This window comes from Homo sapiens, chromosome 7, assembly GCF_000001405.40.
Source record: "Homo sapiens chromosome 7, GRCh38.p14 Primary Assembly".
NCBI classification, from domain to species: Eukaryota; Metazoa; Chordata; class Mammalia; order Primates; family Hominidae; genus Homo; species Homo sapiens.
Window position 1 is genome coordinate 44,377,182 of NC_000007.14, and position 126,002 is coordinate 44,503,183.

At 44.1% G+C, this 126,002-nt stretch overlaps 1 protein-coding gene and 1 pseudogene across 4 annotated transcripts, besides 4 other annotated features; one reads left to right on the forward strand and one right to left on the reverse strand.

The window, feature by feature from the left end:
* Nucleotides 798–987: an enhancer, noted in NCBI's record as "active region_25940". NCBI's record gives its function as "activates an Ori minimal core promoter by ATAC-STARR-seq in GM12878 lymphoblastoid cells {active_cell/tissue: GM12878}" and the evidence as "EXISTENCE:reporter gene assay evidence [ECO:0000049][PMID:35858748]".
* NUDCD3 (NudC domain containing 3) lies at nucleotides 1,938–113,477 on the reverse strand. 4 transcript variants are annotated; one of them, NM_015332.4, is made up of 6 exons: nucleotides 113,228–113,477; nucleotides 107,787–108,103; nucleotides 50,390–50,522; nucleotides 27,259–27,402; nucleotides 15,116–15,304; nucleotides 1,938–8,940 (listed from the first exon to the last, which is right to left on the reverse strand). In NM_015332.4, the coding sequence occupies exons 1-6, from the start codon at nucleotides 113,417–113,419 to the stop codon at nucleotides 8,830–8,832; spliced, it is 1,086 nt and encodes a 361-aa protein (NP_056147.2). In that variant the 5' UTR covers nucleotides 113,420–113,477; the 3' UTR covers nucleotides 1,938–8,829. The 4 variants fall into 4 exon arrangements, 3 of the variants coding, with proteins under 3 accessions (NP_056147.2, XP_011513549.1, XP_016867397.1); XM_011515247.3 differs by having other exon boundaries at nucleotides 6,410–6,575; XR_007059994.1 differs by lacking the exons at nucleotides 1,938–8,940; nucleotides 15,116–15,304; nucleotides 27,259–27,402 and adding exons at nucleotides 36,015–36,102; nucleotides 48,719–49,098.
* Nucleotides 90,663–91,168, forward strand: RPL32P18 (ribosomal protein L32 pseudogene 18; annotated as a pseudogene).
* Nucleotides 100,169–100,463: a silencer, noted in NCBI's record as "tiled region #3634; HepG2 Repressive DNase matched - State 12:CtcfO, and K562 Repressive non-DNase unmatched - State 25:Art". NCBI's record gives its function as "represses a minimal TATA promoter and a strong SV40 promoter by Sharpr-MPRA in HepG2 cells, with weaker repression in K562 cells {active_cell/tissue: HepG2 | K562}" and the evidence as "EXISTENCE:reporter gene assay evidence [ECO:0000049][PMID:27701403]".
* Nucleotides 113,059–113,228: a silencer, noted in NCBI's record as "silent region_18144". NCBI's record gives its function as "represses an Ori minimal core promoter by ATAC-STARR-seq in GM12878 lymphoblastoid cells {active_cell/tissue: GM12878}" and the evidence as "EXISTENCE:reporter gene assay evidence [ECO:0000049][PMID:35858748]".
* Nucleotides 115,294–115,420: a silencer, noted in NCBI's record as "fragment chr7:44532074-44532200 (GRCh37/hg19 assembly coordinates)". NCBI's record gives its function as "represses an EF-1alpha promoter that drives an FKBP-Casp9 reporter gene in an ReSE screen in HepG2 liver carcinoma cells {active_cell/tissue: HepG2}" and the evidence as "EXISTENCE:reporter gene assay evidence [ECO:0000049][PMID:32094911]".

Sequence of the window (126,002 nt, forward strand, 5' to 3'; positions counted from 1 at the left end):
CTCTTTGGATCTCTACTGGCCTCTCACACTGCAGCCAATGTCTCTGGTCTATCCACTCTGTCCCCACCCTGCTCCCTAGGTGCCCACTCAGCCCTGGCTGGCAGCTTTGGGTGCTGGTCTTACATCCCAAGACTGATGTTCTGCTTCCTTGGGGCGAAGGACAGGGCAATCCCTGTGAGGGGGTCAGTTCTCAGAGAAGAGATGGGCCTAGCTGACCCCCAGCTGGTGTCTTCCTCACAGTTGAGTGCATGCTTCTCAGGACTTCAGTAGAGGATTCCACTGAGCTGGGTGAAAATGAGTTTCTCTCTGTCCCCACATCATTCCCCTTTCCATGTTCCTTCCCATGGGGCTCCAGCAGCAGCCTCTGCTCCAGTCAGCTGTGGTTCTCAGTGTCCACCTGCCTGTCTCTCTGGTTTGGGGACAGCGTGTGCTGTGTGACTGTGATTCTCTGATGGATCTGAGAAATGTGGATTCTCCGCTCAGCGGTTTCGTTGTTCAGATGGGAATCCCTTCCATGCTCCCGACTGTCAGGGGCTCCTCCCAGACGTGGTGGAGGCTGGAGATGTCAATGCTAGCTGGGGAAGCAGCCAGGGGCTCCCAGGCTCTGGACTTGGGTGACCCTGTCCTGAAGGTTCCTGGGAAGGGGGAGAAGGCAGGTGGGATGTGGAGGGTTGGGTTGTATCTCCACCTGGGTATTCTCCCAGAGTCAGCAGCAGAGAGCTCCCAGGTAGAGTGCCAGGTGGCCAGACTTCTGTGAGGGGTAGGCACTACCCAGGCTGAGAGCCAGGAGGGGCCAGAGATGCTTTTGGTGGGATCAGTCCTTCCTGCTGGGCCCATGGTGCTGGGATTCTCTCCAAGGGCTGCAGGCCCAGTCTTGCTCATGGCACTCACTTTCTGTTCTCCATGCAAGCCGGATGTGAGACAAGAAACTCAGACCATCTCAACTGCTTAGTGCTTTCTTCCCCCAAAGCCCTGCGATGAGGAAGTGGGCAGTGGGATAGACTGCTCATTTGGTTGTCTGACAGGTCACGAATGGGCCCACCTACAACACAGGTGGCTTGGGTGCTGCCACCAGCCACAGCCAGGAGAGCAGGTCTCTAAACCTGAGGGAACAGGCCTTGGGCACAGGCAGACTTACTGGGGAATCTGGGCTCTATCCTGGGAGTAGAGGCAGCTTCTATCCCAAATGCCTGCCCTACAGCCCTGCCCTGCCTCTGGGAAATGTGCCTGCCCTACAGTCCCACCCAGATGGGAAATGTAGGGGAAATGCAGCCTGAGTCTAGGGACTCATGGTGGCCTGAGCAGAGAGTAAGGAGTGATCCTCAAGTATGCCCCCCACCTTGGAGGACCAGGAGGGTGGAAGGGGAGTTTAAAGTGCAAAGACAGGCTCCAGGCTGGGAGTTCTGGAATAAATACAACTTGCAAAGGGTTGTATTCAGAACATTCCTACAAGTCAACAATAAAAGACAAACAGCTTAGTAGAATAAATGGTGAAAAATAGAAACAAAATTCACAGAAGGAACCTGAATGCCTAATAAAAATATAAATGGGAGTTCAACCTCACCATGACAAGGGAAATGCATGGGCAATCCAACTTTACACTCAGCATGACTGCAAACATTACAGAGTCCATTAAAATGGTGAGGAGCTGAGCAACAAGACCCACTCGCAGGAGGGGTACAGAGGATGCCCTGTGACCCCGCAACTCCACTCACAGGAAATGCCTAGGGAATCTCTCACACTTGAGAATGACTGCTGCATTGTTGTAATATTGAGAAATTGGGGCCAACCTAAGTACTCACCAACAGGATGTTGTTAAATAAACTGTGATATCTACTCAATGGAATATCACACCCCACCTAGGGGAGCAGAGGAGACTGTGTATGGACACAGACAGCTCATGAAGGTAAGGGAGAAAGAAAAGCAACTCACAAAGATACTGATTTATACGGTTTACAAATACACGTACAGTGAAAAATGACACCATCAAGCCAGGCACAGTGGTGCACACTTACAGTCCCAGCTACTTGGGAGGCTGAAGCAGGAGGATCACTTGAGCCCAGAGGTTTGAGTCCAGTCTGGGCAACACAGGAAAAACTCTGTCTCAAAAAAAAAAAAAACTTTTAAAATGACCATATCATGGAAAATTCTGGAGAGCAGTTATCTTGGGACAGAGATGAGGCAGTTGGCGGGGCGGGGCGGGGTGGGGGGGAACAGGGGACAGGGGTGGTCACAGGAGTCCTAGCTGCTCTGAAGTCGTGAGTGGGGACAGCAGAGCCTGTTCAGGAGGCTGCTGACTGTCCAGGGCTTTGCTGAGTGCCTGGCTCTGCCAATGGGAGGTTACCAGCAGGAGAGCCTGGAGTGTCGAGGAGTCACCACGGCCCTGCACTCAGTTAATGCTCTACTGTTGCTGTCTGGATATCACTTGACTTTTGGGTGTGGTTGGTGTTGCTTTAAGTTTCTGGGGATAGCAAAAGCTTAAGAAGTGACTCTTGCCATCACATGGCTGACCACCTCTGGTGAGAACACTGGAGAATAGTTTAGGGGTGCCCGAGTTTCCCCCACTGCATAGAGCCTGGTGCCAGGGAAGACAGGCTGGACCTGGCTGTGGCCCCTTGAATGGTGGCAGGGAGACCACAGCACATCGCAGGGCCCTGAGGATGACGTGTATTTGAGGGGGCAGGGTTCTCCAGTAGCAGGTGTTGCACAGTGGGGAATGGTGGGTGCAGAGCTGGGTTAGTTTTAGCAGAGGTGTGAAGGTGATTCCTCTCTGAGCTGGAGGTGGAAGCAAATGGGAAAACGGTCTGGCATAAACAGACAAGCCCCGGGGAGGCAGACAGCGTCCACCACTACCAGGTCCACCTGCTTTAGGTATACCTTCCTACCAGGACATGAGAGCCCACAGTGGCTGGGGTCTTGTCATCAGGCACCCTGAATGCTTTCAGGTGGATGGTTTGGATCTCTCCTCACCTGGCTGGTCAGGCCAGGGAGGACAAGCTGTGGACCTAACAGGTGACCACTGTCCAGACAAGGCCTATTCTACCTCCTTGCCTGGCTGTCCCCTCCTTAGGCCTGTTGCCCCTTCCTCTCTAGACCCTCTGCCTGCCAGGTGTGTAAGCCTTTCTGCCTGGACAGCCTCATTGAGACAGCCCTAGACTAACAGTCACCCATATTGAGCCCAAGCCCACCCTGCATGATGCCAAGCTTAGAAATGTCACCCTGGAGTCACAAAATCCCTTCTTTGCATTACCAAAAGAGGTGGTCACTCAGGGGTGCTGGAATCTTCCCCACCTTAAGGCTTAGCTCCAGTCTGTAGCCCATTCCCTGACAGGTACCTGGGTTTCCCAGCCTTTGATGACCCCAAACGCTGTCTCTTCCCTAAGGGTCACTGCCTTGGGATTTGCCTGCAGGCTAGGCACACCTGGTAAATGAGGTCTCCACACACTGGGTCATTAGTACCCACAAGCAATCACTGTTGAGTTCATGAACTCTCAGGCTGGAGCTCAGCAGTCCCACTAGGGACCACCACTGGGGTCACAAGATGGCCTTGATCCCCAGTTATCTGGATCCCCAGTTCCCTGAACCAGAGCAGCTTCCTAAACTCCCTAGTCCAGCAGAGGTTAGGGCTCGCTTTCCCTGCTAGAGGGGCCTCCTCCAAACCCCACAGTGCCCCAACAACACTTCCTGTCCTCTGGTAGACCCTTACCTGCCTGTGTCTTGCACAAAGTGCACACTGGGAGGCAAGAGCCTGTCTCTGCAGTAAGAAGGGCTTGGGGCAGTGCTCCGCTGGCAGGCAGACAAGGCAGGCAGGGCCCCAGCCCAATGCCTGAGTCAGCAGGCTCCTAACAGCCTGAGTGACCTCCTCATAGCATGGGGTCAGTGCAGCGGCAATGTCTGGGTTGTTGAGGGTTTTGATGGGTGATCAATGCTGGAGGATCCTCCCTCTGCCTTCCCCATCCAACACAGATCATCTCCAATGTGCCAGACCTGTGCTGGGCAACAAGGTTGGCTGAGATGGCCTGAGACAGGGTCCCTTGATGAACAGTCCACTGGGAATGGGGCCTGCAGTGGCCCTGGATGATTTCAGTATCTGCCACTCACCTTGGTCATGATGCCACAGAGAGTGTGGCATGGCCAGGACTGTACCTGGGGCAGATGGTCTTGCTCTTTGGTTCTGGGGAGGAGCGCAAAGTGACTGGGCTCAGGTGAAGGAGCTGTTGGCTTATGAGGAGGCTGCTCCAAGAAGCAAATAGGAGACAAGGAACCACTGGCCTGCAGATGGGGCAGGATCCTGGACCTGGGCCCCCCGAGTCACCAGCCACATGGCCTTGGGAGTGTTACTTACTCCTGTGATTGTAGCACAATGAGGGGTTAGACTACAAAGTCCCTCAGGCCCTGACCAGCTCTGGGGAAGAAGGCCTAGGACTGAGAGAGGCAGCAGGGAGGCTGGCCAGGGTCACCTCCCAGGTCCAGGCAGCTTTCCTGCAAGTGTTTCCTAAGCTGTCCTTCTCCAGGGAGAATAGCCTCAGCCCTGCCTGACAGGAGGCGGCATACACCTGAGCGCCTGACAGTACCCTCGTGAACCTGCCTGAGGGTGGCCACATTCCCACACCCCATGTGTGCCTATCTCCATCAGCACTGAGAAGACAGCAAACGCCAGCTTGCCAGGGGTTTACCCAGAAAGCCCAGCGCATACCCCCAGAGTGTTCTGGCAGACCTGTGCCAGCTGGGTTCAGTGACAGTTCATCCTGCCATGGGCTCTGGTCTCCCCATCACCCTCTGAGGGGGAAGCAGGAAGTTGTGAGGGGTAGCCGGGCCTGACCTCTCTTCCCTGGCACGATGCTGTCTCCCTGTGCAAAGTGGGGACTTCAGGCATTTGGTGTGGAGGAATGGGTGGTGGGATTGAAAACCCCTACCAGACCCCTGTCACACCAAGGAGCCCAGCGATGGGGGGGTTTCTTCCCTCCCTCTGAGGTAAGACCAATCTGTTAAACTTTCAGTACTAAAAAATAAAACCGAGTGGGAGGAAGGTGAGGACTGAAAAACTACATATCAGGTATCATGCTGATTACCTGGGTGACAAAATTATCTGTACACCAAACCCCTATGATCCAATTTACCCATGTAACAACCCTTGAACCTAAAGTTGGAAAGAAAAAAAAAGGTAAAATTAACAAATCCATATTAGTGTGAGCTGGGTGAGTAGTTTAGTCTGAAATGACAGAATATTCATTTTTCGTCTCTCTGAGATAGTGACCACACTGTCCTCACCAGGACTGGCAGGGGAAGCCCCAGGGCTTTGTGACCCTGTCCCTATGGGGCACCCTGGCGTCCAGTGGGCACTCCCCAGGGCAGCAGCCTGGTTTAAATGCCTGTTCCCCAGACCCCACAGTCAGACGGTAGAGAGGAGCCTCAGGGACATAGCCCAGTTCTTCAGGACCGTGGGCCACATGGGCTGCTTGACCTCTGACCACCAAGGAGGGAGTTTCTCAAGGACTGGCCAGGTTCTGTGCTGACAACTTCGTGCTTTTCATCGACAAAGCGAGTCATGCTGTCCCTTCCCCAGCTGAGCTGGCTGCCAACAGGCCCAGTGGAGAGCAGATTTGAGGTGGGGGTGAGGTCTGTTCCCCAAGCGCAGTGTTCTGGGCAGTGAGTTCTCTGTGCAGCAGCTGACGCCTCTTGGACACATTTCCACACAAAACACTTCTCAACTGTTCTCCCTCCTGCACTCTTCAGGGGCAAATACGCCTCTCCTTTCTGGCGGGTTATTTCTGGCCCTGGGAGTATGCTAGGCAATTCTAAGGATTGCCTTTGAAACAGTCTTTATTCAGCCAAGTACTTCTCACACCCCTAGGTCCTGTCCCCAGGGGTGAGCAGGGTCAGAGGAGGCTGGAGATGGGGTGGGCACAGAGAAGGAGAGTCAAAGATCTGACTGAGGAAGAAGCAGGTGGCCAGCCACCTGGGAGACTTCTGTGTCAGACACGGCGTTATGTCCTGGAGGAAGCCCATTGCGAGGGCTCAGCAAAGTTAACAGCAGGTATGCACCTGGAGACCAAGGAGGGCCTTGGAGCCTGGTGGGCAAAGGTGGCCCTTCAGTGGAATCATTCCCAACTCTGCACTCACCCTAAGCTTTCCAGTAACTACAGAATTCCAGAACCTGTTTGAAAGGATGTAAGATCTATAGCTACATTCTTTTTCTCCCCACTGGTCAAAATCTTACAGGATTTCTAAAGCTGTATTGAGATCTTGCCCAGTGCATTCAGACCAGATGGGAAACAACCCCTAAGAATTCCCCATGCTGGTGTTTGCTGTGTACGTTGGCCTGGGACCTCAAGGCTAGAATGCAACAATAATGACCATGCACAGACAGAACTGTCTCAGCAGCAAATGTCACACGCAGACCCAGAACTGCTTAAATACCAATTTATTGCAAACCAACACCAAGGAGCTGGAATAGCTTTGCAGGCTGGACACCTCACTCTCCTCGGGCCCTGGACAAGGGAAATGAGTCACCCCGCTTTCCTCGGACCTCAGCTGGTGGGACTTAGTGGCTGGCCAAACTGCGGCTGTTGTGTCTAAAAAGAGAAAACAGGCAGGGTGTGCCAGCTCTGGAGACTGGGCCAGTCCAGGGTGGTGGCTCAGGGCAGAGAATCACCCACCAGACAGCGTGGCTCAACGGGAGCAAGGCGCGCAGGGACAGGCTCCACAACCACACCAAGCACCGCAGTGTGGCACCGGGACCAGATGCAAGTGGCTGTTCCTGCCATGGGGCCAATACCCAATACTATCCCTCAGTCATTCTTCCTAGATATTGGTTTGCTGTTTATTAAAGCAGGGCAGGGAGTGGGGAGAAATGCAACACAGAATATAAAATCAGGCAAAACAAACACTAGTCACCATGGAAGTGAATGACTCTCAAAGTCTCCCAAATAACAAGGTGTAGGGCATCTCACACCACTGCATCACTTCTGGAAGACTACCCACAGGGTGGGGGCTGCAATGGGGGCCAACTCGGGAACTATAGAGAAGAGAGGAGACACACACCACAAGACCTCCTTTCATTAGGCAGGAAAGCTCTTGTGGGACAGTGGTGTGCAAATCCTAGGACCTCAATGGGAAGAACTCCAGGAAAAAAAATGACAAGTCTTTCTCAGGACCCCTCATAGATGACAAGAATTCTGCTCCCCAGGGTCGAGATCTCTTTAGAGGGGCTTCACCAGCTCAGTGGCAAATATCAGACAACAAGACTCTCACATTCCAAAGGGGGTATCTAGGGCCTTTTGCTCTCCTGTGATGATCGGAGCAACATGTTTGGACCCACAGAAGACTTCCCAGGAATGCTTTCTTACAAGGGGTGTCAGCCACCACTGTAAACCAGAAACAAACCACAAACTTACTCTCCAAGAGAGCCCCCACAACCCAAGTATCCATAGAGAGTGTGCAGGAGCGGGGACCTTCCCCTGACAATAGGCCCTCTTAGCATCTGCGGGCCTTGATTCTTGCTGGCCGTGCATGGTGCCAGGGTGCACTGCCCTGCTGTGTGGCTTATCCATGCTCTGAGCTTGACAGACAGGCAAATGGACAGTGCCGGTGGCAGCTGAACCATACTCCCGGCGATGGGCACCCAGAGCCCCTGTGAGTACTTGGAACACAGGCCTGAGGACCTGTCTCATAATCTCGTCTTTGCACCTTGGCTGGAGTCAGTCAGCAGCCATGGCTCAGGGCATAGGCTTGGGGGTCCTGAGGCAGTGACCAGTCCCTGGAGAACAGGTAAGATTGGGCCATAAGTTCCAAGGAGCACAGTCTGGCACCTGGCACAGAGGATGGGAAGAGGGGAGTCTTCACTCTCTTCTGGTTCAGTTGTGGTGGGACAGTGTGCCTTCACGCCCCATGCAGAAATTCCTCCTCTCCCAGAAGCCCTTCAAGGTCAAAGCTTCTCAGGACTTGTGGCTGTCGAGCTCTGCTGAGCTGATGGACATGCTGTGGTCTCCTCCTGAGGGCACCAGCTCTCCACTCCTGCCCACACTTTGACACCGTGCACCCAAAGAGGACGTCTTATGGGGAGCCAAGCACAGCATGCCATGCGTGGTGGCCGGGCTTGGTTCACTTCAACAAGAACCAAAGCAAGGTCGCCACAGTCAGAGAACAGAATCCCCGCTGCATCTGGACCTGAGCCCAGAACCTAGGCTTTCTCCGAACAACTAGAACGTGCAAACAGGGCTCCAGTCTCCACTGCTCTGACCATGAGGCTGAGGCAGGCAAAGCACATTTATAAGGGGATGAGCAAGAAGACCACGTGAATGCTCTCAAAAGAGGTCAAGGGGCAAGGAGTTTCCCAGAGCAGCCTCAGGCACAGCCATTCCTTGCTTGCCCTCATGCAAGCACAGAGCTTCACACACTTCAATGACTTCAGCTTCGCCTGAGAGTCCAGCAACAACTCCACATCCCAACCAGAAGACATGCAAGCAGAATAGCGTCAAAACAACAGCAAGCAGAGAGCAGGGGAGGAAAGACATGCTGCCTGCAGTGGCTGGTTGCTGTGGAGACAAAAGCATGTGATCCCAATTTGCTGGGATATCCTCTCCTGCATTTCAAACACCTTCACTCAGTGTCAGCCACAGCGGCCACCACATAGCAGCTGGCCCCGCACCTTCTCTGGAACAGTCTGGAGATGCAAGGTCAGGGTGGAAGGCCTGGTTCACCCTTGAAAGAAAGGATGGCTAGGGGTAAACAAGACGAGCAAGTCCCTGGAATGCAGGGAGCCAAGAAGGGCAGCCGAGGATAAGGCTCTGCCTCCCCACCGGCGAGGGTTTCCTTTCCTTCTGGTCATTAAAACTGCACAGCCCCCGGGGAGATGTTGAACATGGCAGGGTCGAATCGCTGGCCTCGGAAGGGAGAACCTTCAGCATCCCACCCCTTCTTCAGCATCTCATGGACTTTCTACAAACAGAAAATAGAGAGATTAAAGGGGATCACAACGCACTGTGTACTTTCTCCCAGAGCAGACTCTGACTGCAGGTAGAGAGCCTTCTTGCTTCCTCAGGGCTCAGGCACTTGCCTGGCAAGACCGGCTGGCCAGAGAACTGTACTACCCTGGAGCAGCCTTCGACCAAGGGAGGTACTGGGTGCCTGCCAATTTCTCTCCAAGACTGCTCCACAGACTGAATTTCTAACCCTCCATCTTCTGTCCCCAGCAAGCACTGGCTCCTCTTTATGGTTCATCTTGTCCCTTTTCCACCAGGATCTCTGTCCAAATTCCAAACACCCTGCAACATCTATGGTCCCACCAGGCACTGACTAAGGCATTAAGAGGGAGTGTCCCAGCCCACCAGGGTTGTAGAGAAGGTGCGTAGAGAAAGTGCTCAAGCCCCACCTGAGTCATGACTAAGGTGTGCAGAGGAGATACCCTAGCACCCCAGTTATCAGCATCAAGAACTATATCATCAGACAATCCAGGGTTGACCCAGGATGTGGCACGGAGGAAGAAACCTCAGAATGTCCAGTGGTAGACCCGTCAGTCAGGAATTCCCCACTGCATCCTTGCAGATGCAGTCAGAGCTGGTTGACTAAGCCCTCGCCAACGTGTGGCCATTCTGGAACTATCTAGCCTCCAAGGATCAGAAGCAAGGCTCAGTGTGTGGCCATGGCAGGGGACATCAGGGAGATTGGACCCTGAGGGAAGCATCTGTACCTGGGCTGGCAGGCCCTCTTCTCCTCAAAGGGACTCTATATCTGCCCTCCTCACCTGGCCACCATGAGTACACTGAGGGCTAGGGATGATCTCTCCTTCCTTCTAACCTTCTGACCACAAGAGACAAAAGAGACTATGTAGGGCCAGTAGTTATTCTACCAATATGATCCACAGTCCCTGTTGCACAAAACCCTGTAGCATAGGCCCAGAAAACGAGGCTGTGGGATTCTCAGCACCAGGGCTTCTCCTTAAATAAAACATAATCTTCCTAACAAGAGGGTTTTCTTTTTCCTGTTTTTATTTTTTACAGATAGGGTCTCACTCTGTTTCCAAGGCTACAGTGCAGTGTGTGGTCATAGCTCAGTGCAGCTTCAAACTCCTGGGCTCAAGCGATCCTCCCACCTCAGCCTCCTGAGTACTTAAAACTATGGGTGCAGTCCACCATACCCAGCTTCATTTTCTTTTTTTAAGACCTAAGTGATGCAACAACAAGCATATCAAAGACAGATACTATATACTAGGGATTAATTGACATTACTATCAATTTCTTACAGGCAACTCACATCAGAGACTTTGGAAAGACCATTTTGAGAACAAGTGCTGCAGCTCACATGGAGTGGCTGTGGGTGCAGAGAAGACTACATGAAGCCCCTCTGCACAGCCTCAACAAAACACAAGAATGGATGACTTCAGCAGGCAGCTGCATGAAGCCTCTGAACCTTTCAACAGAACCCCAGCCAGCTGTAGGGCAAATGACACCTGTGGAGCCCTGCAGCCACCACAGTCTTACCCTGGGAACCCGGGTTGCTGCATGGGGGCCCGATGTAGGATGCCCAGAGTGCAAAGGGCAGATTAGTAGACTTGATCTTACAACAGAGGGATCCTAGGGTGCCAAGATCAGCACTCAGACCTTTCCTGAGGCAAAAGTGGAGAGCAGGCATTCCTGTGTGTCACCAAATTCACTCTTATGACCAGAGACCATGCTAATGCTATCTGCCTATGAGATGTCACAATTACTGTTAGGGTGAATCCTACCAGGCTGAAGAGATCCTAGACACAGACACATCTGAGCGCAGACAGAGCAATGGCACCTGTACATTCCACATTCTCTTTCTAGATGGGGGAATCCTGCTCATAAAAAATTAAATTAGGGAAAAGATGAAGGGTTTTAAATTTGTTGACTTTGGAAAAAGGTTAGTGACACCAAAGAATTTAAAACAATAAAAGTATTGTCATTTCAAAATAAAACTGCTTCAAAATACACAGCATCTGTGGCATTAGAAGCACAATTTGAAATCTTGGCAAATTTAGAAAACTCTGAGTTCACACCATAAATGGGCATCAATGCCAGAGCACGCTGGTAACTGTGACTATGCCGACGTGAACGGCAGATGGAGGCTGACAGGAGAACCTGGCCCATTTTCCACTCTCTCTCCTTAGCGAAGCCTGGTGATCCCAGTGAAGCAACTCCGGCCCCCTAACTCTCACGATAGTCTCTCTGCCTGTGAGGTATCCCTCAGGACGCCTGAATAAAATGTGGCTAACCTGCTACATGAGGCCACATGAGGGCACACACCTACCTTCTAGGTGTTTCCTCATTTGATTTTCTAAAAAAAGGCTACAGTCACTAAGGACATTTTACATGAAACCTCTGCGTGTTGCAAGCCTCCATATGCTGCAGACCCTGCCCCAGACACTGTCATGCCCAGGAAGGAGTTGAGACTTTAGCATCAGCACCAGGCAGGTGCCTGGACACACACAGTGAACGACCATAGCCCTGAGAGGTCAGTTCATTACTGTCTATAGCTGTCACCTGAGAGCTGGAGGCTCCCTGGCTGTTGAGGAGCAGGTCAATCTCAGGGAGAGGGTCACTCTGGGACCTACCCCCGCGCCACCAGCCCTGGGCTCCTGCATGTCGCTGAAGATCTCCCAGGGCACTTTACTCTGGGGAGGGACACACATCCTCTCAAGGGTCAGGATGCTGCCCCATGGCAAGTCTACAGCAGAATAGATTTAGATTCAACACACAGAGCTCTTTCCACTGGACCACAGCATCTTCAAGGTTCTTTGAATCCTTCCTAACTGGGTCGCTGCCCAGTCTACGGGCTCCCCCATGCTAGGTCACAAGAAGCTGTTTGCAGGCACAGGGACTTTCTGTTCCACGCCTGGGCTATGCAGTGCCCTAGGGGCCAAAAAAACAGCTTGCCAAGAGGACACCAACAGGATGACCCCACTGAATTGCCCTCAGAGCAGGGCAGCAGGGCATGAAGGGGGATGCCAGTTGCACCCTATGATGCTGCATGTGTGCAAGCATGTATGTGCATGGTGCATACATACAATGTGTAGTGCTGCCATCTTTCACCCCTTGAGGTTGGCCTGTCCCGAACTGACAGTGAGGATCCAGGTAGGGGTTTGAGGTCCAGAACTGCCTGGAAGTTGCCTCGGCTTACCTGGAATGAACAGACCTCCCCATTCCTGGTCCTGGGCAGTGGGCTTGGCAACAAGCCATCAAAATAAGGAGGCCGGCCGGGCGCGGTGGCTCACGCCTGTAATCCCAGCACTTTGGGAGGCCGAGGCGGGCGGATCACGAGGTCAGGAGATCGAGACCATCCTGGCTAACACGGTGAAACCCCGTCTCTACTAAAAATACAAAAATACAAAATAAGGAGGCCTTAGGCCTCCAGAAATGGAGAGACAAGAGCAGCTGCTTCCTGGGGAGGATTATCAATGAAACTGCAAAGCAGGACTGAAATACTCTTTGGAGAAGGTAAGATTAAAATGGCTGGAATCCTAGCACCACAAAGGCAGATCTGTGTCTGTCTTCCTCACCGACGTGCCCCAATAGAGGGGTGAGACTATGCAATGTTACAAGGTGTTGGCACAGAACATAAAGGATGGGGGAAAGAGACTGAGAGGAAGGTCAAGGAGAGGGGAGGATGTAAGGGAAAGAAAAGGGAAACAGAAAGAAAGGAGGGAAGGGGAGGGGCAAGGATGTAGAGAAGAAAAGGCTGGTGGAGCCCCTGACACCTCCATGCGTGTCTTTGGCACTACTGGCAACTCCAATGATGAGCAGGTATTCCTGCTATTTTGTTTTTGAATATAAAGTTCTGTAAGAGATACAATCACAGGAAACATGAGGGCTCACAGATAAAAACAGCCAGAGCATCCTAGCTTCTCTCATGCCTCAACAGCTAAAGTCTACAGAAAACTGGCCAGGCGTGGTGGCTCACGTCTGTAATACCAGCACTTTGGGAGGCTAAAGCAGGTGGATCATCTGAGGTCAGGAGTTCGAGACCAGCCTGGCCAACATGGTGAAATCCCGTCTCTACTAAAAATACAAAATTAGCTGGGCGTGGTGGTGTGCGCCTGTAGTCCCAGCTACTCAGGAGGCTGAGGCAGGAGAACCGCTTGAACCTGGGAGGCGGAGGTATCAGTGAGCTGAGATCACACCACTGCATTCCAGCCTGGGTGACAGAGCGAGGCTCTGTCTCAAAAAATTTAAAAAATAAAATAAAATAAAGTCTACAAAAACTTCATCAAGGCTTTGACAAACGCACAAATACCATTCAAACTACAATAATTTTTATCATCTCTCTGTAACAAAGGCTCAGTGTCAGTGTCTGGGGAAGATGTGAGAAACCACCTGACCTTAGTCCCTCCATCCTGTGGCACAAAAAGACACTTCTAAGGGGTACATGGTAAGACTGCCTTCTTATCTTTCTGGAACAAAAGGCATCTGGGTTCATGTTCTCCAGTCAAAACAGACTCTTTCTCCCGAAGGTCAACTCATGAATACATCTCAGTCCTTTTGTGGACCCAATGCTGAATATGGGCACAGAGTGGGCAGACCCTCACATACACCATCCCCAAACACTACCATGAGAAGCCCTACCCACAGGGCAAAGGTTCAAAGGCTGGCCTTTCATCTAGTGGCCACAGGCAAATGCAGCATAACTGGAATGAGCCATAACCAGGCAGGTCTGGCTGTCTAAGCACCTGAGCTGAGCTCAGCTGAGCAGGTGCTGCAATACTACCTGAGGCTTCAAACTCTGCATGGACGTAGGCCAAGCAAAGATGTCCTTTAAGCTTGCCATGCCCCGGGTGGAAAAGGGGGCCAAACCTAGAGGAACATTCTCTTCCATAGAGACAAGGGCCAGGGTGGACAGGGCTGTGAGGACAGACAGGTGTGAAATCAAATCAGAGGTCAAACCCCATCCCTGCTGCCTAAGCTACTGAGTCACAACCTCAGAAATTCAATCTCTCTATTGTGGGGGGAAAAAAACAAAAACAAAAACAAAAAACAAACAAACTGTATTTTCAGGGGTACTGTGCAGCCAGTCAACCCCACCTTAACTGTGTGTACTAAGTGCTCAGGACATGCCCCTGGTGTGGCAGGGCCAGGTGAGGAGAACATGTTGACACTCCTCTCCGCAGGCTCCTTCACCTCATAAGAGCAGGATGCACCTGTCTGTGAAAATAGGCAAGAACGGACGAGACACAGCAACAGGGCTTGCAGAACCACCTACGATGTATTAATACGTGCTGTACCGGAAGGTAAGACTAAGACAATCCAGATACACCACAAGGTAAGGTTCCTCCAAGAGACAAAATGAGAAGAAAATATCGATCAGCGATCTTCAGGGGGAGGAGGCGGTCCGTGTTTACAGAACAAAAATAAGGAGACTGTGCCCAGCAGATGACCCCTCCCCACTGACTCAAGGCTGCACTGCGTCCGCGTGCCCTGCTGTACTGCGGCCCAAACCCACGTGCTGGGTATATGGGACACGGGAAGTTAAAAATAATCTGAGGAAAGCAACCCTTTTTTCCCTAAATAGCTACTCTTGGAGTTATTAAAATAGGAAGAAAGAATGTATACATCTAATTAATCATTCTCTTTGGCCATGAGCAAACTCTACACTGGGCACTACACTGGTCAGACAGGAACCTTTCTCTTCCTCCTCCCTAACCCACTGCTGACATCACAGAGTCTTCACATGCTGGCCTCCAACATCCAGAAACTGGCTCTGCAATCTGGCTCCCTCCCCTCCTCTACCAAAGGTCCCACCAAGCGACTCTTCATGGGAAGATATGTGCAGATGAGGCACAAACAAAAGCCATCAACACACTTGATGTTACCAGGCTCTGGTGCAGGAAGGGCAGATCTCATGACACCCTTCGAGGTCCTGTTAACTGGGCTCTCAGCCCAGGTATGAGAACACAGCTGAAAGACCAGAGTGCACCTGTGAGGCAGTGATTGGGGACAAGAGCAGGTAAGACAGGTTCCTTGCTAGGCTAGGACATGGCAGGAAGCTGGTCCACACAACCTTCTTCCCCACCGTCATCACCAACCCCTCTGCCACTATCGGCCTTGTCACCAGCACAAGGGCCTAAAGGGTGGACTCTCCAGGACTGCCATGCTCGTACCAGCTCATGGCTCTGTGGCTTGCCCTGCAGCTTCTGGTGGTAGTCAAAGGTAAGCCTGTCCAACACCGCCTGTTCCTCCTCATCCACGGTGGCCATGGAGCGCTCCTTGTTGATCTTGTCAATGTCGATGGGCTCTTCTCCCTCCAGGATGGCGTTCCACCAATACTCGCCCACCTTGCTCAGGTTCACCTGGGGACAAGCAGGACAGAGACCTGAGTCAGAGACCTGAGACAGGTGTCCAGGGCTGGGGACAGAGCAGAGCCCACTGAGGGATGGGTGTCCAGGATAAGCTCAGGACCAACTACACAAAGGGAGGTGACAGACAAGAGGGGGTGCCAGAACCCAAGGCAGGACCCTCTGTGCCTGGGAATGCATTTGCTGCCTGTGCTAACATATCCCAGGGAAGAGCTAGGAGGCACATACCTGAGGGGACTGACATTCTGGAAGATGCCTTTATCCTTCTTCAGCAGGTCCTGGATACTCAGGACAGTGCCTGTTCCATGTGCACACCTTGCCCACTCTCATGAAGAAAGGCTATTTTCCAAGACCCATGACACCCCCCCACACCAGGACCTGTCCTGGGCCAACCCAGCCTGCCCCCATGCTTGCCATGGAAGGCTCTGCTTAGCTCTTATCAACCAACTACCTCTCCAGTGATCTCTCTTGCTTCCAAGAGCAACATCCAACATTCTGCTATCTTAGGGGTAAGCTGGGACCTATGAGACTTAGGGCTCAGCCTAATGCATGACAGAATCTCCTGGGGAGTCCTCACCCCATGACAGGGCACCATGCCCTGTCCCCACTTCTTCCTCACTGGGGCCAAGCTTGCTGCATGAGGGGGTCCTCCAGCCCCATTCCCTAAAGTTCTCTGATGGCTTGGGAAGGAGAAACGACCATCAAGAAACAACCCCAAAAGAGGCCTCCTTGGGCACCTCTGTGGGGATGGCACAGACATCCCTTGGTCAAAGGAAGCAGCACCCAGCATTTAAGATCCAGCCCTCAGTGTTGGGGTCTGTGAGACTCATGTCATTACCATAAAAACTTAAAAGACAACTGGAACTGCAGTATGAGAGCAAACGTGAGGGGTGCTGTATGTACCTAGGTGACCCTGGCTGCTTGGCCTGTCCCAGGGACACAGAGGAGGGCCCTGGCCACACCATGCCCTGTTATCAGTGGTCATACAGACACAGAAAACAAGAAAACTGGCTGCATCTGCTGTGGTCAGTGGCTGGGCTCAAAATTCTTACCAGAGTGGCCAAGAAGCAACAGAGTGGGTTTGTCTACTTTGCCCTAGATGAGCACTGCACTTTTTCAACAGAAATACTTGATCTGTGTTTAGATTTCATAATATTTACAATTGAAAGAGGTACATTCACATGCCCAAGTGTGATGGGACTCTCTGATGGGATTAAACCACTAGGTGCTCACAGAAAGGGAGAAAAGGTAGCAAAGGGCCCGCAAGTGAGAGCAGCTCTCATCCATGGAGGTGGCAGCCACCAGGACACTTACTGACCAGGTGGGCAAAACCTACCAAGCCACACTCAGGGTAACTGTGACACTCAAGAGGTCACAGTGAGTCCACAGGACACCACGTCCCCCCAAGAGGGAGCACTGGAGACTCACCAGTATACACGGGCTTGAGAGAGCAGTGTCCTAACACTGCACCTTCCACCTTCCCACCTCCAAGCTCCTGCTGCCAAAACCTACCCACACCAAAGAAGGTACTCAGCACCAGACTCTGCAGAGCCCAGGGATCAAGTCCGAGAATGTGTTCTACTAATGAAGAGGGTGGGCACCGATGTGGTGCGGGAGAGCACACAGTGGAGATTTTCCAGAACTGGGAAGAGCAAGACAAAAACCTGCAATCATGATCTGAAGCCAGCATCCCAGAAATCTTGTCTGACATTCCGAATGCAGATAGGGGGAGTGGTGAACAGGGGGAGTGGGTGGCTCCCCTACACGCCAGCTCTACCCAGTAAATGACGCTGCTCTGCCAGTGTGCAATTTAAATTTGGGATGAATCTTCCATTTCCAGATACTCTGCTAAGCTGGTTTGTCGTTGACTTTACAGTTTGTGTGACGGGGACCTGACTCACCCTCAGAGACCCCAACACTACAAACTCTACCTCGTCTTTACCAAGCTGATGCAATGAAAACCTTCCAAGAGGGAAATGCATTGTTTTCTCTATTCCAGGGAAGACTTCAGAGGAACTCACAGAACTGTAAATCTCTGGAAAGAAGAGATCCTTTACGAATTTTTTATCTTCACCAGTAGTTATTACTGTGATCCATGTAACTTATTTTATTAGCGTTCACAAGTCCTGTAAAACACATACCATTACCATTTACCATACATACCATTTTTTGTATTTAAAAATGAGGACAAACCCTTGGAAGTAAGGGCCTTTTCCAGATTGCCCAGCATGAAGAGGCAAAGCAGAGCTACACTGGGGCTGACAGCCCACCATCAGCACCATGTGGGCAGGGGGTCGGCCTACATACCATCCAGGGGACGGTGCTGGTGCTCTCAGGCCTTTTGGCACTCCACAGACCCCAACACAGGGTTTCACTGGCCAGGTCCAAACACACACCCAGAGTGGAGGGCTCCTGGGCACAGTGGGAGATGGACCTGAAGACAATGAGCCACCTGCCCAACAGGAAGGAGGGGAACATCCCCAAATCTTCTGTGTCCACAAGTGTACTTTGGACACAGAAGTACACTTGAACCCAACAAAAATTAAGATGAGCACTGCACTTTTTCATCAGAAATACTTCATCTGTGTTCAGATTTCATAATATTTACAATTGAAAGGGTATATTCACATGCCCAAGTTGTTTCAAAAATATTCAAGGTTTTCCAGTAACTAAATCAAGTAGGTTTTAAATTTAAGTTAATTAAAATAAAATAATTCAGTTCTCCAGTCACGTGAGCCACCTGTCAAGTGTTTACTCAGCTGCCACATGTGGCTAGCAGCTACTGTGCTGGGCAGTGCAGCTCTCCAAGGGGGCCATCCTCACTCACAGACGTCACGCATGTGCATCAGTGTGGTATTTTATGAGGAGATGTGAGCCGACTTTATATTGAACAATTTCTAATGGAGGCAAAATCCACTTAACACAAAACTTACCATTCAAAAGTGAACCAATGGCATGTAGTATATCCACAATGGTGCACAACCATCACCTTTATCTAGTTTCAAAACACTTTCATTACCTCACAAAGAAGCCCTGTGCCAATTATCAGTCACTCCCCATTTGCTCTAACCCTTCCTCTAAATTGTTCCCTCAACCCCACCAAGCCACTGGCAACTACTAATGATTCTGCCTCTACAGATTTGCCGGTTCTGGACATTTCACACAAATGGAATAATACAGTTATCTGTTTGTTTTTGTCTGGCTTATTTCACTTGGCATAATGTCCTCCTCAATGTTCATCTATGTTGTAGCATGAATCAGAACTCCATTCCTTTTTAAGGTTGAATAATATTCCACTGTATGGATAAACCACATTTTGTTTCATCAACTGATGGACATTTCAGGTGCCCCCACTTTTTGGCTGTTGTGAATAATGCTGCTATGAACATTGATGTACATACATCTGTTTGAGTCCCTGTTTTCAATTCTTCTGTATATTTACCCAGAAGTGCTGGGTCATATGGTAATTCTACAGTTAACTTTTTGAGGAACTACCATACTATTTTCGAAAGCAGCTGCACCACTTTACCTTCCCACCAGCGGCATACAATGGCTCCAGTTTCTCCATACCCTCACCAACACTTGTTATCTTCTGTTGTGTGTGTGTGTGTGTGTGTGTGTGTGTGTGTGTGTGTTTAATTACAGCCATCCCACAGGTGTGGCTAGCACCACTGGTCCTTTGTCCTGACCATATACACACAGGCCTGCCTCCTCTGCCTTCCAGACCTGCTCCAGTCAAGTTTCCATCTGTCATCACTGTAACCAAGTGGGCTGCCCTCCATGCTGGGGCAGCAAACAGGACCTGAGGTGTTGTCTATAAAGGTTCTTGTAAAGGCTCTGGAAGAGGAAGGTCTCAGTTGCAAAATTTTAATTATTTATTTATTTAGTACCCTTAGAATATCTTCTATTTTTAAGGATGAGCATATTAGTAAAAACAATATGAACAATATTATTAGCATGATAATTATTCTAAACAAGGGCATTCTAACATCGTTATTGACTTGCCTGGAGTCCCTCTCCACACTGTTCCTTTACAGAATTCCATCTCTCACTCTGAGCTGCAGATCCCCATTCCTTTCTCCTTCCCAAACTCCAGACCTTTTTTTTTAATGGCCCACGCCTCGTAAGTCATTGAGCTGACAAGCTTCTTTATGCTCTGAACATTCTCATGTTCTATAAACTGGTTTAATGTGTAAATGTTTCTGCTGTCACTGTCCACATTTAACTACTTTCCTTAGAGTAATGCTTCTGGGAGGCCTCAGATATGACTTCTGGTAGTTAACCTTAAAAACCACTGAATGGTACAGAGCATACAGGTCTTGCAGGGCTGTCTTCCGACACCCAGTGCAAGATGCAGTTCTGGGAGGACATGGGTACAATGTTCCTAGGATGGAGTTCAAAGACCTCTATCTAAAAATAACACCTCTGATAAAGTAGTCTGATGGTTTTACATTTGTTTTTGTTTTTTTCTGTGAATATTTTATTTTTTTAAAGTCAAGTTTGTGGAGGTATAGTATGCACATAGTAAAAATCACTCTTTTGAGGTCACATCTCCATGAGCTACTGCTACAATCAACCCACATCCCAGCAGCCCCGTTCCCCTTCTCAGCAGTCCTCTCAGCCCGATGCTCGTTTTGCCATCCAGCATGTCCGTGTCCAGAATGTCACATGTGTGGAATCACACAGTGTGCAGCCCTGTATCTGCTGCCTCCTTTGAGTGTGGGGACTCTTGACGCTCAGCCACACTGTGCTTCATGGCACAGGCAGACCACACACTTGTTTGTGGACATGTGGGCATTTCCATTGTTTTGCAATCAGGTAGAGAGCTGCTGTAGAGATCTGCCTGCTTTCTATTCTCCTTGGTAAGTAGCCAGGAATGCGTGTGTTGGGTCACGTGATGTCAGCTACTGTCCAGACTGACCACTCTGCTGCACCCCTACCAGTAGCACAGAAGAGCACCAGGTGCCCCATCTCATTTAGCGCTTGGTGCTGTCTGCCTTCTTAGCAGCTCTTCTAAGAGGTGTCTAGGGGCATCTCATCATGGTTTTGCCTTGCATTCCCCTAATGAATCATGACGTTAAGCTTCTCATGTGCTTATTAGCCTTCTCATTTTTTTTAACATTTTATTTGTAAAGAATTTTAAGCTTAAAGTTACTAGAATAAGTACAAAGACACCCATACAAGTGTTTAGCAGCTGTGTGTCTGTACACAGCTCTCTCACTCTATATGTATGCTGTATGTATAATATATAATAACATAGTATTTTCTCTGAATCATTTAAGAATAGGTTGCATTCATCTTGGCCCTTTGTCCTGAGTTATTTCCTAAGGACAAGGAAATAACTTATGATGATTTACGGAACAGGGTCCAGTCCAGAGTCCTTCCTGCATCTTGGGGGTCCTGTCCTCTTTAATCTAGGACATTTCCACAGCCTTTTTCCTCCCCTGACATCTCCTGATTAACTCATGTGTGCACACCCAGCTGGACACACATGTGTTCCACCTGCAGGCACACAACATCCACAGCCCTCAGTGGGTGGGGTGTTCACTCAGGTTACCTGGCCAAAGGGAGGTCTGACTTCTCCACTGTAGTTATTGACTTGCAAACTCTCCTCTCCAGAACCCCTGCATCCCTGCTCCACCCTGCCCCGCATAGCATCTGCCGGTCCCATCTGTCCCACGAAGGCTGGGAAATGCTGACTTTCTTGCCCTAGTCCCTCCACACTGACTGATGGCTTATGCATCTTATTGAAGCAAGCACCTTCTCTTCTGCAATGAAATTATCTATCTATTGCTGTCAGTACTGACCCCTGGATTCCTGGCCTCTCTGGTCTCTCAATGGCTTATAACTCATTACCATGCTTAATTATGTTGGTGTGAAACAATCCCAGACAAGGTTGGTGGAGGTTGCTTGACTTTGATGGTGCTCAATCATTTCCCTGGCACGTTCTCATTTTCCAGCATAACAAAATGCTCCAGGTTCCTCTTTTATCTACCCAGTCCCAGACCTCTAATCAGTCCATTTCTGAGGGACCCCAGACTGCAGGCTGAACAGTGTTCCCAAAATGTCCTCACAGAAACTTCCACCTCAACATGAATAAACTTACCTCAGCATCCCCCAATCTGCGCTGATGACTCACCAGCATTTATATCCCTTTCCTTCCTTAGTAACGGAACCTCATTTCTATTCAGGGAAGCAATGTGCCCAGCGAGGACGACTTTACTCCTCACAGCTGCCCGCGTGATCGAGACTGGGCCAATGAGACTTATGGGAATGTTGTGGGACGTTCCTTCCGGGAAGGCACCTCAGAGCGAGGGCAGATAACGGGGTGAGACGACAGCGTGGCAGAGGTCCAGGGCACCTGCTCAGCACCTGCTGCTGGGGGAATGTGGGCCACAATGGAGCAGATCTGGCTTCTCAGGACACACCACAAGTCAGCACTGTTATGAGCAATCTCCTGATTTTCAATGCTGTCAAATATTTTTTTAAGCTTGAAAATTAGAAACAAAATTAAGACACTGTATAGGCCAGATAGGACCCAGCTGTGGTCTGAGTGTGGCTGGAAGGCCCATGTATTCCAGGGATGGGGCCGACAAAGCAATGCCGAGCTGCGTTCCTTTCCTCTCCTCCAACCCCATGAAACGAGGGTGCCCAGCACCCTGTCCATGGTGCCACCAAGAGGCACCATTAGCCGGCTCTGCTCAGCACATTCCTTCCACTCACACTGGAACAGGTTTCCTTGGGCTACCGCCTTCTGTTAAATCTGTAAGCTTCAGCTCTTCCCTACTGGAACTGATGAAGGATTCTGATTTCCCCTGAAAAACGCTGAGGGCTCTCCCTAGAGACATCACTTGCACTGAAGGCTTAAGGGCTCACATTACATTCACATACTAATTTCCAGGCTCTGGGCTCTTGCCAAAATGCTAAGGTAATTTAATCTGTAGTTCCCACTCTGAGTTTATGAAGAAGTATGTTAAGTAATCCATGGGATGGCCTCAATGAGCCAGGAAAGTTGTGGGGACTCAGGAAAGTGGCTCGCCAATGAGGACAAGTAGACAATAAACCACCCATCTTCATTTTATCCTCACAATTGTTCTAAGAAGTGACACTGGAAGTATCTGGGTAAATTAGCAAAGATAAGTGAAGATGAAAAGCCCACTGTTGGTGGGGATGTGGGGATATAGGGCTAATGTCATCGGCGACACTCCAGAAACAACTCATCCACCAGGGAGAACCACAGCAACAGCTCAGAGGCTGCAGTTACACTAGAATTCCACTCTTGAGAAATAATCTAAATTGAGGGGAGGAGGTGGATACAGCTTGCACAAAAACACTCACAGGGTTCAAAAATCATAAACAAATATATTACGATGAGTTTTAAAGCCTGAGCTTCAAGGTCTAACTCCTCAAAGAATACTCCAGAGCAATTTCACTGATTTTAAATGACTTGTGTGCGCACCACGTCAATACATGAAGAAGTGTATATGGAACGGCATTCACCTCACATACAGCTACAACGACCATCTCAAGCATAGCCATGTCCAAGAGCCCCCGCAGCAGAGCAGCCACCCACGGCAGCATGGAGGACAGCCTGTCAGCTCCCCCGACTGCAGGAAGAAAGGAGGATGGTGCGCATGCCAACTGCCTAGCTTTGGGGACTGAACGAGCTATCGGAAAAAAGAGCTGGTGCCGTTGCCACGGCTGATTTTACATCTTCGTAACCAAGAAAGGAGCTTGCCTGAGTCAAGAAGTCTCATTTAACATTCTGAAGTGTGGGAGGGAGGGAGGGAGGCAAGAACTGTCATACGGTTTTAGCAGCCACCCCTGCCTGCCCTGGCTGGCTGATGTGGGATCCACGGCACAGGGAGGAGCAGGTTATGTGGAAGGCAGCTGGGAAGCGAAGGCCATGTCTGCACTGGGCTGCCAGGAGGTCAGAAGGTCAGAATATCTAACCAAGGAGCTGAGGGTGGTGGCAGCAGCGCAGCTCTGGACGCCATCCCTTTGCATCCTTCTCATCTCATGCAGCCTCACAGCAGTGCTGTGATGGGAGACCTGCACTGGTGTCTGGGGCTGCCCTAACAGGGAACAACAGACCAGGCGATACAAGGCAATACAAATTTATTATCTCCCAGCCCCATGGGCCAGAACTCTGAAATCAAGGTGTCAGTAGGGCCATGCTCCTGCAGAGACTCTAGGGGAGGATCCTTCCTGCCATTTCCAGCTTCTGGTGGCTCCAGGTGTTCCTGGGCTTGGTGGTTATATCATTCATCTCTGCCCTATCTTCTCATGGCCTTCTCTGTGTCTATCTCTGTCTTCTCCTGTTTCTTATAAAGACAGGTGTCACTGGATAATCCAGGGTGATTCCATCTTGAGAGATCCTTAACTTAATCATATCTACAAAGACCCTTTTCCCAAATAAGGCCACATTCACAGGATATCTCCAACCCTTTAGAGCAAAGCCCTCAACTCACTTTCTTTAGCCATTCCCAGTGCCTGCACAGGGTTGGGTACTTAATGATAAGAAACCAACAAACATTGGAGATCAACAAGACTACAGTGCTCAACCTTGTTTGAACGGTGAGAAATGGAAGTACAGCAAGGCTAAAGAGATGACCCAAAACCTGGCAGCTGCTTGACAGGGAGCTGCAACCCAAAGCCAGCCCCTCTGATTCACCTGCAGTCCCTCTCTGCATCCACACGCTCAAAGCAGTGTGCCAAGCTCCACACAGCAGACGTGATGCAGCAAGCGGGAGGCAAACAGGATCTTCGTGAATCAAAGCAATCGGCTCATTAATTCACAATATTATCTCAGATATGTAATCAGAGGAAACAATGTGGGCTTAAAAGGTCACACATAAATAAATAATTATATCAAGAAGACAACAAACGCCTTAGCTCCTGTAAACAGCAAAGTTTCTGTGATATACTCTGTGTTTACTGCAGTAGAGGCTACGTGGTCCAGAAAGAGGTGGAGGCAGGCAGAGCCCTGCACGGGAGCACTATGGGAAGAGTTTAAATGCTCTCCATAACTCCTCTTTATTCAGGTACTTGATTTCTCACAGGTGAAGGTGCATTAGGAACGCAATGCCATCTATTGATAATAAAGGCACTTTAAGGAACCATGGGAAAGAACTCATGCAGTGTTTCAATTGTAGAGGAATTTTTAGCAGAGAATATTTAGGAGCCGTGTTCACGGGCAGTGACAGGTGCCCCTCAGTCTGCAATGGTTCTGCTGAATTTCTACAAGCTCTTTGAGTAGCAGGTGTTTCATGAAAGCTAACTAAAAAAACTAAAGGCAGCCAGGGCACAAATGAAGCCTGGACTCAAGCAGAACACACAGGTGGAGACAGGCCTGCCGGGATTGTGCTATGGCCCCGGGGGCCCTGGCATGAAAGTTAAACATCCAGCTATCCTCTTAAGGCACAGCTCCCCCAACCTCCTGCCTGGTGGCTGCATCTCACACATTTACCTAACACAGGGAAGACTCTGAAACCCACAATGGGGACCCACACTCCTCCCTCATGTTCTGCTCCACAGAGCCTTTCAGCTGAAACGGAGCAATGCTTCCCAGCCCCGACAGGTCTGAGCCTTCTCCAGAGACTCCCGTTTCTCACAGCACTGGAAAAAGCCTTCTGGGACAAGGCAGGCATGGGTTTGAGGTCTAGCTCTACCCGCTTCGCAAGCTACTTACCTTCTCATAGCCTCAATGTCCCAATACGTAAAATAAGTTTGCAGAGAATTAAACAGATTGTAAGGCACCTCACAAAGAGCCTGGCCCAAAGACTGTGTTCATTGAATGGCGGCCATTATTAAAAGAAGTTAATGTTTTGGCCACTAGTCACATCCCTATTCCACTTGTATTATACATACAAGTGTACAAAACGCACACAAAAAAGAAACATGGCTTTGAAATATCCACGAAGAAGTTAGAGTTACTTCCGTCAACAAAACCCTTAAGAGTTGAGCTATGTATTAATAATCACATATTTATGCAAATAGTGTAAAGTAAAAGGAATCATTGGTACCCTGATTGTAATCCCAAAAGATTCCAAATACGGTGGCTATGGGCTCAGAGACCAGTGACTAAGGCTTTGGGCTTCTGCATGAAGTATCTAAAAAGTGCAACCGGACCACACACGGGGTTGCTCACCAAGAGCTCCTCGCTCAGAGGGAACCAACTTGAGAGCATCGTGACCTGCTCCATGATCTGCACTGAGTTCACCCAACGGAAGGCAGGAGAGTCAAGGCCAGTGTTTTAAGGCAGGGCTATCACGACCTCTCAGTCCATGGAGATGGCAACCCCAGGATCACGGGCTCACTAGTGTAATACAGGCGGCCAGGGCTGCACCTTCAGAGGGCAAGCTAGCCGGCCCCAGTACTACTAGTGCATCACTCATGCTCTCATACCTCCACAACCACGTGAAGCTCAAGTGAGGGAGAGGCCGTAATGGCATCTGCAAAGTCAAGTATGACATAAAGGAAAGGAACTGGTAGTAGTCACAGGAGCCTATAGCTTGGGAAAAGGCTCCAGGCTGTGTCATAATGCACAGGCTTTATATGTCTGGGGTCAAAGGATGAGGAACTGAACTGCTGGGTGATGGGGTGATCTTCACAGTATTTGCAGGCAGGAGAAGAGCACTTCTCTGGTCTTTGGCTGCTGAATGCCATGGGCAGGGGAGCACACAGGGTGAGATTTAGAAAAAGAACCACTGCCATCTACCACTGGCCATCAGCAGAGGTAGGCCCTGGGTGGCCAGGAGAGTCAGAACTGGGATGGGCCAGTCCAAGCCCCATTGCTGGAAACTCTACACATCACACATAGGGCCTCACGTAGGGCCTAAATAGGAGGCCCTGCTTAGGATGAAACACTCACTAGGAGAGTGAGCAGTTGAGGCCACGGCAGCACCAAGGAGCATGTTGTCTGTGCCCAGGTTGGCCCCACCTCTGTGTAGCCAGAGTGAGCTCCATTGTCCAGGTTTGATATCAAGACCAGAGTCAAGGTTGGTCCAGGTTTCTGCAGCACTGACAGAATACACTCCTTTCGGTACCTGGCCTGCATGTCCCTCCGAGCATGAGGACAGCCAGGACAGAGTCACTGTGAGCCTGAGAGATAGTTTGTCCCTGCCAGTCAGCACTGGCCAGGGAAGCCCAGGCAGAAGCCTGCCAAGCATGTCTTATAGAAACCAAAACAGATACCTTTATTGCATACTTTGCACATATGAAGAATATATCTGTATAAAATTCTAAAGACTTTTGTCCAGACATTATATTTTTCTTTTCACCTTTATTCCTTTTACCATGCCCTGTAAACACCCCAGTAGGAGAAAAAAAGGAAACAAGTTAGTTCAGAACATGTTGTGCCTCAATTTATCTGTAGGTGACCTCCACTTGGGCACCAGCACAGAGCCACCACTGACAAGGTTCAAAGCTTTCACAGGGGAGAAGGAGCTGAGCCACCAACAGATCTGGCCCAGGCGTGCAGCCCAATTTGTGAGCGAGTCTGCTAACTGGTAACATGTGAGCTGTTCATTTGGAGTCACACCTTAATCTCACTGTCCTGAACTCTTAGCTATGCCTAACCAGCAGCTGGCTAAGGACAGCCAGTTGGTCAATGAGCCTGATTCTCTGAATTTATTAACTCTGTACCCTCCAGAGTAGCATCTGTAAAAATTCAACCTAGCTTTTCATTTTCAATTTACTTGTTTTTGCCTTAGATGTAAGAACAGTGGAGCTCTTGGGAATGACCAAGACCTCAAAGGGCCAAAGCTCAAGTGCCCACAGAGACGATCTCTGAGCAGTATGGAAAATGCTCAGGAAAACCCATCTGCCCCAGCAGCTGAAATTAACAACCTCACTGCTTAAGTGTAAATAGGCTTGTTGGTCAAAAGGGGCATCACTGCAGGTTTGAAGTCCACCTGGGAGCCCTACACACAGGTGCCCAAACTTACCAAAACGCACTTCCCGGGCTCGAGACTCCAGAGAGAACTCTCAGTGTTGATCTTGTGGGTGAGCTTCCCTTCCATGAGGACGCGCTCCCCATTTTCCTCCAGCATGGCCACACGAATGGAGCTGCTGCTAAGGGCCACTGAGACCTGGGGACACAGCAGAAGAAAATCATCTCTCCTATCAGGGTGACCACTGGTGTGCTGTACGGTGGGAGTGGTGATGGTTTCCAAGGTACCTGACTGCACACTACAGCGCTGTCATCAGGCTCACCAGGCATCTCAGTGAAGAAAACCATACCAGCCTAATTTATACCTAGAGCAACCTGAAGATGTCAGCTCATTTAGTAAATCCACCAGAAAATCTTTCTCAGCATAACTGGTAACGTAAAATGCTGTGGTGGAAGCTGCTGTGACCCAATCTTCTTCTCCCTTCTCCAGTTAACGGAGACCAATTGTCACAGCAAAAAGTGAGCAGAGGAGACAAGTGGTATTTCTTCCTTGCCTCCCCTTGTGGCTACCTGGGAGACGCAGGAGCCCAGCCCTGGACCACAGCAACCAAGAAAGCTGAGGGGGCTGCACACCCTGAATTGCTCACCCCAGGACTGCTGTACAAGAGACAAGCACCACCTCTTCCTTCCATGAGCCACTGCACTGCCTGGTTGACTATAGCCTGGTCTTCATCCAAGAGTATGAGACCAACTCCTTTGGTTTTGGAAGGCAGCTATGCTCACCAATATACCACCAACACTCGCACATGGTTTTGCATTTTGTCTTGGTTCTTTACAAAACCAAGCCTCTAAAAGCCTCAGCTCACCCTCCTCCCTCTGAGCCTGTCCTAGGCAGAGACTGGCCCCATGGCCTTCCCCACCGCCCTAGGAACACCTATCCCTGCCCCACCACTTGTCCGTCTCCAGAACTGGACTGGCAGCTGTGGGAGTAGGGTTCCTTTTACTTCATATCATGTATTCCAGCCAGCAGTCTCCAAAGCAGGGTATGCATACCCCAGGAGGTTCACAGGTCAGTAATTAGAAGAGGAAATAAAACAGAACTTCCATTTACATTTTGTATCTGTATAATGTATGCATTAAGAAGACACTGGGATCAAGTACTTAAAACTTTTTTCTAATAGGTATGTGGAATAAAAATAATTTGGAAGCTACTCTCCATGTCATTTGGTAGATGGCTCATTAAACGCTTATAAAATGATTGGAAAAAAAGACAACCCAAACTGATAGATTTTCCAAACTGGAGTTTAGTATTTCCAATGAAATACAATACCATAACCTAACTGTAGTTTAAATATTCGTAAATAAAAAATGGAAATGGGAGAAATGATGTGCAGGAGTCACCGCTGTCAGTTTTTCTTCTTTTTCTTTAAGAGACACGGCCTCACTGCATTGCCCAGGCTGGAGTGCAGTGGCGTGATCCCAGCTCACTGCTGCATCAAACTCCTGGGCTGAAGCAATCCCTCCACCTCAGCCTCCCGAGTAACTGGGACTACAGGTACGTGCCACCATGCCTGGCTAATTTTATTTTTATTTTTTGTAGAGACAGGGGTCTTGCTGTTGCCCAGGCTGGTCTCGAACTCTTGGCCCCAAGTGATCCTACTGCCTCAGCCTCCCAAAGTGCTGGGATGACACATGTGAGCCACCACATCCAGCCCATCAGATAGTTACTAAATGAAAGATAGTTCCTGAGCCATGCAGTGAGGGGAGAAGGTGGCAGAAGGCTGCCCACTGGGGGACACAGCGAAGATATTCTGCTAACCACAGGCGGCTCTGCCAGGTTCACATGCAGACTCCAAGGAAGCATCCTCTCATGAGATCGCAGTTCCACTTGCATGACCTTTCATAGGGGAATTTACCACGGAAAAGGGTATTTACTTGGCTAGTCCTATTGAACAATAGGCAACTGAGCTTCACTCCCTACCTTCTAACACCATGAGGAACGTGAGCAAATGGAACAACAGATCCACTCACTCCTGAAATGATCCAGACACATGTTGGGCCAAATCATGTCTAACCATGAACTTGTGTGCAATGGAAACACGACACAGAGGGCCCAAGGCTCCTCAGCCTGCCTTCACAAGAACAAGCTCACTTAACAAATATAATTCTCCCACCCAGCTCTATATAACATAATAATTTCCAAATTTGGGGAAGCTTCTCACACTGCCTACCCAGGGGAATGAACCAAATCATCAAGGGAGAAAACCAGACAAGAAATGCTTCCAGAGGTCCCAGGTGAAGATGTCACACTGGGAACAGACAGCCATCTCTCTGACCTCTTGTGAACTGCAGGCATAATAGGCATGAAGAGAAAAACCCCAGACAGTGAAAATGGGGGAAGAGGGAGGCCAGGAACAGATGAGATGTCAACAAATCTGCAGAAGACAAAAGGAGGAGGGGCACAGGAGACAAATCCTATAGGGTAGGAGACATCCAGAAGCCACAGCTACATAGGCTCCAGTTGGGAGTCGGCAGGTATGCAGAGCAGGAGCAAGGCCAGGGGCACATGTGGGAACTGCTGTGGCCCTGGACGCCCCACTGAAAGGGACAGGAATCCCTCTGTTTGCTACAGAAGAATGGAGGACCTTGCTCCAAAGACACTGACCAGCAGTCTGAGGACCTAGTGTGGATGCCTGTGTGTCAAGTGAAGTCCTACTCACTCAAGCATTAGGATGCCAAGACCCTATGTCCTATAAAGCAAAGCTGACTGGTCAATCCACTCAGCTGTCGGTGGTGGTGGGACGAGCAGGTTTCAGACACACAGTAGACAAACCCATCAATACGGTCCCACACTCAAGAGAATGGGAGAAAAATATTTTTGTATTAAAAAAAAAAAAAAGACCGGGCATGGTGGCTCACACCTGTAATCTCAGCACTTTAGGAGGCCGAGGCAGGCAGATCACCTAAGGTTGACAGTTCGAGACCAGCCTGACCAACATGGAGAAACCCCGTCTCTACCAAAAATACAAAATTAGCCAGGCGTGGTGTTGTATGCCTGTAACCCCAGCTACTCCGGAGGCTGAGGCAGGAGAATCGCTTGAACCTGGGAGGCAGAGGTTGCGGTGAGCCGAGACTGCACCATTGCAACAGGAGCCTGAGCAACAGGAGTGAAATTCTGTCTCAAAAAAAAAAAAAAAAAAAACTAGAGAACTGAAGACTGCATCTTGTGAGAAAAAACAGGCAGATGAAAACAAGTTAAAAAAAAATACAGAGCTAATTTGGAAAAAAGATATCCAAAAATATTTCTATTTTATGTCTTCACAGAGATCTGAGAAGACACTATATCCATATAACCAGAATAAAATATGAAAATAGAACAATTAGGCCAAAAAGAAAGAACACAAGAATTTAAAATACAGTAGCTAAAATTAAACTTCAATAAAGAGGCTGGAAGATAAAGTCAAAGAAATCAAGGTAGAAACACAGATCAATTCAGGCAATCAATTTGGCATTCCAGAAATTATGACAGTAATAAGATAATTTTCCAGAGCCAAAGGAAAATATGCCTCCAGATTGAAAAGTCCCACCAAGAGCTAAGCAGAATGAATGAAAGACTCATGAAATTTTATGACACTGGGTGTTTTTAAAAAGGTCCTGAAAGTTCCAAGGAGGAGAAAAAGCTTACTCACAAAGAGATGGAATAGACTTCCAGAATCAATTACACAGAGTGTAAGAAGATATCCCTTTCAATCCTAACAAGGGAAAATTATTTTTAAGCTAGAATTCTACATACACCCAAACTGAGAAATAAGTGAAAAGTTAAAATAAATGCATTTTAAGATATACAACAATTCTACATTATATATCACTTTGAGAAAAACAAAATGAGGATGAAAACTGAAAAAGAGGAATATCCAACTCAAGTCCAAAAACTGCATTTAATCTATAAACGCAGGAAGAAAATACCAGGAGTGTAGCTATACAGCAGAACAGGAAATAACCAGTCTAGAGTGGAGTTCAGGCAGAAAGAGATTTCTAGACAATACTCAGTATTAATGAATCTGGGTAATTCTGAGGTTATGATGAAGTATACTATTTTTGATAACAAGATAAAAAAGAAGGGCAGCAAGAACCCTCAGGAAAACAAAAAAGATTTAAGAGATTCCTGATCCAAAGGATGTCAGTGAAAATGGTGGTTACTACAGGCCTCCAAAAAGCTCTCCTCCATAAAAGCAACCAAAAAGTTGGCAAAAATTGTCAGTATCAACTTCTTATGGATTTTGGAAACTAACCAAAGGTTTGCAGGAACCCAGGGAGCATTAATTCAAGGAAAACAACCACATCTCAGTAAGAACAGTGAGCTCTGTGATATTTTAATTTGGCCTAGACCCATCCCCACTCTCCAGGCTCTCAGCAGGCCGCATTCCTGGTACAGCGTAGCAGCCATCGCTGGAGAAAACAGTGCTCTTAGAGCTCTTTCAAAGCTTCATTCTCAAAGAACTGTCATCATTTGACCTGTCTGATGGTTCCCTGTAAGACCTCATTTGCAAGACTGACTGACTGTTTCTGGCTAAACTCAGAAAAGCCTTCCTCCCAACCCAGGAGTGTCTGTTGAAAATACGGCAAGTGTTTTAACTTTGCAGCCTCCTGAGGTGGCAGATAACAACTGAGGCAAACCAAAGGCAAAGGTGGGAAATAAAATGTCCGTGGGGGCTTTGAAAAGCTTTGACATTTTCCCAGGAATCTAGAAAGACACATGAATGTACAGAGCTTCACTGCACACTCAGGAAAAACCTAAGAAGGCCTTAAGCTCTCACCTCTGGCTGACTTTGACTCAACATCAGCAGGAAATAAAGGCTAAGGCAGTTTTTAACTGTTAGGCCAAGCAATGAAGGTATGCTCCAACAGGTAGATGAAGCCCCTCGACAAAAACAGGTGTTTACTGATCCCAGGAGTTTAAGGAAATCGCCATCTAATAATTACTTGGCCACTAAGTTCACCAAGTACAGATTTCACTGGTCAGACACAATAAAGAATACAAACTTTACAGAATTAGTTCAGAAAAGTCATTAAACAAGAACAACTATATCACGTACCAATAGCAACCATGGGAAGAAAGGAGCATCTGATTTCCTGAGTCACCCCATTGTGTTATTTAAAAATCCATTTCTCAATAACAGCAAAAAAAAAAAAATTAGACAAAGAAACAACAAAGTATGGCCCATACATAGGAAAAAGAAAGCAATCAATAAAATCTGTCCCTGAGGAAGCCCACATATGAAGAACTTAGCAGAAAACAGTCTCTAAATCACCTATTTTAAATATGCTCAAAGAGCTAAGAAAACTATGCAAAAATTACTAAAGGAAAGTATGGGAATAACGTCTTTTAAGTAGAGAATATCAATAAATATCAGTATCACTATTGATACTGATAACGAGATAGAAATTATTATTACCATTTTTTTAAGAATCAAATACAAATTCTGGAGTTCAAAAGTAAAAGGGGGAAAAGATAAGCGTTCATGAAAGGGGCTCAAAACCACTTTTTAGCATTTAGAAGAAAGAACAAGCAAACTTGAAGACAGGTCAATTGAGATTACCCAAACTGCGAAACAGGAGGAAAAAACAGTGAAGAAAAATAAACAGAGTCACAGAACCTGAGGGACACTATTAAGCATACCAACATACAGAAGAGAAAAGAAGAAAGAATATTTGAAAGAATAATGGCTAAAAACTTTCCAAATTTGACATGAAAAAAATTACACCCAAGAAGCTCAATGAATTCCAAGTAAAATAAACTAAAAGGGAGCCAGCCTCACCTAGATGTCATAATCAAACTGTCAAAAAAGCCAAGTCAATAATGAAGGAACAGAACAAAAACAAGGAATAAAATCTTCAGAACTTACTATAAAGCTACAGTAATCAAAACAGTGTGGTACTGGCATAAGGACAGGCATCTATACAGATCAATGGAACAGAATTAAAAGTCTAAAAACAGCCAGGCACAGTGGCTCACGCCTGTAATCCCAGCACTTTGGGAGGCCGAGGTGGGTGGATCACGAGGTCAGAAGATCAAGACCATCCTGGCTAACATGGTGAAACCCCGTCTCTACTAAAAATACAAAAAAAATTATCCGGGTGTGGTGGCGGGTGCCTGTAGTCCCAGCTACTTGGGAGGCTGAGGCAGGAGAATGGTGTGAACCCAGGAGGTGGAGCTTGCAGTGAGTGGAGATCCTGCCACTGCACTCCAGCCTGGGGGACAGAGCAAGACTCTGTCTCAAAAAAAAAAAAGTCTAGTAACAGGCCAGGCATGGTGGCTCACACCTGTAATCCCAGCACTCTGGGAGGCCGAGGCAGGCAGATCATGAGGTCAAGAGATCGACATTATCCTGGCCAACAGGGGGTAACCATATTTCTACTAAAAATACACAAGTTAGCTAGGTATGGTGGTGCGTGCCTGTAGTTCCAGCTACTCGGGAGGCTGAGGCAGGAAATCGCTTGAACCCAGGAGGCAGAAGTTGCAGTGAGCCAAGATCGCGTCACTGCACTCCAGCCTGGCAACAGAGCGAGACTCTATCTCAAAATAAAGTCTAGTAACAAACTCATATATTTATGATCAATTGATTTTAGACAAGAGTACCAAGACAATTCAATGGGAAAAGAATAGTATTTTCAAGTAATTGTACCATGAGAACTGAGTATTCACATGCAAAAGAATGAAACTGGTCTAATAATTCAAAATGAAGTTGGACAACTATTTCATAGCATATAATAAATTTTTTAAACTCAAAATGGATCAAAAACCTAAATGCAAGAGTTAAAATCTGTGATCTTGGGTTAGGCAACGGGTTTTAGATATAACACCACAAGCAGCCAAAGCAAAAAAAAAAAATATTGACTTCATCAAAATTTAAAACTTTTATGCTTCAAAGAGTAGTATCAAGAAAGTGAAGACAACCCATAAAATGGGAGAAAATATCTGCAAATAATGTATCTGACAAGGGTGTAGTATCCAGAATACGTAAAGAAGTCTTACAACTCCACAATAAAAAGGCAAACAACCCAATTAAAACATGCATATGGACTTGAATAGGCATTTCGCCAAAGAAGATACACAAGTGGAAAATAAGGACATAAAAAGATGCTCAATGTTATTAGTCATGAGGGAAATGCAAATCAAAACAATGAAATCCTACTTCATACCCAGTAGGATAGCTACAATTAAAAAACAAAACCAAAACAGACAATAACAAGGGTTGATGAGGATACAGAGAAATAAGCACCCTCATACATTTCTGGTGGATCTGTAAAATATAAAATGGTACAACCACTTTGGAAAACTGTTTGACAGTTCCTCAAAAAGTTAATTATAGAGGTACCACATGACCCAGCAATTCCACCCATAGGTATATACCCTAGTGGTGAAGACAGAAAACATATGTCCAGAGAACTGGAAGCATATGTCCATGTATGGGTGGTAAAGGGAAAGATTGGAGGTACAAGTAGATGCACAGTGGGGAAATACAGAGACGCCTCTTTCTAGCCTCATTCCACAGGACAAGTCCTCAGATGCCAGCAAAGGACAAGCAAGGCAGTCTGAAGGAAGAAAAGAGATTGAGACCACCTTAGATACAATCTTGTGGCACACTCATGTTCAGGCAGATGCCATGTCACAGGCCAGAGGTCATCACCCTTAGGTTCTGATAAGAACTCTACCACTGAGGCCCCTCTAAGACTAGGAAGATATCCAGGAAGCTGAGCAATGTGTCCCTTACCAAACAATAAATAAGATGAAGATACACATGCAAGTACACTGTGTGTGGATATATCCAAAAAACACATCCACGTGTACTGAGCATAATTAAAGTTATATTCGATGCAAAAACTGGTTTAAAACCCAGAGTACTCACAACCAACATGGCACAAAATCCTTATTCACATACAACTTGTAACAGATGGTGTATACAATCTAGATCATTTTATTACAATTTTTAAAAATCAAGTGTCCATTTTCAGCTTCAGTTGTATCTAATTTTGTTCAATTTCAAGTTCTATCTGTATTTTTTAAACATTTGCATTTTAGAACGCCTGTATCTAATCAAATACAATGGGAAGATCAACTGTAAGTGATACAATTCATACTATGTTAGGCTGTTGGTTATGAACAAATGAGATGGGGCCCAAATTGCCACTTAGAAGTCTTCTATGAAGAAAACAAATCATTTCATTTCTGCAACAATTAAATTAGAAACCATTGGCAGGGCCGGGCGCAGTGGCTCACGCCTATAATCTCAGCACTTTGGGAGGCCGAGGCAGGTGGATCATGAGGTCAGGAGATCGAGGCCATCCTGGCTAACACGGTGAAGCCCCGTCTCTACTAAATATACAAAAAATTAGTTGGGCGTAGTGGCAGGCGCCTGTATTCCCAGCTACTCAGGAGGCTGAGGCAGGAGAATGGCGTGAACCCAGGGGGCGGAGCTTGCAGTGAGCTGAGATCACGCCACTGCACTCCAGCCTGGGCGACAGAGCGAGACGCCGTCTCAAAAAAAAAAAAAAAAGAAAAAAAAAAAGAAAGAAACCATTGACCATTGGCAGAATTCAGACAAAACTATTCTAATGGGGTAAAAAGATCAAAGTGGATTATAAGGCAGCAAGAGTTCAAATAACTGACCAAAGAAACTCTACCAAACGCAATCTGCTCCTATCTAATCCTGATTCAAATTTCAGAAGCCATGAAAAAACAAAGAACCAATTAACTTGAATACATAAAAATTAGTAAGGTGAGGCTGGGCATGGCAGCTCATACCTGTAATTCCAGCACTTTGGGAGTCTGAGGCAGGGGGATTACTTGAGCCTAGGAGTTTAAGACCAGCCTGAACAACACAGGGAGACTCCATTTCTACAAAAAAAAAATTTTTAATTAATTGGGCATGGCAGTTCGTGCCTGTGGTCTCAGCTACCTGGGAGGCTGAGACGGGAGAATCAATATAAATCAACTCAAAAGGTTAATAACAAAATGGGAAAACAGATCTGCAATACATATCACCTACAAAGGACTGATCTCTCTAATATATACAGAACTCCTAGAAATCAGTAAGAAAAAGTACAGCAACCTAATAGAAAATGGGCAAAAGATATAACTAGTTCAAAGGATAGGCACATGTAGAAAGATGCTCCACCTCACTCTAAGAGAAATACAAATTCATACTACACATAGATACTATTTTTCATCTATTCAACTTACGAAACCCCAAAATTTGATAACATACTATTGTCAGCAAATTTGTGAAAAACCAAGGGCTCTTGTACATTGTTGATGGATATGTAAGTTAGTATAACCCCATATGGAAGATAGTTTAGCAACACTTACAGAAATTAGAAATACAGGCCGGGTGTGGTGGCTCACGCCTGTAATCCCAGCACTTTGGGAGACCAAGGTAAATGGACTGCTTGTGCCCAGGAGTACAAGACCAGCTTCTTGAGCAACAAAGGAAAACCCCATCTCTACAAAATACAAAAAATCAGCTGGGCATGGTGGTGCACGCTTGTAGTCCCAGCTGCTCAGGAGACTGAGATGGGAAGATTGCTTAAGCCTAGGGAGGACAAGGCTGCAGCGGGCCATGATGGGTAACAGAACAAAACCCTGTCTCAAAAAAAAAAAAGAAAAAAGAAAGAAATTAGAAATACATATACCTTTCAATATAGCAACTACACTTCATGGAATTTTTTCTATATGAAAATGCATATACGCAAAATGAAGTTTATTAAAGGGCATTGTTTTATTGTTTACAACAGGAAAGATTGGAAACAACCTAAATGTCCATTAACAAGAGGGTGGTTTAATAATCAGCCTATAGTTTGAAGGGGGCAAAAGCAAAGAACAGGAGTCCCAGGTGTGAGGGATGGTGGGTTTGGGGCACTTGAGCCAGATGACCAGGGAAAGCAAAGTCTACCTAGAATTTACTGGGCACCCCTCAGGCACTTGGGGACATGGAAGTAAAAAGAGATGGGAGTCACTTTGGTGCGGCCAAAATGACACTGGGCAGGGGCAGTAAGATCATCTTAAAAAGTGGAATGCACCATCTGTGCTAAAGGTGGGGACACAGCAATACATGTTCATACTTGATTATACATGCATAAAAATATTTGTTGAAATATCCCCAAAACCAGTTATGTGATGACTTAGGTTAGGGCTGGCTGGGGAGGGGTCAGGACAAGACAGAAAAGACACAGAGGCAGGACAGGGATTTTTGTGTTGTTATACAAGTTTTTGCTTTTGAACATATAAATGTGTTATGCACTCAAAAATTATGTAAATACAAAAATAATGCAGTCTATTAGTCTTTTCTGTTATGGAAGTTTCCTATAATAAAACGTTTTCCTGCATTTTTTCCTAAGCAACTTCTAAGAACACGTTATGGAGCTTTTAACACAAATTCCAGCACTTACATCAAGCTCACAGGCAAGGCCTCACTACGAATCTAAGCCTGGGGATCAGTTAGAGCCATAAATGACACACCTAGTGGCTAAGGTGGTGTTCCAAAAGGTACCCAAGGTGAGGACAAAGATGGCAGGTCACAACAGTGACTGCACCAGCCTGCAGGACCACTCACAATCTATGAGAGGAAGAAGACTCAAGGGAAACAGATTCACTTGTCACTCAATAACATCCAATCATGACTTCATTTGCAATAAGGCCATAAAACAGGGTGGAGGTGACGGGACCTTGGTTCTGGTCTATGATCTACCATCAACCCACCATGAGAGTTTTCTCATCTGCAAAATGAGAGGTTAAACTAAAAATCTCTGGAGTTTAATTTTCAAAAGCATTCCAATTCTGTGATTCAATGAAATGCCAGGTTTATAATCACCCAGGTCTGACATGAGCAATCACAAAAACATCTGTCATTAACTCAAAGTTCCTTGTCTCTATTCTGTGGGTACACTGAAGAGAGAGAGAGAGGGAGTCAGCTGCTTTTCCTAAACAGAGCAGAGTAGATTGAGCAAAGAACATGTGATGGAAAAGACCTAACCACATTTTACTAATGTATGAAATTAAAAGCTTCATTTTGAGAAGTTTTCTTTCAGATTCACTAGCAAGATGATTTTTTTTAAATGTTACGATGTAAAATAGGAACACTTTCTAGTTTTCTTCTAAAGAACATAAAGCATTATGCATACACTCTTATTTGTCTCCTACTACCCTTGAGAGAGCAAGTGTGAACTCATCATACCCATTCTACAGAAAAGGGATCAATGAGAAACTCCAGGAGAGGCAAAGCTCTGATAATGCCTGCATCAAGCTACAGCTGGAGAGTAGAGGATCTGGCTCTCCTGTGAAGCTCTATCCACAGCCCCAACACAAACACTGGGCTGCCTAAGCAAAGCCCCTGAATCACCAACCCAGAACAGATTCTGATTTTATCAGTTGAGTTGTTGCAGCCGGGGTTACCATCGTGACAATGTCCCATAGGTGCCACAGACAAAAAACAAAAATAAACACTGCTGACAGGCAACCGTGACAGGTAGACTTAGGGAATAACTGGCCAGGCCAGAAAGAAAGTACAGCTCTGAAGAAAAACACTTAGACAAGCAAAATCCAAGAGATACAAAATAAACTTTTTCCAAAGTTTTAAGTGAGGTACGACTAAAAAAAAAATCATTCAGCAATTAAGAGACCAAGAATTTTTATTTTTACTTTATTTTATTTATTTTTTGAGATAGGGTCTTACTCTGTTGCCCAAGGTGGAGTGCAGTGGCACAATCACAGTTCGCAGAAGCCTTGACCTCCTGGGCTCAGGTAATCCTCCCACCTCTGCCTCCCAAGTAGCTAGGACTACAGCAGCGTGCCACCATCCCCAGCTAAATTTTTTTTGTGCTGTTTTGTAGAGATGGGCTTTCACCATGATGCCCAGGCTGGTCTCAAATTCCTGGGCTCAAGCAATCTGCCCACCTCAGCCTCCCAAAGTGCTGGGATTACAGGCTTGAGCCACCATGCCAAGCCAAGAATTTTTAAAAGAGGTCTGCAGTTAGGAAGTCGGAGGTTGCAGTGAGCCAAGATGGCGCCACCGCACTCTAGCCTGGGTGACACAGCGAGACTCCAAATCAAAAAAAAATAAAAAATAAAAAAAATAAGAGGTCTGCAGTGTTGTAAGAATGACATGGGGAAAAAAAATACTATTGAAGGAGAAAAAAGTTTTTCCAACCCCATAGGAGATGAAGCATGCCACCAAGGCAGGTCACCAGTACAAATTAGGTCAGCGAGCATCACAAAAGGCCTATTGTCACATAGATATACCGTGTTAATAAATAAATAAGGCAAGCCACTATTAAATAAGCCACTGAAAAAAGAAGTCCCTTCCTTCCATCCTTCTATCCTGATACTTATAACCAAACTTCACCTTCGACCCTTCTCTGAGGTGAGAGAGAGCACTAGCTCCAGAGCAAGCCTTGATTGTGACCTGGCTCTTATTGGCTGAGACCATGCACACACAGCTCTCAGTAGCCCTCATGGGTGCACAGCGACTGCCTGCATGATAGGAGGACTGGGGGGGACAACTCACTATTTCAAGACACAGAGAGGGCACCACACGAGTGCTGGTTAAATACACAAACCACCCACTTTTAGGTTCTATACGGCACCTGCCTCCATCTTGCTCATTTATTTACTGACTTTTACTGCTGTACCCCACTGGGATATAAGCTCCAAACCAGCAATCTTGTCTGTCTTGGTGACTCCCACATGCCCAGTTCCTGGGACAAAGCACAGCCCACACGTTTAGAAAACGTCTAATGTAGAATGAGCCAAATCCAGGGTTATCCTTGGTGATAGTAGAGCCACATCATCTTAGAGGTCATGATAAGTGCATTTGAGAGAGGTGTAAATCTGAACTTCAGACAAGACATCAGGGCAGGACCCTCATAACACGGTGCCGACCACAGGGAAGAATCATGGCATCAACATCCCAGATAGTCAACAAGCATATCTGAGACACCATTTCCAGTGGGGAGTTGTCCCAGGTAGCTGTGCAAAGTATGGTGAAAGCTGTTAGCTAACCTGGGTCTCTTGAGTCAAAAAAAGAGAAAATAACCAGTTTTAGCTTGGGCCTAATACAAACCCTTTCAGAGAAAGCCCCAGGGGTTCATAGAGCAGTTCAGAAGACAGATAAAGGACCAGGAAACTGTAAATTTTTTTTAGCCAAGTGAATGAAGCATGGCAATCGATGCTTTTCCTAATTTATTCAACTACATACACGGCAATACTAACAAAAAATGAAATGGAAATCAACACCTAACCCACTAAAACCCCAAAATTCTGGATAAACTACTTGGGAAGAGCTATTAGCTCCTGCTCCTGGCCTATTAAAAACAGACAGGAAGTAGTCATTTGAAAATAGAATTCCGTGTGGATGATCCCTAGTGATCTGGTCTGACTTTGATCTTAAAATTATACTGAAGTCTATGATTCTAGAGGTCACCAGTTGCTGGTAAGAGATATACTGGGGATGTGGGGTGGGAAGAAGGGAAAATTGAGCACACAGCTACTTGCTGCCGAAGCCAGGCCACCAGCAACTCACTGATCTGTGCCTGTGGTACCTTAAAGGCACAGGGCACTTGCAAAAGTCTCAGTCTTCTTAGGGATGCCATGGACCCCACCCAAACTCCTACACACAGGGCAGGTTTAGGACATGTCTACCTATTTCAAGTGGCCCCTGGAGAATGAAGGAGAGACTGCAGAGGGAGTGGTCATGGAGTCGGAAGGCACAGGACAGGAGGGCCAGAGGGACTCAGCTCCAGGCCAGCCTGGACTTCACACCTACCCAGCCGAGGCAGGAATGGGACTAAGCCTAGTCACCTTACTGTCACCATGTGGGATGCAAGGTGCAAGCCAAGTTGCCCCCACCATACAGAGAGGTTCATTTCCTATAAATGCACATGAGACGTGTTCCAGGACAGTCTCTCCTTCTAAGAAGCCAGCACCACTTGTATGTATAGAGTAAGGAGGGTGGCACAGAGGGAAAAGCATAAGGTTTAGAAGCAGACACACCTGACTCAAACCACAGCTTTGCTACTTCATTCATGCAGCTATTCATTCATTCAAAAACTTATCCAGAGTGCTCACTGTTCCAGGCATAACAACAAGGGAGATGACACTGTGGATTTTCCAAGTTAACTTGGATGATTCAGTAACTTCTCTCAGCCTCAATTTCTCATCTATGAAATAGAATGAATGATATGGGGGGATCTGGCAAGACAGCTGAATAGGAATAGCTCTGGTCTGCAGCTCCCAGTGAGACCAACGCAGAAGGTGGGTGATTTCTGCATTTCCAACTGAGGTACCCTGTTCATCTCATTGGGACTAGTTAGGCAGCGGGTGCAGCCCACAGAGGGTGAGCAGAAGCAGGGTGGGACGTCACCTCACCTGGGAAGTGCAAGGAGCAGGGGGCCTCCCTTTCCCAGCCAAGGAAGCTGTGAAGAACTGTGTTATCCAGCCCAGATACTAAGCTTTTCCCAAGGTTCTTGCAATCTGCAGATCAGGAGATTCCCTCGTGTGCCTACACCACCAGGGCCCTGGGTTTCAAGCACAAAACTGGGAGGCTGTTTGGGCAGACACTGAGCTAGCTGCAGGAGTTTTTTTTTTGTTTGGTTTTTGTTTTTGTTTTCATACCCCAGTGGCACCTGGAACCCCAGCAAGACAGAACCGTTCACTCCCCTGGAAAGGAGGCTGAAGCCAGGGAGCCAAGGGACAATCGAGCTTGGTGGGGGGAAGGGCGCCTGCCATTACTGAGGCTTGAGTAGGTGGTTTTCCCCTAACAGTGCTAAAGAGGCCTGGAAGCTCGGACTGGGTGGAACTCAACACAGCGTGGCAAAGTGGCTGTGGCCAGACTGCCTCTATAGATTCCTTCTCACTGGGCAGGGCATCTCTGAAAGAAAGGCAGCAGCCCAGTCAGGGGCTTATAGATAAAACTCCCATCTCCCTGGGACAGAGCACCTGGGAGAAGGGACGGCTGTGGGCGCAGCTTCAGCAGACTTAAACATTCTTGCCTGCCAGCTTTGAAGAGAGCAACAGATCCTGACAAGGAGGATTCTCCCAGCACAGTGCTCGAGCTCTGCTAAGGGACAGACTGCCTCCTCAAGTGGGTCCCTGACCCCCACACCTCCTGAGTGGGAAAGATCTCCCAACAGGGGTTGACAGACACCTCATACAAAAGAGCTCCAGCTGGCATTAGCCCAGTGCCCCTCTGGGACGAAGCTTCCAGAGGAAGGAGGAGGTGGCAATCTTTGCTGTTCTGCAGCCTCCACTGGTGATACCCAGGCAAACAGGGTCTGGAGTGGACCTCAGCCAATTGGAGCAGACCTGCAGAAGAGGGGCCTGTTAGAAGAAAAACTAACAAACAGAAAGCAACAACATCAACATCAAAAAAAAAGGACCCCCACACAAAAACCCTATACAAAGGTCATCAGCCTCAAAGATCAAAGGTAAATAAATCCATGAAGATGAGGAAAAAACCAGCACAAAAATGCTGAAAATTCCAAAAACCAGAATGCCTCTTCTCCTCCAAATGATCGCAACTCCTCTCCAGCAAGGGCACAAAACTGGACAGAGAATGAGTTTGACAAATTGGCAGAAATAGGCTTCAGAAGGTGGATAATAACAAATTCCTCTGAGCTAAAGGAGTATGTTCTAACCCAATGCAAAAAAGCTAAGAACCTTGACAAAAGGTTACAGGAACTGCTAACTAGAATAACCAGTTTAGAGAAGAACACAAATGACCTGATGGAGCTGAAAAACACAGGATGAGAACTTCGTGAAGCATACACAAGTATCAACAGCCAAATCAATCAAGCAGAAGAAAGAATATCTGAGATTGAAGATCAACTTACTGAAATAAGGTGTGAAGACAAGATTAGAGAAAAAAGAATGAAAAGGAACGAACAAAGCCTCTAAGAAATATGGGACTCTGTGAAAAGACCAAACCTACGATTGACTGAGTGTCCCTGAAAGTGACAGGAGAATGGAACCAAGTTGGAAAACACACTTCATGATATTATCCAGGAGAACTTCCCCAACCTAGCAAGACAGGCCAACATGCAAATTCAGGAAATATAGAGAACACCACGAAGATACTCCTTGAGAAGAGCAACCCCAAGACACATAATCGTCAGATTCTCCAAGGTTGAAACGAAGGAAAAAATGTTAAGGGCAGCCAGAGAGAAAGGTCAGGTTATCTACAAAGGGAAGCCCACAGACTAACAGCAGATCTCTCTGCAGAAACTCTACAAGCCAGAAGACAGTGAAGGCCAATATTCAATATTCTTAAAGAAAAGAATTTTAAACACAGAATTTCATATCCAGCCAAACTAAGCTTCATAAGTGAAGGTGAAATAAAATCCTTTACAGACAAGCAAATGCTAAGAGATTCTGTCACCACCAGGCCTGCCTTACAAGAGCTCCTGAAGGAGGCACTAAATATGGAAAGGAAAAACCGGTACCAGCCACTGCAAAAACATACCAAAATATAAAGACCAACAACACTATGAAGAAACTGCATCAACTAATGTGCAAAATAACCAGCTAGCATCATGATGACAGAATCAAATTCGCACATAACAATATTAACCTTAAATATAAATGGGCTAAATGCCCCAATTAAAAGACACAGATGGGCCAGGAGTGGTGGCTCACACCTGTAATCCCAGAGCTTTGGGAGGCCAAGGTGGGTGGATCACGAGGTCAGGAGTTCGAGACCAGTCTGGCCAATATGGTGAAGACAGGGGTCTCTACTAAAAATACAAAAATTAGCTGGGCATGGTGGCGTGCACCTGTAGTCCCAGCTACATGGGAGGCTGAGGCAGGAGAATCACTTGAACCTGGGAGGCAGAGGTTGCAGTGAGCCAAGATTGCGCCACTGACTCCAGCATGGGCAACAGAGCAAGACTCCGTCTAAAAAAAAAAAAAAAAAACCACACACAGACTGGCAAATTGCATAAAGAGTCAAAATCCATCAGTGTGCTGTATTCAGGAGACCCATCTCATGTGCAAAGACACACATAAGCTCAAAATAAAGGGATAGAGGAATATTTACCAAGCAAATGGAAAGCAAAAAAAAAAAAAAAAAGCAGGGGTTGCAATTCTAATCTCTGATAAAACAGACTTTAAACCAACAAAGATCAAAAAAGACAAAGAAGGGCATTACATAATGGTAAAGGGATCAATGAAACTAGAAGAGCTAACTATCCTAAATATATATGCACCCAATACAGGAGCACCCAGATTCATAAAACAAGTTCTTAGAGACCTACAAAGAGACTTAAGACTCCCAAACAATAATAGTGGGAGACTTTAACACCCCACTGTCAATATTAGATCAACGAGACAGAAAATTAACAAGGATATTCAGGACTTGAACTCAGCTCTGGACCAAGCTGACCTAATCCACAGAATATACATTCTTCTCAGCACCACATAGCACTTATTCTAAAATCGACCACACAATTGGAAGTAAAACACTCCTCAGCAAATGCAAAAGAACGGAAATCATAACAAACAGTCTCTCAGACCACAGGGCAATCAAATTAGAACTCAGGATTAAGAAACTCACTCAAAACCGCACAACTACATGAAAACTGAACAACTTGCTCCTGAATGACTACTGGGTAAATAATGAAATTAAGGCAGAAATAACGAAGTTCTCTGAAACCAATGAGAACAAAGAGACAACATACCAGAATCTCTGGGACACAGCTAAAACGGTGTTAACAGGGAAATTTATAGCACTAAATGCCCACATCAGAAAGTGGGAAAGATCTAAAATTGACACCCTAACATTGCAATTAAAAGAACTAGACAAGCAAGAGCAAACAAATTCAAAAGCTAGCAGAAGATAAGAAATAACTAAGATCAGAGCAGAACTGAAGGAGATAGAGACATGAAAAACTCTTAGAAAAAAATCAATGAATCCAGGAGCTGTTTTTTTTAAAAGATTAACAAAATAGACCACTAACCAGAATAATAAAGAAGAAAGAAGATAAGAATCAAATATACACAATAAAAAATGATAAAGGAGATATCACCACTGATCCCACAGAAATAAAAGCTACCATCAGAGAATACTATAAACACCTCTATGCAAATAAACTAGAAAATCTAGAAGAAATGGATAAATTCCCAGACATACACACCCTCCCAAGACTAAACCAGGAAGAAGTCAAATCCCTGAAAAGACCAATAACAAGTTCTGAAATTGAGGCAATAATTAACAGCCTACCAACCAAAAAAGCTCAGGGCCAGACGGATTCACAGCCGAATTCTACCAGAGGTACAAAGAGGAGCTGGTACCATTCCTTCTGAAACTATTCCAAACAATAGAAGAAGACAGACTCCTCCCTACCTCCCTAACTCATTTTATGAGGCCAGCATCATCCTGATTCCAAAACCTGGCAGAGACACAACAAAAAAAGAAAATTTCAGGCCAATATCCCTGATGAACGTCGATGTGAAAATCCTCAAAATACTGGCAAACTGAATCCAGAAGCACATCAAAAAGCTTATCTACTACGATCAAGTCGGCTTCATCCCTGGGATGTAAGGCTGGTTCAACATATGAAAATCAATAAATGTAATCCATCACATAAACAGAACCAGTGACAAAAACCACATGATCATCTCAAAAGATGCAGAAAAGGCCTTCAATAAAATTCAACACCCCTTCATGCTAAAAACTCTCAACAAACTAGGTACTAATGGAACATATCTCAAAATAATAAGAGCTATTTATGATAAACCCATAGCCAATATCATACTGAATGGGCAAAAGCTGGAAGCACTGCCTTTGAAAAGCGGCACAAGACAAGGATGCCCTCTCTCACCACTCCTATTCAACACAGTATTGGAAGTTCTGGCCAGGGCAATCAGGCAAGAGAAAGAAATAAAGCGTATTCAAATAGGAAGGGAGGAAGTCAAATTGTCTCTGTTTGCAGATGACATGATCGTACATTTAGAAAACCCCACTGTTTCAGCCCAAAAACTCCTTAAGCTGATAAGCAACTTCGGCAAAGTCTCAGGATACAAAATCAATGTGCAAAAATCACAAGCAATCCTATATACCAATAATAGACAAGCAGAGAGCCAAGTCATGAGTGAACTCCCATCCGCAATTGCTACAAAGAAAATAAAATACCTAGAAATACAACTTACAAGGGACATGAAGGACCTCTTCAAGGAGAACTACAAACCACTGCTCAAGGAAATAAGAGAGGACACAAACAAATGGAAAAAAAATCCATGCTCATGGATAGGAAGAATCAATATTGTGAAAATGGCCATACTGCCCAAAGTAATTTATAGACGCAATGCTATTCCCACCAACCTACCATTGACTTTCTTCACAGAACTAGAAAAAAACTACTTTAAATTTCATATGGAACCAAAGAACAGCCCACATAGCCAAGACAATCCTAAGCAAAAAGAACAAGGCTGAAGGCATCATGCTACCTGACTTCAAACTATACTACAAGGCTACAATAACCAAAACGGCATAGTACCGGTACCAAAAGAGATATATAAACCAATGGAACAGAACAGAGGCCTCAGAAATACCACCACACATCTACAACCATCTGATCTTCAACAAACCTAACAAAAACAAGCAATGGGGAAAGGACTCCCCATTTAATAAACAGTGCTGGGAAAACTGGCTAGCCATGTGCAGAAAACAGAAACTAGGCCCCTTCCTTACACCTGATACAAAAATTAACTCAAGATGGATTAAAGACTTAAACATAAAACCTAAAACCATAAAAACCCTAGAAGAAAACCTAGGCAATAGCATTCAGGAACAGGCATGGGCAAAGACTTCATGACTAAAACACCAAAAGCAATTGCAACAAAAGCCAAAATTGACAAATGGGATCTAATTAAACTAAAGAGCTTCTGCTCAGCAAAAGAAACTATCGTCAGAGTGAACAGGCAACCCACAGAATGGGAGAAAATTTTTGCAATCTATCCATCTGACAAAGGTCTAATATCCAGAATCTACAAGAAACTTAAACAAATTTACAAGAAAAAAAAAATCCCATCAAAAGGTGGGCAAAGGATATGAAGAGACACTTCTCAAAAGAAGACATTTATGTGGCCAACAAACATGGAAAAAAGCTCATCATCTCTGTTCATTAGAGAAATGCAAATAAAAACCACAACGAGATACCATCTCATGCCAGTTAGAATGGCGATCATTAAAAAGTCAGGAAACAACAGATGCTGGCGAGAATGTGGAGAAATAGGAACACTTTTACACTGTTGGTGGGAGTGTAAATTAGTTCAACCATTGTGGAAGACAGTGTGGTGATTCCTCAAGGATCTAGAGCCAGAAATACCATTTGACCCAACAATCCCATTACTGGGTATATATATACCCAAAGGATTATAAATCATTCTACTATAAAGATACATGCACATGTATGTTTACTGCAGCACTATTTACAATAGCAAAGACTTGGAACCAACCCAAATGCCCATCAATGATAGACTGGATAAAGAAAATGTAGCATATATACACCACGGAATACTATGCAGCCATAAAAAAGAATGAGTTCATGTCCTTTGCAGGTACATGGATGAAGCTGGAAACCATCATCCTGAGCAAATTAACACAGGAACAGAAAACCAAACACTGCATGTTCTCACTCATAAGTGAGAGTTGAACAATGAAAACACATGGACACAGGGAGGGGAACATCATACACCAGGGCCTGCCAAGGGGTCGGGGGAAAGGGGAGGGAGAGCATTAGGACAAATACCTAATGCATGCGGGGCTTAAAACCTAGATGACGGGTTGATAGGCACAGCAAACCACCATGGCACATGTAAACCTATGTAACAAACCTGCATGTTCAGCACATGTATCCCAGAACTTAAAGTAAAATAAAAATTTAAAAAAAGAAATTTACAACAAAATAGAATGAAATTACTTACTTCACAGGTTGCAGGTTCTCATGAAGAAGGAAACATGGATACAGTTTCTGGCATATATCAAATTTTTTTATATTATGGATTTAAATTATGTAATGTCCCATTTTGCATTGTTACTTGAGATTTTTTAAAGTGGAAATTATCTATTTACAACAACCTATGATAATGTTATTCTTATCACAATTCCTTGAGTAGACATCTCTCTCCCACTAAAAGATTAAACTTCCACTGGGAACAATGGCTCACACCTGCAATCCCAGCTACTCAGAAGGCTGAAGTGGGAAGATCATTTGAGGCCAGGAGTTCAAGACCAGCCTGGGAAACAGCAGGACCCTATCTCTACAAAAAATTTTTTTTAAACTTAACCAGGCATGATAGCAAGCACCTGAAGTCCCAGTTACTCAGGAGGCTAAGGTGGGAGAATAGCTTGAACCCAGGAGTTCAAGGCTACAGTGAGCTGCGATCATGCCATTGCACTCCAGCCTGAGTGACAGAATGAGGTCATCTCTATCAAAAAATTAAAAAAGATTAAACGTCTACTCACTTAAACTCATTAGATGGAGGTTTCAGAAACTTTAGTGTTTGAAACTCAAGTTGCGAATGTTACAGGTACATCATGACATGGTGTGGCTCCAGTGGCGCAATCGGTTAGCATGCGGTACTTATAGGACATGGCTCCCTGCTCCATGGAAGAGCCCCACAGCACACAGGCCTGGCCGTCCACTTCATCGCTGTGACCTGGGTTCTTTGCTTTGCCTCTCAGGACTGGATGGGGCTTCAATGGGTCTCACCCATGACCTGATGTAGTTTAAAGGGGGGTGACCGGGTGTTTGTAGCTGAAGAAAAATAAATTTTGTGTTTGTTGCTGAGGGGAACAAAGGCCCACAGCCTGACACCTGTTCCCTGAGGAGGCATAAAAGAAACCTGGGGAAAGGAGAATGGTTGGTATCAGTGCACAAACTACAGACCTACCCATCACGCCGCTAAGCAGTAACAGAGGCACAGGGAGTGACACCAGGTGGCTGGCCCCGGCAGGGATGGGATGCCCTTAGAGGACTCCAAGTCAACCTTAGAAAAGAGGGTGTGGGGATCAGGAAGCTTATCCTCAGCACATGCATGCCACCTATGTGAATGGAGGAAATAAAAAAATAGCAAGGGAGGCCGGGCGCGGTGGCTCACGCCTGTAATCCCAGCACTTTGGGAGGCCGAGGCGGGCGGATCACGAGGTCAGGAGATCGAGACCATCCTGGCTAAAACAGTGAAACCCCGTCTCTACTAAAAATACAAAAAATTAGCCGGGCGTAGTGGCGGGCGCCTGTAGTCCCAGCTACTTGGGAGGCTGAGGCAGGAGAATGGCGTGAACCCGGGAGGCGGAGCTTGCAGTGAGCTGAGATCCCGCCACTGCACTCCAGCCTGGGCGACAGAGCGAGACTCCGTCTCAAAAAAAAAAAAAAAAAAAAATAGCAAGGGAAGCAAGTGGGGACGCTGGGATGAGGTGGGCCTGTCCCTCCCTCCATCCCTCCTGTGCAGCCATGTTGTTGCCCTGAGAGAACTGCAGAGTCTTAGAGCTCTCTCCTGTGATTAAAGGTTGTGGAGAATTAAATCATAAACCTTTCATCTCTGTGATGCATGGCTCATCACCATACACGGGGAGGTGCTACCCACTGTGTCATTTTGTCTAATTTGAGTTTATTAGACCCTGGGCTGGCAAAGCCCAGGAAACTCACATGACAGATGCTATGTGAATGTATGTTAGCTATCACTGTGCGTTTAGTAGACTGGACTTTTCTTAGGGAAACTGAAGGCAGATTTAATCTTTAGGAAAAAAGAGAATTCACCAAGGTAATAATGTTTGAGTATTCCCTTGAAAACTGAGAAGCTGGCCATCTACAATAGGAACCCCAGGAGAGTCTATGGCTGTATTTATAAAAGAGGTGAAGACATCAGATGTGTGGGCTTCTCTCTCAGGAAGCAGTGTGAACAGGGTTCACCATCCCCAAAGGGAGGTTTCTGCAGAAGAGCTGGGAGAACCTCACAAACAGAATAAGGGGAGCAAGGATGGTGTGCTCAGCTCATTCCGAGGGCAGGAGAAGGAACACACCTCACATCCTAAAGCCGATCTCAACACTCCCTCAAGGATGCTGGTGGGTCTTCCCTGCAACAGCTTTGACTGGCTTGGGTGAAGCCGCCCACCCCTACCCGCCAAGGCCATTACCTGCTTTCCCTTCACCACGTGCTTGGGTACTGGCACCCTGACCTCCAGGTCAGTATAGTCCTGTGACCAGGTGTAGTTCTCTCGGACAGCACCATTGTAACTGTCGGGATTTTTCTGGAACTGCTCCTGAATCCTGAGAAAGAATAAAAAATGTGATCCCAGTCAGCCATGCCTGAGCAGAGGACCCCATGGGCAGCCTAGCCCATGCCACTCCTACATCCTGGAGACGTGACCAACTCAAGTTTCATCTCAAGTTCACTGGCTCTGGCATCTGCAAACTCCTCTTCTTTTCAGGTGATTTCCTTTCTGACCCTCCTACATGGTACCCATGGAAATCACAGGACAAGGGCAAAGCTACAGAAAAGAAACCCCAGTGCAGCATCCTACAGTTTAGGAAAAGTGTCTGTGACCACAGTCAAACCATAGCTGGTACTGCCAGCCTTCACAGTACTGAGATCCAGGCCTGTTAATTAACCAGAGGGCTCTTATTAATAAAATCCTTAGGCTCATGAGTCCTTGGTTTCTTATAAACTGCTTGGCAGGGTCAATCTTTAAAAAAAAAAAAAAAAAAAAAAAAAAAGAGGCCAGGCGTGGTGACTCACACCTGTAATCCCAGCACTTTGGGAGGCCAAGGGCGGGTGAATCACCTGAGGTATGGAGTTTGAAACCAACCTGGCTAACATGGTGAAACCCTGTCTCTACTAAAAATACAAAAATTAGCTGAGCATGGGAGCACATGCCTGTAATCCCAGCTACTTGGGAGGCTTGGGCAGGAGAATCGCTTGAACCTGGGAGGCGGAGGTTGCAGGTTGCAGTGAGCCAAGATCACACCATTGCACTCCAGCCTGGGCAACAAGAGCAAAACTCTGCTCAAAAAAAAAAAAGGCAAAACCACTTCATCCTGCAGCTGCTAAACTTCAATCCTAATCCAACCCCTAGCCTCTATTTTTTCATAGTAAATAAATCACAGCTAAAAGGACTGCATTAAAATTGTATGCATCATTGTTAAGACATAAGCAGTATGTTTAATGAGACAGCCTAAAAAACTCAATCAAGCAAATCTTATTGTATAGGCCTGTTATAAACACAGCACTAAATACAGATAGGCCTACCAAGAAGAAGCTGATGTTAAAAATAAAATATAATATTTTCCATAAAATGTAACAATGCTAATAATATAAACATTATGTAAGTTTAGACTCACAAGTCCATTATAGTGAACTGAAGATCTAAATTACAGACAAAAGCCTAGTCATGGAGAAGGCAGCAGCTATGAACACAGAACATTCCAACAGTAGGTGCATCTCAGTCAACTTCTCCAGGGCCTGCTCAGAGATTAGCAGACAAAACCTGGCAGGGAGACGGCCCCATGGGCTTGTAAACAATGTGTGCACTATGATCTGGTTCACACAGGAAAACACAAAACTACATGTATCTACATCTATATAGATGCACATACAAGACAAGGATTGGGAAGGGGTGGTTCAAGAGGGCAGGCTTTCTCTGGCCAGAGTTCTAAGACAAGAACATATTTACCTACTGTGGGTATGCCCTGCACACTGTCTATGCATGAAGCTGGGCCTCCACCACGGCCTGAGTCCTCTGGGCTGGGCAATAGTGGCTGTTAAGAACTGAATTGGGTCCCCTAAAACGCTATGTTGGAATCTTAATCCCCAGGACCTCAGAATGTGACCTTAATAAAAACAGGGTCTTTACACAGGTGATGCAGTTACAACAAGGTCATTAGGGTGGGCCCTAATCCACTATGACTGATGTCCTTAAAAGGGGGACTTTGGAGAGATGACGTGAAGGCCATGTGGAGACAATGGGGTGATGTGCCTATAGGCCAAAAAACGTCAAGGACCGCAGGCCACCACCTAAAGCTGGAAGAGGAGAGGGAAGATCTTCCCCTAAGACCTTCAGAGGGAACATGGCCCTGCTGACACCTTGATCTCAGACTTCCCCTCTAGGAACTGTGAAGAATCAACATTTTTCGTTTAAGCCGGCCATTTTGTGGTACGTTATTGTGGTAGCCTGAGCAAACACAGTGGCTAAGGAAACTAATTTCAATCAGAGGTGATATTCAAAATTCAGCACTGAATATTGGCAGGACTAGGCACTAACCAATCGGAAGAGATGTTAGCCTTAAACTACTCACACAGGCGGGCCACTGTGGGACAGAGAGATGACATACAGAAACCAGGAGTTACATAGGATTCCTGACTGAATGACATGAGAAAAGAGGGTGGGGGGAAGGAAACTAAAGAATGCTCAATAGGTTGAAAATGGACAGCAAAAGAAAGATTTAGATGCAACCAATAAACATATTTTCAAAGACTATTTAGTAATATGAAGAAAGCTTTCAATATACCATAAAACTGAAAAGTGGGTATTATTACTTTTAAGTATGGTATGACTTTAATTTCTAAGAAGAAATATATAATATACACACAAGTGTGCACATATATATGAAAAAGACTGAAAGGAAGCACATTAAATTTTTGTGGTTATCTCTGATAGTAGAGTAACAGGAATCTTTCTTCTTTGTACCTAGGTATTATCCAAACTCCCTAGAATATGTAGACATTTTTATAGCCAAGAGAAAAATGGTTCTCTTTAAAAAATGCTAACAGGAGACAGTGATGCACCCTGCAGCCCCTGTACCCAGGTGCGGTCCCACGGCCACGGCAGCAGCACTAGCCTGACCCTTGGAGCAGGGTACGAAGGAGTCAGACACAGAGAGGGGGACTCACCCAGACCCCAAGTTTCCACAGGATCCTTCTAGGTGAGCACTGACAGCAGCTTTAAGACTCATATCTGACATAAATATGCTTAAACATGCAGAGAATATCTCCAAAAGAACAATAGGGTAGCAGCAGCTACCTTTATGGCTGGAAACTGGAGACTTCTCTTCATTGACACTTTTGTACATACATTACCATTTGAAAAAAGTCAAAATTGTGAAAATATATAAATAAAATACCCACACACACACACACTCACACACACACACACACACACACACACACACACAAAAGACCAACATGGCCCCAGCACTTGGCAGAGATCAGGGAGTAAACATGAAGACTCCTCAAAAGTTGGGAAAAAGAAACGGCTCTCTCAAGAAAGGAGAATGAGTATAATGCCGGGGGATATCCTTGGGGACGCTGCCGCCAGCAACAGTGCAGTCACTTGGCCTATACCACCAGTGATGCCCACATGGGTTCTGCCTCCTCCAGGGCAAAAGGCTGTCAGTCTCTGCCTTCGAGTGAGGGGGGACATCTGACACCCTTGCCACTACACGCTGCAGTAAAGCTGTATGCTTTTGGAAAGGGCTCTGATCACACAGAACCTGCCTAACCCCATCCTCCTGCCGTGTCCTCAGTAGCCCTGGCCTGGCTCCTCTTGCATGGAACCTGCAGATTCCCTCCAAAGGAAGCAGGAGAATCACTCCTAAAACAGCCCTTGCAAGTTGTTGGGTGCTTTTTATAGTGCTCTGAATGCACATTCTATTTAAATAAGGTTGATTATTTCCAGCCAACAGTATGTAAAAATAAGCATCCTGTCAAGTGCAGGTGTCTCTGGCCCCCACTGTGCCACTGTTGGTCACCCCTGCAGCTGCAGGCCTGGGCACATGGTAGGAGGCAGGGGAGGGAGCATCCATGCTTCAGCACCAAGGGTGGGAGTAGGAAAGTGAGTCAGCAGTCAGGTTGAAGATTATGGAGTAGGTCTCCCTGCAGCTCCCACTCCTGATGAGCTGGGATAACAAGGTTCTAAATGTGTTAAAGGAAAAACACAGAACAGGCTCTGTTGGGTGCTGTGGGTAGCAGGGCCCTCTGTCTCCTTGGGGATAGGCCAGACCCTTCCTGGCAGACTGCAGGCCTAGGCGCTCCTGAGTGTGGCAAGCCAGGCACCAGGGTCACCTGCACAGGGAGAGCTAGCAGCACTGCCACCAGGAGTCACTGTCATGCAGACAAGCAGTTCCTGAGTAGGTGAGGTTTCTGACCGGGTTCCTGAGACTCATGGTCAGGAAACTGACCTACCCAATCTGCCTGTTTGAGTGCTGCCACTAGAAACAAAAAGGTCCTCTCTCCTTCCTTTTTTTTTTTTTTTTTTTTTTGAGACGGAGTCTCACTCTGTCACCCAGGCTGGAGTGCAGTGCCACGATCTCGGCTCACTGCAACCTTCACCTCCCAAGTTCACATGATTCTCCTGCCTCAATCTCCAGAGTAGCTGGGATTACAGGTGCGCACCACCACTCCCAGCTAATTTTTATATTTTAGTAGAGATAGGGTTTCACCATGTTGGCCGGGCTGGTCTCGAAATCCTGACCTGAAGTGATCTGCCTGCCTCAGCCTCCCATAGTGCTGGGATTACGTGCGTGGGCCACCGTGCCCAGCCTCCTTCCATTTGTTTTTAAAAACCACAGGATTAGGCTAGGCTCACACTTGCAATCAATCTCAGCGATTTGGGAGGCCAAAACAGGAGGATTACTTGAGGCCAGGAGTTTGAGACCAGTCTGGGCAACGTAGGAAGACCCATCTCTACAAAAAATTTTAAAATTAGCCACACATAGTGGCACACACCTGTAGTGCTGGCTACTCGGAGGGTTGAGGTGGGAGAATAGCTTGAGCCCAGGCGTTTAAGGTTATAATGAACTATGATTGTACCACTGCACTCCAGCCTAGATGACAGAATGAGACCCTGTCTCTAAAACAAAACAGGATCAGACAATTCTGATTTTCAAAAAGCTAGTGGCAAGTATGTAAAATGAAGAGTAAAAGGAGGTCAAAGACCTAACCTGAAGAGTTTTGTCTAGGAAGCTAGAGCCCCAAACCTATAATAGATTTATAATTCAATGAGACAAGGGCTGACCTCAAGCTCTTCTCCAGAGAGAGAATGCCTATGATAGGCACTGACTGCCTGACTAAAGGCAAGGTTTGGCTCCCCAAGTCACAGCCAGTGATTCCAAAGCGGAGGTGTTTGCACAGAAATGTCAAGCTTGCTGCTCCCCACTTCCCGCCCCCTGGGGCTCAGTGATTGAGGCCCGGTTTGTCAACCCCCTCTCCACCACCCCAAATACAGCTGTTCTTTCATGTCTCTTGCAATCAATCCTGTCTACCCTTTAAATGTTCACACTCTTAACTACATTGCCCTTAACTACATTGCGCAAAAGCCACTACTCTGTGCAAAGATGACAACATCCCTGTCACCCTCATCTCCTTCCATTATCCCAGGTGTAAGAGCTGTCATCACACCTCACCACCTGTTGACCTCACTGTCCCCTCAGGAGAGGTCCCACAACATCTGGGTGCAATGTACATATATGTGCTAGGGTCTGAAATGTTTGTGTTCCCCTAAAACGTGTATCTTGAAATCCTAACCCCGAAGGTGATGGCAGTAGGAGGTAAGGCCTTTAGAAGGTGATTAGGTCATGAGGGTGGAGGCTCTGAGTGGGATTAGTGCCCTTACATGGAGGCCTCAAAGAGCTTCCTCATCCCTTCCACTATGGGAGGACACCACAAGAAAACAGAGGTCCATGAATCAGGAAGCAGGGCCTCCCCAGACACTGAATCTTCTGGTGCCTTGATCTTGGACTTCCAACATCCAGAACTGTGAGAAGTAAATTTCTCACAGAAGCTACCCAGGCTATGCTATTTTGTTATAGTAGCCCAAATGGACTAGGCCAACATGTGTGTGTGTGTGTATAGTACATGTGTGTGGCATGTGTGCAGTGCACTGTGTGGTAAAAGTATGTGTGCACTATATGTGTGTGTGGGGTACGTGTGTGCATACAATGTGTGTGTGCCACATGCATGCGGCTGGTGCATGTGTACCTGCATGTGCATGTGGGCACATGTACTGTGTGTGCAGTTTGTGTGTGTGGTGTATGTGTGTGGTGCACATGTGCATGCAATGTGTGTGTGGTGCATGTGGGCATGCAGTGTGTGTGTGCTATGTGCATGTGTGTGGTATGCATGTATGCACACAGTGTGCATATGCGTGCATAAGGTATAGTATGGGCACGCAGTATATATGTGTGTGATGTACGTGCCATGGGTATGAGGCAACCAGCAGACATGGCTCACTCCCTCCCTTGAAATTCTCACCTGTCTCTTATCAATTTTCTTCTCATCTCACTGACCTGGCACATCCCACACCTGGATGGCAGCCATGGCTGCGTCTCTTCTCAGTTTCTTCACATGCCACTGTGATTACATTATTCTCAACAACCTCATATGGCTCCCCACGGCCCAGGAGACAAGGCCAGGGCCTCAGCAAGGCACTCGAGGTAGCCCATGATTGAGTCGTCATGACTCCTTCCTCCCTTTTTCCTCCTGCTCCCACAAATGAATCCTCCTCCTCATCTGTCAACTCTTCTCTGCCTATGCTCAATCTCAACTCAAGATTTCTTCCACCTGATGGAAATACGGTGAATTTTCTTCTGGGTTTCTTCATTTTCAAAGCTTTACAAAATAAGCATTATTATAAAAATGACCCATCCTTGAGGCCCACTGCCCTGCTTCTGAAGCCTAAAACTCATGGTCTGCCAGGCCCACTTCCTACTTCTCGGTTTTATCTTCCTAGGAGTGTTCACTCCTGAGAGCTCGTCCACTCATGCTGATTTCAGTGCTCAAAAATGACTCGATGCCTGGACCCCAGCCCTGGGCCCCCAGCTGCCAGGTCTGCCCCAACGCCAGCAACCCAGACGTAGCCTGGGCCTTGGTCTTGGCCTCTGCAGCCTTCAACCTTTTCACTTACAAAGGGACAGGCTGGAGCCAGTCACTACTCCCAGGCTTCCACACAGACAAGCACCTCACACTAACCAGCCTTCCTGCAACTCTTGCCAGATTCGTCTGTCTAGAGGGTGGTGCCTCCCTGCCTGCTGCCCAGCTCTCACTGAGGTTCCCCTACCCGCCAGGCTCCTTTCATTGTTGTGGATGCATTATTTCTAAGTTCATGCTTCTTTACTAGCAGGGATGTGACCCCCCCGCCCCGCAATATCAGGCCAACTGTGGATACCCTGCCACCTCAGCCAGACACACAAAAGGTTTGATGCCAATGCAGCAAGCAGCCACCCCAGGCCACGGGCTCTGGTCTCAAGTATGTCCTACAAATCAATGTCTCCAAGCCAGTCCCCTAGCAGTCAAGCAGTTTCCCTGAATGCTCTGTGTGTCCGTGGTGTCCAACCTGAGGTCAAGCCCAGCTTCCCCGCACAGCAACCAGGTAACGGTGACTAGGTCACTCAGCCTCTCTGTGCCTTGGTCTCCTGACCTATAAAATGGGAACACTAATAGCATCTCTCCCAAAAGGTAGCTGTGAGGAACAAACCATTTAAAATGACTAAAACAAGGTCTCGTGACACTCAGTATTGCTTTCTCACTCACTGCTTTCCCTTTAGAAAGTCTTTGGCTATGGAAAGAACTCACTGAGCAGCTTTTATGACTATGGGATGATTCTTGAACCCTCTGAGACATTTGGAGAGAGAAGTTATGTCTTTTGCCTAGTAATTCTACACTTCTTTATTGCCTAATAATTCTACACTTTTTTTAGATTTTTCTAAAAATCTAGTATCAATAATTTTATCAATACCTGATTGTTATCTGTTTAGCATCTACCACACTTTGGTCTTGCAATGACAGTAGCCTGCCTACTTTAAAGACAATGCTAACTCACCAAGAGGAGAGCCAGAGTTCCTGGAGATGTAGCTAGTCCCCAACCTGGGACCAGAACACACACGGTAAGCCTAGCCGTCTTCCTTACAAGTGGGGAACTGTCAAAGACCAGGAGGGTCATGCTGAAAGGACACATGAGCCAATTTCAGAAGGCTCCCTGCTGGCCAAAGACGGGACAATCAGAAATAAATAAATAAAGTCCACAATGGACTGAAGCACGTAGCATATGAAAAATCCATGAGTTCATAAAACGAAATCTCCAGGGGTCACCTTTGGTGATCAGAGAACAGCTCAACTTGAAAAGTCATCAATAAAATGGTTCCATAGGAACTGTAATTTCAGAAAGGCCATGCCCCTAAATAAGAATTCCAGATAATAAGCAAAGAATGTAAAACACAATGAGAACATCACTATCTTGCACCATCTTCTGTAATGAAGGCAATGAGTCTGGCAACTTTCATTCATTCCTGGTGGGCACCAGGTGAAAAGCTGAGGAGGAACCTGTGACAGAAGGATCCAGAACACCCCAAATATCTGTGACACACATGCCATGTACCTCCTGAGAGGGCCTGCCTATTGGGTACCCCTGCCCCCAACACAGGACCTCGAATCCATTCCAACCTACAGGTCTGAATACCACTTTACAATAAAGACGAGGGGCAGAGAAGCATGGCCATCACAACCAGGAGCACACAGTCAGCCAGATCTAGAATCAGGGAAATTATAACAGGCTAAGTTCTAAGTTTTTTGGACAAATAAGTGGCATGGGACAAAAAATGAGAAGGGGAACTACCCTAAATTAAGAATCATAAGATCTATCAAATTCAATGTTTAGACCTTTGCTGGGATGCTAATTTGAAGAAAAAAAAATTTTTTGAGACAATCAGGAAAATGTGAATATAGACTGGGTATTAGATGATTTTAAGGAATTACAAATTTGTAAGATAAGATAATTATATTAAATTTAAGTCCTTATTTCTTATTGAAGTATTTACGGGTGAAATTACATGATGTCTGGGATTTGTTCTATCAAAAACAAAACCAAAAGTCTGAGAGTAGGGAGAAAGATGAAACAACAACCATGTCGTGTTGCTAAGTGATGAAGCAGGGTGAAAGTTTCGTGGGCGTTCATTATGCTATTCCCTCCTTTTTGTGTACTTCTGAAAATCTAAAGAGTTTGTCTTGGCTATACAACTAGGAGCAGAACTTCTAGGTCAAAGGATATATACATATACAACTTTAAGAGATAATGCCAAACTGTTTTCCAGAGGGATTGCCCCAATTTACTCTCACCAGCAAAGTGGGTCATGCTACAGAACTACAGGATCCATGCTTTGTACTGTCAGACTTTATACAATCTTGCCAATTACATATATATAAAAATAGTTCTCAATATAGCTTTAACTCACATTTCTCTGCTTATTAATGGGGCTGAACAGCTCTTCATATACTTATTGGTCATATATGTCTCATCACCTGTGAAATTCCAGTTCATGTCTTTCACTATTTTTGTCTGTAATTTCTTTGATGTGTAGAAGTTCTTTATATATGTGGATAAGAATTATTTGTTGGTTTACAGTTTACAAATTCTTTCTAGTTATAAGTTGTTGTCATACTTTAAAGACGTCTATCTGGTCAACACAAATTCTTCATTTTAATATAGTCAAACGCACCAATCTTTATTCACATTAACATTTTTATATACTCAGAACTCCTTCCTTCCTTAAAGTCTAAAAGAGAGTTACATCATTTTTCTACCAATATGCTCTCATAATTTTTTTTTTTATTCTCTACTTGTTATTACCCCTTTTTCTTTTCTTTTCTTTTTTTTTTTTTTTTTTGAGACGGAGACTTGCTCTGTCATCCAGGCTGGAGTGCAATGGTGCGATCTCGGCTCACTGCAACCTCTGACTCCTGGGTTCAAGCAATTCTCCTGCCTCAGCCTCCCAAGTAGCTGGGATTACAGGTGTGTGCCACCACACCTGGCTAATTTTTGTATTTTTAGTAGAGATGGGGTTTCACCATGTTGGTCAGGCTGGTCTCAAACTTCTGACCTCATGATCTGCCCGCCTTGGCCTCCCAAAGTGCTGGGATTACAGGCGTGAGCCACCACACCTGGCCATTACCATTCGACCTTTGTTTCTTTGTAAATTCTCTTTTCTTCTCTCAATAAGTTGTACCAGAAGTTCGTCTATGTTGATGTTTTTTTTCCTTCAAAGAACCAATTTTTGCCTTTTGCTGATCTTCTGTATTTGCCATTTAAAGTCCAGCTGAGGAACACAGAGGAGAGAGACCCCAGGGACTACCCTGTCACTGACCTGACTCTGGCCTGTGTGGGGGCCACAGGGGTTGGGGCAGCCCCACTGATACTGTTTGATTAGTCAGGAAGGCTCCTTTTAATAAAAAATTCTTTTAAGAAGTATATTTGAAAATGTGTTTCACATTTTAAAATTAACTTTGTAGCTACAGTTAAAAAGAACTAGATGATTCTATATTTACTGAAAATAAATAAGGCAAGATACTTGGAGTCACTGATAATATGCCCACTAATACTCTGATAGATTTAAATGCAAATTTAGGGAATACTTTTGACAATCTGTGACAGATGGTCAGCCAACATCAACAAAAATCAGTATATTTACTATAAAACTACTTTAACTTAGTAAAAATGGAAGTTTGTACAGTGAGTTTTTTCTTAAATTGTGTTATTTTAATGAGGGAAAGAGGCTTCCTAATTTTTTAGCAGTATTTAAGTGTGAAATATATATTTTAAAACAAAATTAGATAATCTACGCCATAAATATGTCAATATAAGAATTCTGAACTAAGCTGGGTGTAGTGACTTACGCCTGCAATCCCAGCTACTCAGGAGGCTGAGGCAGGAGGACTGCTTGAGGGCAGGAGTTCGAGATCAGCCTAAGCAACATAGTGAGAGACCCCCCCATCTCTTAAAAAAAAATTCAGAATTATGTAAGTATCTTACCTTAGTCTTTACCCAATTTTATTTTCCTGTTCATTCAAAATCAGAAAAATTAAGACCAGCTTTACTATTTAAATTCTCAAAAGACTTCCCATGTGAGAAAAAATTAGGCCAAAGAAAACTCCTAACACTCAAACCTATAGTACCTATAGTATCAAAAAAGATGCATACCAATGACACAATTATTTCTCAAAAATGTCCTTTTCAGAAGTAGAGAAAACTTGGAAGCTTTCTAATTCATCCACAGCTTACACCCTAGATTCTGAATCCCTTTCCTCAAAATCATGGCCTTGTAGACGTTGCACCAATCCTAGACTGTCCTCAACCAGCCCTAATCAAGACCCCCCCACCCCACCCCACACCCAGTGCTAATTCTGACCCCACCCTATACCCAGTGCTAATCCACACCCCACCCTCATATCAAGAGAGTGCTAAGAGAAGGGGACTGTAGACTTCTATACACAGCTGGAGGATTTAGTCCCCAGAACAGTATTTTTCAAAGGGGAGGTATAAAATCTCCTTAGCAGAGCAGAACAGAATAAAATGGAATGAAATACGCAAGATACACTGCCAGAAAAAGAGCAAGCTCTGTTTTGTGAAACTGCCACTATGCAGGTACGTGCATACCTGGAAGCCTTGTTAACATGTATTTCTCACTATAACTACAGGTTGCAGCCAAAGTTTAAAAGCCACTGGCCATAAAAACCTATCACATTCATAGAAAAGGAGGTAAGAACAGAAGTTCTTGCTACACCTCGGTGAAGAGGAGGCCAGTGAGGCAATGAACTAACAGAGGGGCCCACAACAGCAATTACAAGCAGTGCATGAGGATGACTAACTCAAAAACATACAGCAGGAGGAGGAGTAGCGAGTGAGCACTGAGCAGTGAGAGCGGGTGGCCTGGGGGAAAGAAGGACATACCAATCATCATTGGAAGAAGGTGAAAAACTGGGGGCTCATAACCACAGCAACAACAGAAGTGAGGACACAGGATTCTGTTGGCCAACAATTTGTCAGGGACACATCTACTCCATGACAAAGAACTCACCTATTAAAAGAGGTTGTTAAATGCAGGTGACAGCTCATGTTTAGTTCCTATACATCCAGGTAGAGAGGTAAAAAAGAGGTATGTGTCACAGTGGGGTAGTAAACACACATCCATGTCCTGGCTTGGTCTGCTGACAGGGCCTAGAAGCAGGAGCCACGTGCCCTCTGAGTGCCCAGATCTTGGTTTCTAAATACCATTCAATAAAGGGAATTGGGCTCCCTGGACAATTCCTTTGGACAATGGCTGATTCTAGGACTGGAACAGAGAAAATACAAGATAAACCCAGAGAATCCTGTAGTGCCAAAAAGTAAGGAAGTGCTTAAAAAAAAAAAAAACAGTTGGGGAGGGGGTAGGGGGATGCAAAGATGTCAAAGAACTCAGAAGCCACAATGGCCAGAGCTGGAACAGTGTGGGGGGCAAAATAAATAATACAGTAGCAAAGAATAAATGAACCACCCATGAGTCCATACTGATATAAGTAACTGAATAAATTATAATGAACAAATGAGGGAAGGGGACAAATCTTCCTAATGGAAGTCCAATTAAAAATGTAGAAGGAATGAGGGAAATAGGAAATTGCCATTAAAACATAATTGCCAAGAGCCACTGATGATGCTAACTAACATCAGTAGGACCTTAAGGAAACAGGATATTTGCATAATCTCTAAGTCAGTATCTTCCCCCAAAATATTTATCAATTCCTTGTAGTGGTTTTAACATATGCTAAGAATTTAACAAATAATTTGAAACTCCTCCATCCTCCTAGGAAGCAGGATTAATGCCCCGCCCTTCAGTGGGGCTGGACTTAGTGGCTCTCATGAACAGGGTACAGAGAGGGGACAACGGGCACATGACATTGGAGGAACCTGGCCAACCAGCCTCAGCCACATGATCCAAGCAAACGTCACAGTAATAATTCATGTTAACATCATGTACCTCCAATGTGACATGATGAGAAAGACAAGACACCTCTGTGGTATTCCTCTCCAAATCCATAGCCCTGAGTCTAATCATAAGAAAACACTACATAGACCCAAATTGGGAACATTCTACAACATACCTGGCCTCTTCAAAAGTGTGAACGTCCATGAAAATCAAAAGAAGATGGAAATTGCCACAGACTGAAGGTGACGAGAACATAATGCCTAAATGCAAGGTGACTCCTGGACCTAATTCTGGAATAGAAAAGGGACACTAACTAGTGAGAAAACCAGAAAAATTGAAAAAAAAAAAAAAAAAAAAGCCTGTGATCATTATTACTAACTTGACACAGGATTTTTTTTTTTCGATTTTTCTGGTTTTAGTTAGTTTTCACAAATATATCATGCCAACTAACACTCAAAGAGAGGGAAAGGGGAGGAGGTTTAAGTCTGCAGCTGTGACAATTCAGACCATGGGGTTGAAGCCAGCCCATAGTTTGAATCCTGGGCTTCAGCTCATACTAGGTGTGTTATCTGAGCAAATTCCTCTATCTCATTAAAGCCTCAATTTCCTCATCTATAAAATGGGAACAATAATGATCCCAATTCTTAGCCTGTTGTGAGACTCATAAGCTCTTACCTAGTCTTCTTGCATGTGAGCTCTCTCTCTCACCAACATGAGGCTATTAGTAATACCTGAGTTAACAGTTTCCTTCCCTTGATACTGAATCACAGTCCTAAGCAAAAAGGTTTAGCACCCATTTTCAACTCAAGATGACAGTATTTTTCTCTTTTTCCTCCTTTTCTTCCCATCTCCCATATTCCCACAGTCCCACCAACTTTGAAAAGCAAATAAAAGCACTTTTCTCTCCATAATTTCCCTGCTGGGTGCCACTATTCACAGCACTTGATATAGCAAATTCTGGCAATGCTTTCCCATTTGATTTATCTAGAAGGTTGTTATTTACTGCTCCTGCTGTTTTGGGGGCGAAAATGTTAGTGGTCTACCAAGAGGACTTTCCAAAAATAACAAGACGTGTTTTCACAACAGTCAGTATGTGGAGGGCACTGTCATGTTGGTTTCTTAGCTTTACTCATAGCATGACAACACTGGATTTTTAGGGATTCTTAGACTAAACTACTTTGATATGACTAGTGAGGTTATCTTTTGTTTTCTTGAAGATATTATATCCTGGGAGGACTTTCAGTACCAAGAACCACCCAGTCTTCCAGGGAGAAATGAATTCCACATTGTCCAATTTTGCTCCCGCCAACAATAGCACCAATTTATTCTGCCTGGAGTATGGAAGCATCAGAAACCCTACATACAGCCCAGTCAAAGACTCGCCATGTCTACCCGCCCTGCCCAGCCTCTGTTCAGTCTCTGGACTCTCTGTGCCACCCTCGCAGCTAGGACTACCCACACTTGGATCCCAGGCTTCAGGTCAGGGCTCCATAGCTAGCCCACACATCAGAGCCGGCCCCACCTGCCACTCAAAGAGTACTGGCCCAGGTAACCTTACTGTTGTAGGTCCCAGGACACAGATGGGAACAACGTGGGACTTACAAACTTGGAGTTAATCAAAAGTGATTAAGTGGCTCTCAGAGCCTCTGGTCAACAGAGAAGGCCCCTGGGAGGAGCTGGACATTCACACAGAACTCTGATAAATGGCAAGACAGGGCCAGCTATGAAGACCACAGAGATGAGCAGCCTAGACAGTGTCCCACACAAACTCCTTGATCCACAGCCACAGCACTGGCTCAGGGCTCATCTTTGCCTCCAACTCACTGTGCCCTTGGGTTCATATCTCCATTTTCACATTTATAAAACTTACAAAATGGGAGCACATGAGTACCTTCCTCAAAGATGTTCCTGGGGTTAATGAGTGAATAGATACAATGCTCAGAACAGTGTACGACTCAGAGTAAGTGTTAGCTGCAGTCATCACTGTCACCATCATTAATATTTTTACTGATGTAGATTATTAATACAAATAATATTGTTATCATCAAAGAGGAGAAGCTATCTTACTAGCCAAGATCAGCATAGGGCTTTTTAAAACAGAGTTCAGAATTTAATTAAAAAGTGATTGCAAATCACTGCAAGGTTGGGACAGGGAACAATGTTATTTGGTTGTTTTAAAAGGTCAATGCACAGCTGCCACATGGAGAGTAGACTGCAGAATGCCAAAAGAAGTAGTTCCAGGGGCTGTTTGGGGGCACCAGCATGGAGACTGCAGGCAAGCCTGAGGGTGTAAGCACATGCAGGAGAGTATGCACCTGGGGGACCCAGGGCAGGGCCAAGGACACTCAGGCTGAATCACTTCAGCCCCACGAGGGCTGAAGATGGGAGGGGACAAGTGACAAGATGGAGGCTCACCTCGCCTCATTCATCTTCTGTCTCAGCTCACTCATTGAATTACTTTCCTCTTACCCTCAAGTCTTTAACAAAATTGAACTTCCTCCCTAACTACAAGAGGGGCGGACTCTCCCCTTTTCTTTTTTTTTTTTTTTTTTTTGAGACAGAGTCTCACTCTTTGGCCCAGGCCGGACTGCAGTGGCGCTATCGCGGCTCACTGCAAGCTCCGCCTCCCGGGTTCACGCCATTCTCCTGCCTCAGCCTCCCGAGTAGCTGGGACTACAGGCGCCCACCACTGCGCCTGGCTAAATTTTTTTTCTTTCTATTTTTAGTAGAGAAGGGGTTTCACCGTATTAGCCAGGATGGTCTCGATCTCCTGACCTCGTGATCCACCCACCTTGGCCTCCCAAAGTGCTGGGATTACAGGGGTGAGCCACCGCACCTGGCCTCCCCTTTTCTTTATAGCACCTTCATACTTAACACCATGACATCAAATGACAACGTATTCACACAGAAAGCAGGCATTTTGTTTACTGGTTTATTTATGTTTACTTATGCAACCAAGAGAACCTATATGGCTGTCATGGGAGCCCTACCTTCTAGAAAGAGAACAACCACATCCAGCACAGTTTCTAACACACTCTGCATACAGGTGGGATGAGCTTTGAACACATTCAATATAAAAAAAAAAAGAACAGGTAACAGGTACAATGAGACTGCATGCTAATCTTAAAGAAGACATTCCACAACTTGTTACCTTTAAATTATCAGCTTTCCTATTACATTAAACAAGATTCAAGTAGCCAAAGTCTGAATTTTGTTTTCAATTTTACAAGAAATCTTTTTTTTTCTTTTCTTTTTTCTTTTCTTTTTTTGAGATGGGGTCTCGCTCTGTCGCCCAGGCTGGAGTGCAGTGGCGCCATCTTGGCTCACTGCTACCTCCACCTCCCGGGTTCAAGCAATTCTCCTGCCTCAGTCTCCTCAATAGCTGGGATTACGGGCATGCACCATCACACCCAGCTAATTTTTGTATTTTTAGTAGAGACGGGGTTTCGCCATGTTGGCCAGGCTGGTCTCGAACTCCTGGCCTCAAGTGATCCACCTGCCGCAGCCTCCTTCTAAATGCTGGGATTACAGGCGTGACCCACAGTGCCTGGCCCAATTTCACAGGACTTCTAAGAGCTGGATGCTGTTTAGGCTGAGGTCCTTGACTGTCTAGGTGAAGACCTGGGGCCCAGGTGCTGCTCGGGATAGTGGAGAAGAGACCCCACCTCAGCTCAAGCCCCATCTTCAGTTCTCCTGGGAGGTGGTTTACTGTAAAGTCAGTCTTCTTTATGAGCACCAGCCTCCTCTCATTATACTCTGAAATGCCTGTGTTTGCAAGCAAAAATGTACAACTGGAATTCAAGAGTATAGTCTATGAAATTCTCATAAAAGTGAGATTCCAGGTGTGTTCATCTAAGACTAATGCATTTGGATACCTCTCAGCTTCAAAAGACGCTATCATGTGAAAAGGCTAGAGCTTTTTCTATGAGCAAAACCGAAGGTTTGCTGTATTGAGAACAGAATTTCTGGAATGAGAAGGCTCAGGCCAGTGCAAGGAGGGCTACAGACTCAGGGTCCCTGCCCGCCACTTTAACCTTCTCATCTCACAGGTTATCAACAGATGATAGGATAGGAGGCATCCTATCACCTGTTCCTTGGCCTGTAAATCTAAAAAGAGAAAGCCAGAAAAAGTAAAGCAGCCCCTCTGCCCCTCTTCTTTCTGAGAAAGCATCCAGATAATCACAAAGGTTTGCTCCCTCCAAGACCTGTCCGAGGTGTCCCAGGCCTGGGGACAGGGGAAGGTGGATGTAAAGAACAGAAAGCTTTTCTGGCTGGGAGACAGGGCCCAATCCCTGAGAAGCCTCACACAAGTGCAGCATTTATATACATTCACAAAGAGAAAACCTCAACAAACTCGAGTTTGCTATTTAATAGAATCTTACACTAAGTCCTTTTGGTAAAGCAAAGAATTACTTTGACAGAGCAAAACTCCTCTACAAATTGAATACTTACATAACACCCCAACTTTAACGTTAATTAGCACGCACCCACTATCAGTAATGCTGAGTCCTGTAGGCCTGGGAGAAGCTCCCACTCCCCTCTGTGAGACCCTGTGCCGTAAGTATCACTTGGTCTCTTGGATCCCCAAGCCCTTCTTACCCACTGATACCTTGCCTCATGCCTCACTCTTCCTTAAAATCAGTCAAACACAAGGACTCACAACTCTTCTTTCAACCAGCCTTCTGTTCAGGCTGCTGCCTTCTTCCTTTTATTCCCAGCGAAACATCTTGAGTCAGTTTCTTCCCACCTTACCTTCCAATATGCCCCACTGTGAAATCTCTGCCAATCACAAATGACTTCCAAGTATCATAACCAAACTTGCCTTTCTGAATTTCTGTCCATCTGATACCTCCACAACATCTGACATGAATGTCCCACCCTTGGACTACCCAGGCTCTCCCTCTGCTCCACCTCCACCTGTTCTCCCTCTCCTCCAACTCACTGGTTTCCTTTGGCTGACCCTTCCTGCTGCCTGCCCCTTACACTCCAAAGAACACAGTGCTATCTCTATATCTTCCGCACATGCACCCCTGAACTGCAACAGCTGCCTGGTATGTATCCTTTCTACATCCCCTACCTTGTCCACCCTGACTGACTGCTGCCTATTAACTTTCTGACAAATCTGAGCAAACACTCTTGAGTTAGATAAGTTGCCCCAGTTTCTAAAGATAAGCCCCAATTCTTTAGCATGAATCAGGGTCTTGGCAGGGCAGAGACATGCACAGTGTGGTCCCTGCCAGCCCCATCCCTGTTCACTCCCTTCCCCTAGGAACACAGGAATATCAGCATCCCTTTAATGGTATCATTTCTTTGCACAGGTTCCTCCCTCTGACCAGGTGCTTGCCCCTTCTCAACTGCTGACCTCCAATGTCATCTGCCTCACAAGGTCTCTGCAGGTTGCTCCACATCCGCAATGACTGTTTTTGGTCTTTTTCCTGTTTGTTTTGTTTTTGGAGGGGAGGAGGGGTGGGTTGTGTGTGTGCACACAGGTGTGCACAGTGGAAGGTGTATCTAGACAGAAATGAACACAACACAAACAGTCACACACACTGCATGGAAATCCGTTACGACAACTTTCAGCTGATGTAAAGCTCTATGAAGCAATGAGTTCTCTAATGAGAAAGTGAAAAACCAAGGCAAAGAGGTTTTACGTGTCTGATTTGATTAATGCAAGGTACATCTTTCAAGAATTCCAGATAAAGGAGAACCGAAACCAGTACTTAAGGACACAGACTCTGGAGTCAAAAATCCCTGCCCAGCCACTAGTTGGTGATACAACCTTGTGTCTCTAAGCCTCCGCTTTGCTCATCAGTAAAGTCAGGGAAACAACACTTCCATTGCAGAAGTAGTGCAGAGCTCAGGTAAGACAACCTATTAGCTGTAGCTGACATTACTGCACACTTACCTATGGGTCTATGCCAGTCCAAACATTATCCCCAATTGACACATGAGGCTGGACTATTCAAGTCCTATAGACATCCTTAGCCAAGCCTGTGACCTCTGGGTGTCACAGTTCTCAGCCAGAGAGCCTGTGTGTAGTCATACTCTCATGAGGACAAAATGGGCTTTCCTTGTGACCATCTTAGGGTCTTGGTCAAAGAGTTGCTGTTTTCATTACCTGAGACCCAGCTCAACTTGGAAGGGAATGGCCACCCCAGAGAGCAGTAAGTACAACAATCAGTGACAAAGCATCATGGGAGCATTCAAGTCAGCTAGCTGAAATCTCTGCAAACAGTACTTTTCCGTTCTCATTAGTTACAAGCTGCCAGGAAATTTTAGCTGTGAACAGAATGAAGACAGGCTGGAGAAACAGTCCTACTATTTATAAAGCCTTGGTGTTAGCCAATTTGATCCTCTTCTGCATATAAATGGGCCAAGATCCTCCAGGCACGCCTGCTCTGAGGGTGGCTGGATGGCTGGCAGGGATGCCCCAAAACCTAGGCCCCAGGCTGGCCAACCAGGTCCTTCCAATGCCCAGGGTGTGACCATGCTTTGTTAGTTTACATCTGACATTTGGGTAGGGGGCTGTCTGCGTATCTCACTTCAAGCCATAATAGTCACTTCTTATTGCCTCCCTTAAAAAGTGTTTCAAAGGAGTATTTTTGACTAATGTGTAAATTAGCAATCCCCATACTATTACCCTTTTAACTGGCAGAACTAGATACTCCATCAAACATGATTATATGATTTGACTGAAAATCCAAAAAATAAGTAAGTAAAACAATGCCTCAGAAATCCAGCCCAGTTTCTGGCAATGTTCATTACATTCATTTGAGAATTCTCTGTAGTGAATTATATAAAAGTTTTTTGGTAAGTACAGCCACAATGAAACAAATGTCAGAAAGTCATTTCTCACAGAGAACATTTACTTGGGCTGCCAAGGAAAAGCAATTAGTTCTTGCCTTAGAAGAGCCTTAACCAAGAGATGCTTCGCCATGAGGCCATTTCATTCCCTAGGGGCAGGCCTGGTAGGAGAAGAAGACCTGATACCTATCTGTTAACGCACTTATTGAAGTCCCATCTCAGCATGGGATGGTCCGTGCAAGTTTGACAGCCACAACGTTCACCTGACAAAACCAAAAGTCTCCAGAGGAAGACAATAAAAATAATTCTTTAAGTGACGAGCCTGAGTAGCCTGCCCCAGGCCAACAAACACTGTAACGAAGGTCTTCTGTAGAAAGTTTCCGTATGTTTCCCATCTACTATGGTTTGAATGTGTCTCCTCCAAAATTCAGGTGTGGAAACTTAATGGCCAATGTGACGGTATTAAGAAGTGATTAGGTTATGAGGGCTCCTCCCCTATGACTAGATTAAGGCATTTATTAAACAGGCTTCACGCAGCATCCAGCTCTCTTCCCCTTCTGTCCCTGTCACCACGTGAGGACACAGCATTCCACCCCTCCAAAGGACACAGCATCAGGCCCATCTTAGAAGCAGAGAGCCCTCACTTGACAACTGAACCTGCCAGAGCCTTGATCTTGGATTTTCCAGCCTCCAGAACTGTAGGAAAATAAAATTTTGTATAAACACCTGCTCTCAAGTATTCTGTTACAGCAGCCCAAATGAACTGAAACACCATCCTTGCATTAGCCTTCCTCAAAGCCATGGATCTTAGGTGATATCAAGTTCACATGAAGACAAGAGACATATGACATCAATTAGAAGGGAATAAGAAAAAGGGACAGGCCATCAGCAAGGGGCACCTCTGTCTGGCCACACAGGATTGCACACAGAATTGACCACACCCTTGGAAATTGTCATCTCTGGGAAATGGAGGCTCCCAGAGGCTAAAGGAATGGTCTATAGTCACATACCCTAAGTGGCTGAGCCAAATTCTGGCCTCACCCCAGTTCTTCAGGCTGTAATGCACCTGTCAGGCCGCCGCCTGCACCCACCACACTTGGTAGCTGAACATAGGCTTCCCCACAGAGTACTCAGCTTCCTGATACTCACTGGCATGACTGTAGTCTACTCCCATGTGCCTTCAGCCTCCACTCTCCTTGGCCTTAATAGGCTTCTCTCATTTCCTTTGCTGCACGGCTGCCTGCCTGTCCCAATTTCAACAGTCTAGGAGGCAGAAGGTGAAATTAATTCCTGGTCTGTGCAGCACACAGTGAACACGAACAGTGGCAAGTCCTCTAAGAGCCAGGGCAGCCTTTTCATCAGTCTGTCTGTGGTCACTCCTGAGGACCACAGAGGAGATGTGGAGAGTGACTACTGACCCAACTAGAGGCTTTCCACAGAGCCCCCAGAACACCTGCCCGAGGCGCCGGAGAGATAGTAACTGTGATGTAATTCTGTCTTACACTTAATTCACAAATGATGATGGTATACTTCTCAATGTTGCTGGCACTGACAGAAGCTTCTTCAGCTTTCCTGATCATCACCCAGAGCCACAGTTAATGTTAACATCAGGGTGAAATAAAACTCCACTTAGATGTGGGAACTGTCTCCAAAGAATGATTTAGTCTAAGCTGAGTGACACCTTCCTGAGTCGCTGTTCTGCATCAGTAGCCACAAGAACCTACCTCCAGACCCCTGCTCCAGCTCAGGCAGGAAGTTGGACATGGACCACCTGCCGCCTCCACTCTCCCACTCCCACTCCAAAAGAATACAGAAAGAGAGAGAGAGAAAAAAAAACTACTTCATAGGTCTTGCTTCCTAAGGATGTGCTCATTTTGTTCAGAATATCAAGGGAAATCACAGTGATAGCATGATTTAGAGCATGTTGGACAAGCAAGAAGGGAAGAAGGTGCCCTGAGCTTGGGCAATGAGGAAAATGGTAGAACTCTTCCTAGAGAAAGGAGGTCAGGAAGCTGGTAGATCTACAGAACATTAGGACAACTAAACTCCAAATTAAACTAGGACCAAACACAGGGAGTGGTAGAGAGCATGGAACAGAGGTCAGAGTGAATCACAGATGTATGGCTTCAGGCTCTGGGAATGGATGAGCTCTCCAAGGGAGAAAACTGCAGAAAGAAGAAAGGGCTGATTATAGATATAATCTTGAGAACACCCACGTTTAAGGGGTGGAAACAAGACGAGCCTAAGAAAGAGGCTGAAAGACTAATCGTTGGGGAGGAAGAGAATCAGGAAAGTACAGAAGCCAAACACATGTGTTTCAACGAAAAGGGACAGTTGATGGCATCAAATATCAGAGGAGATCAATAAAGGGAAACCTAAAGACAAACCACTCACTCTAACCCCAAGGAAGTTGTCCATAGCTTGTGAGAAAGCCACTGTATTCATAAAGGCAGAAATCAAACTGCTGATGTCAGCTCAAGAGTAGAAGACAAGGACTGGGTGGAACTGAAGACAAAGAAGGAAGGCACAGGGCAAAATAAAAGGGAATAATGTGCTTGACAGGTAACAAAGCAGGAGAAGATTATTGGATACAGGAGGCTTACTATGCAAAGAAGCAGAAGGAAAGGGGCAGAAACATATAAAAGTTTAGTGAAGAAAGTATAGTACTTTCAACAAATGATGCTGGTGTAACCAGACATCCATACACACACAAAAAAGGAACTTCAAGCCGTATCTTGCATCATATACTAAAAATAACTTAAAATGAATCACAGACCTAAATATAAAACCTAAAACTATATAACTTTTAATAGAAAACATATGAGAAAATCTTTGTGACTTTGAGTTAGGCCAAGATTTCCTAGATATGACACCAAAAACATGATCCATAAAAAAAAAAAAAAAAACTGATACACTGCACTTCATCAAAATAAAGAACTTCTGCTACTCAAAATGCAATGTGAAGAAAATGAAGACAATCCAAAGACTGGGAGAAAATATTTGCAAATTATATATCTGATAAAGTACTCAGATCCAGAATATGCAGAAAGCTCTCAAAATTCAATAATAAGAAAACAACCCAATTTTTTTAAATGGACAAAATATTTCCACTGACACTTCATCAAAGAAAATATAAAGGGCAACATTATTGCTTATTAGGGAACTGCAAATTCAAACCACAGTGAAATACCACACTGAACCTATAAGAATGTCTAATTTTTTTTTTTTTTTTGACACAGAGTCTCGCTTTATCGCCCAGGCTGGAGTGCAGTGATGCGATCTCAGCTCACTGCAACCTCTACCTCCTGGGGTCAAGAGATTCTCGTGCCTCAGCCTCCCCAGTAGCAGGCTCATAGGCAATGTGCTACCACACCCAGCTAATTTTTGTATGTTTAGTAGAGGTGGGGTTTCACCATGTTGGCAAGACTGGTCTCAAACTCCTGACCTCACATGATCCACCTAACTCGGCCTCCCAAAGTGCTGGGATGACAGGTGTGAGCCACTGCGCCCGGCCAAGAAATGTCTAAATTTAAAACACCAAATGCTGGCCATGCATACTGGCTCACACCTGTAATCCTAGCACTCTGGGAGGCTGAGGCAGGAGGATCACTTGAGCCCAGGAGTTTGAGACCAGCCTGGGCAAAATAGCAAGACCCCATCTTAAAACAAAAATGTTAATTAAAAAAAAAAATAAAACACTAAATGTTAGGATGAAGATCAACTGGAACTGACACATGCTAGTGGGGATGTAAAGCATACAGTACTCTGGAAAACAATCTGGCACCTGACATATGGAATAGCTATTCTACTCCTAGGTTATTCACCCAGAGAAATGAAGTGTCCATCCACACAAAGACTTGTACACAAATGGTCATAGCACAAATGGTCATATTTGTTGACCATTTGTGTTCTGCCAAAAGGCAGACACAACCCAATATTAATCAATAGATGAATAGACAAAAAATAAAAAAGAAATTGATTATTCATATACATAACACGGTTGAACCTAAAAATAATTATCCTGAAAGAAATCAGACTAAAAAGAGTATATACTCTGAATATTTGTACATTCATGTTCACAGCAGCACTGTTTACAATAGCTGAAAGGTGGAAGGAACTCAAATGTCCATCAATGGATGAATGGATAAACAAAATGTAGTATATCCATACGATGGATTATTCAGACTTAAAAAGGAAGGACATTCTACACATGCTACAACATGGATGAACCTTGAAGGCATTATGCTAAGTGAAATAAGCCAGGCACACAAACAAAAATTACTATATGATTCCATTTACATGAGGTACCCAGAGAGTCAGATTCATAGAGACAGAAAGTAGAATGGTGGTTTCCAAAGACTGGGAGCACGGGGAAGGGGAGTCACTGTTTCATGGGTACAGAGTTTCAGTTTGAGAACAGACTTTTAAAAGTCCTCGATCTCAATGGCGATGATGGTTGCATGACAATGTGAACGTACTTAATGTCACATAGCTGCACGCTTGAAAATGGTTACGATGGTAAATTTTATATGTATTGTACTGCAATTTTCAGAAACTAAATAAATTTTTAATGTACATACTATATGATTCCATTTATACAATTCTAGGAAATATAATCTATCGTGACAGAAAACAGAGCCGTGGTTGCCTAAGGATGGGAATGGAGGTGGAAGGATGGGCAGCAGGAGGGGGTCCGAAGAAACTTCTGGGGGTGATGACTGTTCATTAGCTTGATTGTGGTGATGGTTTCATAGGGGTGTACATACATCAAAACTTATTAAACTGTGTACTTTAAATACATGCAGTTTAGTACACAAGAAAACAAAATGGACTAAGTTGAAAAGAAGGTGGGCAAAGAGGAAGGATAAAAAGAGGAAAGGAAGCCAGAGTTAGTATTTGGTGGTTGACAGAGTCACCTGAGAGAAAAAACAAAACAAAGTATTCACTATGTTGGGAATGATCTCATGAATAAAATCAAAGGCCATTTGTGGAGAAAAGTCATCTATAGAGAAGGAAAAAAAAGCACAGTCAAGAGAAAGTACCACTGATGAGGGCAAAAATGTCCTCCCTGTGCTACGAGGATGGTGGCTGCCTTGATTCAAAACTAAATACAAACCAGAGTCAAGGGCAGCCCAGGAGGGAGACAGCCCATCCCAAGTCCCAGGGACAAGCCAACAGGAGTTAGAGTCCCAGGGATGGCCAGACACAGTGGCTCACACCTGTAATCCCAGCACTTTGGGAGGCCAAGGCAGGATGATCGCTTGAGCTCAGAAGTTCAAAACCAGTCTAGCCAACATGGCGAAAACCCACCTCTACAAAAATATAAAAGTTAGCTGGGGATGGGGGCGCACGCCCCCAGCTACTTGGGAGGCTGAGGTAAGAGGACTGCTTGAGGCCAGCAGGCTTCAGTGAGCTGAGATCGTGCCATTGCACTCCAGCCTGGCAACAGAGCCCAAGAGTCTCAGAGACAAAAGAGAAGGGACTCCTTTACTCATTTAAGCAGGCAAGGCCAGGGTGTGGACACGCTGAAGACACAGGCCCTCCACCAGGACTATCTCACAGGAGCTTCTTCCTGGGATGGGCATGAATCCCAGGAAGCCGACAAAGCACAGGAGCTGGCTGCAGGCAAACAGGGGCTCAGGATTCTGACTCCGTACCTCCTTCTAAATGTTTTTGGGAGAGGAAAAAATGGTCATAAGATCACTCATTTGTGATGAGTGGTTTGATTTAAAATATAATCAAGTCAGAAGCCAGGAAAGGCCATCGGAGTGAGGGACTGGCCTCGCCAGGTGACAAGAACCAGCCATGTGGCTGCTCTGTGACTCAATTAAGACAGAACTCACACACACAAAAGGTTGATATCACTTGGGCCATAAATGTAAATTCACTAAACTGTAGCTCCTTTGCTATTATGCTTTAAAAGTCCTTTGCACATTGACTTCCTCCATCTTTGCTGTTCTGGGCAATTCTGAGGAAAAGTCAGCATTGGATTTCAGGGACATTCTGTTCCCAGCCCAAAAACCCAATTACTGTTATGGAGGCACAGGACAGTTCCACATAACAGCTCAGACGGCTGGGAAGAAGTGACTTTAAAAATAAACAATGTTGGCCGGGTGCGGTGGCTCACGCCTGTAATCCCAGCACTTTGGGAAGCTGAGGGGGGCGGATCACCTGAGGTCAGGAGTTTGAGACGAGCCTGGCCAACATGGTGAAACCCCATCTCTACTAAAAATACAAAAATTAGCGGGGCATGGTGGCGTGCGCCTGTAATCCCGGCTACTCAGGAGGCTGAGGCAGGAGAATCACTTGAACTCGGGAAGCAGAGGTTGCAGTGAGCCAAGATTGTGCCACTGCACTCCAGCCTAGGCGACAGAGTGAGACTTCATCTCAAAAAAATAAATAAATAAATAAATAAATAAATAATAATAAATAAACAATGTCCATAGAATCCCATAGTGGTTTCTTTGGAAGATAAGCTCACTATTGCTAGAAACAGGATTCCAACCCAAAGGAGAAAGCACTAAATCATTTTTAAGAATTTTTTTCTGGACTTTAATTTCCTGCTCCTATAACTCTGTACATCTAACCCCAAGATGAAGGTTAAAACGGTGTTAAGACTTGGCAGGACCTCCATGGCTTTGAATAGCAGCACTTCTACTCAGCAATCACAGATCCAGGTAATATCTGACACAAACAACACAGTAAGCTGCAGGAAAGGTAGGCACACAGGAAAGGTGAACGTCACAAGCCAAAATGCTGGGATTTTAAAACATCTTTAAATGTAAATAATAAAAGCTTGGCCAGGCGTGGTGGCTCACACCTGTAATCCCAGTACTTTGGGAGGCCAAGGGAGTAGGATTGCTTGAGCCCAGGAGTTCAAGACCAGCCTGAGCAACATAGGGAGGCCCCATCTCGACAAAAATAAAAACATTAGCTGAGGGTGGTGGTGCATGTCTGTGCTTCCAGCTACTTGGGAGGCTAAGATGGGAGGACGGCTTGAGCCTGGGAAGTCAAGGCTGCAGTGAGCTGTGGTTGTGCCATTGCGCTCCAACCTGGGCGACAGAGCAAGGCCTTGTTTCAAAAAAAATAATAAAGGCCGGGCATGGTGGCTCACGCCTGTAATCCCAGAACTTTGGGAGGCCGAGGCAGGCAGATCACGAGGTCAGGAGATCAAGACCATCCTGGCTAACACGGTGAAACGCTGTCTCTACTAAAAATACAAAAAATTAGCTGGGCATGGTGGCGGGCACCTGTAGTCCCAGCTACTGGGGAGGCTGAGGCAGGAGAATGGCATGAACCCGTGAGGCGGAGCTTGCAGTGAGCTGAGATCGAGCCACTGCACTCCAGCCTGGGTGACGGAGTGAGACTCTGTCTCAAAAATAAAAATAAAAAAATAAAAACTCCCATGTCAAAATAGTTGGCAAAGAGCACAAGAATAGAATGATCTCCTGGTCTACCTTCCTACCAGTATCAAGTTTGGTCAAATTATTGTTAAATGACTGAATTAAAATCCTTTCATCTGCTCTTCATTCATAGCATATAACCACTGAGGCTAACCTCAACCACCTCCGTGAGCTATGCCAGCTGCCTCTGTGACCTGGCAACTGTGAACTGGCAAACTGATCCTTTCAACTGTTTTTCAGCTCAGGTTAGACTGAGTCCTTCTCAAAACTTTCTTTTAGGCTGGGCACAGTGGCTCATGCCTATAATCCCAGCACTTTGGGAGGCCAAGGCGGGAGGATCACTTGAGCCCAGGAGTTCAAAACCAGCCTGGGCAACATAATGAGACCCTATCTCTACCAAAAAAAATTTTTTTTTAATTAGCCAGGCACACTGGCATGCACCTGTGATCCCAACTACTCCAGAGGCTATGGGTAGGAGGATTGCTTAAGCCCAGGAGGTCGAGGCTGCAGTGAGCCAAGATCATGCCATTGCACTCTAGCCTGGGTGACAGAACAGGACCCTGTCTCAAAACACACACACACACACACACACACACACACACCCTTTCTTTTAAATCTTTGATTTGGAATACTCAGACTTGCTTTCTTCTTTATCTTGTCCTTCTTTACAAGCTCCTCTTCTTAATTGCCCCATAATTATGGACCTCTCCCATCTGAGCATTGACTTCTATCCTTCTCCCTTCAGAGACAGTAACTACCACTTGTAAGATGCTGACTCCCAAATCAAGTTCCAACTTCTGCTTCTCTTCCCCAAATTTCAGACTACATTTCCAACTGTCTGCTGGTCACTTGCACTTACATCTCAGTTATCTCGTAGCTGAAGTCAATCACATGCTTCTTATGTGCATAAAGAGCAACAATACTTGGCGTGTGTATGGCACTGCACGGGGTCCTTTCTCATCCACAGTTCACACACTCATCTGTCACCATGTCTTATTGGGGATCAGGCTTGTTTTCCTGCAAGGCCTGTAGTCCTCACTTCTTCCCATCACTGCACATCTCCCAGCTCACTGCATCCTCCCAGCCAGTCTGGCCCAGGACTGCTACCTCTTCCACAAGCTCCTCACACAAAACCTTTCCCTCTTTCCCTCCAAGCCCAATCCTTCAGGCATGTGTGTGAGAAATTGTGTGTGTACATATGTGTGACAGCTCATGTGAGTATGCATTGGGAGTGTGCATGACAGCGCAAGTGTGTGTGTGAGTGCATGTGAGTGTGCATTAGTGCAGGTAAATGTGAGTGTAAGAACACGTGTAAGAGCACATAAGAGCATGTGTCTACCTGCTCAGAACAATGACACAACTTTGCAGCCTTGAAACAAGTAAAGAATATTGCTTAAAAAACAACAATACAGCACTTTGGGAGGCCGAGGCGGGCGGATCACGAGGTCAGGAGATCGAGACCATCCCGGCTAAAACGGTGAAACCCCGTCTCTACTAAAAATACAAAAAATTAGCCGGGCGTAGTGGCGGGCGCCTGTAGTCCCAGCTACTTGGGAGGCTGAGGCAGGAGAATGGCGTGAACCCGGGAGGCGGAGCTTGCAGTGAGCCGAGATCCCGCCACTGCACTCCAGCCTGGGCGACAGAGCGAGACTCCGTCTCAAAAAAAAAAAAAAAAAAAAAAAAACAAAAAAACAAACAACAATAACAATCACTTCCAGAAAACAAGAAAAGAGCTTTTAGAAACTAATAATGATAGCAAAGAAAAAAAACCTCAACACTAGGATTAGAGAACATAGCCGAGGAAGTCATGTGTGGGTTTTCCCCACAAAAAGAATAAAAAGTCAGAGACACAGGATATAGGAAAAAAAAAATTAGAAAAATGAAACTAGTGATCAAATATCTGAATAACTGAAGAACTAGAGAACAAAGAAAATAAAGGAAAGCAGATAACCAGAAAGAATTTAAGGAAATTTCTTAAATTCTGATATGAAAGACATGAATCTTCAGCTTTAAAGGCCGAGCAAGTACCAGCACAAGGTTAAACTCGAGCAAACTCCTTGTTCTACTCTTTCCCCACTTCTCACTATTGCACTCGACTTGTCATATCAAAAGCACAATCAGGGTCAGGCATGGTGCCCACATCTATAATCTGAACACTTTAAGAGGCCAAGATGGGAGGACGGCTTGAACCCAGGAGTTCAAGACCAGCCTAGGCAACATATCAAGGCCTCATCTCTACTTTAGCTAGGCATGGTGGCACATGCCTATGGTCCCAGCTCCTCAGGGGACTGAGGTGAGAGGATTGCTTGAGCCCAGGAGGTCGAGGCTACAGTGAGCCATGATTGCACCACTGCAATACAGCCTGCGTGATAGAGCAAGACCAATCTTAAAAAAAAAAAAAAATTTACATCAACTTCCTAAGGGTCAAACTGTAAGCTAGAAGAAAATGGAGGAATGCAGGGAATATTTCCAACCTTAAGTTCTACAGATTCAAACTATCGATCAAACATAAAGATAGAAAAAAAGCATTTTCAGGCATGTGGCAGGGTAACAAGCTCATCCTGGTTTGTCCAGGATTTTCCTGGCTTCAGCAGCATTAGTCTCACATCCTGGGAATTCCCTCAGTCCTAGGTAAACTATTTACCCAGATATAACCTGGTTAAAAAAAAAAAAACCTAAAATTCACATGTCCCAATAATCTCTCAATCCCAGGCAAATCAAGGAAGTTGGTGACCCCTGATGAGGTCTCAAAAACTTTCTGTGTCATGGTCACTTTCTAGCGAGGTTACTAGAGGATTCTGTCAACTGAATCATGAGATTTAACAAAAAGTAAGGACTGTAGCTCACATCATCCTCAATGGTGAAACACTAGACATTTTCCCCGATGAATGGAATAAGACAAGGGTGCCTACTCTCACTATTTCTATTCAACTTTGTACTAGAAGTTCTAGCCAGGGGAGTTAAGCAAGAAAATAAATAGTATCCAGATGAGAAGAAAAAAGTAAAATTATCTGTTTGCAAATGAAAAGATCTTGTATATAGAAAATCCTAAGGAATCCACTAAAAACTATGCATTAATAAACAAATTTAGCAAAGCTGCAGGTTACAAGATCACTATACAAAAATCTATTGTATTCCTATAAACTAGCAATGAACAATCTGAAAATGAAATTAAGAAATATTCCATCTACAATAGACTCAAAAAAGAATAAAATACTTAGGAATACATGTTTTAAACTACGAAACTAATGGGAAAACATATTTGTAAATTATATATGTAATACAGGACTTGTATGTAGACTACATAAAGATGGTTAAAGAGTTTGAATAGTTATTTCTCCAAAGATATACAAATAGCCAATAACGCACATGAAAAAATACACATTTTTAGTTACTAGAAAATGCACATGGAAACTACAATGAGATCCCACTTCATGCCCACTAGAATAGCCACAATCAAAAAAAATAGATAAGTTTTGGCAAGGATGTGAAGGAATTGGAATCCCCATAGATTGCTGGTGTACAATGGTGGAACTGCTTTGGAAAACAGCCTGGCACTTCCTCAAAAGGTTAAACATACAGTTTAACAGGACCCAGCATTTATACTCCTAGGTATATACCTAAGACAAATGAACATATATGTCTACACAAAAGCTTGTATACAAATGTTCATAGCACTATTCCTCATAATAGCAATCCAACTGTCCACCAACCGATGAATAAACAAAATGAAGTATGTCCATACAATAAAATATTATTCTGTCAGTAAAAGGAATGAAGTACTGATAAATGCTACAACATGGATGAATCCTGAAAACACTCCATTAAGTGAGAAAAGCCAGACACAAAGGCCACATAATGTATTATTCCATTTATATGAAATGTCAGAATTGGCAAATCTACAAAGGCAAAGTAGACTGGTAATTGCCTAGGGCTGGGAGGTTTGAGAGAAAATGAGGAGTGAATGCTAATGCATACAAAGTTCTTTTTCAGGTAATAAAAATGTTCTGGGGCCAGACATGGTGGCTCACACCTGTAAACTCAGCACTTTGGGAGGCTGAGGCAGGTGGATCACCTGAGGTCAGAAGTTTGTGACTAGCCTGACCAACATGGTGAAACCCCGTCTCTATTAAATACAAAAAATTAGCCAGGCATGGTGAGCATGCCTGTAATTCCAGCTACTTGGGAGGCTGAGGCAGGAGAATCACTTGAACCTGGGAGGCGGAGGTTGCAGTGAGCTGAGATTGTGAAATTGCACTCCAGCCTGCGCAACAAGAGCGAAACTCTGTCTCGGGGGAAAAAAAAAGTTCTGGAATTAGATAATAGTGGTAGTTATACAACCTTGTAAATATGTGAAAAGCACTGAATTGTACATGTTAAAGTACAAATTTTAAGATACGTGAACTATATCTCAAGTTTTTAAAACCGTACATGTGTCTGGTATGGTGTGCCATGTGCACTTGGTGTGATGTGTGTGCATGCATACAAGCATGTGTATGAGCCTGGAGAAAGGTGTGCAAGGACACATCTCAGTATACTGACACTGGCTGCAGGATTAGACGGGGAGTGCTGTGTGTGTGTGTGTGTGTGTGTGTGTGTGTGTGTGTGTGTGTGGTGATGTGTATGCATACATACAAGCATGTGTATGAGCCTGGAGAAAGGTGTGCAAGGACATCTCACAGTATATTGACAATGGCTGCAGGATTATAAAGAAGAAATTCCTTTCAACAATGTTGTGTTGTTTTGGGAGTATTATTAGTTTTGGAGTTTTAAAAATTTATTCCTAAGTATTTTTTTATATATATTCTATTGTAGATGGATTTTTCTTAATTTTTTCTTTTTTTTTTTTTTGAGACAGGGCCTCACTTGGTTGCCCAGGCTGAGTGCAGTGGCACGATCATGGCCCACTGTAGCCTTGACCTACAGGGCTCAAGCAATTCTCCCATCTCGGCCCCCTGAATAGCTGGGACTATAGGCATGCACCACCATGCCTGGCTAATTTTTCAAGACGGGATCTCACTATGTTGCCCAGGCTGGTCTGGAACTCCTGGGCTCATGCAATCCTTCTGCCTCGGCCTCTTGAAGTGTTGGGATTACAGGAATAAGCCACCATGCCTAGACCTGTGGTCATGTATTTTCTAATATTATAATTGTCTAATAAAGAACTAGCAAATATAATTGTTTTAATCAGAAGAAAATTGAACAAGGTAATAATAGTGATAGAACTGGATAATTCTATTTTCCAAATTTTCCAAATTACTTTTGTAATTAATTAAACAACTGCTTTCCTAACTGTCACACATCTATAACATATGGTGGAGAAGAAGATACCATTGCTAAAAGCAACACAAACATTAACTGTATGGCTACTAATGGATCTGAGGACACATGAGATTTGTATATAATTCTTGAGGGCAACTTTCTGTAACTGAATTTAATGACAGAAAAAAGGAAGCCACCAACAATAGAATGATATGCTTCCTTTTAACAGGAAAATTTAACGAGAACAAAACTGATCATACTCTTCAAGTTAATATGGAGTTTTAACATAATATCAATTAAAGTCCCCAAGTGGTATAATACAAAACTTGATCAAGTCACAGTGGAATTCATTTTAAAGAAATCAAACAATATTAAAGAACAGTCTTGAGCCCTTTAGTAGACAATGGAATGGTATATTTAGCCTACAACATTAAAGCAGAGAGAAATTTCTAAAATCTAACATAAAGAAAATCACTGAAGGCAGTATCGATGTGGTAAAATCCCCACACTAAATTCAGTGAATCAACTGATAGAAGAAAAGCAGTGAATAAGAAAATGTGAGGATTTGTAAAACTACAGAAGGATAATATCCAGACTCCCATCAATGAGTAAGTGGAGTTAATGAGTTAACAAAGTAGGAAATAACAACAGTAAATCACTGTGTAGAAAATGTAATCTTTCTATAAATAAAGAAATGCAAAGTAAACTATAAGCTATCATCATAACTGTTTAACTAAAATTTTAAAACATATTTCTTACCTGGTATGACTAAGTACGGCCTGCCCTAGGAAGGAAAGCATATAAGGCCATTATGAACATGCTCTACTGCATTAGCAGGAAGTGGGCAGCTACCACAAGACTCCAAATAGTATGCCAGACTCTACCACGTGCCCTTTTTAAAAACCCACCAGCATATATAATACTTACCAACACCAAAACTAGACTAACCAAGAAAAAAAAAATTTACCACTGACTACATCTGGGGTTTTAAGCCACCTGAGGTTCTAAACCTATTTATGTCACTATTTCCCCCTCAAAAAAATAAACAGCTATCTCAAAAACGTAATATGAAGATATGAATGAAATTAAGATGAAAAGGATAGGATGCTTTAATTTGGGGGGAAAGAAAGAGAAAACAAAAGTTTAAACCCTGGATCCAGTACTAACTCTAACCTATACTAAATTTCACAAATACTATAAAACATTACTCCAAATGAATTAACTCTACACTAGTCAACACTTGGCAAAAACGCTTTTTTGCAAAATCTGCATTAAAGGATTTTAGTTTTCCTCCATTGGAAAATCTTTCATTATTTTTAAAAATGTATTTGAACGGTGTGATAATTCTTTTCTCCTACCACATATCCTAGGTAGTCCTAGACAACAGGCCTAAAAACCCGACGGGTTCAACTCTGCTTATCTCAAAACGCTCCTTCAAGACTATACCCCTCCCAAGGGGATTCTCTGGACACAACTCAAATGCTTTCTTCTATCTCCTTGCCTTCCAGGAATCCCTTCCTCCCTTCTCCTGGCTTCTTCGGCCCTGCACCCATGAAGGCCAGCACAGGCATCACCTTCTCCAGGAAGTATTTCTGACATTCCAGAAAATGGGTCTGGACCCTTCCTCTGCATTCATCACATGGGATTGCAACAGTTTGTCCAAGCTCCCCCTAAACTGTGAGCCCCTTGAGCATCTCCCACTCTATATGTCTGACTGCTAGAACAGAGCCTGAAACATCATAGAAGGTATGCCACATATACATGGGATGGGAGGATAGAAGGGCAAGCTGCATATGAAGAGAAGTCTTCTCTTAAAATCAGTGTGATCTGCAACAGGAAAAGGCTGTCTCCCTGTGGGGGGAGGCACACTCATAAAGACTAAATCATTTCCTGCCTGTTAGGGATGCTATGGGAAGGACAGAAAAGCTACCATGATTGAGTCAGCCGCAGACACATGGTACAATCTGACCTATACCATTGAAAGTGAAGGAGCCTTTGAAGAAGCACCAAAGAGAGAGAGAAAGGAGTCTTTCACCAGCCATGTGACATGCAGAATGGCCACACCTCAGCCATAATGGTTGAAAGGGGGAGGAAACAAAGAAACAGAAAGTTTGGGATCCGGGCCCTAACCCAGACTGTGTGAAAGCTCATTTTCTCAAATGCCAGAAATGCTTCCTAGAGAAGGTGGTGCCTGTGCTGGCCTTCATGGGTGCAGGGCCACAGAAGCCAAGGAGAAGGGAGGAAGGGGTCCTGGAAGGCAAGGAGGTGGACCGTGTAAAAGCTGTCCACAGTTGGGATGGACACAGTTGGGATGGGACAGTGTTCAAGTGCCTGGCTCCGTGGTAAATAAAATCAGGGCTCACATGATTCAGGTGCATAGGCAGGTGGTCCCTGAACCCAGGTAGTCTCCCCAAGAGATGTTCTGAGGCAGTCCACAAATATAGCACATGCAAAGCATATTATCAAACTCAGAGGACTTCCACTGCTCTGAGATAGGAATTATCAGGGACATGTACACACACACTCTCTCTCTCTCTCTCATATATACACACATACAGAAAGAGAAAAAGAAATGCGTATTACCTCTCTATCTTTAAGAATATTTAAGGTAACTTTAGTCAAGGAGCTGGGTACATTTTGCTTACAAACAACATTTCATGAATTGCTATGAAATTTTATAGAAGCCTAATTTCCAGGGCTCGAGTTACAGTTACTGAACAAATGTAACCATAATGTGTGCCACTAGCATCTCAACCACATAATTACCCAGAAAAAATTAACAGATACATAACTTATACTCTAAAATCCCCTAATGACCACATGTTCAGAAAATGTTCCTAAATAGGAAAACACTGACCAATATTATTAGCTTAACTTTTCAGGGAATAAAGACATCATAAAGCAGATTATTCCAACTTTTCAAATATGAATGAAAACAGAAAACTCCTACTTGATCAGCAGCTCTCAAAGGGAGGGTAGGCCCTGCCTCCTGGGAGTTTGGGAGTGTGTGGGCAGCGTTAGGTGTCCTTGGGGCAGTCAATGGGCACTGTCCCCTGCCCTGCATTACCTTCACACATCCCATTAGACATGCAGGTAGACAGAAGCTGTTTAACATTCTTCTGAGCCTGTAACCTAACTCAATTTTAGATAAAAACCCAAATAATTTTTTGCATGCTTTTATTATATCATGAATTTTCCAGGAATACAACATGTCTGATTCTGGCCTTTACTAAAATGTAATTGCCTTTTTGAAAATACTCATCACCAAAGCAACACTGCCTGTGTATTCTGGGTTACCAATCAAGACACAACCAGGCTGTGTGTGTGTGTGTGTGTGTGTGTGTGTGTGTGTGTGTGTGTGTATACACAAAGATACAAAAGATTTATAGTATCTTTTGCATTGTATGAGTGCCCATGGCCCTCATGAGATAGCTGCTGGCACTGAATATATGACACTAAGCGAAGGCTACACATGCAGCCTGGGTGTGTCTTGACCCCGATAGGGTCAGGAGGCAGAGATGCCCAGAAACCCTAGCCCGCTCTAGTTTGTCTTTGTGAGTATCAAGGGACAATGTGGTTAGGGTATAACAATGGAATGACCTCCTGCCCCTCCCCAAAAACACATATGTAACTCCACTCACTTGAACCTAAGTGGCATTGAACCCAGAGAGAAGGAGAGTTGGACACTTGGTTTGGGAGGACAAGCTGGTGACACCCACAGAGGGCACGGAGCCTGCCATCCCTGAGAACTAGCAGCTGACATAGTCCATGCCCAGCCAAGCCACCAACAATGTCTAGAGACCAACTTTGGAAAACTGATGCAGCATCCAGACAGGCTAACAGGAACCTCAAATTTAAAAGTTAATACACAGCTGAGTATCCCCAAACCCTGAGAAAAGGGCAACAAATTCTACACCTAAAGAAGTGATGCTGCAGAACACAGAGTTAGTAAAGACACAAGACTTAAAAACAGGCACAATCAACAGCCTCCAAGTGGTGTGAGAGGATATTACACTCATAAGAATCAACCAGCAATCTTAAACATTAAAAACTGGAATCACTAAATTAAAATAAATAAATAAAAGGTGAGCCCAAGAACAATTGTTATCTCTGGGAGAATACTGGGCTTGAGGGATGATCAAAGGGGTCTTGAGTTTTATCTATTTACAAAAGGAATGTATTTTTACTAAATAAAAAAAAAATCAACGGACATTTTCAAAGAAATATATTTTCTGGATGAAATGGGAATTTAGTACTTCTACAACTTCACAAGCAGTATGAGGGACCAAAAGAATCATTTCCTGGCCGGGCACAGTGGCTCACGCCTGTGATCCCAGCACTTTGGGAGGCTGCGGCAGGTGGATCATCTGAGGTTAGGAGTTCGAGACCAGCCTGACCAATATGGTGAAACCCCGTCTCTACTAAAAATACAAAAATTAGCCAGGCGTGGTGGTGCACGCCTGTAGTCCCAGCTACTTGGGAGGCTGAGACAGGAGAATTGCTTGAACCCGAGAGGAAGAGGTTGCAGTGAGCCAAGATCATGCCACTGCACTCCAGCCTGGGTTAAAGAGCAAGACCCCATCTCAAAAAAAAAAAAAAAAGAAAAAGAAAACGAAGCAAGAATCGTTTCCCAAATTAACTTCCTCCAAATAACAGTCCCTCAAAGTGACAGCAGGCCAACTAGAAAGAAAAAGAGCGCCACAGTCCCATTAATTTGAGTTAAATTACGTTTTTTTCATTTCACGGCCTCTGGGTTAGAACACAATATAGCACAGACAAATCATACACCCATGTCTCAGAAAACATCAGGCAGAGAAATGTACCTTGACTAGATCAACAATTTTTTTTTTTTGGTGGAGTCTTGCTGTGTCACCCAGTGCAATGGCACAATCTCGGCTCATTGCAACCTCCACCTCTCAGACTCAAGCAATCCTCCCACCTCAGCCTCCTGAGTAACTGGGATTACAGGCATGTACCACCAAACCCAGCTAATTTTTGTATTTTTAGTAGAGACAGGGTTTCACCACATTGGCCAGGCTGGTCTCGAGCTCTTGGCCTCAAGTAATCTGCCCGCCTTGGCCTCCCAAAGGGCTAGGATTACAGGTGTGAGACACCATGCCCGGCCCACCAAATCTTTACATAAGCTTCAATTTTTTCTTATTCTATGGACCAATACCCTTTTAGAAGGAGCGTTATCCCCATTCCAGCTTTTAGATTAAGACACCCAACAATACTGGCATTTAGTACAGAATCTCAACCCTCTTTTCCTTATTCTAAATTCCCTCCTCTTACAGTGCCAAAAACAATAACCCACATCCATCCCAGGGGCCGAGCCGAGGGCAGGGCTCAGGGAAGTGGCAGGGGAGCAGAAGGGCCCAAACGAAGGTGTAAACAGAAGCTGACACATGTGCTCTGCTCCACCTCAGCAGCACCAGTTCAAACACCTATGCTTTGCTCTCCGCCCTGTGCCCTAGACCCCACACGAGCATGGGACATCCCCAGGACATTTCCAGAGAGCATTTTAAATTTCCTTAATCTTAATGTTTTTTACATGTATTTTCTAATTTTCCTCTATATTACTATAAAGAAACTTTTAGTGATTTTAAAAATCTCACAGTCATCTCACATCATTCTCCCGTAATTCCACCAGAAATGAGGCTGAGAGAATACAGACAGCCACAGCACAGTTCACACAGTAAAACATCAACACCTTAAGGCCTGTCCACATGAAGTGGGAAACTTCTGAACAGCCGTTAGAGAACACAGCAGACACCCACTGAGACTGATGTGGATGAGCAGTGTATACAGCCACTATCATCTGTGGAAAGGTTAAAACTGAAAAAGTAGAGAATGTGGGACATTAATCGTGGAGGCCATGGGCACAGGGAGAACTCTCTGCACTTCCTGCTCAATTTTGCTGTGAACCTAAAGTCAGTCTAAAAATAAACTGTATTAACCAAAAAAGAAAAAAGTAAGAAGACAGGCATAGATAAGTATGCTTGTATTTTCATAGACTATCTCCTGACCGGTACACCAGACACTGGTAACAGCAGCCACTTAGGGTAGAGTGGATAAACACAGTCACCTCACTGTGTAGAGCAGAACAGAGCCACAGACAGGGCCGTGAGTGAGAAGACCACCAAAGTTCTACTATACACCCCACCGTACTTCTCAAATTGTTTTTGATATATGCATACAGCATTTTTCAAAACACCAGTTAAAAAAAATAAAGAAAAACTTTTACGGAAAAATAGGAAGTTCCAGGGTAAAAGGGGTGCAAGAGAGTCAAATCTAAATAAAAGCTAGAGCAGCAAAATCACAGATGCTTGGCCCCAAAGATACAAAGCTGACCTCGTGAATGCATACTTTTGGGAAAGAAATGACCAGTGAACCCAGGACCATGGAAGCCTGGGTGGCACAGCCACCCAACATGAGACATCTCAGTGGTATAAGCCAGATGCTTGCTGCCAGGAGCCAGCACTGCACCAATGTAAAGCTCACAATGGCCCCTAGAAGCAGGGACAGCCACCCAGGGCCAACTTGAGAAGGAAAAAAGCTAAAAAACAAGGAAAAAGTTGAAGAATCCTCATCCCATCCCCTGAGCCACCCTAAATTGGAAAATACTCAGCAGACACAAAAAGCCTCTCAAGAGGACACTGCCAACCCACTCGGGCAAGGGATCATACCCATATGCCCTGAACACTTCTGGGGCCACCATGCCTGGTTTCCTTTCTTACTCAGAACTCAGGGAGGTATGTACATGGGGTTTATTGCTTGTTTTCCTTGGAGAGAGAAACAGTTTTCTGTTTTTCTTACTTAAGACCCAGTACAGTCAGCAGGGCCCCAAAGGCCTCAGGAAGGAGGCTGCTAGTCACCACACCAATCTGTGAAGTGCTCATCCTGCCAGCCACTCTGGTACCAGGCTCAGCCATGTGGTTCTGGGCTCAGCCATGCTGCCTTCAAAAATTAGGGGAAACAAAAGGTCTGGAAGTTTGTTCTCCTAGGAGAACTTGAGCATCCAAAGTGACATTTCTCCTGCTTTATTCAGCTTTTCACTAGGGACACTTGGATAATGCTAAGTGTTTTCTAGGTCACAGCTAGTCCTACCTACCCACTTATTGGGAAGCTCTAGCAGCAGCAGAATAGAAAGCTCTGGGTGAGCCTGCAAAGCAGGAGGCATGCTAGTGGGCAGGAGGGAGAAAGTGTGCAAACACCCCCGCTTCCCATGAATCACTAGGTCACAAAGCCCCACCGGGTGAGGGAACGTGTGACCCACTCAGACTGCTGTTTCAGACTCTGCTATGAGGGTCATGGGAAGAGAGCACTGGCCCTCCTTGGGAGAAGATTCTGGTCCAAATCTATGGTGTGGCTCAGCTATCAGCAGTGAAGATTGAGGGGCACTGACTGGTTTCTTTCCCCACATTCACCCTCACCAGCCCCCCGTGGTGAAGAAGGTTGGGTGTCACTTCCTCCAACCTCTGCAGGGCAGAGTGTGCTGCTATTACAGGGCCTGCTGAACCAGCATCTCACCCCTACTGAAGAATGGGTCAATAAAGATAGAAAAGTTATGACAGAAAAGGAGGGAAGGAAGGAGAGTCCCTTCCAATGGTCCTCACAATAATACCACCCACAGAGATCGGTGTGAAATTTTGCTTTCAGAAGTAGAATGTGCCCAGACAGAATCAGAACTGCTCATTTAACATGGGAACGGCGAAGCGCCCACTCCAAGACTTCTGCTAGTGGGTGGCCAGAAAGAAGCCATCCTCTCTCCCTTCCTGACTCAAATTGTACAACTGCTCAAAGGAAGAAAAAGAAGCCAGAGGTTCCTCTGCATCAGCCAGAGGCCAATCACCCTGATCCAGGCTGCCAAGTTAGAACCCAAGCTCCCAGATCAAGGGACAAGTCAGAGGTGGAGCTCTTTGATCAAGGGGCAGGTCAGAGATCAAGGTCCCCATTGAGGCCCGGCAGGGACGAGGCAAAAGACTGGGGCAGGCTGGCAATCTTAAACCCCATTTGCCCCAAGCCCCTAAAAAAAAAAAGTATTCCATAAATACTTGCTGAATCCAAGAACCAAACCTAGTACTTAGCTTATACTGAAAGCTTTAATTATACTATCTCATTTAATCCTTACAACAGCCCTTTAATTGTTATCACCCTATTGTATATAAGAAAAAAACTAAGACCTCAGTAAAAAAAAAAAAAAGAAAAGAAAAGGCTCTCTTCCTCGGCGCTGCCTACGGAGGTGGCAGCCATCTCCTCCTCGGCATCATGGCCGCCCTCAGACCCCTTGTGAAGCCCAAGATCGTCAAAAAGAGAACCAAGAAGTTCATCCAGCACCAGTCAGACCAATATGTCAAAATTAAGCGTAACTGGCGGAAACCCAGAGGCACTGACAACAGGGTTCGTAGAAGATTCAAGGGCCAGATCTTGATGCCCAACATTGGTTATGGGAGCAACAAAAAAACAAAGCACATGCTGCCCAGTGGCTTCCGGAAGTTCCTGGTCCACAACATCAAGGAGCTGGAAGTGCTGCTGATGTGCAACAAATCTTACTGTGCCGAGATCGCTCACAATGTTTCCTCCAAGAACCGCAAAGCCATCGTGGAAACAGCTGCCCAACTGGCCATCAGAGTCACCAACCCCAATGCCAGGCTGCGCAGCGAAGAAAATGAGTAGACAGCTCGTGTGCACGTTTTCTGTTTAAATAAATGTAAAAACTGCAAAAAAAAAAAAAAAAAAAAAGAAAAGAAAACTAAGGCCCAGGGAGACGAAAGAATTTGTTTGTTCAATGCCAGACAGCTTATCAGTGTCAGAGCTAGCAACTGAATGCCCGGTCTCTAGACTCCAAGATTCATACTCTTATTCCATAACATAATTTTTTTAAAAGGGGGAAAAAGACTAGAATCAGGAAGTAAAAAGATAAATGTAACAGTTTCAGAGATTAAAGGAGCAAACCACAAGGCAAGAGACAGGTATCCTCCTTGCTCATCCACTGGGAGAGTCTAGAAGCCTGACACCACAGCACCAACTAACACAGCAGGCCCAGCTCTTGGCTTGTAATCTCAATCTCTTATCAAAACCCAAGGACTTCTTGGAGAAAGGGTCCATTCCACAGCCAGGGCAGGAGAAGAATTCAAACCTGGAACTTCCTGTAGTGTACAAGAAAATAAAGAAGTGCTCGAAAAATGATGCAAACATGTTAACAGGAAAAGTCAACTGCAAGAGGCCACTTGAGCAATTAAACAATAGTAATGGACCATAACCTATGGAATAACTATCCATGAATACACACTGACATACACCAAGAACTAATAAATAAGTAGAGGAGAAAGAAAAGCTCTTCCTTACAGCATGTGAAACTTACAGTCCTTACAGTCCATTTGTTTTGGACTGAGCTCCTGCATAAGGCCCCAGCACACCAGACCAAACCAGAATAGAGACAATCAAAATGAACTTTAAAAAGGGCCAGTTTTCAAACAAACAAACCAAAAAAAAAAAAAAAAAAAAAAAAAACAGGAGATTTCAGTCAACTTGAGTCAGCAGGTAAGGAAGACCCCTTACCTGTTTCAACCCTATGAGGAAGTGACTTTGAAACGACCCATCTGCTTTTTGTTCTCTGTGTCTGCTTTTCTCAGCCCTTTTCTGCCTATAAAACCTACCTCCTTTGGTCAGCTCATGGGAATACTCATTCTATTTTACAGAATGAGATGTTGCCCAATTCTAGAAACACAAATGCCAACTAGATCTTTAAACTAAATTTGTTATAATTTTGTCTTTTGACAAGTATAATTCTAAATAATAAATGGAGAGAGAATGATAAAAATAGAAAATCATTTAGCAAACAGTACAGTAATAATTGTTTCAGGCAAGAATAATCAGTGGTTGCTAAGATTAATGGTAAAGGTATGCTGAGAAACAAGATATTTATCTAGTCTCAAAGTTATCTCCCCACAAGATACTTATTAATTACAAAAAGGAACACAGTAACTCCACAGTGGAAGAAATGTGCAGCCATCCATTCAGCCAAATGATCACAGTTATGATCACAATTAACATCAGAAGGAATGGGACAAATCCTGGCATGACACACTAAGGGCCCACCATGGTATTCTTCTGTGGCATTCTTGCCAAAAACATATAACACGAATACAGTCATAAGGAAGCATCAGACAAAACTATAATGAGGGACATTCCACGAAAAAAAAAAATGGCAATGAAGGAAAAAAAAAAGGACCAGTTCTCTTTAACTGTCAAGGTCATGAAAAGACTAAGAAACTGTCACTGTCCCAGATAAAGGAGACTGAAGAGAGACACAACCACGAATACAATGACAATAACAAATTGAACCCTGAGCCAAGGATAAAGGACATGATTCAACAGGCAGAATTTAAACAAGGTCTACAGATGAGCTAATGGTAATCCCTCATTATAAAAGACTCTAACATTTGGTGAAGCTGGGTGAAGAGCATATGTGAGAATTCTTCGCATGACTTCTGCAATTTTTTTTGGTAGATATGAATTATCTAAAATTCAAAGATTTTTTTAAAAGACCAAAAAATAAACAGACATTAACAGTTATATGAGAGAGAGAATATGCTAGTCTTTGGTTAGCTAAGAACACTGACTCCATACCACAGCAGCCAGCAGCCAGACCACAGATCTGACCCTCACTCTTCAGAATCCCACAGCTGCTATTTTAAAGACCAGATAACAGGCTCCAAATCTGATTTCTCAGCTCACAGAACTCACAGCCAAGTCATTTGAGATGACTTATTCCAGAGGGTCTCAAAGCAAATCCTATAGGACAGAGCTGCCTACACGCCCAGGCTCGGTTTAAGGTCCCCCCAATGTTAGCCTCTCACTCAGATGCTGCTTCCACAGCAAATTCCTTGGCTTAATTAAAGGAGATACAAAAACTCAGGTCACTCCAACTACCTCACAGCGTGGCTCAGAGAGCACAAGGCCTGCGTGGACCGGGCTCTGCATAGTCCTGGGCATCTGTAACTCAGGGGCTGCAAGGGAAGCAACCCATGAGGGAAGGGAAAGAAGGGCAAGAGCACAAACAACAAAACCAGAAGGGGCAGCTGACAGCCTGACGGCTCAGCACAATGTCTGGAAGACAGAGAAGTGGCCTCAGGACTCTACTAGCAAGTTTAACTTTTAACTATTTTTATTTATCTTTACTTTGACCAAACCAAAACAAGAGTTCAAACTACTACCAAGTTCAAAGTACAACTCTGAGTTGCCCTAAGAAGACAGAGAACATACACAAATGTGAAAATATGAGAAAAACTAAATGTTACTGAAGAGTGGCATTCATGAGATATGTTAAAATTCAAAGGTTGATCATCTTCAATGTGACTTTTAACTTCAATCATTATTTGTTCAGCTGTTTACTGAGTACCAACTACGTGCCAGGCAGTAGAATCCACAATGAACAAAGTTCCTGCCTTGCATGGTGACGACAAATGGTACCCAACAAGTAGATATGCAGTTGTCCCTTGGTATTCACAGAGTGCTGGTTCCAAGAACCCTAAGGATACCAAAATCCAACGATGCTCAAGTCCCTGATATCCTGATATCAAATGGTATAGTATTTGCATATGCACGTCCTCATGTATACTTTAAATCATCTTTAGCTTTATAATAGTTAATACAATGAAAATGCTATGTAAATAGTTGTTAAATATTTTTTATTTGTATTATCTTTATTGTTGTATTGTTATTTTTTATGGTTTTGGCTTTTTTAGTATTTTCAATCCAAGGTTGGTTGGATCTGCAGATGTGGAACCGAAGGATACAGAGGGCCAACTGTACATGGTAACAACCAGCTCAGGGCTAGGTGATCTAGGTCAGTCCCACTCCCCTCCTCCTGACTTCTCTGCTGACAGAATGAGCAGGGCAAGCATGAGTGGCCACAAGAAAAGACACACAAAGGACAGTTTGCACAGGAAAGGCACATAGAGGTTTTTTGTAAACACATAGGAGTGTGTAAACACATAGAAGTGTTTACAGCCACCACTCATAGGATAGAGAACACAGAATCACCTACTCAGGGACACACTGAGGCCACTACAGAGTAGAAGTGACACACAGACCTTAGATATACCTCTTAGAAGCAAGGGGTGACAAAGACTCACAAAATGACACAGGATTTTAGGTGCTCATCCGGACTCCATGAACAAACCAGAGATGAAGCAACAGGTCTAATCGAGGGGTTACTGCACCGGTCACAAGGGCTCCTGGAATGCTCTCAGGTTTGTCTCCTCCATCCACCCTCACTGCCTTGGTGATCTTACCCAGTCTATGGTTAAATGCATCTAAATGCTAATGTTTTCCAAATGCCCATCCCAGTCCCTACTCTTCTCAGAACTCCAGACTCGTGTGTCTATTGCCTAATTAGTAATGCCACCTCAACCACTGGTCAGCTTCTCAGATTGATGGAAGCCGTGACCAACCCCAATCAACCCTGAGAAACTTCCCCTCCAGTGCTTTAGTGGCTGCCAGTTCCATCCTTCCAGTTGCTCAGCAACAAATTTTGAGGAGGAGGAAAAAAATACAATTACATTTAGAATTCTAAATGTGACAAATACATAAATGATGTATTACTAAATATAGTTGTTACTAAAATACTACTATAAATAAGAAATAGTCTGCACTCCTAGAAAATCCAAGAAAATCAACTGAGAAACTATTAGAAACCAGTAAGAGAATTCGATATTGGTGTATAGGACTTACTGAATAAAAAGATTAAAATTCTACAAAAGAACATAAAGCAAGACTTGAGTAAATAAGACATAACCTTTTCTTAGACCAAAAGACTCAATAATGTAAAGATGTCAATTCTCCCTAATCCAAAACATAAATTTAATGTATTCTCAATGAATATTTCAACAGAATTTTCATACACAAAAATTAATTTACGGGAATATTTGAGAAAAGTCTGGGGGTAAAAAGATTAAACACTAGTTCTACCAAGTGCTAAAATGTATTATAAAGCTATGAAACAAAATAGCGTTGTGCTAACAAACAAAATGAACAAATGGTTTAGTATTTGTAGATACAAAGAATGGAAAAAAATACAGAAACATATACAAAGTTAAATCCAAGATATTTCAAAAGTGAACGACATTTCAAAGAAAACCAAAGAAGAAAAGGTAACAGTAGCCCAGAAAGGAGTTAGGGACTCTGGCTAACACCTAGGATGGGGTCGGGTACTCTGAGACAACCTAGCAACCTAGCAGTGAGAGAACAGACACAAACTCCCTGAGGCCAATTTAGCAACATCCATCAAAATTACAAACGCCATACCCTTTGACCCAGTAATTCCTGTTCTGGGAATTCATTTAGCTGATATTCATACACATGTTCCAAGAGACACTTAAACGCATATTCACTGCAACATCATTTGTGATGCTGGCACACGGGAAACAACTTAAGTACACACCCCTTGGGGACTCATTAAATAATAAGATCTACACAGCAGAATACTACATGGCAGTTAGTAAACATCTTGGCCACACATCAGAGTCACCTGGAAAGTTTCTGAAAATCCAGACATGACACAGAAGAGGCCACACTCAGACCAATTAAATCAGATCTCTAGAGCAAGGACCCAAGCATTTTATTTTATTTTATGTTTTATGGACCAAACAATATGAACATCAGCATTTTAACGTAGCGGAGAATCTCAGGGCAAACCACCCAAAGGCAAACTAGGTTCCACTGCTCAACAACATGAGCCTGGGTCAGTTTCCTAAACTACAAAATGGGAAGGCAACAGAACGGCCTCAAAGAGTTGTGAGGACAGTGAAAAACCTATGTGTACACTAAGGAGAAGCTACCTGGCAACAGGAAGTATTCAGTCAGTGTCAGCTGCTTATCTAGTGCAAGGGTTCACAGCACATTCCAGGGATATGACAAAGGCAACATTCACTGATGTGCTTTTGTCTGTGCATGTGTACTATATATAGTAGGGAAAATATATACATACATATAAAATATTAAAATTTTGCAAAAGATGATATTGAACAACAGTCATCTTTAGGAAGAACCTGCTTCTATTACATACTCTCCTAACTTTCAAAAATGTTACCCTAAATCCAACTCCAACTTATAGGAAATAGGACAAAGGACATGCTAAACCACATGTGGGTAATAATCAGCAAAATCCAGCTAGTGGGAAATACAAACAAACAACTTGATTTACTTTACCAAATAAATTTTGAGGGAAAAAAAAGAGAGAAAAATGGAGGGTTGACTATGAGGCATTGGTGTTTGGAGCCTTATTAGTAGCCTGATTCAAACAAAACTTTCTTTTAATTAGGACACTATAAGAAAACTGGAAGTTTAAACAGTGGCTGAAAATATTTACAGATGAAATGATACAAGGCAGAATTTGTTTCAAAATAAACCAGGAGGGAGAAAAGCAGGCTGCTGTTGGAACTGGGCAATGAGCACATGAGGAGTCATGTTCTTCTGTCTACTGTCTTTTGTATTTCAAATTCTACCTAATAAACATTTTGTGAAGTACATATATTACCTTTCCAACATCAAAAAAAAAAAAAACCAAGCTAGCATAAAAAGAAGAACTATTATTATAGAAAAATATTCAAATAGAAGTTGGTTATTTTAAAAGAAATTGGCTAGTTTTTAAAAAGTATCTCTCAGATAGTAGGGTAATTAGTTGCTTTTTTCTAACACATCAATGCAAATAAATCCTCAGTTAGTCCACGAGGTAGTTCTGCTTCAATTCCCAATAACTCTCTGGCCCTACCTTCTAAATGTATGATTTTAAGCAAAGCACTTGACCATTGTACATCTCAATTTCTTCACCTGTAAAAAGGAAGCAGATCACTGGTTCTCAATTTTTGGAAATACACATTTTTCCAGGGGAAAAACTCCACAGATGATTCTAACACTCCTCTTCCTCCTCCCTGACCACATGCTCCCTGAACCCATCCAACTCTGAAAACGTTAAGATACCAGGTTATTTTCTGATATAACTTCAATATCCAGCAAACTCAACACTGCTTTCTAAAAATGAAGCATATAACCTTCACTGCAAAATAAAAATAAACTGCAAAATAAAAAATAAAAATGCAATGTTTCTTGTGAGAATTTTTTAAAAGTCCTCCTAACAACTTAAATCAGGTTTTCCTGACTTGTGATTTAAGTCAAATCGCTTGGAGGCTTCTTATGCCTGAGCTTTCTTAAAGAAGGTGCAGTTTCAGGGTGAATCACTGGAAAGGTGAAATAGCAGCTATGACACAAGATGACACTGAGCCAGGTGGCCTAAGGCTCAATCCCCAGGTGGGGTCCACAGATAGCTGAATCTGAGGGGAAACAGACAGACATCCCTCAACCCCTGGCTTTCTATTCATTATTCTCTCTCAGTGCATACTATGCAGCATATGCCCTCATCCAAGGACAAGAGCCACTTCAGGTAGACAACACTCAACAGTGTACATCACAAATTCATTTCTTTTTTTTTTTTTTTTTGAGACGAAGTCTCGCTCTGTCACTCCAGCTGGAGTGCAGTGGCATGATCTCAGCTCACTGCAACCCCCGCCTCCTAGGTTCAAGCAATTCTTCTGCCTCAGCTTCCCGAGTAGCTGGGACTACAGGCATGCACCACCACACTCAGCTAATTTTTGTATTTTTAGTAGAGACAGGCTGTCACCATACTGGCCAGGCTGGTCTACATCACAAATTCAAAATCAGCAAAAGGCATGCAGGAAATGCTAAGGATACTCTGTTCAGCATAAAAGAAGATAAAGTGTAATAAAATTTTATAAATATACATACATGTATTTATGTATATGTTTACATGCATAAGAAAAAAACAGGCTGGATACAGACACTCATGCCTGTAATTCCAGCACTTTGAGAGGCTGAGGCAGGAGGATCTCTTAAGCCCAGGAGTTTGAGACCAGCCTGGGCAACACAGGGAGTCTCGTCTCTACAAAAAATTTTTTAAAAATTAGCCAGGCATGGTGGTACACATCCGTGATCTCAGCTACTCAGGAGGCTGAGGTAGGAAGACAGCTTGAGCCCAGGAAGTCGAGGTTGCACTGAGCTACAATTGCACCGTGCTCCACTATATTCCAGCCTGGGCAACAGAGTAAGACTATGTCTCAAAAAAGAAAAGGGAAGAGGAAAAGAAAGAAGGAAAGAAAAGAAAAGCCATAGAAAATATCCCAAAAAGTTAATAGGAAGTGAAGGGATTTTCTTTATATACTCATCTGTATTTTCCAAATATTGTACATTGAGTATAATCAGAAAGAAAAATGAAAAGCTTTTTCTTTTTTAAGAGAAATAATAGTAACGATAATAGCTAGTATCTACTTGAGTGCACACTCTGTCAGGAATCATGCTAAGTAGGTCTCATTCAATCCTCACCACAGTCTACGGGGTTGGGTATATGGAGAGAAGGGGATTCTGATTAAGCCCCCGTGACTCTACAAAGGGGTCTCCTGCAATGGGCACCTGAAAAAGCCTCGACTAGTAAAGGAAGAAGCTGTTTAAAGACGAAACAAGGAACCCAAATTTCTCAGGCAGTGTGAGCCTACACACGGAAAGAAGTCTCAGGCCTGAAGCACAGGCACCTTTCTATTCTCCTGACAGCCCACCCGAGGGACATCAAGAGCCACAGATGTCATGATAGGTGTGTGAGTGCTATAGAAGGAATGTTTGTGTCCCTCCAAAATTCATGTTAAAGACCTAACCTCCAAAGTAATGTTATTTGGAGGTGGGGCCTTTGGGAGACGATTAGGTCATAAGGGCAGATCCCTCGTGAATATGAGTAGTGGCCTTATAAAACAGGCCTAAGGGAGTTCATTTGCCCCTTTCACCATGTGACAGCTCGATGAGAAGACAGAGGTCTATGAACCAGGAAGTGGGCCCTCACCACTGAACCTGCTGGCACCTTGATCTTGGACTTCTAGCCTCCTATAGAGGCTGTCAGCAATAAATGTCTGTTGTTTATAAGCCACCCAGGCTACAGTATTTTTGTTATAACAGACTGAGCGAAAACAGTAAGCAAAACCAAAGAAGAGGTACTAAGAAATGGAATTCGGCATGCACTGGGGGGGTCATCTCACACAGCACCAGGAAGTGAGAAAGGCTGAGTAAGTCTCTGCCCCTAATCACTGAAAATGTGGGCACAGCCAGCCATAAAGGAATAACGTAAAATGAAGTGCAAACTCCAAGGAGGCATGGTTACCTGCTGGGGAAAGCGGAGGGATGAACTACTGGAAAAGACTTTGCTGATGAGAAAAGTGAAGAGTGCCCATACCTACGGAGACCAAGTCAGGAGGGAGCAGCCTGATGATGATGATGAAGTATCTGCCAAGGACACTATTAGGAAACCTGAAATTTATCTTCCAAATGATGCCATTCCCTTCCCAAGAAGCACCGAGGTCCCTGTAACTGCGCACAAAGGCCACACTACCCAAAGCAAGAGAAAGTACTGAACAGTTTTCTCAGGTATTATGTTCTAACGGGCTTGTCCTAGAAGGGGTTAATATGTTAGATTGTTCCATGACACCCTCTTTGTACACTGTCACTACTCTGCTTCCCTGCCCAGGGCAGGAGGAATGGCCTAGTTGGACCCAGGGCCCTGTCACTGCCCAATGCACACCAACAGTGTTGGAGCACTCTGTTCCTCATCCAAAGGACAAAAAGATAACCAGTCCAAGCACAAAGGACAAAGACAACAGTTTCTAGGCAGTAACTGACATTCTTAGTGCTACCATATTTTCCTTCTTCTCTGTTAAAGAATTCTGCTCGTGATTTTTAAAAGGAAAAGCCCAGGACTGACACAGCCTTTCAGAGATTTTTGTCAGCATCCCAGCACAAGCAAAGGCAAAGTCACCATCCCACTGTCTACAGCAACACCTGCAGGTCAAGAGCCTGAACTGCAGGTGCTATGAAAGTTGACACTGACGGCCCATGCCCAGGAAACCAACACCAAACCCTACCGTGAGGTCATCCAAGAGGCAAACCCTAACAGGCAGCTCTTGAGAAATGCCTGATTAGTGACTACGTCATAAGATGCTGCAGACTTTGCGCCCCTCTCTTCCACAGTGCTAATCATGTCTGCAGGCACTGGTCACCCAGTCTAGTATTACATAAACACTGAGGCTCAAATGGCACTTTTTCACTTTTTACAAAGTCTTTACTATGAACAATTCTTTTTTTTTTTTTTTTTTTTTTTTTAGATGGAGTCTCGCTCTGCTCTGTCGCCCAGGCTGGAGTGCAGTGGCACAATCTCAACTCACTGCAACCTCCACCTCCCGGGTTCATGCAATTCTGCTGCCTCAGCCTCCTGTGTAGCTGAGATTACAGGCACGCACCACCACACCTGGTTAATTTTTTGTATTTTTATAGAGACAGAGTTTCACCATGTTGGTGAGGCTTGTCTCAAACTCCTGACTTCAAATGATCAGCCGGCCTCGGCCTCTAACAGTGCTGAGATTACAGGCATGAGCCACCACACCCAGCCTGAACAACTATTAAAATTGTAAAGCATCCTTACAGAATATAAGCACATTCTCTGATGCTATCTTGTGCAAATAGGGAAATATCTGTGTGCAAATTCTCTCTCTTCTCTGAGGAATAAGATGGGTTATTTACTTTGGGCCGGGCGCGGTGGCTCACGCCTGTAATTCCAGCACTTTGGGAGACCGAGATGGGTGGATCACCCAAGGTCAGGAGTTTCAGACCAGTATGGCCAACATGGTGAAACCCTGTCTCTACTAAAAAAATACAAAAATTAGCCAGGCATGGTGGCAGGCACCTGCACTCCCAGCTACTTGCAAGGCTAAGGCAGGAGAATCGCTTGAACCTGGGAGGTGGAAGTTGCAGTAAGCCGAGATCATGCCATTGCACTCCAGCCTGGGCAACAAGAGCAAAACTCCGTCTAAAAAAAGAAAAAGATAGGTTCCTTTAAGCCCTGGGGTGGGGGCATTTCTGATCTTCATTTGACATGCCCTGGCAGCAACAGTAGGGCAGAAACAAGAATGAAATTCAGACCAATTGTAGGTTATTAGTCAGGGAGATGCTAAAATCAGAGTGATGGTAAAATTAGGTCAAAATAAAATTTCCCCCAAATCACCCCAAAAATACTATAAATGAAACCTGTACATTATTATGTATAAATAACAATGTATGCTGCAACAGCTTTAGGGCAGAACACAGGCACAAGGTTGCCAGGATCTGGGAGTCTGGCACCAATGGAAATGTCATTGTATTAGTCCATTCTCATGCTGCTATAAGGACATACCCAAGATGGGGTAATTTATAAAGAAAAGAGGTTTAATTGACTCGCAGTTCAGCATGGCTGGGGAGGCCTCAGAAAACTTACAATCATGACAGAAGGGGAAGTAAACACATCCTTCTTCACATACCAGCAGGAAGACGTGCCAAGCAAAGCGGGAAAAGTCCCTTATAAAACCGTCTATGAGAACTCACTATCACGAGAACCACATGGATATAACTGCCCCCATGATTCACTGCCTCCCACCGGGTCCCTCCCATGACATGTGAGGATTATGGGAACTGCAATTCAAGATGAGATTTGGGTGGGGACACAGCCAAACCATACTGGTCATCTATCTTGACTGTGGTGGTTACAAGACTACATTTGTCCAAAGTCATAAACTGTATTCTAAAAGGAATGAATTGTATTGTTACATAAATTATACTTTACTAAAACACAAAACAATTGTCTGTATACAGTAATGAACACCTTACAACAAAAATGCATATATAGAGGCAGGAGGAGTACTTGAGCCCAGAAGTTCGAGTTCAGCCTGAAAAACACAGCAAGATCCTGTCTCTAAAAAAATAAAATTCAAAATACATATATACAAAATATAAATACATTATTTTTAATCTTGTTTCTTTCTTTCCCAGCACTTACACTGAATTTATTTAAATTAAATAAGCATGTGATGTGACTTTACTGTAGTATACAAAAAGGGAGTTTTTGCCTAATACTGGTTAGAACCGAAAAACATGTCAAGTAAGAGTCATCAGATATCAGCAATCTAAGACTTAGATTCTCAGATTTTAGACAGAGTGCTCACAAAAGATGGTGCTTCTGTGTGGTCTTCTACAGAATAACTACCTTAAATTACTCAATTAAAAGAACTGCAGATCTATAATTTATAGGATAAACCATCCTGAACACTGGTGGGAGGACTTGGGGTGCAGCTAAAGGTAGAACAAGGAAAAGGATGGTCTTTCACATTCTATTTTCAAATCTGCTAAAACACTACATTTCAGGTATAACTAGAGATCGGTGCCACAACTTCCTGTTTTGTTCAAGGAAAACAAGTAACTGAAGCTGAGAATGTTCCAGTCCTTGGAAAGGTTTGATTAGGATTCTTGCGGTACCAGTCTATTCTGAACAAAGAGCTACCAAGTAGAAAGGTTAGCTTTCCTGAAACATATCCAAGTCTTCACTCTATACTTATTTTTAAGGTAGAACTCACAAAACTAACTCTAATTCTAACCCAGAACAAAATTCACTGGTTCAAGAATTTTAAAATAGGGTCTCTACAAAACAACAAAGTAGCTATTCTAGTCTATTACTCAGAAATCAAAACCAATACCCTCCTTTCATTTTTTAGAGATCATAAAAGGAATACAAAAAAATTAATAAAACAAAATAAATGGTCATTACAGAAAAATTAGAAAATATAGTAAGGGACAAAGATAAAAATGAAGAACACTCACAATTCCACCACTCTGTGATTACTACTACTATTTTCTTCCAGCTTTTTTTCTACATACATAATTTTTAAAGTTTTCAAATTTGATATTAGACTATATAGTTTGAATTCTCCCCTTCTCACTTAACATTATATCATGAAAATATCTGTATAAGTCAAGGTTCCACCAAAGAAACAGAAGCAGCAGATATAGTCAGCCCTCGCTATCCATGGGTTCCATAGCCCAAATCAAAATATTCCCAAAAAATATTTACCAAAATATTTGCTGAGGATCAAAAATATTCCCAAAAAATGGCCAGGCATGGTGCCTCACACCTATAATCCCAGCACTTTACGAGGCTGAGGCGAGTGGATCACTTGAGCTCACCAGTTCGACACCAGCCTGGGCAACATGGTAAGACCCTATCTCTACAAAAAATACAAAAATCAGCTGGGCAAGGTGGTGCACGCCTGTAGTCCCAGCTACTTGGGAGGCTGAGGTGGGAGGCTCGCTTGAGCTCAGAAGGCAGAGGCTGCAGTGAGCCAAGATCATGTCACTGCATTCCAGTATGGGCAACAGAGCAAGACCCAGTATCAAAAAAAAAAAAAAAAAAAAAAAAAATCCAAAAATTTGAAAAAAAAAAAAAATGGATTGTTTTGTCTGTGCTGAACATGTACAAACTTCTTGTCATTATTCCCCAAATAATACAGTGTAACAACTATTTACATAGCATTTACATTGTATTAGGGATTGTAAGTAATCTAGACATAATTTAAAGTCTATGGGAGAATGTGCATAGGTTATACACAAATATTATACTGTTTTATATAAGAGACCTAGACATCCATGAATTTTGGTATCCACGAGGGACCAGGAACCAATCCCCTGCAGATACCAAGGGATAAGTGTATTTATTAAGAGAGTTACTGCAAGAAATTGGCTTACATGATTGTGGGGGCTGGCTAGGCCAGTCTGAAATCCACATAGCAGGCCAATGTGGAACTCTCCAGAAACTGAGTGCAGCTGCTGTCCATCGGAGAAATTTCTTCTACTTCAGGGGAGCTCTGCTGCGCTCTTCAGGCTTTCAGCTGATAGATCAGGCCCACTCAGATCACCTAGGACAATCACCCTTACTTAAAGTCAACCAATTATTAACTTGCATCACATCCACAAAATACCTTGACAGCCATGCCAAGATGAGTGTTTGACTGAATAACCAGGACTGTAACTTAGCCAAACTGACAAATGAAACTGACCATCACAATAACCATGTCAGTAGTCTTTAAAAGCATTTTATAAATGTATTTCTCCATTCCCTTACTACAGAAATTCAGCATTCTTCCAAAATTTTGCTAATATAAGTAATGTTGGAATAAATAGAACTGAAGTGAACAATGCTATAGACTGAATGTTTGTGTCCCAAAATTCCTACGGTAAATCTTAATCCCAAGATATTGGGATGAGTACTTTGGGAGGTGATCAGGGCTCTGCCTTCATGACTGGAATTAGTGCCCTCATAAAAGATTTGAGAGAGTTCTCTCACCTCTTCCACCATTTGAGGACACAGCAAGGTAACTACGAATCAGAATGTGGGCCCTCACCAGACACTGAATCTGCCAGTACCTTGACCTTAGACTTCCAGTATCCAGAACTGTGAGCAATAAATTTATGTAGTCTATAAGCCACCCAGGCTATATTATTTTGTTATAGCAGCCTAAGTGGACTATGACAAACAACTTTGTATATTAAATCTTCATTCTTACATCTGATTATTTTACAGAAAGACTACTAGTAAGGAGGCTGCGCATAGAAAGAACTCCAAAAAACCTCATAGGATCCCCTTGAGTCTTTGGCTGAATACAAAACTGCACATGTGTAAAGTGCAACTCCATGAGACAAGTAGGAAACCTGGGTAACTGACATGGACAATCCCTAGAGCTGGGAGACGTTCAAGCCTCAACCAGTCAGAATGGAAAGACCTCACTAACAGCTGGAGCACTCAGAAGCCCCAAAAAGGCATGTCTTAGAAGACTAAGCTAGCTTTAAAATAAAAGTACCCTAGATACAGCTTAACAAAGCTGAAAAACAAGGCCAGACACATTGGTGCACACCTATAATCCCAGCACTTTGGTAAGCAAAGGTGGGAAGATCATTTGGGACCAGGAGTTCGAGATTAGCCTGGGTAACATATTAAGACTCCATCTCTACAATCAATTGATCAATCAATACAAATAAAAAACAAGCTTCAAAAAGATCATTCTGATCAGCAAATAAATTAATTGCCTGCAAGAACAAAACTCAACACTCAACAGAAGAAATCAAAACCCAGAGACTCGACAGCATAACATCCATTAATGTCTAGCATCCAATAAAAAATTATCAGACATTTGAAAGAAAAAGAAAATGTAACCCAAAATCAGGAGAAAACTCAATCCCTAGAAACAAACCAAGAAATCACAGAGATAATGGAATTAGCAGATAAAGACTTTAAACTATTGTAAGTATATTGAAGGATTTAAAGGAAAACCAAGGTAGAAATTGAAGCCATAAAAAACAATCAAGGGGAACCTGCAGGGCTAAAAAATAAACTATCTGAAATTAAGAAGTTACTAGATGAGTTTAACTACAGATTAGACACCAAAGGAGAAAAGACAGTAAAGTTGAAGACAGGTCAACAGAAAATATTCCAAAGGAAGGACAAAGAGAAAACAGACCTCCTAAGTGTGTGTGTGTGTGTGTGTATGTGTGTGTGTGCTCAAAAGTCTCCCAATAGTATAAACACAAGGACTATCATGCATGAGTAAATCTTAATCAAATTGCTCAAACTAATGATAATAACTTCAAGGAACTGATATAACAAGAGAATGGGGATATTTCACACACAGGGGAACAAAGAATGTCTACTCACTTCTCATCAGAGACAGTGCAAGCTAGAAGACAATGGAATGATAGTCTTTAAAATGTTTGAAGAAAAACAAAAACAAAAAAAAAGTGTCAACCTGCAATTCTATATCCAGCAAAAATATCCTCAGAAATGGAAGATGAAATAAAGGCATTTTCAGACAAAAAAGCTGAAAGAATTCACTATCAGCAGATCTGCACTATAAAAAATATTTTAAAAAGATCTGCAAGGAAATATCAGATGTCTGCCTTCCACCCTATACTCCCCACTTCCAATCTCTAAATCCTTATTTCACCCCTTCTCATCCAGAGCTCCATATTCAAGAGCTGCTCCCCTTCTCCATCAGCTTGGTTCTGCCATCAAACAATTGTTTTCTTCGAACTCCATTAGTTAGCCTGGACTTTAAGACTCTGCAATCTTGCCCCTCCTGTCTTTACAAAACTTATTTTCTCTTACTCCATATTTTATAAGCCATTCCAAGTTGTTCACTTTGCTTCATTAACTAGAAAAAAAAACAAAAACTCCCCCACAGCCTAGGCAATACAGCAAGAAAATATTTTTAAAATTTAGCCAGGTATAGTGGCAGACATCTCTACAAAAAATTACAAAATTAACCAGATGTGGTGGTGCATGCCTATGGTCCCAGCTACTCAGGAGGCTGAGGCGAGAGGATTGCTGGAGCCCAAGAGTTCAATTCATATATTGCGCTATGATCACACCACTGCACTCCAGCCTGGCCAACAGAGTAAGATCCGGTCTCTATTAAAAAGTGTGCACGCACACACACAATCTCCCCCAAAACACGTCAGAAAGAGAGTAAAGGAGTGAGAAAAACAGAAGAGAACTCAAGGTGGCAGGGATTTGGGGGCACACAGGTGACCCATCCTATCAAGGAGGGAAGAGAGTGAATTTTCCAAAAAAACAAAGCAGGCCAGGAGGCTCGTGGCTGTCTTGCAGACACTACTACAACTCCCACACAAGAAGGGATCAGCTCCTCTCACTCAGACTGTAAGGAAGGACTGTATAACTAAGTTTAGAGCACCCACAAAACATAACTCCTAAAAAGTGAGTACAAGTACATAAAGCAAGAGGCTTGATTCAGGGAAACCTCATGTCATATTCAAGCTCTACTGCTCATTAGCTGCTTGACTATCGGCTCATTTAAAATTCACAACAGCTCTATGAGACAGGTACTATTATTATCACCTACATTTTATAGAGAAGAAAACTGAGACACAGAAAGGTTATACTGCTTGTTCAAGGTAATACATTCAGGAAGCGGCATAGCGAGGATGTGAATCCAGTCACCTAAAACAGACTGTCATTTCAGGTGTCCATTATACCTCAGGCATCATGAGCAAATCCTAGCAGTGCTCCTGCAGAGAGAAAAACACAAACAATCGAGCTGCTGAGGCTAAGCCTCTAAACACAGATAAAGTTAGGTCTTTGTGAGAGGAGTCAAGTGCTCTAATTTTGGCTCTGGATCTCAAATGGTTGTATGACTACTGACCTTACCAAATGAGGGAACTGACCTTAAGCCAACTGACCTCCCATCCTACATAACTGAAAGACTGTAATGCAGCAGTTTACAAACATGAAGAGCTAAATAAATACTGAGATCAAGAATTAATGTGTTACAAAGTAAGAATAAATTATGGAGAAACCCAAACACCAGATGTTACGCAAGAAAGAAGGAAGCTGCAAAGTAGAAATTCCCACCTGGGAAGAATTGGTGGTTCCCTAGGGACTTCAGCAGCACCAGCAACTGCTCCTGGAGCTTCTGCCTCCTGTGAACCATGGGCCATTTCCTTCACAGGGCCTGGAGGCTGCACTTTCTCTACTTCCTGATGCCCATCCAATTCTGTGGTGGAGTCAATCTCTATTTCCTGGACTGGAACTGGGACTGGCTCCTTCTCAGCTGCAGCAGCTGACACAGTCTTGGCCTCTTCCTCTTCCTTTCTTCTGATTTTCTCTTCAAGTTCCTGCCTTCTCTTCTCATCATCCTGACGGGCCATGTGGTCAAAGGTTTTGAATACCTAAAATCAAACACCAATCCAGCAATCAGTTCATCTGCCCAATACTGTACCACATATCTTGTAGAAATGTCGTAAAATCTGTGAAGGAGAGAACTAAAAGTCAGAAACTGACAAGTTTTCCCACTGGCAAAATGGAAATGCACTGCCACTTCACCAAAAGCTGACAGGTAAACAGTGTTTAACAGGAGGATTCCAAAATCAACAAAATCAGAAACTTATAAGCCAAGGCTAACAATATTTACATACCTAAAAGATGTACAGTTAGATGGTCTTTGTTGTCATTATTTTACAGACCCCAGTCTTGTTCACAATGCAAAGAATACACGGTCCTGGTACAACTGTGGGTTATAAAGGCACCAAAATTCAGACTCACAAATGAAACATGAAAATATGGCTGAACTTCAATTCCCAAAATGGAACCAGGTTTACAGGACTGCTGCTGTTTTTCACCACACTGCATGGACATTCAATTCAACAAACATCTACTATGCGCCTACAGTGTGCAAGAAACACGCACGCACAAAAAACATCAAAATGATTTCTGCTGCCTCCTAAGAACTCAAAATTCTGGTGTGTAAACAAGTTCTTAACATTTTCTGGGAAACAGTCACACCCATGAAGGTGCTGGGACCTCTCTACCAAAAAAGTACAGTCAAGACATACCCACACATGAAAACTCTGATACAAGAGGGGGCATGACAAGGCCCTCAATTCCCTGTCAGGGTATGGGTGGGAATGAGCATGTCTGGCGAAAGAAATCTAGGGAGACTTCTTGGAACAAGGAGGATCCCAGTTAGACCCTGAATGAGAGGCACATCTTCCACAGGGAACCACTGGAGGAAATGCCACAGCTCTAAGAATAGGCTTGTCAAGGAAGGGCAAAAGCTCTTGCAATAACTGGAGGAAGGAAAGGCTGAGACAGCAACCTGGGACATGGGTGGGAGTCAGATTCCAAAGGGCTAGAATGCGGACAGGTATTAAATAACAATGTTCTGTGCACTGCGCGGGCAGTCAAAAGGGTGCTAACAGACTAACTGTGTCAAATTATTTTACAAACATTCTCTCAAAACCCTCACAAAAATACTGTGAAGAAGACAGCATCAACATTTCAAAAATGAGAAAAAAATAAGGCTTGGAAAGGTTACGTAACTTGCCCCAGCTCCTGCTGGCAAAAGAAGTAAAAAACTACGCAGCACACACCAAACAGTGTGGGGAGATGATGATGTAGGCAGAGGGGAAAAAAAAAAATCAATAAAATCCTAAAAGGTTAAAAACTGGAAACAACACCAGAACCATTTTTACTTCTGCAGATAACCTGAAGCCCTGACTTCATTCTAACATTAGGGTCTCTACCGCTTTGAGTCCATGCTTTCAGAGTTGCTCATCCTGCTGATACTCCAGATCTTCATCTTAACTCCACAAAAGCAAAGCAACAAGATCTCTCTCTCCTAACACCTGAGACTTCGAACACAGAACCCCCAGACTTGATAGTCCTCACCATGCAGCTGCCTCTGCTCACTCAGTACATCCAGCCTTCTCTGACCTACCCATTCACACCACCAGGAAGTGCTACCACTGCCAACCTCCCAACTATCACATGTTCTCAGTACTCATTCTAGAGTCACAGAACATAGGGCTGGAAGAGAACTCTAATCTGTAACCTCCAATCAATCTTCTCAGCTGACAAGAGGTGAAGTGACTCTCCCAAGATTTCTCAACAATTTATGTAAGGAACAGGATGTAGCTAGCTTTCCTGATTCTAGTTTCAAGGACTTCTACAAAGGAGCACTTCTCAAAGTGGACTCCAAAAAAAACAGCATTATCGATTATAATGAATGGCTTGTCAGTCTAAACGATTTTTGTCTTAAAACATACTAATGTATTATAAAATGGAATGCAATTTTCACATACATCATTCCTGCTGAGGTTCTTCAAGCTGTGTATCCAGGCTATGCAAACTTTTAAAAGGAAACGTATGAGCTGCCTAACTCTACACCAACACTGTACTCCCCAAAATATTAAGGGAACGCTTTGAAGTTCCACAATGATGCAGCCCAGCACTCCCATCCAAATTCTTCTCTGCCTATATTCAGCAGAGACACCAAGCATCCCACATCTGGTGGGGGTGGAGAGGCAGACCCCAGGAAGGAGTCTTATGCCATCAAGTTAGGGACAGAAAAAAAAAAAAACCCTAAGAGGCAGATGAGTAGGAGTGGGGAGGTCAGGAGATCACCTACTACCACGAAGAAATAATGTTATGCTGGTACCAAGTCACTCAGTCTCATTCAGTGTTGTCCCACCCCACAATAAAACCCTTGTCAATACTGAAATCACCTTTACAAACCTCCTGTCAAATGAGCTTTTGTGGATAAAAGAACAGGTTCCAGCCAGGTGCAGTAGCTCATGTCTGTAATCCCAGCACTTTGGGAGGCTGAGGCGGGTGATCACCTGAGGTCAGGAGTTCAAGACCAGCCTGGCCAACACGGTGAAACCCCATTTCTACTACTAAAAATACAAAAATTCTCTAGGCATGGTGGTACATGCCTGTAAACCCAGCTACTCGGGAGGCTGAGGCAGGAGAATCACTTGAACCTGGGAGGAGGAGGTGCAGTGAGCCAAGATTGCGCCACTGCACTCCAGCCTGGACAACAGAATGAGACTCCATCTCAAAAATAAAAAATAAAAAAATAAAAAAAAGAACAGGTTCCCAGGATTCACCCTGATCTACCCAACCAAAATATCCAGGAATATGTGCTTTTAAAAGTTCCTTGGCCAGGCGCAGTGGCTCACACCTGTAATCCTAGCACTTTAGGAGGCCGAGGCAGGCAGAACACAAGGTCAGGAGTTTGAGACCAGTCTCGCCAACATGATGAAACCCCATCTCTACTAAAAATACAAAAATCAGCCGGGCGTGGTGGCGCACACCTGCAGTCCCAGCTACTCGAGAGGCTGAGGCAGGAGAATTGCTTGAACCCAGGAGGCGGAGGTTGCAGTGAGCTGAGATCATGCCACTGCACTCCAGCCTGGGCGACAGAGTGAGACTCCATCTCCAGGAAAAAAAAAAAAAAAAAAAGAAAGAAAAAAGTTCCTTAAGCGATGCTGATGGTTGAGAACCACTTCCAGAAAACATGACACCTCTCTTAAGCATCTGCTGGAGACTGTTGTCCCCTTGGTTTCTGTGAAACTTATTGCTCTCCACCAAGATTATTCCCCAAGGCCTGTTCTTCACCTTTGGCTCTTCTCTCTCCCTCGGACCACTCCAGTTGCTCTAGCTCCCAAAAGATCTAGTCCAGTAATTCCAATAGCCTATGGGCAGGGACTCCTACCTGCAACTTCAAGTTCAACCTGTCTAAAACTGAACTTTTTCCCCTAAACCCAGGTGACAGTTCAGTTAACGCATTATCACTATTCCAGTCACCCAAGTTGAAACCTTGGATCATCTTTGACCCATCCCTCCCCTTCCTCCATCCCTGCTCCCCATCTCCACTACTTCATTAGACTGGTCACCAAATCCTAACCTATGGAAGTGTCTTGTAAGAGGTGTTACCAGGTAAATGAGTTACCAGGTTAATGAGTGCTCTGTCAGTTCATCTGTGAAACAAAGACCAACCTCTCAGGTTATATTAAGGGTTAAATAAGATAACGACCCCAGAATATAAAACATCTGATACTATACATATTACTCAGTATATACTCCTTTCTCCTCCACATCTTTCTGCAAACTACAATCAATCTAGACAAAAGTGTTCTCATCCTACTATGGAATGGTTAAACAACAGAACAGGAAGATTTGGAATCCACAAAATGAAATTTTTAGTTTCAGCTCTACGGTGAACTGGCTGTGTGTTCTTGGTCAAATCACTTAACCTTGCTGAATTGGTACGTAAACTTGAAACTTATCTGTTTCACAGAGACACTGAAGATCAAATGGCAAGACTTCATTAACCTGCCATAAGATCCTGCTAAAGGCCACCTCCAACAGCTCTCTCATCACTAAGATGGCACTTATGCCACTGACAAGGACGAGGAATAGCCTTAAGTTCTGAAATTGAATCCTAATGGAACCCCATTCCTCGTTTGGCCCTATTACCCTGGTAGCTACCAAGACATTCAAAGCTTTGGCTTCTGCTGAGGAAAGTAACATCTTACCAACCTGCAGCATGCATTAAGACTTCAGGAGGAAACATCTGAAGCATTTTATAAACTGTAACATCTAGAGAACTGAGGGAGGTATCATCAGCATTTCTATCTTCTTGGGTTTCTACAAATAGGCTTAATACTTGGCTGAATAGTTTCTTTTAATCTCATCAGAAGTCCCACCTCTCTTATAAAAACTTCACTTCTCAACCATCATTTCTATTTCCTTTCTTTACAATGGGCTCCATCAAATAATTGCCCTTAAAAAGTTTTCTATTACTTTCTGGGTTTTCTCTCTTTAACTGTGTCACAAGGAGAGAGAAACCATTACTTAAACACCCGTATCACCCTCACCTGCGGCAACTAAGAGTGTAAACTACATTCAGCAAAAGGTTGCTTACCACTACATTCAAAAGTGCCCAGTCAACTTCACTGAATGAGTATTGACAGCGTTTCCAACATACAATAAACTTAACCTGGAGGGTACGGAATTAAGCTCAAATAGAAATTTTAATAAGCACTACATTGACAGTCTTTGACCTGGGAAGTCACATTTCAAACAAGCGACCACACCCATTGATCAACACAATGCCTCCGTCATCCCCGCCAGCTCAAGTCTTTGGTAGTTCTGGGGCATGCACGTTTCTGTTGCTGTAAATGTCCTTCCTTCTGTCTGGCCTGCATGGATTTCGCTCCCTGACTAGCGGCCCCCAGCACCGTGAGGGGTACGCGCTGGCGGGTGCTGAGTAGGGCTCTTAACAGTCGGCTTACTACTTCTGAAACCTCAGGACGTCCGGAGCGAACACCTCAGCGGAATAAGCTGACATCCAATCCGCGCTTCAAATTACTGAAGCCATTCTCACAAGCTCAACCCCAGGACACCAGGAAAAGGAGGAAACAGGCTGGGAGAGCTTGGAGGAGCGGGCGCCAGGAGTCAGGGCAGGCCGGGGGCGGCGGCTCCCCAGACCGCAGGCCCGCCCGCCTCACCTGCAGCACCAAGGCCTGCGCGGCCCCGGGCGGGAAGCCCATGCGGTCCGATGGGTGGCGCAGCAAGCGATAGAAGTCTGTCTTGCGGTAGAGGAAGCCAAAGAGAACGCGCAGGAAATCCTGGACGTTGCCCACGTGCTGCAGGATGCCCAAAAGGGCCTGGTCATACAGCTCGGCCGCCCCTGTCTCCATGTCGCCTCCCGCCCTAGGTACGCTTCACACACACAGCGCCGCCTCAGACCTGCCGACTGGCCACTTCCGGCGTCCGCAGCCAACGGCTCCGCCGGACGGCGCGGCTGCGGAACTTCCGGTCCGTGCTCGTTCGGCCCCCGCGGCCCCGGGCTGTTTTCCCCAGACCCAGCTGCCCCACGGGCTTTGCCTTGAGGTGGTCTTAGACAAAAGAGCCCGACAAGGGCAGCAAGGAGGTTCCTACGCGGAAGGAAGCCCGTGGCTTCTGCTGCGCTGCGAGGGCTTGACCGCCATGTTTGAAGCGGGCGGAAAAAAATTATGGGGCGTGCAGTGTCACGTGACTGCTCGGATTTTTGTCACGTTGTCTGTGGATCCTTTCTTATTTCTGTGTTGAATTCCAGCCTGGGTATTTGGAACCTATGGTTAAAGATGGGGCTAGGGTAAGCTTTTTGTTAGTGAGCCAGAGACGGGAAAATGCGTATATGTGGGATGTATGGGTTTCTTATTAACAGATCTGTGAGTTAAACTCAGGGCGTTGCATCAGAAGAAAGTCAAGATGACGAAGAAAATAAAGAGTGCATTCAACGTATATTAAGTGGAAAGAGCTAGATTCAGAATAGAGAATCCGTATGCCATCGTTGTGAAATATGTACGTGTATGTGTGTGTATAGTATGTATATACATATATACGTCATATATACATATGTTGTTAGTGTCTGTCAAAGTATAATCTTAAAAAAGTAAAAAGCATGACACTCATACAAATATATCATGAACACATATCCAAGATTTCTTCAGCAAATTAACAATGATATGGTAAAGCTGGTTCAAAAGCATTTTGAGGAAGTGGAGATTAAACATTTTGACAAAGCATTAGAGTAAGATTAGGTTGGATACAAAGCTGGCTGGTGTTCTACAAGATGATAAAACCATAGATTATCATTTCTAGTGTATAGAAATGATTTGCACCTCTTCTAGATTAAAACATGCAAGTTAACATGTCTTCATAGTGTATAAGCTTTAATGAATTGTAAATAAAATCCAACTCAGGTAAATTGCCCTAGAACAGTGGTTCTGAAACTCTTGATTTAGGGACCATTAATCCTCTTAAAATTTGTTGAACATTCCAAAGAACATTTGTTGATATGGGTTATGCTTATCAATATTTACCACATTAGAAATTAAAACATAAAATGTTTAAATATTTATTTAATCATTTTTAAATGACCATAAAACACATTACATGTTAACATACTTTTATGCAAAAAATAATGTTCTTCAAAGCAATAAAAGTTCAGTGAGAGGAGTAACATAGTTTTACATTTTTGCAAATCTCTTTAATGAGCCTACTAGAAGACAGCAAGATTTGGCCGGCACAGTAGCTCATGCTTGTAATCCCAGCACTTTGGGAGGCCGAGGCGGGAGGATCAGGAGTTCGAGACCAGCCTGGCCAACACAGTGAAACCCTGTCTCTACTAAAAATACGAAAATTAGCTAGGCGTGATGGCAGGTGCCTGTAATCCCAGCTCCTCTGGAGGCTGAGGCAGGAGAATCGCTTGAACCCGGGAGGCAGAGGTTGCAGTGAGCCGAGATCACACCACTGCATTCCAGCCTGGGCGACAGAGCTAGACTCCGTCTCCACAAAAAAAAAGAAGACCACAAGATTCTCACATCTGCATTCACTGCAACATAATTTGCATTATGTTGTTTTCATTGAAGTATATGAAAACATGCAACCTCACACAGACAGTTGCAAATGAGAGGAATATTTTGTCTTTTCAAATAAATGTGGCTATTTGTCTTTAAAATGACATCAAAATTCTTCTACAAGCGATAGTTTCTATTTTTTTTATTTTTAAGAGGCAGGGTCTCCCTCTGTCACCCAGGCTGGAATGTAACGATGTGATCATAACTAACTGTAGCCTTGAACTCTTGAACTCAAGCAATCCTCCTGCCTCAGCCTTCTGAGTAGCTGGAACTACAAGCACATGCCACTGTGCCTGGCTAATTTTTAAATTATTTTTATAGAGACGAGGTTGGGCCTACATTGTTCAGGCTGGTCTGAAACTCATGGGCTCAAGCGATCCTCCCCTCTCAGCCTCCCAAAGTGCTGGAATTATAGGTGTGAGCCACTGCACCCAGCCCTGTAACTGGTAGTTTCTTAAAGGTTACTTGCCATATGGAATCTAAAACTGTATCTATAGACTTTTCATACTCTGTTACATTAATATCGATTGGTCTTTCACTTTGAATGGATCGTTAATAAATGCATGATTTTATACCATCATGTATTAATTAGTCATTTGAAAATGTTGGTCCACTGTGTTATGCAGCTCTTCCAAATGTTCACTCGTTTTATGCAACGAGCATATCTTGCCCCCAGATCTTGGTTTCTAATATCATTTCATTATATAATATCAAAAAATAACATTTGTTAGAATTACCACTAAACTCATCAGAGAAGTCTGTCTTTATTGACAAGCACTCAAGCTCATGGAAGCGGGATATGGGTTTTTTGAATTCTAATTTTAGCTTAAAAACTTGAACTTTATTATTGGAAGTAGATACAATCAATTATTTTCCTTGAAGAGACAGGCTCACTTCATTCTGTCATTCAAGTAAAAATGATGCTCTGTGACTTGTTCAATTGGCAACTCAATCACACAAGTGCTTTGCATCAGTGCAACCATTTTGCTTCAGTATGAGGCAGACATGTCTTATGTGTACTTCTCTTTTAATCATGCACTATTAAAAAGACTTGTTCTCAAGTGGAGAACTTTTAATAAAACAACTTTTAATAAAATTAATAATTAAATGCTATCAGGAGCATTCTTAAGTGAAACTGAACATTTTTAACCTGTAAGTGTAAGGCAGTGCATACTAGTCGAGTTTGGTGCCGTTATGGACTGAATGTGCCTGCCCCCCACCAGATTCATATGTTGAAGCCCCAGTCCTCAATGGGACTATATTTGGAGTCACATTGGTGGTTAGAAGGGCCTTTAAAAGATACTTAAAGGTTAAATGAGGTTATAAGGGTGGGACCTTAACCCAATGGAACTGGTATCCTCATAAGAGGAGAAGGAGACACTAGAGATCTCACTCTGCACACATGCAGAAGAAAGGCCATGTGAGGACACAGTGAGATTGCTTCAAGCTAGGAAGAGAATTCTCACCAGATACCAACACCTTGGTCTTGGATTTCTGGCCTCCAAGACTGTGAGAGAATAAACATGTGTTGTTTAAGCCACCCAGTCTATGGTACTTTGTGACAGCAGGAAGCTAGGACAATGGCCTGCCTTGATTCCTGCTGAGACACTTGCAGTTTTACCTGCCATTGCTTTTGCACCATCATTGCAAATGTCAACATGGTAAAAAAGCAAATAACATCATAGTATTGTTATTTTTACCTTGGAGGCCCCCCAGGGCCACATACTACACTCTGAGAATCACTGCCCTAGAGAATTAATGAATCTCGGGTGAGCCTGTTATATAATTCCTCAGTATAACTGGAAGCACATGCAGTCATCTTCTTGCTATATTCAAAGTTTTGAATAATTTTCTTTAGCACCTAAAGGAAGAAATGGAACAGACGCTGCATCTGGAGAAGGGAAATTGAGGGAAACACTATAAAACAGGAGAAAAACTTACTTTTGTATTTGATACCATATACATGCATTACCTATTCAAAAAGTAAATAAAATATCTTTTTTTTTTTTTTGAAACAGAGTCTCGCTCTGTCGCCCAGGCTGGGGTGTAGTGGCACAGTCTCAGCTCGGCTCACTGCAAGCTCCGCCTCCTGGGTTCACGCCATTCTCCCGCCTCAGCCTCCCGAGTAGCTGGGACTACAGGTGCCCGCCACCACACCCGGCTAATTTTTTGAATTTTTAGTAGAGACGGGGTTTCACCATTCACAGGATGGTCTCGATCTCCTGACCTTGTGATCCACCCGCCTCAGCCTCCCAAAGTGCTGGGATTACAGGCGTGAGCCACCGTGCCCGGCCAAAATATCTTTTAAATTGAATGGAAAGCTAAACATAATGTCATAACACAGTCCAGCAATCATGCTCTTATGTATTTACCCAGCTTATTTGAAAACTATGTCCATACAGAAATCTACATGCAAATGTTTATTGCAGCTTTACTCAAAATTGCCAAAAATGGGAAGCAACCAGGTGCCGTCAACAGGTACTGGATAAACGAAAGGTAGTACATTCATAGAATGAAGTACTGTTTTCAGCAGTAAGAAGGAATAAGCTGTCAATCAATAAAAAGATATGGCTTAATCTTAAATGCGTATTGCTAAGAGATAGAAACCACTCAAAAAATGCTACCACCCAATTATATGACATTCTGAAAAATGCAAAATGTAGAAACAGTAAAAGATCAGTGGTTGTCAGGGTCTGCGTGTGAAAAAAAGGTTGAATGATGCACAGGGAATTTTTTAGGATGTAAAATTATTCTATATGATAGTAATTACTATCATAGAATAATGATAGTAATAATTATTAATAGTAATAATTATTAATAGTAATTATTAGTAATAATAGCAATAATTAGTAATTAGTAATTAATAGTAATAATTAGTAATTAATAGTAATAATTATTAATAATAATAATTAGTAGTAATAATGATAGATACGTGACACTACACATTTGTCAAAACCCATAGAAATTTATAGCACCAAGAGTAAACCTTAATATAGGCAGTCTTTTAAAAAATCACTTAGGAGATTGGGGGATCCCAGAATGGGTTGCAGAATGTGACAAAACAATCTAACTGTGTCACAGATGTATGAAACAACCTCACTGAAGGGATGATAGAAAGAGATGCTGTCCTAAGTAACTTTGGAAATGAGCAGAGTCTGTAAGACTAAAGACAAAAGGAACTGTATATAAACACTGAAATCTAGTTGATACAATTATTCCTAACAGGGGTATGGGTTATCAATTCTGAAACCGCTAGATATGTATAGTGGAAATGAGCAATTAAGTAAATGGTGGAGGGTGGTGGGATCCAGGTTTCTCACTGGTGGAGTGAGAGAGTTATAAATAAGCGGGGAAGGAGGCTAGAATGATCCATGTGGTAATAGATCAGAGTTAGAAATTCATCCTTATAGATACAGATGGCTATGTGTAGAACTGTTTACAGAAATGTGTATATATGCAGGTGAGTGTACATACATGTATTTACTTGCTCTCAGCTGAGAAGGTCTAGAAGCAACAATGCTTCAGTAACAACGAGCATACCTTCCACCCAGATCTTGGTTTCTGATATTCTCCAATAGAAGGAACCAGGGCTTCTTGGAGAAATGGCTGATTCTAGGACTGGCACAGAAAATATACAAGATGCGCCTGGAGCATCTTGTGGGTGGTGTCTCAAAGTAAAGGAAGTGCAAAGAAAAAAAAAACCACACAATGATGGGGGTATGACAAAGGAAAGCGCTTCCAATGGCCAAAGCTGGAACAATTTGAGCAGCAAAATAAGGTATTATTATATTAGAACCCAAAATATAAAACAAATACCTGTGAGTCCATACCGATATACATATAAATATATTGATATATACATACCTATATGATATATAGAGATATTTCTCATACTGAATAAAGAAATGGAAGAAAATAGACACATTTTCTGTTCAGAAGAATTCCCAGTTATTTATGTAGCTAGTCTGCCCTCAAGGAGGTGGAGCATGACTCCCTACTTCTTATGTCTAGGATACATGTAGTGACTCTTCCTAATGGTAGAGCGTGGAAAGGGGAGAAACCTGACGAGGATGACCTCAGCCAGGTGATCGAGGTCAACATCAACAATGATAAGTCATGTTTGATAGTATACACCTTTAATATGCTATGAATGACACCTTACCTCTGTGGTCTTCCTCTCAAAAACCCATAACCCTAGTCTAATCATGGGAAGAATGTTGGACAAGCCCCATTTGAGGAACATTCTACAAAATACCTAACAAGTACTCCTCAAAACTGTCAAGGTCATCAAAAACAATGAAAGCCTGAGAAACTGTCACAACCAAGAAGAGCCTAAGGTGACCTGACAACTAAATATCATGTGGGGTCCTGGGTAGGATCCTGGAACAGAAAAAGGACATTAGGTAAAAATTAAGGAAGTCAAAATAAAGTAGGCACTTTAGTTAGTAGTAATTATCAGTATTTATTAATTGTGAAAAATGAACCATACTAATGTAATAAGTTAATAATAGGGTAAACTGGATGTGAGCTATACAGGAACTCTGTAGTCTCTTTGCAATTTATTTTGGAAATCTAAAACTTATTTTAAAATGTACTCTTAAAAATTGTATTTTATTTATTATTATTTTTTTTTTAGAGACAGAGTCTCCCTCTGTCGCCCAGGCTGGAGTGCAGTGGCGCGATTTCGGCTCACTGCAACCTCTGCCTCCCAGATTCAAGCAATTCTGCCTCAGCCTCCTGAGTAACTGGGATTACAGGTGCACGCTGCCTTGCCTGGCTAATTTCTTTTGTATTTTAGTAGAGACGAGGTTTCACCGTGTTGCCCAGGCTGGTCTCAAACTCCCAGCTCAGGCAATCTGCCCGCCTCGGCCTCCCAAAGTGCTAGGATTACAGGCGTGAGCTACTGCGCTGGCCAAAAATGTATTTTAAAAAGTGATAATCATCCACAATCCTGTTCCCTCCCCTAAAAAGTAAGTGGACATGTTAGGGCAAAGTGCCTGCCTGAGCTCTAGAGGTCAGACATAAAACTGAGTAAGAGGAGATAGTGTAGGGCTGGGCCCCTTCTGGCCCAGCTGAGACTCTCACATGGGGTTCAGGAGGGCAGATGCTTTTAGCTGTTTCTCCAGTAATGTTCCTGGGCACACTGGTTTGGGGATTGGGCCTCCAAGGCCTCAGGCAGCCAGGTCTCCATGGCTTTCTCTTGGTTTGGAGTCTCATGACTGCAGCTCTCCCAGGCTGGGGTTACACAAGGGTAGGTCTACAGTTCTGGGCTCTACTAGGTATCGCCTTGGTGGGAACTCTCTGTAACAACTCTGACCACACATTCCTGCTAAGCATTGCCTTAGTAGGGACTCTCTATGGTGGCTCTTCCCCTGCAATAAGTCTCTTCCTGGGCCTCAAGCTGTTTGATATATCTTTTGAAAACCAAGTGGAAGCTACTGTGACCCCACCACCTATGCACCCATCCCTGCAGAGTTAGCACCATGTAGACATTGCCAAGGCTTACTGGTGAATAGCATCTGGCTCCTTTCTATTCATGCTAATCTCTTCAGCAAGCAGTCTCTGGGCCACACCCTGAGTTCACTCTCCTAAATGTACCTTTTTATACTTTACATGGCCAGGCTATAAATTTTCCAAATCTTTCACTCTGCTTCTTTTTAAATTATAAATTCTGTCTTTAAGTCATTCCTTTGTTCTTGTATCTCACTATATGTGATTTAAAATAGCCATGCAGCAGTCTGAATGCTTAACTGCTTAGGTATTTCTTCCACCAGATATCCTAGTTTGTCATTCAAATTCCACTTTCCATGAAGCTCTCAGGCATGGACACAGTTCCACTATTACTACTTTATAACAAAGATGCTCTTTATTCAATTTTCCAATACCTTGTTTCTCATTTCCATCTGAGACCTCATCAGAATGGCCTCTACCAATATTAAATATAATGTTGGTAGAAAATATAGCCAGTAAAGGCCATTTACTGTTAATGGTGGTAGAGATATAGACAGTAAAGGCCATTTACTATTAATGTTCGTAGAAATATAGACAGTAAAGGCCATTTACTGTCCACATCAGAGACTGTGTCCATATCTCTGTCAACAGTCATGACCACTGAAGTAATCTTTAAGAAGATTCTGACTTTCCCTGTATCTCTTCTCTTCTGAGACCTCACCCTTAATGTTCCATTTATGGCATTATACCAGACTCTTTCTAGCATGCTCCTCAAAGTTCTTCCAGTCTCTACCCATTACCCAGTTCCAAAGCTACTTTTACATTTTCAGATATTTGTTATAGCAACAGACCCACTTCTCAGTGCCAATTTTCTATCATAGTCCGTTTTCTGCTGCCATAACAATACCACAGACCAGGTAATCTATAAATAACAGGCGTTTATTTAGCTCATGGTTCTGGAGGCTGGAAAGTTCAGGAACTTGATGCCAGCATCTGTTGAGGGCCTTCTTGTTTAGTCATCCCTTGGCAGAAAGCAAAAGGCAGAAGGGCAAGTGAGTACACAAGATAGAGGCACCAGGGGCCAGCCTGACTTTATAACAACCCACTTTTGTGGTAACTAACTCACTGTAGTAATAACAACATTAATTCATTCGTGAGGGCTCTACCCACATGATCCAATCACCTTTTATTAGGCCCTAGCTCCCAACATTGTTTCATCGGGGATTACATTTCCAGCACATGAATTTGGGAGACACATTTCAACCATAGCAAGCATGTTAACTAAAGAGAAGACATAAAAAAAAAGAAATCAATTATTTAGGAGTGAAAATATGATGTATTACCTGAAAAATACACCAAATGAGATGTACCACAGATTAGAAGTACAGCCAGGAGCGGTGGCTCACAGCTGTAATCCAACCACTTTGGGAGGCCAAGGTGGGTGGATCATTTGAGGTCAGGAGTTAAAGACCAGCCTGACCAACATGGTGAAACCCCGTCTCTACTAAAAATACAAAAATTAGCCACACGTGGTGGCACATCCCTCTAGTACCAGCTATCCAGGAGGCAGAGGCAGGAGAATCGCTTGAACCTGAGGCAGAGGTTGCAGTGAGCTGAGATCGTGCCATTGCACTCCAGCCTGGGCAATAAGAGCAAAACTCCATCTCAAAAAAAAGAAAGGAAGGAAGGAAGGAAGGGAGGGAGGGAGGGAGGGAGAAAGAAATAGATAAAATATTATTGAACTTGAAAAAATAGCAATAGAAACCACCTAAATTGAAAAAGAGAGAAAAAAAGACTTAAAAAAAAATAGAGCATCAGTGAGTTGTGGGACAACTTCATCTTGTCTAATTTACATGTAGTTGAGTTCCTAAAGGCTAGGGTGGGGAACAGAAAAAATATTTGAAGAATCAGTGGCTGAACATTTTCCAAATTTATTAAAACTAAAAACCCATGAGCCAAGATGCTCAGTGAACCCCCAATAATAAGAAACATAAATAAAACTACACCAAGGAACATAATAGTCAAATTGCTTAAAAGCACTGATAAAGATAAATCTTATAAGTAGCCAGAGAAAAAAGGTAAATTATGTACACAGGATTATATAAGAATAACGGCAGACCTCTCAAACCAATGTGAGTCAAAAGATAATGTAGAAACATCTGTAAAATGTTTAAAGAAAATGTCAACCTAGAATTCTGCCCTGAGCAAAAATATATTACCAAAATGAATGAAAAATAGACTTTCTCAGACATACAAAAGTTGAAATAAGTCATCACTAGTAGACCTGAACTACAGAAAAAAAAAGTTAAATGTCTTTCAGGGAGAAGGAAAATTACATCAGATGAAAATTCTGATCTACACAAAGAAATAAAGAGCACTGGAAAGTTTTTTTAAGCGAGCAAATATAAAATACTATTTTTATTAATTTGAAAATCTCTTTAAAATATACTTGACTGCTTAAAGCAAAAGAATTAGTAACATGACATCCTAAGGTTTATAATGTGTAGAAGTAAAGTGTATTATAACCATAATACAGAGGCCAAGAGGGACGAAGTGAGAGGATACAGTTGTAAGATTTTTATACTGCATGTGAAGTTATATAATTTATTTGAAGATAGACTGTGGTAAGTTAGAGATTATCTATAAACTGTAAAGAAAGCTCTAAAAATAAAAATTAAAAAAACAGAGTGGTCACATAAGCCAACAAAGGTTATAAAGTAGAATCATACAAACTACTCAATAAATTCAAAAGCAGGCAGAAAAAGCAGAACAATAACCCAATTACAGATTTAAAGCTATATTGATAATCATAGCCTACTCAGAAAAGCTCTTTTGGGGTCAAAAGGAAAAGGCACTCTCTCCCTCCACATCAGAGACTGGACTGTGGAGATGGTGGCCCAGAAGACAAACAAGGGACTGGAGCACCTTGTCAAAGCAAAGAAATACCTGAAAACTTTTTTTTAATGGAAGCCAGATTATGACAGCGCTGCTTCTGAATATGGAAAATATATTTAAAATAACAGTAACATTAAATGTCAATAAACATTTCAATTAGAAGGAAGAGATTTTCTGATTGACTAAAAAAGCAAGACCCAACTGTATGCTGCTTAAATGAAACCCACTTTAAATGTAAAGTGAAATACATTAAAACTAGGCTGGGCACAGTGGTTCACACTTGTAATCCCAGCACTTTGGGAGGCCAAGGCAAGAGGTTCATTTGAGGCCAGGAGTTCAAGACAACCTGGGCAAAATAGCAAGGCCCAGTCTTCAAGAAAAAAAAAAAAAAAAAAAACTAAACTAAGTGGCAAAAGGTATACTATGTTTAAACCAATCAAAATAAAATGTTAACTATATGTGACAGAATGTATATTTTGAAAGGCTAAAAAGATTGTACACACACACACACAGTGGTTATCTCTGGGTTACAGATATAAGTAATTTTTGTTTTTTGTTTTCTTAACTGTACTTTTCTTTGTCTTACAATTATTCTGTCATAAGTGTGTGGGGATTTAAGGAGTGTTTGTTTGTTTGTTTGTTTGTTTGTTTGTTTGTTTTTAAATAGAGATGATGTCTCACAATGTTGCCCAGGCTGGTCTTGAACTCCTGGACTCAAGTGATCCTCCCACCTTGGCCTCCCAATGTACCAGGATTACAGGTATGCGCCACTGTGCCCAGTCTGTTGTGTTTATTATCAGAAAAAAAAATTTTTTTTTTTTGAGATGGAATCTCGCTCTGTCGCCCAAGCTGAAGTTCAGCGGTGCGATCTTGGCTCATGGCAACCTCCACCTCCTGGGTTCACGCCATTCTCCTGCCTCAGCCTCCCTAGTAGCTGGGACTACAGGCGCCCGCCACCAAGCCCGGCTCATTTTTTTGTATTTTTAGTAGAGACAGGGTTTCACCATGTTATCCAGGATGGTCTCGATCTCCTGACCTTGTGATCCGCCTACCTCGGCCTCCCAAAGTGCTGAGATAACAGGCGTGAGCCACCATGCCTGGCCAGAAAAATAAGTGGTTTTAAAACAAAAGAATATTTTCTGAGAATACACTAAGCTGTCACTGCTATGTAATAATTGCTCTTCAGAGTAATCAGAGCAAAAGAGCCCTCTGTTTATTTCAGTCATTTATTTAATGGATATTTATTGTGTGCCTATGTGCCAGATGCTAGGTGCTAGAAACACAATGGTAAGCAAAAAAATAAAGTCATTGCCCCCTATAGCTTACAGTTTAGAGGAGGAATCAGACATGGGGGAGCCATGTAACCCCACCAATGAATTTTCATCTTCAAACTGTGATGAAGACTAGGAAGGAGAAGGATATGGTATAGTGGGAGCACATAACAGGGACCCGACCAAGACTGGGGTAACAGGGCAGCATCCCAGTAGAAGTCACTTCTGATCTGAGATCCAAAGGAAGAGGGATGGGAGGGAGCAAACTAGGACCATCTAAATCCTTCTTGGAGATTTTTCTGGCTGTAATTGACAAGAAAGAACTCTCTTCTCTGGGATGAGAGAAGCCATATCATCTGCTACATGGAGGAAGCCCATTTTTCACTTGAGAGAAGGAAACCAACCCATAAAGAGAAGCAAAAAACTACTGGGCTTTCTAAAAGACTTTTTTAGGTAGTTATAGGTTCACAGCAAAATTGAGAGGAAGATACAGAGATATCCCATATACCCACTCCTGCCTCCACACATGCATAGCCTCTCTCATTCTCAACATTCCCCATCAGAAGGTACAAAATGATACATTTGTTACAATTAATGGTGCATTTGTTACAATATCACCCAGAATCCTTAGTTTACATTAGGGCTCACTCTGGTGTTGTACATTCTATGGATTTGGACAAATGTATAATGACATGCATCCATGATTATAATATCATATAGAGTGGTTTCCCTGGCCTAAAAATCTTTTGTGCTCTGCCCATTCAACTCCCCTAACCCCAAACCCTAGAAACTACCGATCATTTTATTGTGTTTATAGCTTTGCCTTTTACAGAATGTCATATAGTTGGAATCAGACAGATGTAGACTTTTTAGATTTGCTTTTTCCACTTAGTAGTATACATTTGAAGTTCCTCCACTTCTTTTCTTTTCTTTCTTTTTCTTTTTCTTTTTTTTTTTTTTTTTTTTTGAGATGGAGTTTCGCTCTTGTTGCCCAGGCTGGAGTGCAATGGTGTGATCTCGGCTCACTGCAACCTCTGCCTCCCAGATTCAAGTGAATCTCCTCTCCTACCTCAGCCATCTGAGTAGCTGGGACTATAGGCGCCTGCCACCACACCCGGCGAATTTTTGTATTTTTAGTAGAGACAGGGTTTCACCATATTGGCCGGGCTGGTCTCAAACTCCTGACCTTGTGATCTGCCCACCTCGGCCTCCCAAAGTGCTGGGATTTCAGACTTGAGCCACCGTGCCCGGCCCCTCCATGT

Excerpts from the sequence above, each read along its gene's own strand:
- NUDCD3 (NM_015332.4), bottom strand. The coding sequence starts at position 113,419 with ATGGAGACAGGGGCGGCCGAGCTGTATGACCAGGCCCTTTTGGGCATC. Across the intron at positions 108,104-113,227 it reads CGCAGGCCTTGGTGCTGCAG|GTATTCAAAACCTTTGACCA; the intron begins GTGAGGCGGGCG and ends GTTTGATTTTAG. Across the intron at positions 50,523-107,786 it reads GAACCACCAATTCTTCCCAG|GATTCAGGAGCAGTTCCAGA; the intron begins GTGGGAATTTCT and ends ATTCTTTCTCAG.